This window comes from Myotis yumanensis, unplaced genomic scaffold (assembly GCF_028538775.1).
Source record: "Myotis yumanensis isolate MYYU_CA2020_CCGP unplaced genomic scaffold, mMyoYum1.0.hap1 SCAF_11, whole genome shotgun sequence".
NCBI lineage: Eukaryota > Metazoa > Chordata > Mammalia > Chiroptera > Vespertilionidae > Myotis > Myotis yumanensis.
In genome coordinates, this window is record NW_027223762.1 from 56555793 (window position 1) to 56699647 (window position 143855).

The window sequence follows — 143855 nt, forward strand, 5'->3', positions numbered from 1 at the left end:
GACCAGGAGCAGAGCCAGTGCCCAGGGCCGAATCCCGCCTGGCATCCAGGACCAGCCCTCTGCTCTGCGCTAGGAGAGCAGGTGCTGCAAGGTTGCTGGCCCGAGCTCTCAGCCATGGCATCTCCAATTCTGAGGCTCCTTCAAGTTTTCACTCACCGGAGGAATCGCTGTACACTGGAGAATTTGGAATCTTTTTGCATCTATGTCCTAATTTGTCTGATGTTGCCTTGCACCATGGTGTGTGTCAATGCAAACGGTCAAGTTTCAACCTGGAGCAGTCCTCCGAGGTCATCTGGTCTAAGGATTCCCACCCTGACAAGCCTGGAGCTGACAGTGAGCACACAGTGAGCACACAATTAGCACACAGTTAGCACAAATGGTCTTTGTGCACGAAGGACCATTTGGCAACTTGAACTGCTTTTTTGGGAAAGCCATCTGAGCTTTCATAAAGCACTCAAAGGGGTCTTTGCACACCCAAAGCTAAGGACAACTGATCTAATCTAACCCCTTTCCAATGCAGACGTAAGTGACTCTTTGAGGATCCCAAACAGGTGACCAGTTAGTTCCTGTATGACACTCAGGGGACAAGGACTGTCAGGGTGGCGGTGATGGAGGCAGTGTTGGCCGAGCCAGATTGGCCTGTTCTGAAAGCTGACTTTGTGCATCTCTTTCCAACTCGCTTTCAGTGACCTCCTGCTGGTAGCTTGAAACTGGCAGTGGAGGAAGAGTTATCTCCGAGATATCAGTAAGCACCACCAGTTGGGCTTTGTTTTATTCACTTCTGTTTGGAGAGCTGGTTGTTAAATATTTACTGCCACACCGCTGAGTGGGTGCACGGAAGGTGGAGGCCGTGTTTCCAGCTCCACGCCTGGCCATGCGGACATGCTGGCAGTGCCTGTGGGGCTGGGAGAGACGGCCGCTGATGACCACCGAGTCAGCCCAGGTGAACGGCCCTGTGTGCTGGGATGTGGAGTCCCTAAATGAGAGAGCAGAGGGAAACCAGGGCTAGCAACCTGGACTAGTAGCCAAGAGGCAATGGAGGAGAGAGACCACAGTCAAGGGTGGAAGGATAATCAAGCCATCACGTGCGGCTCACGTGAGCAGAATGACGCCTGTGGGTTCCTTAAAGGAGTCACCATATGAACCAGCAGCCCCCTGGGTACTTGCCATGGAGGAATGAAAACTTGTGTCCACCCCAAACCTCCTGCGCACAAATGATCACAGCAGCTTTCCTTGTCAAGAATGTCCCTGCACAGGTGCATGGATAACAACCTGTGCTACATCCATGCAATGGAACAGCACTGAGAAATACAAAGGAGCAAGCATGGATACACACAACCACTTGGATGGATTTCAAAGGTGTGTGTGTGTGTGTGTGTGTGTGTGTGTGTGTGTGGTGGACGGTGTTTGGGGTGGAGTGGGACTTCTGCCTCCCAGGCCTGTCCCACAGAGCCGGAAGCTCTGCACCCCACCATCAGTGCTGAAGGTCTGATGGTCTTCCCAGCTGGGTGCAGGAAGGGATCATCTCACAAGGTCAGCTCAGCCCATGGGGCCAGCCCTGGAGGGAGGCACATGCCATCTCACTGATGTTCTCACACCAACCTCCCCTCGGGGAACTGGGCTTGATCCACCCTCCCTCCAACCTGTGCCACTGCCCATGCTTCTCTCTCTCTCGTATTTCTCTCCCTGTCTCACTAACACACGCTTCTCCTCCATGTCCCCAAATCCTGCCTTCGTCATTGCTCTAATGTGTCCCTAACACTTTGGTGCAAAGTGCCACCTCCCCATCAGTTTTAGTTGTAATGTTTTAAGGCTTTTCATGGAATGTTATATTTGTGTACTACGTATCACTGAGTTTTTGAATTGGGGTTGCTGTTACATTACTAAGGATGATGGAACATACGGGGCGCATTCAGCATGCATGGATGGCCACGCCCCGCTTGGCCAGCGTCCTGCACTGGCTGCGGGCTCTTTCCCAGAGCTCAGGCCTCCCTCAGCAGTAGGCCTGCCTCCTCCTCCTAGCTCACCAGTGCTTTCTGGTCTCTCCTCATCACCAGTTCTCCCCTCGAGACCAAGTCATTTCCGTCAGCAAGTCTACAGATGAGCTATTATTTCTCTCATCTTAACTAAAAAGGAAATTTCCCTTGACCCCCGGGCCCCTCCAGTGACCGTCTATTTCTAGAAGGCAGTATCTCTTCTCACTGTCTTCCTTCTCTCTCTCCTTGTTGTCTCCTGACTCCCTCAGACCTTCACACCCCCTCTCTGAAAAGGACCCCCCCTTGCCAAATCCAGTCCCCCCTCATGTGTCCCCTCAGGGTGATGCAGGCAATCCTATCCTCTGAAAGCACCTCTTCGCTTGCTTTCGAAGGCTTCACTCTCCTGGCTCTCTCCTCCCACTGCCCTGGCCCTGCGCCCGGGACCCCCACCACCCTCCTCTGCTGGCTCCTCCTCACCCCTGACCCCTGAAGCTGTGGGTCCCAGGGCTCAGCGTTTGCTTCCTTCGTCTGCTAGTACATTCATTCCTCTGGTGAAGTCATAGCCTCGTGGCTTTCCCGATTATATTCCATCTAATGTAAGATGCCCTCAGTCATGTGTACCGTGGAATTCACGTTCCACCAAGAAGGGAAAACACTGCCAGTGAAGCTCACACTTCCCATCATTTCGGTTGCAAGTTGCCCTTTGTTCTCAGAGTCCCTGGGGCTCTGGGTGCACGCGGATGCTTCCCTGCCCCAAACTCCCTGCTGGTTGGGAGCAGGTTCACTCTTTGCCCTCTGCTCCTCCCTCCACCTCTCTGTGATTCATCCCGTGGATCCTTCCATGGTCTCGGGGAGGTCTCACCTGGTACTGTGGCCAGCGCTGCCCCACATGGTCCATGGGATCTACTCCTGGGGCTGTTCAGTGCACACCTGACAACTATATAGTGTTACCTGACTTCATCCACTCTCCCCTCCCTCCTTCCTGCCCTCCATTCTCCTTTCCTCCCTTCTTTCTCTCTCTCTCTCTCTCTCTCTCTCTCTCTCTCTTTCTCTCCCCTTTTTTCTAGACTTTGAAGCTTACAAGCCAGAGTGAGTCTCCTAGCTCTCTGTAGTCTTCCCTGTCATCCCTGAGGCAAAGGCCCCTGAGCAGGTCTCTGTGGCTGCAGAGGCCCTGCCGACTGCAATAGGCTCGGGAGCCCCGAGAGCCATGGTGGCCAGACCGGCATTTCCTTGTCTTCTTTTGCTCCATTAAAACTCTCCCTGGGTGTGAGGTAGCGTCCATCCCAACCAAATGTCCTGCCTGCTCCCAAGGGCGCAGTGGAATGGCAGGGGTGGGGGAGGTGGGGGGAGGGTCTGCGCCAGGGTCCACAGGCAGGAGGGTGTCTGCAGATGGAGAGACCTGAGCCTAGGCTGTGCCTAGTCAGGAGAAGGTTTAGCATGTTGGAGGGAATGGGCCTGTATTTGATTAGGAGCAAAATCCTAGAAAGAAGTGCTGCGAAAGGGGGAGGGGCTGGATCTGACATGTAGGGATGGACCCCTCCCGGGAGGGAGAGTGATGGAGAGACCTGCTGGCTTCAGGGAAGGAGGGGGCCTTAAGGTGCTTTCTGATGCCCTCGTGTCCCAGGAGGAGGAGCATGGTCTCTGGGAGCACTGGTGTCGTGCGCAGCCTCATGATACTTTCGGGATGTGCCAATGGGCAACTCTAATGGAATTGATGAGAATTGTTATGGTCCCAAGGGATAGGTCACTTCAAGGCTACAATCTTTATTTCTCAAGCGAATAGAAAGTCCCTCCACTTTATACACGTCGGCAGAGTTTGGGAGGGTGCACGCTGAAGTAAGGGGATGTGTGCGCGAAGGTTTCAAAAAGTCCTTTGAGAGAATCCACGTGGCCTGGTGGTTAGGAATGTGGGCTCTGCCGCCAGGTGCCGGAGACGCATGCAGGCTCTGCCACCTCGGGCAGGCGCCTGGCCTCTCTGGGCCTCGGCTTCTTTGCTGGAAGTGAAGATGATGTCACTCCTTCGTCACGGGCTATGCAGAGGACCAGAGGCTGTCAACCCCTGCAGCTTTGGGATGCTGACCACGCACACACAGCAGACTAAAGCGGGACCCATCGGCCAGTGTAAGAACCCTCTGACATGCTAGGGTGTGCTCTCTTCAGACTGAGTGTCTTTAGGAGTGAAACTTGCTTATTTTTTTAATTCAATGAACTCTACATTTTTTACAGTGTCTCCCCCGCCCCCCGCCCCCCCCTCCCCCCTCTCCCCCCCCTCCCCCCCCCCCCCCCCTCCGCCCATTGGCAAAGGAGCCTGCAGATGTTTAAAAAGTGTTTCCACTTGAAAATGGCATCGTTACTTACTTTCTGGCGGAGCATGCAGGAATGAGCCAGCTTAAAGCGGATGCACTCTGGAGCATTCCATGTGAAGTCCTGGAAGTATGAATATATTGGGAACATCTCACGCTGATGCCCTCTGCCACTTCCTGCCCCAAATGAGAAGAGCGCTGGGTAGACGGTCCATCGGGGCTCAGACCCAGTGTTCGGCCCGACACCGTAGGATGGAGCCCGTTCCCCTGACCTGCCAAGGCGGTGGCTCAAATTGCCGCTTTGGGAGGAGGCCCAGTTTCATGCCTTAGGCCTTGCCCTGGAATGTTCCGGAAGACTCCCTGTAGCAACGTTGCTGTGGAAGAAGCCACTGATAAAGGAATGAGGCTTCTGGCTGGGCGTTTCCAGCGGGAGGATATGGCTGCCATTCAGAGCCCACATTTCCCAACTGTTCCAAAGTTTTAAAATTCGCTCCTGGTGGTTTTTAAAATGAATGCTTGTTGAGTTCCTCCAGAGATTAATAAATGGACAATGTGCGTCTTCATAAACAAAGGCTGACTTTCCACACACAGGGCTGAAGTAGCACACATACCCCCATCCAATGGCCCCTGCAGGTCCTGGTACCACGCATGCCTCTCTCGGCACTGCCGGACCGGCTGCCTCACTGTGCCCCTCAGCTGCTGGGGGGCCGCTGCCCCACTGCCACTCCCACTCATCCCTCAAGAAAGCACACTGCAATGAATTGTGCAGCAAAGATATGTCTACATTCCAGAAAAGCCAATGGGTTCAACTCTCCTGGAACCCCCGCCCCCTCAAAAAAAACACTGCAAGAAATAAGACTATTTGGCCATTTGATTCATTCAGTACAACTTTCACAGGGAACTTAAAGTACTTGGTATGATCTTATAGCAAATGCACCTATTTTCCCGTTATAAGATCTACGATACACAGCAGTAAGCAAGTATTTTCTCCTACAATGAACCCAGCCGTAAGTGAAGACAAGTCTACTGACGCTCAAGGGGGAAGGCCGCTGCACGCACACGTGTGTGCCCCTCCACAAAGTAACCACCTGATCTGCTCTCTGGGCTTGAAGCGTGTCAGAGTGTGGCCCACACAGCAGCAGGCGGTAAGCCCAGAGGTTCTGTGTGTGTCACCCTCCAGAAACCTTGACTGGCCCGATGCAGGCACAGCTGCCTTTCTGGCCTCAGAGAATGTGAGCACCCGTGGATGCTCCTCATAATTTACAAATGTGGGAAGTGCTGGGAGGCTGCCTCCTGGGATCCTGCCCAAGAAAACTGGGAGGCAGTGGCTACTCTGTTTGCAGGGAAATATTCATCAATGATGTTTAAAAGTTCAGTTGTTTATACCTCTTAATATTTAAATCTAGCATATTCTTGAAGTCTAAAAGACGGATAGAAAGTATTTGGTAAGTCACTTAGTCCTGAAAACAGGGCACACGCCCTCCTAATAAACAGCTGTCAACCCCAATAAAGAAGGTGCCTACTAAGAAGGGCTCCTGGTGGCGAACTGGGCTAAAATTCAAAAACAGTCTAGCAGTCATTTCTAAACTGGGGCCTCGCCTGCAAGCCACACTTCAGGGAGAAGCCTGTGCCAACCCGCCTGCCCGCCCTGTGCTCCTGGCCTCTGAGCCAGCCCTCATAAGGAGTTCTTGGGATCCTATTCCAACCACTAGGACTGAGACTTCCCCCCTCCAATTGGATCTGTGCAGCCACATTCCCATCAGCACCTTCAGTGGTCAATTAGAGCTGCTATAGTCTGACCAATCAGGACAGTGCTTTTCGGACCAATCAAACATCCTCGTTTGCATGAAGACAGACCATTCTGGGACCAGGGGTGGGGACATCTGTCTATATAAGACAGGTCAGCTCTCTTCCGGCTTGGATAGCACACATTCCCTGTTCACCAAAGACTAAAGACTGTGTGTCCCTGCCGTGGACCAAAGCGTAGGAGAGCAGCCTGGCCTGAGGGCCACCTCCCACAGGGCCACTCACAGCTGTGCTGTTTCATCACTGAGCTGTTCCACAATTAAGGTATTTGCACTGGATATATTTCCTTCTTCACTGCGCCCCAAATTAAGAATTCCTATTGGCGTTGAATTGCACCAAAGACCATCCATGAAAGCAGTGTTGAAGAGATCACGATTCATCGCATTAGAGGAAGATATGCCAAAGGAAGCAGTAAGCCCAACCTTAAAGAGCAAGACACTCTCCCACGCCTCTCCCTTCCCTGAAATGCCTGGAGAAGCACAAGAGTTTCACACATGAGCTTTGTGGTGCATTTCAAACTGTCAGTGTATGTTTGAAATTCCAATGCACATGAGAGTCAGATGTCATTTTTTCAGTTGTTCTCAAAGGTCCCAAATAAAGCCTCACCCCTGGGGCGACATGTGAGGCCTGGGTCTCCAGGGGCCAGGAAGGCTGTCCTTCCAGGAAGGGCTGCACAGACCCTGGGAACGGCCAGCCAGCTCACAAGAATGAAGAGAATGTCGGGAGAGGAAGTGGTGGCTGTGAGTCAGCATGAGTCACCTCGTTCCAATGAGAATGAAGACTGAGGTTTGTGCCTCTTTTCTTTCTTCCTTCTTCTTTTTTTTTTTTTTTTTTTGGCTCAATTGTGCGGACATCATTGGGATTGGAGGGAAATGAGTGACTGTATGGCCGTTGCTTTTTAAGTTTCAAACAGATTTTCCAGGCCGGCTGTGCCTGAACCGGTGGCTGCCTCCTGGTCGTTGCTGCCCGCTCCTGGAAGGTGGAGCCATCACCTCTCCCTGGTGAGTATGTTTCTGTCATTTTTATCACCATTTCTGCTGGAGAGTCTCTGCTGTGTCAAAGCTGCTGGCGTTTGGCGTGGACACTGTGTTTCATTCAAACTTTGAGGAGCCTGCGTTTTAGAGAAGTGGCTGCCTCTGTCCCCACCCCCATCGCTACTGTATTTAGCCTGGTTGTGGGGGAAGTTTCTGAGTTGGCAGCTGTGAGAACGTAGATGCTTGTCATATAGTGTGTCGGCTTGGAGGAGACAGAGATGCTTGCCTGGAAGAGAAGCTAAGCTGTTGGAGGTCCTGTGTGAGCCACGGTGGAGCTCAGAGGTGGGGGTGGGGGTCTGTGCTGGCCCGGGGTGCTGAGGTCGGTGCTTCCGCCTCTCTGAGCTGGAGGAAACTGCCTTTAGCAATTTCTGGCCGCATGGTCTGAGCTGCAGGAACTACCAGGGAGAGGCAGCATGTTGGCTCCCCTCTCCAAAGGCATAGGAATGATTCTGGGAACCTACTGTGCGTCTTTTCCTTTCCCTTAGCACTGAACATCACAAACTGTAGCGGAATCAGAAAGAAAAACTGCTGGGGGCTGGAGCAGGGGTGAGGACAAGGCGGCTGAGTTGTGGAGGCCTGCGCTGACCTTGATGTGTGTGTTTCTCAAACTGTTACTATTCTGATCAGGCTTAGTTTGACTGTCAAGTAAAATACGGGAAATATATATTTATTTAAACGTCGTTCCAGTTACTGTAAATGAGATCGGTTAAAATGTCATAAAGACCTTATGATAAACAATTTTGAATTTGCTTAAAAAGCTGCACATCAGTGAGCAGGGTATGACGGCACTTTTTCAGTACAGTCATTTGAGAGCGTGGGCTTCCTGGGTTAATAATGAGTCAGCACCCAGCTTCTGAACTCGGAGCAGCTAAGAAAAGGCTTGCTCACCCCCAGCACAGCACACTGGCTGGCTGCCCCCTCCAGGAAGATTTGGCTATTGGGCTCTTTGGTTAAAATCAACTTTGGACGCCTCCCCTGTTTGGGTGCCCCCTCCCCCCCAGGTGTTTGGTCCCAGCTCAGAGGTCCCGTTGCTAACAGTCCCCAGGCTAGCACCAGCTCCTCTAGCAGATGGTGGTGATTTTTAGGTTGAGTATACAGTTTGCTAAGGAAAAAAATGCAGAGTTTATGACAGGCTGCGGTGGCTCAGGGCTGAAGCTGCATCTGGGGTCCTGTGACGTCACACCCACTGAGGGAGGGGCCAAGTGGGAGAGGCGCTCAGGGCTTGAGCTTCTAGCTGGCAGCTCTGCACGTGTGTGTAGGGTGGGAGATGGCCCCCTCGAAATCAGAGAGCAGGATTACCTTCCTCGAACCTTACTCTTATCTATAAAGTGAGAGAAGTGTTAAGGAAATTAAAAATAAAATAAGATAAAATAGCTGGGGTTTGCAGGCATGCAGCTCAGGGCCAAATGCAGTCCTGTTTGAATGCGTCCCCCCATTGAGTTCGGTTGGACCCACTCAGGACTGGGTTTTGTGCTTGGATGACTATGGGTTGAGTCCAAATCCCCTGCTCTCCTGGGGCCTGTGAAGGGTGGCTGCCGTCCTGAGGTGGTGCCTCAGTGCTTCCCACACGAGCACTTCCTCGCCCCCATTTCGGAGATCGCCGGGGTTGGGTGTGTGTTGATGCCCATGTCCCGTGTCATCATATTCTCCCGGATAAACGCTATTGGGCAGTAGCTTGAGGTGCTGACTTTATCCTAGACACCGAACGTCTTCCTTGATGTAGAATTCGGGCCGTTGTATGGAGGCTGGGGGTTGACTCACCTCTTACCCACGAGGAAAAAGCCTGTGGTAAACTGAAATTATTACTTTTGTAATCAGGAGGGAGAGTTATTGTAAAAGGCCAGAAATGAGGCCATGAGCATGTCTGAAAATAGAGCATTTATTATATAATCTGCTTTGTCATTTCCCCAACCATCGAGAAGAGTCAATGCTGAGTGTGGATGGGCAGCAAGGGAAGAGGGGAGCGTTCTGAGAGCAACTGAGCAGATGCTTACAGGGCATCTCTGCAGAAAGTAAGTGCTGACAGTTTGAGGACACCTGGAAGTTGCCCAGAGCCCTGTGGTCAGGCACCCTCAGCCTAGGGACCATCTTCTGGCTTGCTCGCTCTGTCTTCACTCTACCCTCACCAGCACCTGACTTCCTGCTGGTAGGCTTCCATGGTACCTGACAGGTGTCTCCACCACTGCTGCCATGTGGTGAACTTAGCCTCATGTTGAACAAGTTACTTAACTTCTTGCTGTCCCACCTTCCTCATGGTGAAATGTGACTGGTGATAGGATCTGCCTCGTGGGTTCCTGTGATGATCAGTGATGATTGCTTGCCACAGGGGTGGGGAACATCCGGCCCATGGGCCATATAAGGCCCGAGAAATCATTTGGTCTGGCCCTGCCAAGGCATTAGGAGTGGGTTAATGAAATGTTTGACCAAATATAGCAGGCTAATTTTTAAGTTGATAATTTTGTATGGCCCATGTATGATGTTATAAACATCCAAATGCCCCTTGGCAGAAAAAAGGTTCCCCACCCCTGGTTTAGCACATGAGTTACAGGAGCCTCAATAATTGTGAAGTACATATTCACTGACTCAGAAATGTAACAAATACATTTGTATCTCTACCTGGGCTCTGCCCTCCGGGCATCCATAGGCATTACCTCTCATGCCCCTGACAGAGAGCCCTTTTGTGTCATCAATTCCATGGTGTGTTTCACCTTTGCAAGACAGTTATTGATCCGGTAAATGGGAAATGCTTCTTGGCTCTCTCCTGGGGTTCCAGATGTCAGGATAGTCATCGCCATTACATTATCCTCACAATCACCATCATCACCATCACATCATCATCACTATTATCACCACCACAATATCACAGTTACCATCACCTTCACCATCGTCATCACCACTATCACTATCATCATCACCATTATCATCATATCATCATCACCACCGTCATCATCATGGTCATTATTACCATCATCACCATCATCATCACCATCACTGTCATCAGCAATATCCTTACAATAGAACAGCTCCAATTTTATTCAGCCCAACTGCATGACAGTAACTTTCTGTGACTACCTTTACCTCCCAACACACACACACACACACACACACACACACACACACACACACCCTGGACAAGAGGAAGGATGGCTGGTTACTAGACTCCCTTGAGGTCCAGGATTCCCAGGCAAGTGTATCAGGCAGGACAACTTTTTCAAAGATGCATCAGGGGTGGGCACGGCCCTCACCCTCAGCATGGGAGTGGAGTCAGAGAAACAGCAGAGGTGAGTTCTGGGTGTGATTCAGCAGACTGAGGCCACAGGCCGAACAACCAGGACCCCAGCCTCAGGCTTGCCCCCAGGGTGGAAGCAGTACTCACGCTTCCTGTCTACAGCCAGCTACAGTCAACTTCTGGTTATTTGAAAATCATCACAGTTCATGGAGCTGACTCATCTTGAAAATATTAAATAAGACACTTCAAACTAAAACCACAGTGCACATAATTTGGCCCTCCCTTGCCAGTTCATGAAGTGCTTGGAGCCAAATCAACACACTCATTCTGCTCAGCTGCCCTCCCTGGTGTTGACCTGGCAAAGGAAGGCAGCCGGTGCTTCATACCTCTCCTTCGGAGACTTTGGGAGTGGAGTGCCAAGCCTCGCCATGATGTGCCGGTCAGTTGTAACTGGTGCTCACATGTGGGGAGTTTTCCCCTGTGCCACACCCCAGAGGGTTCTCTCTGCCACATGCTGAGGGTGGGCAGTTGGGGGGGCGGGGGGCTCAGCCCAGGGCTACAGGGAGGGATTGGGCTCCTCATTGGTGCGGGAGGGTTCTGGTTAGACCACAGAGCTCAGGAAAGGGAAGTCAACCCAGGTCGGAAGGAAGTAGGGCGCCCGGACGAGGAGCTGGCAGCAGGCGTGGCTGGTCTCAGAGGATTCCTCTGATTTTTTTAATCCTCAGCTAAGGATATGTTTTTTATTGATTTTTAGAGAGAGATGAAAGGGGGAAAGAGAGAGAAGCATTGATGTGAGAAAGAAACATCAATCAGTTGCCCCCCTAAATGGGAATAGAACCCTAACCTAGGTATGTGCCCAGACCAGGAATCAAACCTGCAACTTCTTGGGACGACATTCCAAGCAACTGAGCCACTGGCCAAGGTTGACTTTTTAAAATGGGTTTTATTGCATCTTCTATAATTGGAAAAGCTAATGACTATGGCCAATCTCATCCATTCCTGCTTATCTTTTGCTTTCGGGATTGACCATCCTGCAGGTGAGGGCTTCTGCTACAGACTTCCAGCCCTTCCCCCACCCTGTCCTTTCAAAAATGTATCGTACTTAAAATATTGGCATTTTTAATGAGGGCCGGAATGTACCATTTTAGCTGTTCTCAATGGTCAAATCACAGAGTGTGAGGGAGGCAGCCACAATTCAGCTGGATATAAATAAAAGCTTTAAACAACAGCAGTGTGTCCAACCAGCGTCAGCTTTACTTTCTTTCAGACAGAAAAGATAGAAGGCAGGCTGCCCAGGGCGAGGGTCAACAGGCAGCCCTTCGCCCATCTCCCTGCTCTGCCGTCTTAGCATTGGCTTCCTTCCTCAGAGTTGTCTTATGGTTTCAAGGAAGTTGCTGGAGCTCCAGCCATCACACTGCATTCCATACGGAGGGGAAGGGGCGGGGTGGGGTGGGCTGGGGACGATAAAATGTTAAGTACTCTGGGTGTCAGGCTCCCTTGAGGACCTTTCCGAGAATCCCCTGCGAAGGCTCTCAGTCTCCGTCGTTCATGGACTGCGCTCTCTGTCAAGGAGCCTGGGAAATGGCATTTTTAACTGGGCACGTTGCTGCCCCTGACAACACAGGAAATGGATATGGATGGGCAACAGGCAGTCCCCTGACAGGGTGCTCCTGAAGACAACTGGACTCTCAGTCCTGTCTGCAGACTTGGGGACCATTCCTCGGCCCCTCTGTGACCAGGGTCCGTTCTGTGAAATAACCACTGACTCTCACCGGCAGTGTCAGGGGGGTGTAGAGACCGGATCCCTGGCTTCAAGGCTGTTGAACAACTGGGAGGAGGGCATTCAAAGGGCAGAAATCATTGTTTGATTTTGGTGTTATGTCTAAGTAGAATTTCTTTTTATTCATGCTTTCTGCAAATATTTATCACGTATCCAATAATATAATGATCATCCAAACACTGCCTCATTTATGGCGTGCTTGCTTGGCACCAGGCTCTGCTCTGGGTGCTCTGCAAATGTGACCTCACTTAGTCTGGGAGTGGAGCAGCCAGGGACCTGTCCAGGCCTGGCTTCAAAGCAGGGGGAGGCAGTGCAGCAAAGGGTGGAGTCGCTGCAGTACAAGGGGCTCAGGTTCCAGGGACAGGGTTTATTCCTATACTTCAACCTGATCAAAGGCCAGAGAAGGAGAAACCACACACCTCATTACCTGGTGGCACAGTTAGGGCCCTGAGGACAGGATGCAGTTGGTATTCAGCCTGTAGGTCCGCTAAGGGGTGTGTTAGGGTGTCAGGGTCCTCCCGTGTGGAGCTGCCTTACCTGCCTCCGGTATAAGGGCAAGTGATCTCCGTGGCCCCAGGGCTTTGCCTCCGTGGCCCTTTCCTCCTGAGGAGACAGTCATGTTATGACCGTCTTAGTACACAAATGAATGTTATCCAGACCGGATTCACTATTACATATTCATGTTCATTGTATTTGGTGTTTTCTTCTGATTTCAGAATAAACGGAAATATTGTATTTTAGGAGTATTGTCCCCCTGTGCCCAGTGCAGAGGTCAGCCCTGGGAGGGCTAGACCACAAGGAAGGGCCTTGTTGCAGCAACAGGCTGGTCCCTGGCGGGCAGCCCCTGGACTGTGGGGCCCAGGACTTGCTCCTGGCCACTCCCCCAGGAGCCGTGCTGTTCGCTCCAGTCCCATGGGGCGGCATCGGTGGGAGGCCACGGCAGGGTGCTGAAGCCACTGCTGGAGCCCAGCCATCTACCCACGACGTGGCAACTGGCTCAGCTCCTGCTGGCCTCGGTCTCCAGGCTGAGATAGGAGCACGGGCATCATTACCGCAGAGGGCTGCTCTGAGGAGGGAGGGAGTTACTGCATGAAGAATTCTTAGAAAAGCGTTGCACATCCTGGGTATTCAGCAGTGTTAGCAGTTAGTGGGGACCGATGCCTTCTTGCCATTTACCCTGACTGTAGTAGCCTTTCTCGGCGCCCAGACCACCACCCCCACAGTGGCCTGTTCATGCCAGCTTTGGCCTCCCAGGAATTACGCAGTCCTGCCTCTGAGGTTCGTTTCCTGCAAGCCCTGGGGCAGCATTAGCTGTAGAACCCTGGGGAAAGAGGTTCTATTGTCCATTCATTCATTCACTCATTCATTCATTTATTCATTCTTCAACAAATGTTTATGGAGACTGAGGGAGGCAGCTGATAAGCAGATGGCTGTGAGGAGGCTGTGGGAGGAGGTGTGCCGGTGGTGCAGGGGGGGGCCTCTCTTGTCTGGGGTGGGCTCGACTTCCTCTGATGAGAAGGCATTTGAGTGGCGATCCGACAGGAGTAGGTATATGCATTTGCTTTGTTTTCCCTGGATGGATAGGACAGCTAGCGAGAGTCCGTCTCCCCTCGATATCTGTGTCCACAAGAGAGTCGGGGAGCCCTAGCCTCTCTGACCCTCTGTACATGTGAGGAGGTGCCCAACAACCCTGACTCCAGTTCGAAGGCACTGCTTTCCACAGCAGTCCCTCTACTTGAGCCCCTGAGGGGGCCGAATCTACATTTAACCCCTTCTCTCCTTGCGGAGACAGCACAGCAAAGCCCGTGCTGAAATTCTCCGTGAATGACCCAGCTTGTGTTCTGGCTTTTGCACACTTTGGACCTAGCTCTGCCCCCCAAAGCCACTCCTCACAGCCACAATTATTACGGCCATAACTCAACACACTCAGTAATAGTCATTGAGCAATCATTCCGCTTCCAACCTGCTGAGTCACAACACAAGCCCGGCTTCACCCACACCGAGCCCTCCAGCTGTGCAGGCACCGCCTCAGGTTCAGGCTGCTCCTTCTTCCCTCAGTTCCTGAAAGACGCAGCGGGCAGCGAGGGGACCAGCAGCCTTCAGCCTGGGCTGCTCTCTGCGGCACAAATGTCAGATTTCTGATGTCCCTGTTTACATGGGCAGTGGCCTCCCTTGTCCTGAACACTAGGCTGAGGTTTTGGCCAACACGCCCATCGCTGGACCAGCACTATACCCACCGTCAGGCCGACTTCCCTGCCTGTGTGGGGACCGGTGTGAAGCCACATCTCTCTCGTTTTGCATTTGAGAAGCTGACTTGTTGCTTGCTTTTTAACCTCGGTAGAACTTGACATCATTTTTAGTTTCATCTTCTAGATTTGGCCCATATATTCTCTAACATAACACGTAAAACGGCACAGCATCCGCAAGTCGGAGAGGTATCCCTGTTACAACTTGACCTGAAGTGGATGAGTGCAGATAAGAGCAGAGCCCTGTGGCCTCCACCAGGGACTGCCCGCAGGTTGCCAGTGTCTAGCACGTAGGGACAGCTCACTATGTAGGGACAGCTCATCTGGCTGCAAGCTTTCACTGATGTGGATGAAAGGGCAACAAAACGTATCACACAATCAAATGTGTGCTGTGACCCCCTACACATAGGGGGTGGGTAATGAGTCAGACTCAGCCATCCTCTCTCCTCCCCACAACCCCTCGTGATGGAAGAGCTCCTGGCAGACTAGCTAGCCCTTGGACCGCCGGTCATTAGGTACTAGCAGCAGGTTACCTGAAACATCTAGTGCCGTGGTCAGCAAATGTCTGCTCGCGAGCCACATGCAGCTCTTTGGCCCCTTGAGTGTGGCTCTTCTTAAGCCTTAGGAGTACCCTAATTAAGTTAATAACAATGTCTCTACCTATATAGTTTAAGTTTAAAAAATTTGGTCCTCAAAAGAAATTTCAATCATTGTACTGTTGATATTTGGCTCTGTTGACTAATGAGTTTGCTGACCACTGCTCTAGTGCATTTGAGGGCTCTGCTCTCCACAATTGTTGTTTCAGTTGTTTATGCACAGTCATATCTTTGAGCCTGTGGGTCGGGTGCATTTCATTTGCCTCAGATCTGCCTTTCGAGCTGGCGAGCTGGCAAGCTGGCGCCGCTGAGCTGGGCCTGACAGTCGTGGCTGTCTCTGTGCGGCCGTCCCTGTGAAGTCCCCAGAGGGCAGAGGGAAGCGTAGGATGAGGCAGACTGCCACCCAGCCACTGCGAGGTGACTGCCAGCCTGGAGGCTCCCAACCGCTGTCTCCCCCAGAGCCAATGTCACCTTCTCTGCCCACCTCGAAGGCATCACAGGGGACAATTGTTCTCCATGTTGCAGGAAATGGAGTGTTCCAGAATTATCTGAGCAAACCAATTAAACACATGATTGCAGTTACTCCCTGCTCTGCTGGGGGAAAGAGGGGCCCCTTGCTTCTCACGGGGGTGTTTTAGCTTATATCTCCTGCAGGTCTTAGGGGAGGTGAACCATGCAGCCTGCAATGCAGGCAGTGAATCCATTCCATTTTGAAAGGCTCCTGGCAGCCATAGCGTTGAGTCTAATATTTATGCGGCCTCTCATGGGCCAGGCGCGTGCCGGCTGCTTCACAGCGGTAACGTGTTGAACTCCCTCTTCCCCCGCCGAGGGCCAGCGTGGTCAGCCCAGGCTGCAGATGAGCAGACTGAGGCTCTGAAGAACTGGAGGGTGCACAGCTCAAGACAGAGATAGAGTTCCTGCCTTCATCCCAAACACCTCGATCTACAAGGGGTCCAACTCTGGCCTTGCTGGATAGTATTTTCCTAGACCACACGCAGATCAAAGCCTTTGGAATCATCAAGCCTACTGTTTCCACAAACACTACCACAATCGTTTTGGCTGTTCTCGAGAGAACTGGCTCGCATGTTCCAAGCACAGCAGCCCTGCATTCGGGGCTGCCCACCTCCGGAATGGCAACGGGTGGCCGTGGTGCCACTGCAACGCCAATAGGAATCCCCGATTTGGGGTGCGGTGAAGAAGGAAATTTTATTTACTACAAAATAGCTCAATTATGAGACAGCCTGGGTGTGAAGGCGGCCCAGGGCCAGGCCGCTCTGGCTGGACAGCTCTGCTACCCTCCGAGGTGGCCTGTCCCGCTCTGGTGTGGTCTGCTCTGCTCTGTGCCAGCCTGCTCTGGCCTACACTGCTCTGCCCGCTCTGCTCTAGGGAGGCATCCCCTTCAGGCTTCACTGGAAAGGAGAAGCGCACTCCACCAGCCACAGGGACACTGGCTTACACAGACAGAAGTCCCCGCTCCTAGAGGTTGGCTCAACCTCGTGCAGATGAGGACTCCAAATCCTCGAGGTTTGATTGGTCTAAAAGGCCCTCTCCTGATGGTCAGAAATGAGCTGCTGTGATTGCTCGGTGGGATAGCTGCATAGCTCCTGTTGGGTGGAGAAAGGCTCAGTCCTATTTGAAACAGGATTCCAGGGCTCCTTCCTAAGGGCTGGCTCTGGTGGCAGGAACACAGTGGCCGCAGGCAGTTCAGTGCAGGCTTCTCCCTGAAGTGCAGTTTGCATGAGAGGCCCCTGTGTAGAAATGGCTGTTTGTTTTTTTTTTTAATTTGAAGCTAGTTAACCACCAGGAGCCATTTTTAATAGGTATCTTCTTTCTCAGGGTCCACAGGGTTCAAGTGGAGGCCCCCTCTCCCCATCCTGGGGGAAAGGGTCAAGGGGACAGTGGACAGGCCCTTGGGTGCAGGAAAGGCACAGCGTGGGCTCTCTGTCCCAGTGGAGCCCAGGGGGACAGGGGTGAGCTGCCAGCATCAGGGTCAGGCTGTTCTGAGACATGATCCCTGGGGCTGGACTTCATTCCCAGGTGACCATCTGGAAAGCAGACGAGGCCAGACAGGTGAGCGGTGACGTGGATGCCGTATTTCATGAGAGTCCCAGACCCCCAACACCAAATTGTATTTACAGACAGAGGGACGAGGATATGGATGTTGGGTGTTCACAGAATTCATCTCAGAATTCTTTTACAGTAAGCAAACCTCCCTGGTGAAATGGGTGCTCTTGCTGTGGCGGGTGACACCACAAACACCCCTGGGCCAGGCACGGCTGGAGCTCACCCAACAACCCTGAATGAGGATCCCCATTTTCTCAGAAGAAGCAGGGCCTGAGGTCACAGAGCCAACGAGTGAGGGCGCCAGAGTCCCGGGCCAACTAGTTCTACCGCCCCAGCAGCTCAGCAGACAGCAGTCCCTTCAGCCTGGGCCTGCGGGGCTTCCTGGATTTTGTCCCTGAGCACCGGGGGCTGAGAGGACGGGCGCCAGCCGCTCCTTTCCCAGGCCAGGGACCTTCCCAATGGGAGCGTTTTGATTAGCAGCAGGGTTTTTGTGTTGTTGTTTTTTTAATTTTTTAAATTAAATTTTATTAGGGTGACATTAGTCCACATGCACATATAGGTTTCATGTGTGGATTACTAAGTTACAAAATCTGTGTATACGTAAGCAGCAGGGCTTTGAGCTGCCTGGAATGCCACACTTTTAACAGCCTTTCACTTGCCTCTTTCTAGCATACACATTGCTCTGATGGAGAAGGAAGCGAAGGGCCTGTATTCATTGAGGCAGCTTATTCCAGGGGAATGGGTTTGCGGGACAGGCAGGCAGAGGAAAGGAAAGGAAGAATGAGCGGGAGCCCAGACTTTGTGAGCCATCCTTGCGGCCTCTGCGTGTGTTATGGGGTGAATTGCGTCTCCCCGATATTGCTATGCTGAAGTCCTACCCCTGCCAATGACTCTGAATGAGACCTATTTGGAAATAGAGTCATTGTAGATGTAATTAGTTAAGATGACGCCTACTGGAGTCCGTGGCTCCTATTCCATATGACGGGGGTCCTTTCAAGACGGGGGCATTTGCACACAGCCCCCCTCCCACACACACACACAGGGGATACCATGTGAGGATTGTAGTGATGCTGCCCCAGCCAAGGAACCACTGGAGGCAGGTGGAGGCAGAACCGAGTCTCTAGAGGGAGCAAGGCCCTGAGGCACCTTAATCTCTGACTTCTCGCCTTCAGACATGTCTGCTTCGAGCCCCGTGTGGTTCTCTCACAGTGACTCTAGGAGATGGAGACAGTGAGCACCTTTGCACACACTGCAGGGCGCCCGTCGCCCATCGGGTCCGGTACAGGTGGACTGTCCACTCAGGTCTCGTCTGCTGCCCGTAGATGAGTGAGCCACCCCAATGCAGAAAGTCATGTTTGGTTTGAGTGAATGAAATGCTCTTGTGTTATGTCCCCTGAACTGCAGAAACAAAGAGCTTCAAAACCAACATTTGGTCTTTACATTTGCTTTGGGGGGAAAAGAAAGGAAAGGAAAGGAAAGGCAAAACAAAACAAAATAAAACAAAAAAACACGGCTTCATCTTTGCTGTGACAGGCTCTGCCTCGCGTGGGTCCCCATGCAGGGCTTTGGGGCTTGCCCCTGGGTGGGCGGCTGAGCCAGGGCCCCATGTGAGGACAGCAGGCTCACCTCACCCCAGACTCCCGCCCCCCAGGTGGGAACTTTACACAGCGTCACCCTCCCGCCCCTCTCCTCCCCTCTCTCCCGGAGAGTACGAGAGTACGTTCTGCGCAGTCACAGAGCCAGGCAGCGGCTCCGCCATGTGGCCAGCAGGTCACGTTTTCTGCGGGGACTTTTCGTAGAGGTTCCTGGTTACTGAGCAAGGGAGACTTCAAGCCTAACGCACATACGGGGTCAGCTAGCGCTTCAGAAAAACAGGAACTGTTAATTCACGAGAACTTGGAGAAAAAAAGACTTTAAAGAACTGAGACGTTGCCACATTATAGCGAAAGAAGGTCAGGTTTGGGAAATGACAGAAAACGAGCCATTTTCACCTTGAGAACCCAGGGGAGTCAGGGGAGTCGGTTACACAAGCTGTAACCACACACAAACACAGCATTTCTTATAACAGGGGCATTTACAGTCAAGAAGCTGCTTTCAGAGTATTTCGTGGAAAGTTATTTTAGTAACAAGGGTCGCCTTCAGCAATGACTTCGTCAGAGAGTGAAACCTGACTTCAAAGTCAGGAGCCCAGGAGCCCAGACGCAGCCCAGAGCGGCGGCCAGTGGAGGACACGTGCTCCGCCTCACAGGGGGACCCGGGGGCCAACACAGAGGGTGCCCTTGGGGCTGGGCAGGGGACATAGCCACGGTTGGGGACCCCTGGTTGCCACAGTTTGCTGCTACAACTGTCAGCTTTTAAATGCTTAAATAATTTCCTTATTGTAAAATTCAGGGCATTATTTGAAACAAGGCAAAAAGCACATGTAAAAAACTTTTTTTGCCTGTGAGATGTGAATGTCTGGTTCCCTTAAGGTACTATCTGAGGAAAATATCAGTGTGCAGATGGAAGGGGTCCTGAGGACGGAGGTGTTGGGTGAAGGCCCCAGGACAGAGAAACGGCTCGCTGGGGCCACCGGGTGGGGAGGCATCAAGATATCATGTGACTGGGGACGACTTCAGGAAGAAAGGCTAGAGAGAAAACGATGTCCATATTCCTACGGCATCTGCCGTGCCATTCAGGCTATTTCCTTCCAGGCCTGTATCCTGTATAATAAAGAGCTAATATGCTAATTAGACTGGAGGCAGAACAACCTTCCAGAACAACAAGTGGGCAGGGCTGTGAGGGCCAAGCACCTTGCATGAATTTCATGCATCAGGCCTCTCCTTTATTTAATAATTGCGTAAGTAATAACATGATTACTCTTTAAAGGTTAGGATAGTACAGTTCATTGGAACCTTTTGCTCATTTGTTGTGGTCACCTACCTTTAGTCACAAGTGTCTCTCTTCAGAGGGTGTCTTTCAATGTTGCCCTCACTGCTGAAGAGATTTATGACCATAAATCTGATACAATCATAGCTGTGCACTGATTAAAAAAAAAAAAAACACTAAAGAATGAAACCCAGCTTTTAGAAACACTGATTTTAAACACAAATATATAAAGTAGCAGATTGTTCCAGGGAGAGTTGGTGTAAAGGAGATTTGTGGCCTGCTAGCTATTCATTTATAAATGTCCTGCTCATATTCTTTACTCTCTATTCCTTTGTTTGGCTGAAGTTCTCTAAGACCTCTTCTAATATCCTAATATTCTGCATTTAAATGTTTGGTAGAAATGTTTTCTCTCAGTCTGTTGCTTAATTTTTTTTAAAAAATATATTTTATTGATTTTTTACAGAGAGGAAGGGAGAGGGATAGAGAGTTAGAAACATCGATGAGAGAGAAACATTAACCAGCTGCCTCCTGCACACTCCCTACTGGGGATGTGCCCACAACCAAGGTACATGCCCTTGACCGGAATCGAACCCTAGACCCTTCAGTCTGCAGGCCGATGCTCTATCCACTGACCCAAACCGGTTAGGGCTGTTGCTTAATTTTTACTTTTTTACTGAGTCTTAGTTTACAGAAATACTTTTTTTTTTTTCAGGAAAGTCAGCTGACACTTTTATTGTTTTGAGGGGTAAGGGGCTGCTCAGGGGGTCTTGCCGGGGACCCTCAGGAGCTCTTGGTGGGCGGGCCACTTCCTCTAGATCAGTGGTTCTCAACCTTCTGGCCCTTTAAATACAGTTCCTCATGTTGTGACCCAACCATAAAATTATTTTCGTTGCTACTTCATAACTGTAAAGTTGCTACTGTTATGAATCGTAATGTAAATATCTGATATGCAGGATGGTCTTAGGCGACCCCTGTGAAAGGGTCATTTGACTGCCAAAGGGGTCACGACCCACAGGTTGAGAACCACTGCTCTAGACCATCGTGGGCTTTGGGCTGCTCAGGGGGTGCTGGGCTTGTGGAGGGGGTCCACGGGTAGATCTGGAGGTGCTTGTTCTTGCAGATCACGTGCACGACGCTGCTCAAGGTAGCCCAGGCCTTCTTGTTGATGGCGGTCTGCCGGTAGGAGGTGGCTGGCTTTCGTTGGCCCATCTCCGATTCACCATCGAGGGGTGAGTTGGCAGGTTGTAGCAGCAGCAGGAGTTGCGAGCCTTGAGTTATCGGTTATGGTTATTGGTTATTGGTTATTGAACTTGGGGTGTGGTCTGCTTGTTCCTCTTGACCAGGAGGCTGGAGCAGCCTCGCACCACCCACTGCAGGTGGGTGCCTGGCAGCAGCTCCTGTCGCTGCAGCGCTGAACCCGGAAGGAGCCGGAGAACACTGACCTTTTACGGAGTCTAATCGGTTAGTATTTTCCTGACGCCAGCTCTTGGCTTGCTTAGAAAGTACGCTCCCACTGCTAGATTACCAAAGTATTCTCACATGTTTTCCCTCCTAGTATCTTAGAGTTTTATTTTTGAGGTTCAGAATACAAATTCCAATACCAATACAGGAATTTATTTTTGTTTATAATTCGAAATGGGGGGTATCTATTTTTTTCTCTAAATGGACAGCAGTGTTCCCGCACCGTTTATTGAGCAGTCCACCTTTTCCTGCTTAATGTTGGAGCTGGAAAGGGTGGAATAGGGGATTTTGGTCGGAATGAGCACCTTGACCCATGTCTGTCTGCAGGTGCCCCGTGACTTCGTGGCTGAGGGCTGGTGGGGAGCTCAGAGCTTTTAGAGGAGATGGAAACAGGAAGGGCCAGGGGGACAGTGGACACAGTGGGGGGACCCAGAGCCAGGAGAGAAGGTGTCTGTGTGGCACTAAGGAGGAGCTCAGAACAGGGACCCCAGCTGGCACCCAGCTAACGGGAGGCAGACGCCCACGCTGGGCCGGGGGTGGGGGGTGCCAGCTCAGCCAGCCGGCGGGGAAGGCGTGTGGGCACTGGGAAAGTCAGACTCGAATGGCTATCTGCCTATGAGAAACTCTGATCTGAAGTATGAAAAGTAGACATGTGACCCAGGTAGAAAAATAACCTGACTTTTCTGGGGCCCAAACAAACAAATTAATGACAATCATTTCAAGAGTAGCCTACAAGAGCCTGACACCACCCAAGCGTGGAGGTGGAGTCAAAGCAGGTGGTTAAGGGGGCATCGAGCCGCTCAGGACACAGGAATGTGAGACTTCAGGGAGAGCCCCCACAGGGCCGGCCTAAGGGCCCCTTGCTAAGAAGGCTTTCTGGGGAGCCAGGGCTCCTGTCCTGCCGCCGGGAAGACCTTACGGTGAGACCGTGAGGCCCAGCACTCATCTCCCGGGCCTGTGGCAGCTGTCTACCTGCCAGCCCTGCTGTGTGACCTGGGCCGGTGCTCAGGGCCCGTGCTCAGAAGGGCCACACATGCACATGCTCTAAGGCTCTGCTGTCACCACGTCGACATGCCGAATAGCTTCTGAACAGGCCACACGTGCCCACTTTGCACGGGGCCCACAGGTCCTGTGTCTGGGCCTGGTTCTTAGGAGCGGCTCCAGCACGTTTCCTGGGAGTCCAGGTGTCGCTCGCAGTTCCTGGGCACCAGGGTTCAGGGGACCCAGTGGGATGGGGCACCGGCAGAAGATGAAATGTGTTGCCTTTGTGACTTGGACTGTCCTCCCTGCTTCATGATGACGAAAGGTGGCTTAAAGGCGTTTACAGAAATGAAGGGCAGGGAGAGAATTTGTGGTGAAACTCAGCCCCAGTGGAGACCTCCAGCCACATGGCCCACTGTACTTGGCCGTGTGCTCTCTACTAGGAGGACCCGCAGAGACAGGAGGCCGCCAGCAGGGGGCCTGAGAGAGCCACTGAGCTATAGTCAGACACACACTTGTCCTCCATGGTCCCCAGAGCTGAGTCAGGTGGCTGAAGACTAGAGGCTTCTTTGCCACAGTCTAAGATATGCTGCATTGCGGGGGGCTCGGGGGTCTGTTGGGGATGACCTCCTGAGTTTATTCCCCTTCCCTGGGTGCCTAGGGATGGGGGAATGGCAAGTGCCAGATCCTTCTCTCACACCCTGCCGTGTCCTGCCCCTTTTCGGTCCTCCCTGCACAGGCGGCGTTGAGTGGCCTCAGGGTCCAGGGCCTGGAGAGCGCCAGTCAAGGTGTTTCCTTCACCACCTGCCCAGGAGGCTCAGGCGCCCACAGGGGGAAACGCTGTCCAGTATCAGGAAGCCATCAGGGCCATGATGCTAACCCGGTTCCCACCCAAGGGCTCCTGAGTCCACGGCTCTCTGCTGAGTCCTCCTTCTGGATTTCCCGGAGCAGGTTCCAGCCGAGGGCAGCCCACTGAGCTCAGCTCCCTGGACTGTGGCAGCTCACCCAACACGATGGCTTAGAAAATGGAACACCCAGCACAGGCAGCTGCAGGGGCCTCTCTGCGGTTCTGTGCTCAGGCCACCTGCGGGTCAGTGGTTCACAGTGTGTCAATGCCCTGCCCGTGAAGAGGGCGCTGGAGGGAGGGCACCAGGTGAGCGTGTAGGCCACAGTCACTGCTCTGCCTCAGAGAGCCCAGTCAGACATGGACTGGGGACATCCAGGATGACCCGAGAGAAACTCCTTTTCTACGGCAGGACTTCTCAGGGCCTTTGGCCATACTTTGTATGGATCCACACGTGTTCTGTAAACATCCCAATGGCATAAGGTAGTCAGTCTGTGCCAAAGTAGACGGTGGTGGGGTCTTCTTAGCTGTTTCTTTTCTTGGAGAATTTCAGAGACCCGAGTTCCTAGGAATGCAATTTGGGACAAATGAGTATTATGGAAGATTAGGAGGAATATGTTCACATTGGCTGAAAGATAAGTGACATTTCAATTGTGATTAAAAAATGAGAAAAGACCCTCACATGGGAGGAGAGGAATGGTCAGAGGGAGAGCAGGGGACACGTGGGCTGGGGGTGCGGTCGGCTGGGGCCTCGACAGCCAGACCACAGTGTTGGGGTTGGGCCCTTCACCTGCAGGCAGTGTGTGTGTGTGTGTGTGTGTGTCTGTGTATGTGTGTATCCATGTGTATCCATGTGTGTCTGTGGATATGTGTGTGTGTGTGTGTGTCTGCCTGTTGCTTAGAGGTTTGAGCAGAGCATAGGATGGTGAATTGCAGCTTTAGAAAGCGGCTTTGTGGGGAGAATTGGACACATACTGGCATGTTGTACCCCCTTCGAAGGCACCCTCAGCATCGCAGAAGCACGTCGCCAGGAAGCAATGGGCCGGACCAAGGTGGGCAGCGAACGGACACATAAGAGCCCTAGCAGGACCAAAGTGGCGGCGTGGGGACTGGCTGAGTGGTGAGGCTGCAGGCCGCCCTGTCGCCACTGATGTTTTGAGAACTCAGAACAGATGGCAGCACCTGGGCCAGCTGTGCAGATGGTCAGGAGAGTGACCGTGACCGTGTGAGGGGTGGGTGCGGAGTGGAAGTAGTTCCTCTCACCCAAGCAGTAAGAACATTACAGAGGGGCTCCCCCTCTTTCCTTCAAGTGTGCATTGGCTGAACAGCCACCAAAACCCAATGGGGACACCTGTGAGCCAGGAGCGTGTGGTGGCGGTGCGCCCGCCAACCACCTCGGCCAGGGCTCCATGTGGGGACTGCGTCGTATCAAGGAGAAGCAGGGGGCATAGGCAGGCCTCCCTGCTGTGATGGGCAGCTCACCAGTGCTGGCCGAGAGCTTTAACCCCAGATACTTTCATTTAATAAGCAATTGATAAGGCTTATTCCCATTGGAGCGGGCTCTTTCAAACAAGGGAATTTCTTGCCATTTGGAACCAGCAAAACTCACTGCTCACTTGTCCTGCAATCTCAAAACCTTGCACATTGAAGTCACCGATAAAGACCAAAATGGTAATTCCAACAGGCCCTGTGGTTTGGAAGTCACAGAGTTTGGGGCTTAATGTTCACGTATGAGGCGGAGAGCATTTGAGAAACAAGGTTTCTCAGACTAAGGGTTTATGTTTGGATCTCATGCAGCAATTCCAGACCATCGCCCAAAGAGACCCAGCCAGCCGCTGTCCTCTGTGTGTTCCCTCCTGTGGCTGTATCCCACACACACGTGTATGTGTGTTCACATTCCCAGGTGACCGTGCCTTCATGTGCCTTCAGATGCAGACATTTGGCCACCTGAGATCTTAATCCCTCTTCTTCCAGGTATATAACTAGGACTGACTGACAGTCAACGTATATAATAAAAGGCTAACATGCAAATCTAACGGTGGAATGACTGGTCGCTATGGCATGCACTGACCACCAGGGGGCAGATGCTCAACACAGGAGCTGCCTCCTGGTGTTCAGTGTGCTCCCACAGGGGAAGTGCTGCTCAGCCAGAAGCCAGGCTCATGGGTGGTGAGCACAGCAGCTGTGGCGGGATTCTCTCCCACCTCCACGGCAGCACTGAGGACCCCTCGGGGGGTGTCCTCGGGGAGCGGACTTAAGCCAACAGGCAGATATCCCCTGAGGGGTCCCAGACTGTGAGAAGGTGCAGGCCTGGTTGAGGGACCTCCCCCCAGTGCACGAATGTCGTGCACCAGGCCTCTAGTCTTATTATAAAGAACACGAGTCCTGGCCGGTGGTGCTAAGTGGTTAGAGTGCCCGCCCCCGCAAAGAAGGGTCTCAGGTTTGATTTCCAGTCAAGGGCACATACCTGGGTTGCAGGTTCGATCCCCAGCCCTGGTCAGGGTGTGTGCGTGAGGCAGCCAATTGATTGGTCTCTCTCACGAATATCTTCAGGTGAGAATTCACATACAAAAAAAAGGGGGGGGGGGGCAGAATATAGTACAAAAAAAAATTCTGCATTTCAATGAGGAAGTTGTGAGATCTGAATGAAGTGAAAAACCACAGATACTTCAATAAGCCCCGGAGCACGGATGAGGATGCAGCAACGAATCAGAAAGGAATCCTGGTGGAAACAGCTGGCCACCTGGAAAGGTGAGAGGACACCAGGCAGAGGAGAGTGCTGAGGCGGGGCGGGTCCCTGGGAGCCGGAGCTCACCAGGAGAAGGACTGACCCTGATGGTGCTTGCAAAGGAGGCTGTCTCTGGAGAGGGGAGTGGGTTTGGGCTGCGGCGGTGCTGACACAGGCTGTCCAGGTACGGGGTCAGCAGGTGCAAAGGCGTGGAGGTGGGCGAGCCCCGGCCGTGTGCATGAGCAGGGGGCGGGGGGGAGGGCGGGGGGGGGCGGGGGGGGGTGTCATTCCGCTGGTGAATGAGCGCAGAGGTGGAGATGCCGAACTCAGCAGGAAGTGAGTTTGTTCTGCTCAGGCCTGTGTGACATCGTGTGTCCCCCACAGCAAAGCTGTCGGCACTCCTGCCAGGTTGCTATTGCTCAAAGCACAGCCGAAATTCCTCCGGGGGGATGACACTCAGAGCCGGTGCAGGAGTCGCGGCAAGAAGAATCCTCACTGTCCCCAAGGTGACCCTGCCCGGCCCCCACCTGGCTCTCTCACTGGGATTTGTCATTCTATGAAGCATCTATAAAACACTCTGTGGCTGGAAAAAAAAATACCGTTCCAAAAGAGGAGCTGGAACATTGAACCTCAAGCAGCAAAAAGGGTGATTCCAACCCACAGGCTTGTTTGAATGGTCCCTGGGGCCCTTTATTAGCGACGTCAGCGTGCAAGCTTGTGAGCGTCCAGGACAGGCAGGTTGGTGAATAGTGGACTCTGCGGGTTCCAAAGATAAACAAGCAAAACAAACAAGTGAACAAACAAAAACCTCGTTTAAAAGAGCCAGGCCCATTTGGAATATTCTTTACTGATCACGTATTACAAAAAAAAATATGGCTCCAAACTTCCTACCTGGGCTCTTTCTTTCTTTTTGTGATGCTGGGCATGTTTTCCCATCACCACAGACTTGTCACAAGGTCCACGTGGCTTTCATGGCTTCTCCGCACAGCTGCCCTGGGCTAACTCTGTGTGTGTGTGTGTGTGTGTGTCTGAGCTGTCACAAAGTCTTGGCTCTAACATTTTCATGATTTTTTGGATTCTACCGGAAGGACATTACCAAGTTTTGTGAAACCAAAGCTCTCGTGCTGACTGAGACCGTGTGGGTGGAGAGTCCTCGGAGTGCCAACAGGCTGGGGCTGCTTCCTTCGTGTCTGATGGTCCAGGAGATAGAAAGCCTCCACCCTTGCAGCTCAACATAACCAAGTAGGAGGAACAAGGTGTTTTTGAAATGTGCGTTAGTCTGCAAGGCCTGCCATAACAAATGCCACGGACTGGGCGGCTTAAACAACAGGAATGCATTTGCTCATCGTTCTGGAGGCTGGAAGTCCAAGGTCAGGGTGTTGGCAGGTTGCTTTCTCTCCTCGGCTTGTAGACAACGGCCTTCTCCTTGTGTCGCACATGGTCTCTCTTCTGTGCACGTGTCTGTGTCCTGATCTCTTCCGGTAAGGACACAGGCATCGTGGATTAGGGCCCACCCATAAGTCCTCATTGCACCTTAACTACCTCTTTAAAGACCGCATTTCCAAATACAGTCCCGTTCTGTCGTCCTGGGGTTAGGACTTCTACATAAAACTTTTGTGGGAAGGCAATTTAGCCCACCACAATTTGTTTTTAGCAAGCATCTACAAAACTCACTTCCACGCATTCATCCCACCTGTGGATGAATTATGTGGCAAGTGGCTACAGGAAATGTTTGCCAACATCAAGCTCATTATAAAGACGAAACGTGTTCAGCTTTGCATTCTTCATTGCAGGCTTCTGAGCTTTAAATCTGGGAGCTATACATGCAGAATTGGCCACAGTGGCAAATCCCTTTCTGGTTGCAAACAGAACACTTTCATGGCTACAGATTTGGACCCATGGCCAAGTACCAGTAGGTGAGATGATTCCTGTGCTCGTGGGAGCATAGGGCTCCTGGTTTATTCCTGAAATAAGGGCCTGTGCTGCCTGCCGAATGGCCCGATCTGTTTGGTCCTTCTGACAGAAGCGTCTGGCTCACCTTCCACAGGTCTTTTCCCGGCACACTGTATATGACCAAGTTCAATTGTATATGCTCATCTTCCAAAGGGTCGGCTATCTTGGACGGTCCTTTTGGCCTGCATTCTGCCAGGTTTTATGATTTTTGTTTATTTTACTTAGCCATTGTTGACCTCAGTTTCTCCCACATGTTGTATTCATGTAGGAAATGATTGAGGTGAAGACTGTGAATGAACAGCTTAGGTGTCTCCCAGACTTTCCTTCTATCTTGTGCTCAGCCTCAACATCAGGGTCTGCAAGATGGAGGTAAATGGGGACACCTGTTTCAGAGGCAGCTGCCAATGTGAAGTGTAAAACTCCTCACACAGATGTTGGTACTGAGTAGTTGCACAGAAAATGTCAGCTCCGTCATTATTTTACTCTTTGCACCCGCTGTGGCATCTCCTAAAGCTATTGTTTCTTTCCCAGACTCACCTCCCTCGAAGAAAAGGGGCTCTACAACAGACTGGGTTAAGGCTCAAAATACAGCTCTTCCCTGGGTCTCAACCCTGCCGGCCTGCCCTCTAGAGTTAGGACTTGCTGAGCTTCCACAATTGCATACATCTATTCTTCAAGATAAATCTCTCTCTTCCTTCCTCTCACTGGGTTAGAGAAGATCCAATGAGCACTTTGTACAACCCCTCTGTACCTCTGGACTCTGCTCTGAGATGTCTCCTCTGGTGGCCAGACACCAAGCCACCTCCTAATGGCTGGACAATTCTGGGTTTCATTGGAACAGTCTACTTCCTGGAAATTTGCTAAGTTCTGGCCCGTGTTCTGATCCTTGGTACAGAACGGTTCAAGCTGGCTGTTCGCATGTCCCTCCAAGATGGTCCCAGGCCAAAGCACCTGACAAACACGTCTCTTCACTCCCCCTGGAATATTCTCAGTGGCTTCCATCCTTCTAAAACCGCCTCTTGGAAAGAAATAAGATGCTTCAGGTGAGGTCTGATCAGCTCAGAGCAGAAAGGCCCCACCCCCTACCCTGCAGGACCCTATTGGGCACCTTGGAGCCCTTACTGAGCAGGGGACATGTTACACTTTTGTTGGTATTGCATTTGTTATTAGTGAAATTGTGTAAGATTTATTTCCCCTCTTTAATTTCTGCTACAAAGACTAGTTTTCTATACTCTAAACTTATGGAGCTAGGGTTTTTTTTTGCACCCAAATGTAGAAAAACAAATCCTATCCTTTTTCAGCTCTATTTTGGAGTTTTTGAGCCATTATCTGAACCCATCAAAGTTTTCCGGGATTATTTGTGAGTCAGTGAATGTACTATCCTTCAGAGGATGTGTCATCAGTAGATCTGACAAACACTGACTATAGTGCTGCCACATCACTGAAAAGGGGTAGACAGGACTGGGCTAAGGAGGGAGGCCTGGAGCAGGACTGGAGGTAGACAGCCCTCCAGGCAACATCATTAGAATTCTTGGGTCAGTCAACCAACTGCAAAATTACTAAACGTGCTGCTGGCCCATCTTGACTTCTAGGATTTCCTTGCTGTGTACCTTGCCTGAGTCTAGATAGCGACTCCCCATATATCCTGGACCTACCAGTCTCGAGCCTGCACCACAGAACGTGAGGTCAGCTGGGTGTGACCTGTTCCTAGTAACCCAGCTGGCTCCTGGGACTCGCCACTTCCTTTCTAATGCCTCTAAAAGCATTATTTCTAGTGTTTTAGAATCTTGTCAAGGACAAACATAAGGTTCAATGTTTATGAGCCACCTTCTTGCCCTCTGTGGCCATCAGAATCACCCGTGGTGTATGAACACGTGAAGAGCCCAGCCTGGCCCTGGCCCATGTAGCTCAGTTGGTTGAGCATCATCCCATGCAATGAGACGTCACAAGTTTGATTCCCAGCTGGGGCACAGGCACGAGGCAACCAAACAATGGTTCTCACTCACCAATGTTTCTCTCTTCCTCTCCCTGCCTCTCTCTCTCAAATCAATAAAAACATTAAAAGAAAACAAAGGCCCAGCCTGGTGGCTCTGAGGGCTCATCTCTGGGCTGCTGGGCTGCAGGTCACTGAGGCAGGAGATGGGGCCCGGCTCTCATCATCCATCTCCAGCCTCATCCGGGGCCTCAGTTGCCTCCCATGCTGTTCATTGTCCTTGTGATGGTTAATTTTAATGCATCAAGTTGATTAGACCACAGTACCCACATACTGGCTAAACATTACTCTAGATATTTCTGTCAAGTTCATTTTTATATGTGTCTAACATTTAAATCTGTAGGCATGGAGGAAAGCAGATTTCCCTTCATAATGGGTAGGCCTCATCCAATCAGTGGAAGGCTGAACAAAAAAAGGACTGTGGTCCCTCTAAGAAGAGGGACTTCTACAACAGACTGCATTGAGGCTCAAAATGCAGCTCTTCTCTGGGCCTCAAGCCTGCCAGCCAACCCTCTAGAGCACTGATCTAGAGGAAGCGGCTCGCCCACCAAGAGCTCCTGAGGGTCCCCGGCAAGACCCCCTGAGCAGCCCCTTACCCCTCAAAACAATAAAAGTGTCAGCTGACTTTCCTGAAAAAAAAAAAAAAGTATTTCTATAAACTAAGACTGAGTAAAAAAGTAAAAATTAAGCAACAGCCCTTTAAATACAGTTCCTCATGTTGTGACCCAACCATAAAATTATTTTCGTTGCTACTTCATAACTGTAAAGTTGCTACTGTTATGAATCGTCATGTAAATATCTGATATGCAGGATGGTCTTAGGCGACCCCTGTGAAAGGGTCGTTCAACTGCCAAAGGGGTCGCGACCCACAGGTTGAGAACCGCTGCTCTACAGTTTGAACTTGCTGAACCTCCACAATTGCATAAATCTAGTCCTCAAGATAAGTCTCTCTCTCTCTCTCTCTCTCTCTCTCTCGCTCTCTCTCTCTCCATATATATATACACATCCTATTGGTTCTGTTTCTCTGGAGAACTCTGACCTCTACAGCCATCTGCTTGGTATGGACATTACTTGGACAGAAAAGACAAATGAAATAGACATGGGAAAGTTCTGGTTCCTCTCACAATCCAAGCTCCTCTGCTCCTGGTAGCCCAGTAGGATGGCCTGGCCTTCCTGAGAGTGCTCCACCAGGGCTCTGTTGAGTTCCAGTTACAAGCAGAACACTGAGCACTTACTAAATGGGGCACCAGCACACCCCCTTATGCACCATCTCTCCACGCTTCACTCACGCCCTTCCCACTGGGCTCCCACCTGTGGCTACGACAGACTGTGTAAGTATCCTCTCCTTTTCCTCATAGGGTCACCTTCTCCTGTGCAGGAGAACTGAACAGCCCCCATGGGCCTCCTTTCACAGGGTCTCAAGCTACACTTTGTGGAGCCTGCTTTCCTGGGGAGCCTTCTGCTTCTTCCATTTGAAAGCAGCGAGCAGGGGAACTACAAGCCCAGGTCTGGGGTCAGAGAGCCCTTGATCTTAATCTAAAATCTGCCACTTGGTTGCCGTTTGATCTTGGGCAATTTTTAACCTTCCTGCCGCTCAATTTTCTCTTCTGGAGGGTTTTTTGATGGTGCTCACCTCCTAGGTTGGTTGTGAAGGTTCAATGAGAAGATGTACAACAGCCGTGGCTGGTGTGGCTCAGCTGGTTGGGTGTCGTTCCGTGCACTGAAAGGTTGCTGGTTCAATTCCTGGTCAGGGCTCATGCCCAGGTTGTGGGCTCAATCCCCAGTAGGGGGCATGTAGGAGGCAGCGGATCAATGCTTCTCTCTCTCCCTCTCCCTCCCTCTCTCTGTAAAAATCAATTTTAAAAATTGTTCTAAAAGAAGATGTACAACAAACACAGCATTAGCTGGGCTCAGGAGGTTACTCAGCCCCATCAGACTTAGTTCTCCTCCGGCCTCTGGGCTGTCCTTTCACTTCACTCTGTCACTCATCATTCCCTCTGACTGCCTTTAGAATTGCCCATAGCATTTTCCTCCTCTGTTGCACACACATGGGAGGTTGTAATTGCTCAGCCTTTTTGAAGTTACACATAGCCATGAGACTTGCTTTGGAAAAGAGAGAGAGAGAGAGAGAGAGAGAGAGAGAGAGAGAGAGAGAGAGAGAGAAAGGTGTGTTGGACATGCAGTGTGAGTGAGAACTAGACCTTTGTTGAGATAAGTTGCTGAGATATGGGAGGTGGTATTCGTTGCATAGCAAAACCTCACCGGTCTTGACTGATACATTCCTTCATCTGAAGATCTAAAATCTTATAGCCAATACCATTAGATGGGTAGTATGTATAGATGGCATTTATTTATATGAATATATTTTCATTCATGTATATAAATATATAGATGTACAGAAATGCATCTTATTTTCTCTTCCTGCACAGCTGTGACTCTGTCCACCTCCCCAGCTCATGGTTCTTCTGCCCCATCCTGGCTCACCCTCCGTGTCTCCCTTCCCCCTCACCCAACTCGGGGGCCTTGGCCTCTCTCTTTTTTCTTAAGCGGCTGACAGTTGGGCCTTCTTTTGTTTGCTCCAACTTTTATTTCTTCCTCCCCTCTAAAACGTACCACAGTCACCCCAGGCAGTTTCGGGATCCACTGTGGACGGGATGAGGAGGGCATTTTATACAACTCAGTTTTATCAGCAGCAGAATGTCCACAGGAATCGGTCATCTCCTAACTGCACCTGAGCTGCCCCAGGTGACTCCGACTGGATGGGCTAATGGGGGCCCCTGTAAAAGCGTTTCCCAACTTGAAAGCAGGATGTTGGTCAGGCTTGGGGTGGGAGGGGCTGTTTGGACCTTGGAGACAGTTACAGAGGGTGGGGCCCAGGGATGGCCCTAGGTACCCAGTGAAGCCCCCTTGCTCTCCATTGGGGGATTCTGAGACTGAATAACTGTTAGTCCATAACTTTGACCAACAGTTTGTGACATTTTGTGCAAGTTTATGTGAAGATCATTGATGCTTACATGGGGACATAACGGCCCTTGTCCCTTCCCTCAGCCAATAGCTATGGAGAGACAATCCCCATGCTCCTCAGAAAAGAGGGAAGGGAAGGAGAAGACAGGAGGCCCCGCAAAGTGGAAAGAGACCCCTGTTCCCATGTTCCATCCAGGGGTTCTCTGCAGGGCCAGGACACTAGAGAGAGACCTGAACCAGATCCACTCCCCAGACATCAGCCACTTCATGACGGAGCTGTTGGAGCACTAGGTATTGGTGTGTGGAAACAACGAGAGCCCCAATCTCTCAAACCACAACTAACCCGGTGTGTCCCCACAGCCCCAGTGGGCTGACAGCACACGGCTACCTGTGCACGGCAGGGACAGGAATCTGTTCCAGGGGAAATGTTGTTGGGAAGTCGGGCAGAATTTGTATATTTGGTGGCTTTGTTCCCCGACAGAGATAAGAGTACACATGGGTCAACAAGAAATGTCTCAGTTCTGGCTTTTCCAGAACCTCGGGCAAATCACCTAACCTCTCCAGAGCCTTTGTTCACCTGCAGTGGAGACAGGACTCATCTCCTGGTTCTGAGCCCGATGTTGAGCTGGCCCTCGACCAGGGCTAGTAGAGATCGGTGGACAGCCAGAGCACCTCCACCTGGCCTTGTCCTGCCCATGACCTTTCCCAGGGGCAGAAACGGCCTCCGAGTGCGCCAGGGTCCCCCCATGGAAGCTTGTGCTTTGCTTGTCACCTGTGATCGTCTGGCCGTGAAGGCAGGAGGGCACCACTCTCGGTGGGTCAGGGTCGGGGTCAGGGTCAGTGTGGGGAGCCACTATAGGGTTAAACCTCGGAATGACCTGTTGGCAAAGTCACAACCAAGTCCTAGTTTAGAGGGCACAGTCCTCTTAGCATAATTAGGCTTGACCTTATGACGCTCCCTAGATCTTACCTGGGAAGCTAATGGGCTGAGGGAAGTGCAACAAGAACAAAAACAAATGAAACTCACAAGAACAGTGTAACTTTGGTAACCACTACCTTGTTTACCTCTGACTATAAAAACAAAGGCTCAGCTTGCCTCAGGATCTTTCTCTGTGGCCTCAGCCAGGCACAGGAAGATCCACAGAAACTAAAGAGAGCTAGAGAGTTCTGAACACTGTCTCCGTGTAAAACATTCTTCGCCGACTCCGTCCACACCTTTGAGAACCCCTGGACCCCCGGGGCTGGACCCCGGCAGGTCAGCTGTAAGTGGATGACAAATCACACAGGATTTCACCCATCAGGGCTTTCTGAGGGCGGGTGTGCTTCTGTAGTTTCTGTTTTATAAAAGTTCTACAGCTTAGTTCAGCGTTATTTTAAGAATCCTATATAATAAAAGGCTAATATGCAAATCATAAAACGGTGGAACAACCAGTCACTATGATGCACTCACTGACCACCAGGGGGCAGACCCTCAACGCAGGAGCTTCCCCGTGGTGGTCAGTGCACTCCCACAGGGGGAGCGCTGCTCAGCCAGAAGCCAGGCTCAGGGCTGGCAAGCGCAGTGGTGGTGGTGGGAGCCTCTCCTGCCTCTGCAGCAGCACTAAGGATGTCCGACTGATGGCTTAGGCCGGCTCTGCATGAGGACATCCCCTGAAGGCTTCCGGACTGCAAGAGGGCGCAGGCTGGGCTGAGGGACCCCCCTCCCCCCCGAGTGCACAAATGTCGTGCACCGGGCCTCTAGTTTCTTATAAATGAACTAGATCTTGTTTGCACTCAGGACAATTTAGTCAACAGCCACTTCGTGGCAGCTGCAAACACACCTTGAAAATGAAACCTGGTATCAGTGGGACCAAGAAGGAAGGTCTTTGAGGGAAATAGAAATGAGGATTCTGCACACGGTGCCTCCGGAGTCTCTGTGGATGAAACCCTCAGCATCTTCTAGGACAGCGGTTCTCAACCTGTGGGTCGCGACCCCTTTGGCGGTCGAACGACCCTTTCACAGGGGTCGCCTGAGACCATCCTGCATATCAGATATTTACATTATGATTCATCACAGTAGCAACATTACAGTTATGAAGTAGCAACGAAAATAATTTTATGGTTGGGTCACAACACGAGGAGCTGTATTTAGAAGGCTGAGAACCACTGTTCTAGGAAAACCTTCAAAAATCATTCACCAAGATCATGTGAATCTCATAAATGAAACAGGTGATAATGCTCACAGCTTAAATTCTGTGGATCTAAAACTCACATTAAAATATCCCTGAATAATTTACTCAACCCAAGAATAATGGAGGCGCACCTTTGTGGCCCCCTCTGGCCCCTCCAGCTTTTGCTAACACTGCTTCTGACGGGGATTTTTTTTTGTCTGAGTGGATGTCACCTCGGATCACTCGAGCTAAATTGCAAATGAGTCACACATAATGCAGATAAAAATGACCACACTTCCCGGTTTCTAGAATGTGACTGGAATGTGAACTAGGCATTTGTTTTCTCAAGCTCCAGCAGACCCGAGGGCCCGAGGCTGTGTCCACCCTCCGTGGAGCCTGTCTCCCCTTGGACCCCCTGAAGGAGCCAGAAGCCCCCCTCTGTCTGCCCCCTCCCCCTCCCGTCTGTGTAATTACTGGCTCACTGCTCAAGGCCCCGTTTCTGTTAGAAGCTTGGTGTTAGCCTCAGGCTTTCCTCCTGACACTGCTGCTAATTCGTTACTTGTTGTTCCCCATTGGCCTTCTGGGAGGAGAATGTCCTTTCTGAGTTGCACCTGGGCATCTTAAAGGGAATGGGGTGCACAGGCGTGGGGACCTCGTGCATGTTAACTTCAGTGAGGAGAGGCTGTGGGGCTCGTGGGGGCGGTGTGGGCAAGGAAAACAATTTGCATGATGTGTTCGCTGCCTGGTGAAACTGAAACCCGGCCGTGTGGGTGGGGCTGGTTTCCTAACGTCAGCACTGTCGCCCACGGACGCCCCCATGGACACGTGGTGCCCTCACCACCCCCGGGGTAGGGGGACGGCCCGGCACAGGGGCCCCAGCCCAAGTGTGAGCCAGAATCAACCCCTAGAGCTGAGGCCCCGGGCTCCCTGGTCTCACCCTGGGATGAACACACGGCCTCTTCTCCTGATGCACCTTTGAACCTGGCTCAGTGCATCTACCTCGTGAGACAGGGCAAGGCCGAAAAGTGGGGTAAATCATTTTGAAGGAGTTGCCTCTTTTGTTTCCCTTGAGAGTCCGATCTGAGTCAGCCTGAGTGCTCCAGAGCCTGACGCCTGAGGTTAGGGTGGCTCCTGGCCCTCCTTTACTGGGAAGGCCCAGGCCCGGTCAGGGACCAGCACCCCCTGCTGGGCCTGAAGTCTCTAAGTGGCAAGGTGACTTCAGGGGGTAATACCCAAGTTCTTTTGACACAGGACGGCTGGGCTCTGAGAGCCGGATTTCCCACTGCGAAACAGGTGGGCCCTGCAGGGCAGTAAAATAGACCCTTTCGCTGCCATGTTTCTTTTTGCTCTGTCTTCAGCCAGCAGTTGGCCTGTCTCCTGGCTGGCAGATGGAGGGAATGTTCCGGGAGCAGCGCCCCTCCCCTGGTGGCCATGGATCCATGATGCTCTGGGGGAACCAAGACGTTCTCTAGGACTCTGCACTCCACCTGCACGCCAGCCAGTGCAGATGGCTCAGTAACTACCCACTCTGGCGGCTCGGATTCCGTCAGGCACCTCGTATTCTTTTACATGTAGTTTAAAAATTACCAGATAACAAAAATACAGCGACTATCATAATGTGTGTGTAAGGGGGGGGGGGGGGGGGGGGGGCGGGGTGACTCAGGCTCAGAAGATGAGCATTGCAGTCCTGAGTCTGAGACCAGCCTTGTCACTGGCAGCGGAGCCACGAGGAGGGAGCAGGAGGAAAGGGTGCTGTCTGGGATTGTCAGTTACAAGTTTGGGTCACTGTTCCATCTGGCCCCAGGATGAGCATCATGGCACGGCTTTTCATTCTACCGTAAAGAGTGTAGCTGTCACACCATCCACTTCTCATTGAAAAGTATTTATTTTATGCATGTGTAATTTCTGCTGGGCATTTCTGGGCTGTTTCCACGCAAAAACCATGGATGAGGCCAAAAGAGAGGAGCAGGGGGGTCTTTCTTTTGTTAACTTAAAATTTTTAGCTGATCTGTATTACTTTTCTTGTTACATTTTGGAAGAAAGAGGAAAAGCCTGTTTTAAAATTAGAATTGGGTTATGGCGTGTTTGTTTTCACAAGCATTCCCTGGACGATGGTTAGGACCAGGCACCATGACACCCTAAAGAGGAGGGCCCTTGTTCTCAGGAGGGTCACAGTTTGGAAGGGCAGACACTTGTGGAAGATGTGACATCCACACTCCTGTTTCCCAAGGGCCCGGTGTATGTCAGGCTCCGGCCTAGTTCATCATGTGGATGATCTGATCTCATTTCATCCTCATACAACCTGTGAGTGAGGTCCTATCATGATCCCTAGTTTATGATGAAGAAAATGAGGCACAGAGAGGTTAAGTAACTTGTCGAAGGTCACAGAGCAGGTAGGTGGCAGGGCCTGGATTTGAAACCAGACCATTGGGTTCCAGAGTGGATATGACACTAAGCCACGCTATGAGCGGAGCATATGGGAGCACAGAAAAGAACTTGGAGGGCTCTGGCTCTGGGTGTCTGGGGAGGGGGGGGGGTCAATGAGGAACTCACGTTTAGCTCAGCCAGGAAGGGCTGGGTACCAGTGTTGGATAAACACAGAAGGTGGCTTCTTCTTCTAATGACAGTAGAGGAGGAGTATAGGGCCCTTTGTTCACACCTAAAGATACACTACACTTTGACGAACCCCGTTTGTTGTTCATCTTCTAGATCTCATGCCAGTTTACGTGGTTAAGGTTGGTGAGGATGGCATGAGTGAGTTAAAGGACACTAAAGGAACATCTCATCAAGATGTGCTGATGGGGTGTCACTGATTGGCACTAGAAAGCCTCCCAGTGGGTCATGAAAAATCCTTTCTGGCTCACTCTGACTTAGGGAGGGCTCGCCTGGAAGATGCAGCGACCAGCTACGGAGAAGCCAGGCGCCCCTCCTGCCCTTCGCTTGCTTATAGTTAGAAAACTGATCTTGGCGTCGTATTGGTGTTTATGAGGGGCTGAATTGTGTCCTGCCCGGAATTCATATGCTGAAGTCCCAACCCCAGTAAAGTCGTCCCCATTGTCTACAGGGAATGCGTTCCAAGCCCCCCAGAAACCATGGATAGTGCCGAACTCTATACATACTATGTTTTCTCTTATGCATCCCTACCTTTGCACTTCAAAGAAGCAATTTGTAGTTTCTCTTTGGCACATTCAGGCACATTCAAATTGCTAGCATCACTACTTTGGTGCTGTGAGACTATTATTAATTAAGATAAGGTGACTTGAGCACAAGCACTATGTCACCATGATGACTCCTAAGTGACTAACAGGCAGGGAACACGTACAGTGAGTGTGGAGACGCAGTACAAGGGGAAGTCTCAGGTACCAGGCGGAATGGAGCGGGTCATCAAGAGATTTCATCATACCACCCAGAACGGTGCACAGTTTAAAACGTATGAGTTGTTTATTTCTGGAACTTTCCATTTAATATTTTTGGACCTCAGTTGACCATGGGTAACTGAAACCACGGAAAGCAAAACCACGTACGAAAGGGGACTGCTCTGCCTTAGAGTGTGACTGTATTTGGAGAGAGGGTCTTTAAAGAAGTAGTTCAGTTTAAATGAGATTATTCAACCGGATGCCCATCCAATAAACTGGTGTCCTTCTGAGAAGAGAGATTAGGACCCAGAGGCACCTGGAGGGAAGACCACGTAAGGACAGAGAGTATGGCCACCTGACAGCCAAGGAGAGAGGCCTGGGGAGAAACTACGCCTGCCAATACCTTGACTTCAGGCTTCTAGACTCCAGAATTGTGAGGACATAAATTTTTGCTGTTTAAGCCCCCCCGGTGTGTGACACTTCGTTATGGCGGCCTTTGTAAACAAATACAAATGCCCAATGCATTTCTGTTGAATAAAACATGGGTAGATGGGTGGGAGGAAGAAAACATTGCATAGCTAGGGTGGGAGCAATCCATCAGGGTCTTTCTCAACCTGAGCGGATAATTTAAATTCCGTGTTGGAGGCATGAGGGAGCACTGGAGGTCTCAGCGCAGGGAGTGTCCACAGCCGAAGCCGTGCTCTGGGACACTGGTGATGTGGGCTCTGGAGCTCTGAGCCAGCGAGGGCACCCAGGACGGCTTGACAAGGGCCAGGGGATACAATGATGGCACCAGTGAAATGCAGGAGCCTGTCCTTCCCTTTGTATCAGTATTCTCTCCTGGAGGGGCAGATGAGGACCTCTGATGGGCCAGGGAATTGGAATTCTACCTGGAGACACGCCCACAAAGGCTCTGATCTGATTGGACAGAGACCAGTTCCCCTCACCTGTCCTACTGGTCAGATTCCACAGCAAAGAATATTGAGCCCAAAAGAAAAGAAAAGTTCTGGTTTAAAGAGAATGGTATTTTAAATAGAAGTCTACTGTTGATACCATGTCACTCCTTCGTCTTCTCTGTTTCAAAAAAAAATCATTTGGCTTTCTACTATTTTCTGTATGTTTTTACTTCCACTTTAAGGTCCTTTATTACAGACCTACAATTGTAAAGGTGCCTCTGAGGACCAATCTGGAAGCCTGGTGTCATCCCTGGGAGGAGGGTCCCTCTTCATGCTGTGGCTCAGAGGCGCTAAGAAAGCTGCTGGTGCCATTAGTTGGATTTTATTGGATCTTCTAGTTCACATTTCTGTGTTTTTAGTTAAGTGGGATGACTATTGAATAACAACAGTATTATATTATATTATTAGTATTATGTAATATATAGTGTGAACCCTCTCGTGTAGGGGTGGATAGTATATAATTGCAGTGGCATTCCTGATTTAATTAAGAGTATTTTGGTTAAAAGTGACAGAAAACCCAACTCAAAGTGGTTTGAGCAAAATCCAGGCTTACCATCCTCATATTAGTAAGCAATCTCAGAATGGGGTTGGCATAAATACTGCTCAAATGGACTCAAGACATTTGTCTTTTTCTGCTCCGCACAGCTCGGTTTCTCACGTGCTAACTCCCTTCTCAGACAGGCTCAGTCTCATGGCCTCACGGTGGCTGGCTGCTATGAGTCCTTCTAGGTCCAGACCCAGCAGAAGAGACCTTTGTTCCAGCATTGCCTGCAAAGGTGCTGAGAGGCACTCTGATGGGACCAGTTGAAGTCACGAGTCTCTCCCTGAGCCAATCAGAGTAGGAGGCGACCTTAATGTGCTAATTGATTTATCTGCCTTACCCTCTCCTGGGGGTAGAGTTATGGAGGTTGAGTATCGGGCACAGGGAAGCAAACCACAGATGACCACTAGATTGTACTCGGTGACACAGGTGACTCACTAATTTAAGCTTATTTGTGTGCAAAGGAGCCATTTATTTTGACTTCCAAATGGCCACTGATAATATCTCTTGTCCATTCCCTTTGAAGGCTGGCTGGGAGCTCACTTACAAATTGAGCATCATGTCCATTATCCCCAAACCCAGTGTGAAATTGGTGGCAGGACAGTCCCTATTCCCAGATTGTCTGCGCTTGTCTTTTCTCCACCACCCTCCCTGCAACCTCAGCTCCTGGTGCCAAGCCTCCAGCTCCCTCCTCACTGGCCCGAAAAACTGTCTTTGTGTTGGTAGAGGTCTTTCTTACGTCACACACCCATATATTCTGTCGGCGAAGCAGACAAGAGTTTTGTCGTTCTGCCTTTTTCTGTGTGTCATTTAGCTAGAGCCAATGAATTACTTCCAAAATATTTTCTGATGCTGACGAAATGGTTTGTCTACTCTTGTGCCCAAGAAGTAACTCCTCCCTCGGCAGAAGGTGCTACCAGTCAAGAATGCCAGAGGCATCTTCTCTCTAGCAGAGTCTCCTTTCCGAGATCTGACCACTAAGAGGGTTCATCAAGGCCACTTGGCGAAACAAGAGCACGTTTCTTTGTCTTCCAGGCTCCAGGCCTATCCAGGGAGTCCTCAGTGATTGCCACCAGCAGGCAGTAGTGGCTGCCATGTCATTTGGTGAACTTCATCATTTACTGTGACTGTCCAGCCCACTTTCAGCCCCTCACTGCACTCTCAGCCATTCAGATAAACTCTTCTTTGTGCTAGAGCATTTGTGGTCTGTTTCTGATTAAAGTGGTCTTGATCGGTGCTAAGTTCTGCTTTGATGCATGCGCCCTCTATCTGCAGACAAGTTTCTTGAAACCCCACACAATAGGAGGCCTCTTCTTAGTTTTCTCTTTTCACAGAAACAAGGTCACTAGTACCGGGAATGTCGAGGCAGGGCCCTATCAGCTAATGTCACCAGAGAAGCAGACACAGAGGGAAAATAATAATAAAATTCCTGATTACTGAGGTATAGAAGAAAATGCTTAGGCAGCTCTTTCAGTTGATGATCCAAAATTTCAAGTGTCCTTCTTGAGTACGGGAAACATGACATTAGAACTATTTGAAGCAAATGAGACTCAGTGAAGTTTAAGATATGAGAATTGTTTGAAAGGGTTCCATGAAGTTGGGCCTTTAATGAACACAAATCTACAAGGATAGACTGTACACCCCCGGCTGTTCTCAAGAGAAAATATGGCATCAAGTTTTAAATTCTATGACCATCCACCTCTGCTTCTTCAATCTCATTGACCTTGAGCCCCGGGCAAAATGTGGGCAGGAAAGGAGCCTGGAGAACATGGGGCCAGACGGAGAATAAAGGCAGAGTTTACAGAAGTCACTGGTGACTCAGCATGACCTCGTCTGGATGATCTGAGCCGGCCCTGTTGGCATGAGGAGAAATACAGGTGTCCCAGCCCTCTGCTTCTTCTGAGTCTGGGAACCTCAATGGACGGCCTTCACTTAATCACACTCCTCTCCCTTCTCTATCACAACCGAGCTCGGGCTCTGCAACAAACGTTATGCGAGACATTTGTATTTTCATTGCATTCGTGGGCATGTCTAGCAAAATGCAAACTCCTACTGATAACATGTGGATTTTTCCTGGGTAGAAATGGCTACCGTCGTACAGATGTGCAGAAAACTCTTTAAAAACTCTTAAGTAATAATCTTAATAAGGTAATTCTACTTATTTCATCTTAACCTCTGTTCTCAGTGACACTTGAAGACCCGAAGGAGGTTCAGTTTTAAAAATCAAAACTAAGTAGCATTTGACAAGATGTGTGTGAATGTATGAAAGACGTTGTAATGTGATATGTGCTTTTGTTTTCTTTCCCCCCCTGGTTTATACAGACTTTTGTTCTGCTCTTAGATACCACACCAATAAACAGGAAGTTGAAAAAAAAGTGGTGCAATTGTTCTGAATGTTGTTTTTCTTGTAAGGCTTTATGAGCCACACTGCACCATCCTATTCAAAGCAGCCCCTGTAGGTGGTGGTGTTAATAAAGAAATGAGGAGGCCGAGCTGCTGTGCTGCCCTGACTCCCCAGGCCTCAGCCCTCAGTGCTCCGGGGCCTGCCCAGACATTCCAGCACTTCTCTTCATTTGTCCTGAACCAAGTTGTAGAATTTTAAGGAGAAAATAAGGCCATTCCTATGGAAGATGTGTTTTCTTCTTTGCTCGTCATGCTGAGTACATGAGACTGTGTGTGTGTGTGTGTGTGTGTGTGTGTGTAAGAACCAGGAGCAGACCATTGAATCAGAACGTTCAAACTTCTATTTATCATCAGGGCAGTTAATTAACTACAACCCTGGTCTGTTGCCATTTGAACAAGTTGTCAAGAAATTCTGGATCTTATTCTCTTTTTTGAAAAGAATGACTTTTATAATCACAGCAGCCGTTACTTGTTTTCATGATCCATGACAAGATAAGGGGCAAGAGGAGCTACTCCTAAAAACCCCCACCTCCCCAGGCCCTGAGCCCCAGCAAGTCCTGGCCGTGTGAGCTGGGTTTGAAAGCTCCAGCAGCCAGGAAGGGGGCGCGCTGAGAGAGCTGACTCCGGAGGAGCGTGTGCCAGGCTCAGCCAGATGCCCGTGGTAGTGGCTCTGACCCTGCGCAGGAGGGTGGTCATGCCATCCGTGGCCCCCACCTGTGTGAGGACTCACAGAACCATAGCAGGGCTACCAGGCAGGAAACTGGGGTGCAGAGTGGCAGAAAGGGGGAGCTGAGGAAGTAGAAGGGCTAGGGAGGGAGCAGGGCCAGGCGCTGTCTCGAGTGTACACAGGACCTGGCAGGGGGCAGACACACCAGTCACCGAGGCAGCTCCCCTCCACCGTGTGCAATGCTCACCACTCGGACCCTCTACTCCCAGCCTCTGCTCCCATCAAGCCGGGGCCTCTGGGTGGCACCTGCACCCCCAGACAGCTGTGCCTGTCCTGAGCAGTTCCCGTCTCTTCGGTTGTTATGTTTATCACTAACTGAAGCTCAGTGTTGAAAAGCAGGAGGTGGAGATGCAGTGGCCGGAGAGCCGGAGCCCGGGCGGAAGTGACAAGGACATGCTGTGGCCAAGTGTGTGGCTCTGGGATTGAGCTCCGATGCCATTTTTAAAAAGTCGTCATTAATGTCGAAAGTGGGAGAGAGTGGACCAGCCCCTCCTCTGGTACTCAGCCCCTGGAGCAGAGAGAGCCCTGGCATCCTGGGATGTGGCGATCAGCCATCTCTTCTGGGGTCAGCCCTGTTTGGGAGGATCTGGGCTGTGTCAGGTGGGGAGCACTCACCCAGGTTCGGGCGGAAGTGCCACGGGGGACAGGTTGCATGCTGAGCTCCCCGTGGAAAGGATGTCTCATGGCAGAGCTGAAAGCAAGCCTGACTCTTCAAGGCCTGGCCACCCGGCCCTTAGGGGTGCAGCTGTCCTTGCCCCCGGAGACAGTTGGCTGCACTAACATCACACATTCTAGACTTGAGTGCATAGACGGTCAGCACTCTCATCACTATTTTTAACATTTTATTTTCTGTTCAGAGTCAAGAAGTGTATCCACTTTGCTTGGCCCCTGTTCCAGCAATGAGGCATCTAAATGCTTCCTAAGCTAGAGAGCCCTGCCCTGCCTGTGAGCAGATTTTGATGAAACTCCAAAAATGAAGTCAGGTTTAAATATTCGGCGAAAAGCATCGGGTGCTTTTGTCTTCTTGGGCTCAGTTTTCATGAATTATTAAGTCTTTTCTTAGATGACTGAGCTCTGTGGTTACAGAGCAGATAAGTTACTTTGCTCTTGAACGCTGAGCATTTTCACTGATTTCAGTCTTACTCATGAGAAAATATTGTACTCACCCACAGATGCCAGGGTTCTAGAGCACCCCCCGCCCTGAGCTGCCTTCTGCCGTAGACAATTTAGACGCAGATCCCTCACGGTGGCTTTCACAGTCCAATGGGAGCTGCATCTGTGATCAATTATTATTTTTGAAACACACTCGCCCCCATGCAGTCACAGTGTTTGGTGGGGAGGGGTGTGTGAAATCAGATGCCCACCCAGGGTCTCTGAAGGTCACGCATCCCTAGATTCTGCCACTGGGACATGGAAGTGTGGACAGTATTACCAGGAAATGCAACGTGACTAACACCCATTCGCAATGGTCCTGTGGTGAAATTGCTGGGGTTTCCATTCGTGTGCCGAACCTGGTCAGCACATTGTATTTTTGACATTTTTGGAGGGATTGAAAACGAACTCTTTCTGTTGCAGTTTGAATTGTCTCCAAAGGCCGTTTTATCAGCTTTAGAGCCAGGTTGATAATGCTTTCATTTTAAGCTTAGCTATTTTCTCCCTGGCTCGGCTAGTGACGCAGTGATTTCAAAATCCTACGGGGCAAGCGGCTTCGATGCAGATCCTGTCCCCAGGGTGGCCGGGCTGCCCCTGCTCATCCCCAGGCGGGGTCGCTGGGCCTCAGGGCTGCTGACTTCTGTCCAAAAGGAAGAAACAGCAGGGACCTCGGTGGTGTAAGTTACTGTTTTGGTTGTTGGTCCAGGACATCCATTCTCTCTCATAAAAATGTATATCCTCTCTAACCTCTCCCTCTAGGTGATGAATGGAGCCTGCAATTAATTGTGCCCCATTAAGCATGTCCTCTTCTGGATTTTCCCCCTCTTCCTAGGAAACCTATTAAATCTTCTTGGTTATTGTAATATATTGATATATAATATATTTACATGTTACATATTTTATATAGCTAATATGTTTATATATATACCATCTGAGGCTTTTTTTTAAAAAAAGAGAAATAGTGTTAGTTGATTACTTTTCATTTCTTTTCAATGTCAGAATGGCATTGTGTAATAATAACCCCAACAGGAGAGGGTTCAGAAATTAAAACAAGCTGACATTGCCCCTTTCTGAATTAAAAATGTGGCATTTGGCTTTCATATTTTTCTTCTATGTTCAGCCCTAATTGTTTTGCATATCAGTCTAAATAGGCAAAAACTATTTAGAATTATATCTCAAATTAGAACTGTCATGTGGCCACTCTCATGTTTTGCTATTGTCATGATATAGTGAATAATGTTCTTTAATCAATAAAACTCATATTCTGGGTCAGGGGTTTTTATATGCATGTGCGCTCATATTTCATGATATTAATATTTTCTACATGCTTACCTGTTAAGTGAATATTTTATGTTTGCTTGCCCATGCTGTTAATTTTTCTGTGATGCTGCAGCTCATCTTGTAGTATACAACTCAAGAAAATTAGCAAGATGCACATAGTTCCTTTTTTGTACAAAACACATGCTAGCTTTAGCAACAATATTTGGTATTAACAGATGAATTTGAAAACTAAAACTTGCCTTTATTTTATCAACAAAGAAAACTTTTTCTTTTTCTCTCTTCCTTCTCTTTTTGGTTGGTTCCTTTTTATTTTTTAAACACTAAATAATCAGCGTTAGTGGCCCTGTCCTCAGAGGAATTACTTACTGTATTTTCTGCTACAGTCACGGTCACCGGGGACCATTGTGGAGTCCGCCGTGAGTTTCCTGTTGTTTTGGGTGAGAAAGAGTGTGCTGAGTGCTCAGAGGGGAATGAGAAAGCAGGCTGGCTTATGTTACTTCTGAAATGACTTAAAATAGCAGTTTTAAAAGTATCTTTTACCAAACCAGAACAGCAAGTCCCTGGCATTTCTCATACACTTTATGTGCAGTTACGTATTTTGACTCTACTTCCACTTTTCAAATCTGTGAAAGGATTGCTCAGACTACCTCTGTGTTTGTGTAACATACATGGAGCAGGACAGAAAGGAGACACTATCAAAGAAACGGGGATTCTGCCCAGTGCTGAGGGTGCTGAGAATGTTTTGAATACAAAGGAAAAGGTATAATTCCACTTATGAGAAAGAAAGTGTGATCGAGGTTACCAGGGACTGGGGGTGGGAGGGAAGGGGGGTGAGTACTTAATGGGGACAGACTTCCTGTTTGGGATGATGAAAAAATTCTAGAGAAGGATGGTGGTGATGGTTACCCAACAGTGGGAATGCGCTTAATGCCCTTGAGTTGTGGGTTTTAAAAGTTGGTTAAAGTGGTAAATTTTATGTTATGCATATTTTGCCCCAGTTTAAAAAAACATGCATGCATGGAATGGAAAGAGGGCATTTGAATTACTATGTGAAATAAAGTTAGATGTTGGATAGGATTTGTACGGAATTACAGAAATTATGAATGATGGGGATCTCGGGAGCCTGCATGGAGTCTAGACCTCCGGTTTCACTGGTCCCGGACCCGAGGCTGTGGAGGGCGGTACTGCCCTGAGAGGTGCTGAGCCTAGACTGCAGGGGCCGGACAGGCTGACCCTTGCTGCCTCCCCCAGCATGCTCACTCCTTCTTCCCATTCACTGAACCGGTGTCGTCGATGAGATTGGCTTCCAGATAAGGACCTGACTGAGGACATTTTAATCCTATAGCCTTTGATCTAGATGGTTCCTGAGTTAGTCTCTGGGGAGGGTTCAGACCCGAGGCTGGTCCCCCGGGCCCTGTGACCTCAGATGTCCTTAGACAGAAGCTTTCATTTCACGGAGCAATCAAATTTGAAACCAACATGACTCTGGGTAGCAGTTTGCAGCCACGGGCTCTCCCGGCATGTGGTGTTTTAATTAGCTCAGGAGCTCACCCCTCATGAAACAAATTTTAATAATCACGTCATGGGCTGGGAACACCATTCCCAGACACTTAGTATGGTACACATTTATTTTTTATTCCAGCATGGAGTTCTCATCATGAAACAAATTCTTGAGCCACATTTGATATGATTAAAAAAATTCCACTTCGGTGGAATTAACACGAATCATATTTAATTCCACACAAGCACCTACTCCTAGCAGCAAACGCCGCTCTGTGCAGGGTTTTATTGTAGCACACTGTGCCCAGGGTCAGCAGTAAGCATTCTGGGTGGAGCCGTAGGAGAATGAAGAAATTGTGTGAGCAAGGGACCACTATACCTACCGTGACACAGGCACCTCCGTGAAGCAAAAGCATGACATACTTTTTCTTTCCAAGCGAGGCAGCCCTGCAGATCACAAGCCCGCTTGCCTTTCACTTTCTGACACACATCCTGCCGGGAGAAGACGGGTGCTCAGCCCCACCACTGCCCAGGCCAACGCCATTCGGAAAAATACAGCCCACGTGGCGGGCAGTACCTCTGTGGGTTTCTCCTGGGCGATGGCACGCCACCCTCATGGGAAGCCTGAGACATCACCCTCCATGTCAGGGTGGTTGCAGGCTGTTTCTGTGGTTAGTTTTGTAATGAACTACCTGGAAATTGTAGGCTTAGGTATATTCCTCCTAATCTGAATCATTTTCTGGACTCTGAGCTCTTTCAGAAATGGGCCAGACGCGTTCAGTGGGGGACACTTCCATGGAGGGAAGAGAAAGGCAGTGACCCCGAGTGTCTGCAGGACAGTCAGTCACTGAGAACAGGCGAGGGCGAGAGGCTCAAGACTGAGCCAGCCACGTGGAGCTTGGGCCTGGAAAAGAATGTCACTGTCACATGTGTGAAGGTGACTGATACCCCGGGGGTAAGAGAAGGGTTGAGCGTGGTATAGAGTAACCAGAGTAATGGGGCGAAACCGAGGGAGGACGACCTGGAATCTAATATCAGAAATACCCTTCCAAACAGGGTGTGTCCATCAGAGTGTGAAACAGGCTTATCAGCAAAACAAGCCGGCAGGCCAGTCTCAGTGACATTGCAAGGAAGGGGACAACGAAAAGCCACTGAGCAGGAAGAGCTGGCAAACGGGTGTGTGGGTGGAGCGTCGGGCCAGGCCCAGCTGCTGGCCGAGGGACAGTGGTGCCCCCAGGCAGCCGACGCCCCCAGACCCCCGGGCTGGGAGCTGCTGGGTGCGTGGGGGGCCCCTCCACACCTCTGTTCCTGAAGGTAAGACAGGGCTTCCCCACCCTGGTGGTCAGTGTGCCTGCGAGAGCCTGGGATACTGTGCAGCAGTGTCAGGGGCCACAGCTGGGAACTGCATACACAGTCATAACAGGGGTACATTTTATTGCAATCTTTTGATTTTCTACAGCTTCCCAAATAATTGTCATTAATATAGAAACATTTTCCATGAAAACTGCAGTTTATTAGAAGTGCCCAGGAGTGCCCCGGCGGCCTCCCTGCGTCGTGGTCACCCCGGACCCGCTCTTCCCTGCAGGCAGAGGGCCACCTCACAGCAGGCTCTCTGTCCTGTGCACAGTCCCCAGAGCGTTCTTGCTGGCGTCGTGCACTAGCCTGTCGCCGTGCTGGGTAGACAAAGGGATATTTCTACAACAAGGCCTGAGCGACTTCCCAACGGGGAAGCATCGGCTCCATGAAATCTTGTCTGTCTCTGACCAAAGCCCCTCCCCCTTTCATTTCCACAACTGCCTGTCAGACCCAGGGAGTGAGTATCTGAATGAAGACGGAGCTGGGCTTCCCCCGGGTTATCTCTGGATGCCGTCGGCTCTGTGTGATTTCCCTCCTTCTGGTCCTTCCTTTCTTCCCAAACTTCTCTCCCTTCTCTTCTTTCCCCCTTGTTTGTTTGTCTGGTCCTCTTAGCCTCTTTTCTTGGCATTTAAAAAAATAATCTATACATTTCTTTTTTTTAAAAAAAAAGAAAAGTATTTTTATATACTTTTTCTAAAATAGGTAGGCATGACTTCAACAGTGAAACCACCTCTTCATGTATTAGTCACTCTATTGGTTAAGTAAACGAGGCCGAGAGTTTGACATGCTTGCTCTACAGGAAGAAAAAAAGGCTCAGATAAGCAGCAAATAACAGGAACACAACTTTAATTTTCCAACGTGGCCGTCTGCTCTCCAAAGTGGGCGGCGGGCCAGGCAGGAGATGACCCTGATTAGGGAGAAACAGTCCCCGGAGCCCTTGGGAGAAACCTTTAAGCTGCCTGCCCTCCCGCACCCTCGAAGCTTGGCTGAACCGAGGCCTGGAATCCCGCTGTGAGAGTTTCATGAGCACACACATGGACACAGCCAGACAAGAGGCCACCGTTGCCCAGAAACAAGTCCGTTCTGCAGGGAGAGGAAGGAGGAGGCGCCTTTGAAACCACACATGACCTGGGACTTTATCTGCTGGGTGGTCACGTCTAGGGGAGGACAGCTCCCTCCCGCTCCACCAGCTTCCTGGTCCTGGAGCCCGCGGGCCGGACAGTGGCCACCTATGGAAGGCACAGGAGAGGGCTGAGGAGTCACGTGGAAAACCCAGGCGAGTCTGGGTTTAAGGACCAAGGTTGCTGCTTGCTGATCGCTGGCAAGAAGCAAATACAGGTCACTGGTGCAACTATGATGTCACACTTCTAAATAAATCCTCATGAAAATGGTTTCTAAGTCATGCCTTGGAAATAAATTGTGGGTAAGGACCGTCTGCTTAAAGCCTGGAAACCCAGTTTCCTCCGGCTTGAGTCTTTAAATGCTTTGATGATGTGGTTTGCTTTTCTCTCCAAGAAAGAAAGAAAAAAGTAAATAAAGACCGACAAGTGAGCGAGACCCACAGGCACGCTGTTGGAAGAGCCCGGTCACCAGGGGCATGAGGGCTGGCGAGGAAGGACAGAGATCCGGGGGGACCTGAGCACTGCTCCCCTTTGGTGTGAGGTTACCCGTTTTATTTTGCAGGCTAGCGTTGCCATTCTGGATTGGTCCCATCACCAGTGCTTCCCTGCTCTGCTGTAACTCTATTTTCTCCATTTGCCCTTTGCAAAGCCAATGCATGAGGCAGACTCGCTGACCCTGGGACCTTCGTGTGCTGGCTCAGCGCCTCAGGCTGGTTCAACGGAGCTGGCAGGACGCGGCCTAGGGTCTAGAAGCAGAACCCCTGGCACTGGCGGGAGGATAGCCCCTTCGCCGCACCCCTCCTTGGAGACCAGCTTCCCTGGTATTTCCTGGTCTTTATAACTCCTCAAACAAATGCCACAGCACAGGCAGTGGGGGGAGGGGGGAGCTCTTAATAAACAAACCACACACATTTCCAAAGCCCAGGTGCCTTTGAGTTTATGAAAGAAATCCCAGTTGCCGTTTCCCACTAATAAGACAGCGGTGGAGCTGGGGTAGGTGGCCGTCGCTATTGTCCCCTGGTGTCCTGGGGCCTCTGCACTGCTAGCCTCTCCAGCTGCTCTGTGAGGAGTCCTGGGGAGGGGGAGGGTGTCCCCTGGCTGAGCTCTCCTGGGGTTGAACCGTAACCTCTATGAACAGACTTTATGCTACTTTTTTTTTTTTTTGAAACAAAATGATTAACAATGAAAGAGTAGGGTTTGGGGAGAAGCCCTTTTTTAAAGCAAGCTATGGAAAGTAATTGATGAGTAACGCAGCTTTAGACAACATTTTTTTCTGTAGCCCTTTCCACACAGTGCTGCTAGCTTTGCATAACCCCTGCATTCATGGGCTGGGTGGCCCCTGACCCCTGCAATGTGAGTTAAGGTGGAAGGGGGGAAGGAGCCGAGTTCCCGTTTGAATGTACAGTGTTGTCACATCACCCCGAGGGCCATTTCCCTTTCTGTTTGCGAGGCCGGTGCGGTCCCGCGCAGGGGCTCCTGTGGTCGGGGCGCTGTGGGCTGCAGAGGGCTGCCTCCCCGTGTCGCCTTCACCTTCATTTGTCTTAGGGTTTAATTTCCTTTCCCAACAAACTCAGCAACACAGAGAATGACATTTGGAAAAGAGTGAGTGAGTGAGTGAGTGAGTGACTACCACAGTCACCAAACATCACTCCTGTGATGGTTGACAGGTGGTGACTGGCTCGGCCATCTCTATAAAATGAAAAGCATTCATTCCTGGCTGCTGCACACAGGAACGGAATGACTGGACCAGGCTTCCGTGGAAGACACCTGAGGGCAGGTGTTACCTGGGATTTTTTTCTTTCACTGCTTCCTCGATGTGACTTCTATCCAGACAGCCGCACCCGTGGTGAAGGCTTGCTGTCACTGGGTTTTCCTTGCTGTTGGCCATGCTAAGTGTTAAGCGAGGGAAAGTCCGCCCTGTCAGAATGTTCTTTCCAAGTGGCCGTGATGCCGTGGCCTAAAGGTCCGGACCCGCCTCTTTTTCAGGAAACGTCAGTGAGGCTTGTTTATTAATACCCGCCCCACCCGCTGACCCCACTGTGGTGGCTGCTCGGCCACTCCTGCAGCCTGGGTGTGAGGGGCTTCCACTCCCCTCGGCGCCCACGGCGCCACTTGCTTCCCCGTCAGCCTTAGGGAAGGAAGTGAGAGGGCATGGAGACCGTATGTGTTCAGTAAAGGAGGGTTAAGTCTGCTCAGATTTCTAGGCTGGGAAGCAGCAAAACAAGATGTGCTGACAGAAGTGGTTACCTCCAAACTAAGTATAGACTGGAGATAAATCTGACAAGCTCTGACATCTTCAAATGTCAAATCCACCCGCACATCACAGATGACATTGGACCTGATGACCGAACTCCCTTTAAAATACACTTCATGTAAATACATTTTTGTGAAACCACAAGCTGTTCCTCTCAGTTTTGTTTTCAGCTGGTTTTGATGAAGAGATTGGCATTCTACAGCTAATTAAACAGCTTGCAAGTCAACATCAATGAAAGCTTCTGGACTCAGAAATAGACTGCACTCTGCACGGCGCAGGGGTAGCCATGGGCTTCCTCCTTGTGCTCACAGACGGGCCAGAGGGGAATTCGTAGCTCTAATCCCGGCTCACAGCCTAAATCGTGGGTCCAGTGTCTGAGCTTCGTCAGCTCACCACACTGTCAACACAGTGAGTCGGGTTCAGACTAACAAGAAATGCAGTTCATGTTTCTGTGTTCACTTACACCTACTAGTATTGAATATATTGCAAATTTCCTACACCTGCTACATATTTCATTGTGTGACTAGAAAGCTACTTGCTTTTTCTCTGTGCAAAATAGAAAATGAAATGCAAGGGACCCTTGTTTCCAGGTCAAGAAATTAGGAGTTCCTGGGCTTCTCTCACCCTTGTCTGTCTGTCTTATTTTATTTTATTTTATTTTTACAGTTGTGGCTATTTCTAGATTCTGGAAATTATTACTTGATTTTTCTTTAAGTTTGTCTTTCTAATTTTACAGTTAAGCCTGCCCTAACCCTTAAAGCCAGATAGATTGCTCTAAGAAAATTGTTGTCATTATTTCATACAGGACAGATTGGCTTCATGTAAGAAGCTCCATCTGGTAAATGAGAGGAAAATTCTATTTTACTTACACTGAGGAATGACTCTAAACATAATGCTATTTGAACATCTTGATGTTAACAAATGCATTTTGTGAAAAAAGGGAAGCACAGGTTAGCTAGTTGCATGTGAAGTAATTGTGCTAAAAAACATTAGTTTTTCATGTGGAAGACTTCACATTTTGATTTATATACCTGCAAAAAAAGTGTATATATTTTTTTCCAATGCTGAGAACATTTCTTTCATGAAAGTTTTGCACGGTGCCTCTCTGCTCTTAAGAAATTCCCGGGTTACAGCTACGATTCGGGGTGAACTTGAATTTGTTCCGTGACCATGGCCCTTTTGATTGTGGTGAAATAGAGCGAATGACAACGGTTCTGAAGAAAGTGCTTCAAGACCGTGTCATGTTTCACTCTTTCCAGATGACTAAAGTCACCATCATTTCCCAGGTCCTCTGTCGGGGAAAGGGGAGACGTGTGGTCTGAGAGAGTGGCAAGTATTAGTGGAGGTCAGGCTTCTTCTGAACGTGAGAGTTTCATTGTGGGGTGGGCAGGGGTCAGGGAGGGTATGCCGGGGTGAACTGCTCCTGCAGGACCTGTCTTAAGGTGACTACCAGGGTCCTCGTATGCCCTGTCATCTTTTATTGCGGTGTTCATGCAAGGTTTTCTGGTTTGCTTGCTCTTACACGTCAGGCTTCTTGCTTTAAAGCTTCAGAATATTCACATACTGTAGAAAGAACTGGAACATAAAGGCATGAGGAGTGAGTTCTGAACCCATGCTTCAGGTCTGGAATTAAACAGTCTAACACATCACCTTGAGATAGAAGAGGCTGTTGCACTGTTACTGTCATCAGGTCAAGTTTACCAAGAGCAGGGCTACCTCACTGAGAATGTTTTGCACTGAGCACAGATGTAACTAGTCTCCTCCAGAAATTAAAATTCCTCATGCTGAGTTCCCTGTCCATCAACATATATTTGCAGGGCTCTCCCTGAATGTTGCTACTGGTTTCTGGTTCTTTTCACTGCTTCTTTGGTAGTCTGTGTTTTAGGAAGAAATCCCCTTTCAGAAACCAGGATTTCTTCTCTGTGGTGTGTTTCCTTTAGTACTTTAAAATATTTTAAAATATGTGAATAGATTATGAGAATACCTATTGGTGAAAAGAATATGGGGGGGAGAAGAATTAACTAATTTTTAAATTGTTTGAGATCAGGGAAATACTGGGCTCAATCTACTGGTGTTTTTCAAATTGTTCCTCAATTTAGCCAAAGCACTGAGTAGAATTTCTTTCTAACAGACACGTGAAAAACTGCTTGGCTTTTCTAAGTGTAGACAGCAAGGACTAATGCTCTGAGTGTCGCCTGGAGAATCCAGAAATGTCCGTGGGCTGTTGTGAATAATTCTGTCTCTTTGTGGAGAGTTGTTTGGGCTTTTTAGAAACTCATTAATTTGATTGAACGAGCCTGAGTGTTATCAGGAAAAGACGCTTCAGAAAATGGTTTCAGAATGTGTCATTTTCTCCTTGGTTTAATCTGAGATATAGTGTGTGGGCATGCTGGTATTTTAAAAGGCTAAACCTGTTGTACACATGGCCGTGCCTTCAAATATGAGGTGGGATTGCAAAGAGAAGGGTTTTTCTTCAGTCTTCTGCAATTCAGTCTGAAATTCTGCTTTTCTCCCGAGGAGTAATTCTTGGATTTTTAGCGAGGATTCTTTCATTCTTTTTTGCATGTTCAGTTTGTTGTTGTAATTAAGCAGAAACAAATTTTTAAAAGCTCTGTAAGCTTTCTATCATTTTGACCTTCACATTTAATGTTTCATGAAATAAAACCCTGTGTTTTCATTTTAACTGGTTTCATTATTTTTTTTTTTTTTTGATGAAATGATTTGCGGTAGAAGACTGCCATTTGGTTTCAATATTAATATATAAGATGAACTACGTGGGTGTCGTTTATTTTCAGTCGTAAATAACTGCTTCACCGGTTATTCTACCTTAGCACAATTCAATGGACTCCTTTAGAATTTTGCTCTGCAGGGTTCAAACAATATTTGATGTGTGTGTGTGTAAAATAAAAATTACACTCGTTCACAGCAAGTTTCATGTTGTCGTGGTGGTCAGAATCGAGGGAATATAATGTAGTTAGTTTCAAAACCCAGTCAGTAGGTTAATCATTCATTATTATTTTTTTTTCCAGGAAAGTCTAATTAGGTTGTCTCAGAATTTCAACTTACTAGAATTCTTTTTAAAAAATATTTTAAGTGAGTGTGTCAATTTGCTTAAAAAGGGGTTAATTTGGTAAGAAGGGGTACCTTTTCTGTTTGTATTGTGGCTTGTTCAATTTCTCATAAACTGTATTTGGTAGCTAAAATGTTGAAAGCAGTTTGGGAACAAAATGTCTTCTTAACCCATGACAAAATTGGCCACAATTTGCCGATTGGGCTGATAACAAAAGCCAGCAACACAAAATAGGTAGAAAAACAGTTTGTTCGGTGATGTGAGACCACTGAGGGCTTTTTGCATGTTATTTTTTTTTTTTTCATTCTGGTGTTTATGTTGTGCTGGAAGTACATGAAGAGGAGCTGTGCTCACCCGTAGATTCTGATTAACCATTTCATTGAGTGGAAGTCTTTTCACAGTTCAGAAAGCAGGCTGCTCACCTGGCATGTGAGACACGTCTGGGTTAAAACCCAGATTTGCACCTACAGCCCAAGTTTCATCCAGGCTCCCCCCGGCACTGTCTTCCCAGCTCATAATTTGATCTTTTAAGGCTGTGACGACATTTTTCCAAATGTAAAACAGAAATTGTAGTTTGCAGTTTAAAAACAAACAAAACACTTCTCTACCTGGGCACACAGTTGACAAAAATTTTAATAACTAAAAGTACACACTGACTCCCCTATGATCCTCACAGACTGGAAACAAATATTAGGTTTTACATGAGACAAGACAGCTTTTCAAAGGACAGAAGGAGCCAGCAGCCTCCCTCCTCTGCTGCTGTGACTTCTGCCCCGAGTGTGTGAGGTGGTCTTGTTGTTCTTGCTTTTTGTTTTTTTTTTGTTTTTTTTTTTTTGGTCCTAAAAACGAGATACCTCTGAGCAATAATTAGGATGAGGTCTATGTTTTTACTTATTTCATCTTTGTTTTCACAAATAAATACAAATAATTCAAACTGAAACCTGATGGCTTTGGTGATAATAAAATAGCAGCCACGGGGAAATTTTCTTCATTTTAATGTTCTTTCACAACCCACATTCAGTTTCGGTAGGAAAATTATTAACCTTTTAACACGGTGCTTCTGCATGGGCTCCCCGTCGACTCCTGAATATGATTTGCAGGTTTTGGTTCTATTTTGAGATTTTGGTGTGCGATTTTTTTTTTTTTCTTCTTTCTTTTCTTTCTGTCTTTCTTTCTTTTTTAAGACCTTGGCTTTCTTTGATCACGATGGTAGGACCTGAAATGCCTGCCGGTGTGAGCACACGCTACAGGACTCCTGTTCCCGCCCTCCTCCTGTCCCGGCTGGGAAAGAGGAAATGTCCCCGGCCTCCCTGTTTTCCTCGTTCTCACTCTCGGTGGACAAGCATTCTTTTTGCAATCCAGCTGAGCCGCATTTCGGAGAGGGCCGATAGCTCTGTGTGCTGCACCTGCCTCGGCTCCTGTCTGCCTTGGGTACCTCTGTGTCCTTAAAGCAAAGCCAGTGAGAGCTGGTTGTGCTGTGGGGCTGCAGGGCCCCCGGGCTGTGAGGCAGGGATGTGGTGTCTCCCTGCTCATTGCCGTTGGGTGCATCCTGGAAGGGGCGGATGGGAGAGGACCTCGGTCTTGCAACTCCTGTGTCTTCAACCTGAAGCACAGGGAAGGCAGACCTGGGGCAGGAGAGGCGGGTGTGTGGGATGACCCCCGCTGGCGGTTTCCATTTTAGGCATCTTCTGCTCCACGTCTGGCTGGGACAGTCACCCCGGCGGGGAGGCCCTGGTTGGGACTGGGTCCCACACCCACACAGCCCTGTCTGCCAGGGCTGTGCCTCATGACCCTCGGTCCCCTTCCTTGCTCTGTCCCATCATTTGTAAGCCCCACCCGTTCCCAACACCCCCACAAATCGGGGAATGGAAACTGAGCAGCAGGTCTGCCTGCACCAAGTGTGTGCCCTGGAAGTGCCCCTGTCAGCATGGCAGCTGGGTCTGTGTTTTCTTCTTCCCCTGTCTCCTCCATCTCCTCCTCCTCCTCTTCTTCCTCCTCCTCCTCCTCTTTCTTTTTGCATACTTCCTGTATGAGGTTAGTTTTTTTTTTTTTTCTAAATGATAAACAACCTATTTTTTTACTTTGCTTTGGCCTGGTCATAGGCTGCCTCTACCTGTCCAGTGGTGAGCATTTTGCTGTGGTCCCCACCTGGGCACGATCAGGTGCCAGGTGAGTTGTCCTTGTCCCCCTCAGGGTGGCAGGTCAAGGTGGTGAGCACACCATCTGTTCTCCAGTTCGAGAGAAATGCCAGTAGACCTCAGGGCTCAAGTGTTCTCCTGGGGCAAATGGGCCTGGGGAAGGAAGTCCCAGGGAGTGTGCGCTGGGCCAGTTCGAGGTGTGATGACCAGAGAACTCCTCCTGGCCGTCCAGCACCTGGAAAAGGAGACAAGGATGAATCCGGCTGGCACTTCTCCCCCGGGTCACCCCAATAATTTGTTGACCTTCTGCACGGCTTCTGGGCTGCTTGCTCTCCCACCCCCCACCCCCAGCCTCCACTGTGGGGTCTCAGGAGAGAGCCATTGGTGAGGAGCGAGGGCACTAAAGTGAGAACATCAATAGATGGCCAACCTGCGGTCACCCACAGCCATGAGGGACGGAGCCCATGGCCAGTGTACAGGAGTCACGGGAGCCAGGGCCGTTCGCCAAGGTGACCCCGGGCCTGGGTGCACATCACCAGGGGCGCATGAAAACAGGCCCTGGTTCTTGTCCCAGAGTTTCCAAGGCAGAAGTCCTGGGAAGGGCCCGGGGATCTGCATGTCTAACAAATGCAGGTATGTGGTGCTGCTGGTCCCGGGCCCACGCGGGAACCTCTGAGGGCCGTGGCTTCGGGTGGTTGGGTGCCTCAAGCCCCATGGAGCCGCTGCCTCCCTGCCTTTCCGTCTGGTGCTGAGTCCTCTCGTGTGTCCGGGTACAACCTTGGATATAAAACCGGCCTTCAGAGGCCCGTCGCATCTCTCGGTAACTGTACAGCACGGTGACCGGTCCCAGTGCCAACCAGGCCACAGATCTGCTAAAACGTTTTTGTGGTCCAGTTCTTTGAAAGGAGGGTTTTGTCTTATAGATAGAGAAAGTGACCATGGCGAGGAGGGGTGCTGGGCCAGGAAGTAACCCAGCAGCGAGGGGATCTGTGTCACCCACCCTTGTACAAATAGAGAGAGGGGCCCTTTGTACCAGAAGGTGGGCGAGCTTCCCGGGTCCTCCCTGGGTCTGGGGTTGCGGTCAACCATGCGCACCCCTTCCTCTCCGCGGGTGGCCGAGCATCCCCGTCAGGATGCTGGCCGGGAACGTGACAGCTCACTGCCCACCTCCCCTGCGCCTGGGGGAGAGAAACAACCCCAACAGCAGGCCGAGGGAGCCAGGATGCTGAGGGGGGCGCCTCAGGAGCAGTGCCCGGTGTCCAGATATGCTCAAGAACTGGCCGGGACCTGCACGTGTTCTGGGGCCAACTCACCATCTGCCCACAGGGCTGTTGAGGGACACGGAGTCTTTCTGAGCCACGTGTAGGTCTGTAGTGATGCGTGGAGCACTTCACAAAAACTGCTTCTAGGGGAGGTCCCCTCGGAAAGCTTCTGAGTCTGCTCAGCCTCAGGTGGGTTCCCCTGAGAAAGGAGGGGAGAGCCCGTGGGGGCCCCTCCCCTGTGGGCACCTCCCGCAGCACCGCAGCCTGGTCGTTTCCCGGAGACCCGCGTCACTCCTCCCGAGAATGCGTCTGTGACGACCAGCGGCACGTTCCTGGTGGCCCTCCAGGTTCTCACTGTGTGTGAAGTGAAAATAGTGCACGCCCGGCACAGTGTGTGCCCACCCCATCCTCCTGGGAAATCATTTAAAGTCTCCAAAAGTGGGCTTCCAATCGATGATTCTCTCTCATCATTGGTGTTTCTCTCTCTCTCCCTCTCCCTTTCTCTCTGAAATCAATAAAAAAAACATATATTTTTAAAAAGCGGGCTTTCCACACAGTTGGAACCCAACACGAGTCACCGCTGTCAGGATGCGTGTGGCTGGTCATCTTCCCGGGGCTGGCGAGGGGCTGGCGAAGACCTGGCACGGAGCGGGCCGGGGCGGCTGGGCTCTTGTGTGGCCTCTCGGCAGAGTGAGGGCCTCCCGCCTGGTGCGTGATGCCTGGGGAGCAGAGGCCCCAGGTGGCACTGAGGGGCAGAGCACCCCGCCGGAAAGCATCCCTCCGGGGTGGGTGTCCAAGCTGCTGTTTCTCTCCCCTTCCCTGCGTCCTGTGCCCGGAGCGTCCCTCTGACTGTCGTCAGGTCAGAGACGCCTGCTTTGGAGCATCCAGAGGGCTCGGGCTACATGAGCGGGACCTCCCTCAGGGTGATGTGTGGGACCCTGAGGCCATTCTGCAGATCCAAGCGACACCACGGGGAGACCTACAATACCACCTGATCTCACTCATTTATGGATAATAAAGACCATTATAAACGTATGAACAAAAAATAGATACAGAGGCAGAGCAGCCTCGAACAGACTGTCAAACTACAGCAGGAAGGCTGGGGAGGGTTAGGGGGAAGGAGGGGAGGGTAAGAGATCAACCAAAGGACTTGTATGCATGCATATAAGCATAATCAATGGACATAAGACACTGGGGGCTAGGGGAGGCCAGGGGATTGTCATGGGCGGGGAAAAAAGGAGACATGTGTAATACTCTTTGTAATACTTTAAGCAATAAAACAATTTAAAAAAAAAGAAAAGAAAAAAGAGTGAAGGAACAGCTTAGTGTGATCAGGAACCCCCTCCCCCACACAGGACTGCCCAACACTGGGAGACACTACTGGTCTCCACACTGGGAGACACTACTGGTCTCTGCCAGTGTGCGCTGGCAGAGGGGACGCCATATGTGTGACGGGCTCTGAGTTAGAGGAAAACCTTTTAAAGAGTGCGGATGGGTTTCTTTAGTGGTAAACAGGTAGCCAGGCCAACACAGAATCCCGAGGGATTGCCTCACCCACGCCAAAGCCCCAGACAAACTCAAGCGAGCGCAGGCCTTGCCGTGGAAGCAGATATTCGGGATCTGGGACCGGGTAGGGGTGACTCAGGACTCCATCCAGCAGTGTCCGGGCCAGTGTGACCTGAGGAAGGTGCCAGCTTCCTTCCTCTGTGCACCTGCCACGTGAAGGTGGAGCAGATGACCCTTAGGGCCCTGCTCCTCTCACTCTGTGCTTAGGTCAAGTCCATGTGGCCCGACGCTCCATACTGAAGCCTGGGCTGCTGCCCTTGGCTTTCCATCTCACTCACAAGTGGGAGAACTGGAGAGCAGTACCTCTCTATTCGGTGGTGAAGCTGAAGGAACGAGGCTTCCCCTTCCTCCCATGCCGGCCACTGATGCGTTTCTTAGTTCCTGTTTCTCTTTGCCCACCCAGGAAGGCTCTGCATATGAAACCTTGGGCCCACATCTGGATTGCTAAGTGCAAGCACACACCAGGAAGCTGGTTTTCCAACTGACTCACCTGGGCGACGTTCTCCCCGGGGTGTTGAAGTCCACGGGGCATCGCCTCTTGGAAAGCCCAGTATTTCACTGCCACTAGCAAATGAAGCCTTGGAGAAAAGTAATGAAGGCCGCAGGCATTGGTGATGGACTAGCTCCTGTCTACGGGACATTGGGGAAAAGATGCCAGATAAAACAATACAGAGTGTGAAGAAGTAAATACAGATGGTCCACCATGGCCGAGGGTGTCGGGACAAGGACTGCGTGTAAGACAAGCTTTGCTCTCAGCAGCCTGCAGCCCACGGAGAGCCCTTTGGAGAAGGGCGGGCGGGCTGTCCTGAGCAGCACTCCGGAGGCCTAAGAAAGGGCTCTGCTCCAGGAGTGTTTGGGGTGCACACACCACCCTGTGTGAATGGCTTTCCTCATTCCCCAACGTCTCGGGGCCTTTTACACGGTGCATGATCTCTTGGGGAGGGATGGAGTGCTTCAAGACCAGGCACCTCTCTCGCTTTTCACAGGTCTGTGCCATTAACAAAAGTCAGGAAAAGGGAGAGGCGGGGGAGGTGATCTTCCTGGTGAGCTCAGGGCTGCATGTGGGCAGGTTGCAGGTGGAGAGGGCAGCCAGGCCCCCAGGGAGCTCAGAGTAGTCAGGGGCAGAGCTGGTCCCCTCCCCGGCCATCAGGAGTGGCTGCCGAGAGAACATGGCAAGAGTAGCCGACAGGCTGGAGTTGGCCCCCCTCCCGGGACAGCGCTGTCTCCCTCCCGGAAAGGCCCCTGAGGAGCACAAGGCTGGCTGCTCGGTCACAGCGGGGGCTTTGTGTGATGAGGCTGCCTGCATTTCAGTCGCCCCCCTGTCTGTCTCTGGAAGAATCCTTCCACTTGTTTGGGGAAATTAGCTTGTGGCAAAGCGGGGTTTACCAGCTCCGTGGTCCTTGGAGCTGCTCTCAGGCTGTGTGGTCCTCGGGGTGTTTGTTTGGTCAGGAGCTTCCCCGCCTCGCTGGGGCTGAGGACACAGCTCGTCTGCTAGATGCTTTCATGCATGGATCCCCGGGAGCCATCTCTCCTGGGCTGGGGAAAGGGATGGGAATGGAAAGTCAGGGCCATCCTCCTAGCTTACCCTCAGGGGACAGCAACTCCACAGGGACCTCCTTTCACTCTCTCTGAACCTGGGAGGAGGCTCGGGGCATCATCTGGGCAAACAGGTCTCCTGAAAGTCCTGTGTGAGCCTCCAGGAGGCCGAGGCCGACAGGGACACAAGGGGAAGAGCCTCCGTTGCCCCAGGATAGACCTTGACCCAGAGTCTGACCTCAGCTTGTCAGTAAGCAGTCAGTGGGCTTCTGGGAACTTCTGCCTTTTCAGTCCCTTCTGAATTATTTTTAAACGATGCCCCGCCCTCCATCACCACCGGCAATTTTGGTCGATTGTCACCATTTGAACAGATGCTGATAAATTTGATCCCCCAGCTCACTGTGGCATTTACGATCTCTTTCCCTTTTCGGTTTCCACGTACTGGAGTGGCTATCTCTCAGTGTGGTTGGCAGTGACCTGTGTTTTTCATACATGTTTTTGTTTCAGAATAACTGGGAGATGAAACAGGAAGCTCTATGACACACTTGATCGAAAATGACACAGACCAAAAAAAAAAAAAAAAATCAGGACTCAGCCCCTTTCCAGCGCCTCTACCTGCTGCCTGCTGCCCACGCCGGGATGAGGTGGCAGGTCTGCCTTGGACCTGAATGATGTGCGGACTTCAAGGGCCTCTGCGTTTGCTGATATGTGTCTGCAGTATTATGTCATGGTCTCGTCTGGCTGGCTTCCTATGTATCTGGCCGTCTCTATGTGTCTTACTCCCTTTTTCTTCATTAAAAGCAACATTTTTAAAAAATGAATTCTTTGCTTATTAGCTATATTTGCACACTCATTTAAAGGAGACCGAATCATGTTTGAGATTCATTTCTGTAGGACCACACGTCAACCCTGCCGTAACCACACAGAGCATTATGACAGCGTTAGAAGCGTGTTGAACTTGAGTCTCTTATTACTCAGCCTTGTTTGCCCAGCCTTCTCTTCTGCCTCTCTGGAAGGCCTCTCCCCAGTCAGCATTGACGTGTTGGCATTTGAGGAAAACACTGGGAGATGTTTGGACGTGGGTGCATCTGGTATCGGCCTGCCAGTGGTGACCTCAGAATTATCACCTTGAGCTTTCTCCTGGAGGCCTGCCTTCTCAGCTGCCTCCTCTCGCCCTCCATCAGTCACCATTCACTTCTTCATTTCACACGGGTGTCTTTGGGCCTGCTCTGTTGCGGTGTTCTGGGTGGGACCCGGTCTGCCTGGCCTCCCGACCCCTCTAGCCTACCTGTGAGCGAGTGGACTTTGCTGGGGTTTGTCACGAGGTGCAGGTGGCTGGGCAGTCATCACGATGGACCGCATGGCCATGTCATTCAGATGCCCTGACTTCTTAAACCCGAGCCCCTGAAATTGGCAACTAAATATTCCTTAAGAATGGATAAATGTCAAAGTATTCCTCTGTGGACCCCACTCTCTTCTCCAACTGAGTAGATGGCTCAAGCCTCCTGGGGAGACACTCAGAGGCCGTAGAAGTCCTCCCAGCACCTCCTGTCTTCACTTTGGCACTCACAGACATCCAAGAACAACTTAAATGACCGGTGCACCGTTTACACTTCCCAGAGTTAGTTTATCAGGAGACCGTGATGAACATCTCAGCCCCCCATGTGCCTGCCCGGCATACCAGGTGCCGCTGCGCACATCCATGCCCCCTCCCCAGGTGACCACCATGTCCCGGCCCGGACCCGCGCTTCTATTTCTTGCTACCTCATGACTCGACTCTATTTTCTCCGTAGAACATAGCACTATCCACATCATCCTGACTGCACATTTATTACGTAGCTGTCTGCCTCTCACCGGCCCCCACTGCAGCTCTGCTCAGGCAGATCCTAGTCTGCCCGCTGCCAGTCTGTCCCCAGCACCTGGCATTCTGTCCATGAATCACGTGCTGACCAGATCCATTATCGTATCACTTCTCCTCACAGCACGGTGGTGTGGCCAGCCCAGGGGTCTCACCACTGCATGGTGGACAAGGAAGCTACACCCGTGGGCCTCGAGGAGGCAGCGCGATGAACAGAGCCGCCCGAGGGAGGGGCCAGACTTTCTGCCAAGACCACCCGGCAGAAAAGGCTGATGGTGAACCGCATGCTGTCAGTAACCAGACTCTCAGCTGAACGAGCTCTGCCTTGTGTATAATGTGCTCAATCAGATCTCACTCACCTGCAGTCCTGGGAGAGTAGAGGCAAACATTGCTGGAGGGTGTGTCCTGGGAGGCGTCCGGAGGGTGGGCTCTCGTCCTTGCTCTGCCAGCTCTTGCCCCTCAGAGCCACCTGACATCTCTGGGTGTGTGTTCTCTCAGTACCACACTGGGGGGGAGGAGGGAGATGTTCTTTTATGTTACCCCCTCTGCTGGTTCTGCATCTGCTGGCTCTGGAAGAAGAGGAGGCAATGCAGAGAGTGTTGAGGACAGCAAGGCAAAGCCCTGAGAATGCAGGGAGCCCACCCGGCCGTGGGTTTGTGGACATGACCCGTGGGCACCACACAGACCTAAGTCAGCCCCTCCGGACATCCCCCTGCCCTGGAACAGGGGCATTCTGTTGGGAAGGACGTCTCTTCCTGCCTGGTCACTCCTCACCTGTGCTTTGAGCGTTGCAGAGACCACCCACGAAGGCATGTGTGACCTGGCAGAGATGGGAGTCACAGGCTCAGGGAGAAGCAGGCACAGCTCACACAGGGTTTGCAGGACAATTCGCTCCCAGGGGCCACGGGGGAGGGAACAGAGCCATTTGACCACACAATTCTAGATGATTCTGAACCCTGGCAGACATTTGATTACCCAGAATGTTTAAAATATCCAAGTGGTCAGGCTCCCCCAGGACCGATCACATCAGAATTAGATGGAGGCCAGACATCAGTATTCTCCCGGTCATTCTGTCGCGTAGCCAAGGCCGACAACTGCTGGCTGGGCTGTATTGTCTGATACAGTCTCCACTAGCCACACGTGTCCATTGGAAACTTAAAACGTGGCTGGTGTGACTGAGGAACTGAACTTTTATTGTAATTAATTGAAATGTAACTATGCACACGTGGGTGTGGCTGCCGTGGTGGATGGAGAACACGGATGTTGTCACAGAAAGTTCTGGAAGGCTCGGCCCAAGGGAGCTCTGAGCCTGCACCTGCCCAGTGAAGCCTCACTGGGCCCGAGAGGAGTTTAAAGTGATGCATGTATTTTTCATCTGCGTTTTGAGCCAAGGCTTGAGCAGCACAAGGCAGACGTGCGTTCAAAGTGTGCAGTTGGGATGGAAAGATTGTAAAATCCTGAAAGAGTCTAAGGCCCTGACCCTGCTCATCTGACTTTTGCTCCAGCCGGGCCTCTGAAGACCCAGCGCTGGGAAGGGAGCTCCCAGAGAGGCTGTGGAATGACTGCAGTCCCGGAGGGCAGGCCCTGGGAGCAGGCCCTCCAGGGAGGACCCGTGGCAAAGCAGACTGCAGGGTTGGGGGGGGGGGGGTTTGGAGCAGAGGGGCCAGGCTCCAAGTGGGTCCCCTGCTCCCGCTCAGCAAGCTGAGCCAGTGTGGGGTTCAAGCAGGAGAAACAGAAGCCGAGCTGAATCATTTTCTGCTTTTTGCTCGCAGACTGTCAGATTTTTTTTCTTTTTTCGGAGGGAAAGCACCTTACGACAAAGAATAATACTATTTTGAATTTCAGAGCTTTCCCTTTCTCAAGACACTTTACCCCTCTGACTTATCTCGTCCTCACAACAAGGCCGTACCTGAGCAGGGAAGGGACGTTAGTGCCTGGCAGCCAGAGAACGGGCTCGAGATCGTGGAAAGAAGAGGAGGAGAGGCGAGGTCCGGCGCTGTGTGTCCTAGGGCCACGCCGAGTACGCGCCCTGTACCCAGGACCCAGCGTCCCGGGCTGCGTGCTCCTCAGAGGATCCTGTTGTGCAAGGACACTTCCCACTTGTTCCGCCTGGTTTCATCCCAGCTCGCTGGGCGCCCGCTACCTGAGGCCATTTTCCTCAGCGGTTTGTGTGATTTGCAAATTTGATCAACATACTGTCTGTGCCTCTTCCTCCAACTTATTTTCCACGTGGCGAGTGGACAGGACACAGGGCGAGGCCCTGCGATGCTCCATGGAAACACCCAAAGGACACACGGTGCACACCCGCCCCAGGCCGGTCCTGCCACCTCGAAGACCTCCGCCTCCAGGCGTGGCGCTGCCGAGACCCATCTGAAAGCAGACCTGCCGGGGGGAGAAACACGGACGGTCTGTCCACCTGAGAGCTCACGGGGGCCCGCCCGCCCGGCCACCTGCATGGCGAGGGTGCGGGGCAGCCGGACGGGCGCCGGGCAAGAGCTGACCCCTCCGGGACGGCTGTCCCCCCAGCTATGGATTCTCCTGGTCACACCTCCACCCACCCAGCTTGTGTGTACGCAGGACACAAGAGCGGCTTTCAGATGCTTACTGAAAGCAAGACACACTTTCTGGGGCATTCCCCTCATCGGCTGCACTGGTGAAGCTCGTCAAAACAGGAAATGAGGTTAGCATGGAATGACTTTCTCTCAGAGACGCGCATGGCCGCCAAGAGACCACCACTTTCCTCCCCACACTGCGCCCCACACTGCGCCCGGTGGAGGCCTCTTCTGGGCTCGCCCCGGAAGCGGAGAGCGTGCGCTTCTGTGGCTGTCAGGAACCATTGCTTTGGAAAACGCGTTGATATTCTCTCGCTCTCCGCCTCCCCGACCCTCTCCCAGTCGCTCCAGTATCTTGAAGGCGTCTGCTCTGAAGTCAAATCCACACGTACTTCCAGCACCGAAACAGTGCCGTCCAGAGAGGGCTCCATGCACGTCCCGAGGCCGAGGGGGTCACACACGAGCTCCCCTCGTGGGCAGGCGGCTCCCTCCTCATGCCGCGTGGTCCCCCTGTCCCTCAGCATCAGAGATGCAGCCAGAGGAAAAGGACCCCCCCCCCCCCGCCCACCCCCCCGGCCTCCGGCGAGATGGGAGTAGAGGGAACGCCAGCTTTCCCGGTCCCCAGGTCCGCGTCTGGCCAGAGTGCGCCCTGATGACAGCTGCCCCGGCTCCATTCGAGGGAGTCCCCACATGGGGTTCTCTGACTCAGCGAGAAGGTCACGGTCCAGGGCCCGGCAGCACGCTCATCGGTGCTGAGCTTTCGGACAAATGTCCCCACTTCTACTTCCTAGTTTAAACGCACGTCGGAGTCACACTTGCTTCTCGGATGGAGGGCGTCACTGGGCACCTGTAGCCGTGGCTTCAGGTGTCTGCACATGCGAGACGCAGGCTACCGCCTGGAGGGGCCTGCTTGTGCGCGATGCTCTCACTTCTGTCATTGCGGCCCGCTTCTCCTTTTACGTGACTGGCAGGACCTCAAAGCCCCCCTGCGCCTGGCGCTCTTTTTCCCCTGGTGTCCCGGCCCCTCTCCGGAGGTGCAGGGGTACCTGGTTCTCGGTGGTGGCTGCTGGGAGGAGGGCCTGGCTCCGGGAGGATCATCCCAGCGACCACCCGGGCTCTGCCTGCTCGGACAGGATCTCAGAGCTGGAGGGGGAGTCATTATAGTATTTCCAGGCCTCACAACAGGCTCCAGCGGTGGGGTCATCACCCTTTCATCTCAGTTAAGAAATTGGACCCGGATCACGGAACTGGGAATGTGGTGATGCCGCTGGATTTAACTCCCCAGTGGTCTGGCCTCCTGGCTCTCCCTCAGGCTGCCACTGTGCATTTCATAAAGACCCCGAAGCCAATCCTTTCCCCATGCAAATGGGCTGTGAATGGTAAATGCAGGCAGAAGGAAGCAGCTGAAAGCAGGAGGCGACGGGAGGCAAATGACCATGTCGGACCCGGGCCCCCTCTCGCTGCAGTGGGTGTGGCCCCGCCCCGTCAGAGGCCTGGGGGGGGGGGGTCCCTGAGGGCAGGCCGAGCTGAGGACAGATGTGGCCCTCCGCAAACTGCCTGCTACTCCAAGTGCGGGCGGAGGGTTAGAACGGCAGAGGCCCTGGAAGCTGCATTTCAACGGAACTCCAGTGATTGGCCTGGCTCCTTCTGTGAGGGGCCTTGTCCCTGGTTTGCTCAGATGGTGCCATTATGACTGTTAGGAGTCAGTCAACGTCCGTTCGTTCCTTCCATCTCTGCCTTTCACTCTCAGATGTTTCCTGGTTCGGGCAATAAAGTGTATGATCACCCTGTTTTCTGGTCACCTAATATCTGCTTTTTTATTTTCTCAAACACTAACTTCTTCTCACCCCATCTTCTCTCCTAAGGTGGAAGGGTGTTGGCACGTCACCTGCAGGTCAGGCAGGACTATCCCAGACCAGCAGATCCAGCAATGGGGGGAAGGGAGTGTGAGAATGCACATTAGCACGTGTGTGCACACACATGTACGTCATGTGAGCATCATGGGGTGCATGTGTGCTTGTGTGTCTGTGTATGTGTGGTGTGTATACGTGTGGTGTGTGTGTGTGGTGTGTACATGTGTGGTGTGTATGTGACTGGCCTGGGTATGGCATGTGTGTGGTGTGGGTGTAGGTGAATGTAGCTCACAGTGGCCGGAGCCCACTTGCTCTGACTGTGACATGCTATAGGAGCACGGATTTGCTTTAATGTAAATATTTTGATGTTTTTCTTTTCCTGAACTTCCCCCCTTGCTGGTAAACAGGGGACCTACAGTAAATGCATGGTTTTTCTGAGAACTGACTTTTAAGGAAATAGGAAAAACCCCACAATTTTATTAGCTAATTGTCAGTCTTGTGCATGCTTGACCACTTCATTTCTCTGCTTTTAACTCTGTTGCTGCAGACACTTGGCCACCAAAAATCACTTCACTTTAATTTATAAAAAAAACTTTAAAATGTATAAATATACCCATTCAAAAATAGGAAAACTTACAAAGACATTAAGAGGGAGGAAAGTCCTTCTGTGGGAAGTTTCTGAGACAAGAAAACTGCCCATCCAAACTCCAATTTGTCCTTCTAATTGGAGGCTCCCTGGGCCATTTCCCTGTGGACTCTGGTCCTCCACTCCCACCGTCGTCACCTCTGAGCTATTGCGATGGGAGTGAGGAGGCATCCGGAGTCCTGGCCACAAAGCCTGAGCCTTAACACACACTTGTCACATCCCCAGTGCTCCCTTTTCCGTCCCCAAGCAGGTGGCTGCCAGAGCCACCTGTGTTTGCAAACATCGTCCCTGCCAACGGACTGTGCAAGCCCGTGAGGTGATAAATGAGAACAATGATGGGGAACCCGGGCCAGGAAGACCTGGATCTGAGCCCGAGCTGTTCACCTGAAGGTGTCGCCTCACCTCTGCCCTGTCATTTCCTGAATGGTGAAGTGGAGACAGGACTTTCTGGCCTCCAAACCTCATGGAGGGTTGTCAAAACCCAAGACCCATAACTTGCTTCAAAATAGCCTGGGGAGGGGGAGAAGCCAACCTGTGACGGAGTCTCCTTGGCAGGGAGCAGTGACGGCAAGTGCTGGGGTCCCTGAGGCTGATGGCAGTCCAGCCTCGGCTCACACCCCCTGTCCCCACTATTTGTGCCGACAATACTTGTCTGTTCAGGTGATTGCTGGGGATCTCTTTTAAAGAATGCTCCTGCCCCCCAAAGGGAAACAGAGGACACCGAGAACAAGCATTTCGAGTCTTCTAAGGGCAGTGCTGACAGGACTTCTAGCGAAGTGTCTCCCTGCCTCCTGAGAAGAGGAAAGAGGAGGAGGTGGAGACGGTGAAACAAGCCGCCCACCTTCTAAAGAGGGAGGGAAACTCGCCACGAAGCGTGATCACAGAGGCTCGAGGGGAGTCGATTCCTTCCTTTCCTCTCAGAATAAATTACAGAAATGGCTAAAATCCACATAGTGTGGGTGGTGTCTCTATCTGATCAACCTATACCCCGGATCATGTCTCATCTTCGCGGGTAAGGCAGCCCTTCCTGCTCTCCTGGGACCTCACTGCTGTACATGCCGTGAGCACTCACAGGCGTCTGCTCTGCGGAAAAACATGACTCAAGGTCCCCGATTTGCTGCGTGCGTTGGGAGGTCTCGTTCTGGAAGGCCGAGCTGGTGTTAGCAAACTGCTGCACACATTCCAACCTCTCGGCAAACAGCCTCTCTCCCAAAGCAAACAAGGTGCGACAGCAGGTAAACACCAGAGGAGGGAGGTTCATTCATTTCCTAGTTGACAGGAGCATCCGTCAGCGCGCTGTGTTGAGGCTGGTGAGTTTCAGGATTCATTCGTAAGGCTGTGTCAATAAAGGGTTTCTTTTTTGTTTTGTTTTTAGCAATTCAGTTGCTTGTGGTGAATGCTGTCTTTTTTTTTTTTTTTTTTCGTTCCTTGACTCATTCCAAACTGTTAAAATGGGAAATTAAACTGGAAAGTCATGTGCTGTTTCAAGGTGCACTTTAACCTTGAGAAGATCACTCCGCGGTGGTGCGGTGCCCCCGCTCTCCTGGGTTGGCTGGGTCTGGTTTCCAAAGGCCCGTCCTCTCCAGGCTCCTGGGTGACGAGGCTGACGGTTCTCCCGCCAGACGATGACATCGGGTTTCTAAGGCAAAGGCCACATGGCTAGTGGCACTGGACGCACGCTTTGCTATTTTGCAAGTTCTTTGCAAAATTGCACAAATGCTCATAAGTTACATGTGCACGTGCATGTGGCCCACTATGTCAGGGTAGATTGGAAAGTGATCCTTCCGTGGACAAGTGTCTACCCCAATAACTGCTTGTCACATTGGAGACTGCTTCACCCACCTCTGTTACAGGAGCGCTCCCCTAGGTAGCAAGTGTATGTGTGGGGGGGCGGGGGGGACTGTGTCTTTGAGTCTAACATCACATTTCTTGTATTTCAAACCAGGAAATTCTAGTGTTTACTGGAAAAATAAAAAGTGGTGCTGACTTTAAATCTGTCACAGCCCCCTGGCTTAAGGACAAAACAAACAAACACACATGTACTGGGAGCTGGAGACCCTCTCTGAGAACAAGTTGTGAAATGGTAGTGTTCACGCTAGGCAGGACCTTGGGATCCTGTTTCCAAGAGCAACCTGTTGGGGTGCCATTTGGATCCCCGAATGACTGTGTAAGTGGAAAGATTTTTTTAGCTTGATTTATGCCAGAGTTTGTGACTTTGACATAAAATACAATAACTGATCCACACCCCCTAAATTTGAGGAGAAGAAAAATGCATCTTTCCTTCAAGTTGAGGCAGAGTCTGATATTTATTGAAAATAAGAGCTTTCTCGCCATTTGAAGACAGAAGTGAAGACTCGGCGTGAGCAAGCAGCTTGCCCAGAGCGACCCACGTAGGAAGTGGTGAAGCTGGTAATCCAAGCGGGTTAGTTTCAGCTGTTTACAAAGGTGAACTTGGTTTGTGAAACAGCCCTATCTGGTTGGTGTCATATCACTGTCCCCGATTTATCAGCAACCCACCCACGGCAGTTCGATGTCCCTGCTATCCCCCCCACCCCCCCACCCGGCTCCTGTCAAGTCACGCATTTGGCTGGTCCTTGTCCGGTGCGGGCCTGCAGTGGCATCATGAAGAGCTTCCCGAGTGGGCTCTCCTCTCTGGTTTCATCAGGGAAAGGAGGTTGCGAGCGGCCTCACTTTTCTCACTCACCAGCCATCCACTCCAGGAAGTTAATCACCATGAGGCCCCAACAGCAAGCACCCAGCAGGGAACCTGGGCTTCCAAGGGAGTTCCCGAGTACCTGTGGGTGACACAGGGGCCAGACCTTCCTGATTCAACACTGGGGCCTGGGAAGGTGGACATAGACCATCTGGGCAGAGTGACGCCGTCCTAGTGTCAATCACCACCTGTTGCACAGGCGGCTCCTTCCAACCCTCCTCCCACCGAGCTCAGAAAGGGGGAGATCAAGCGTGGCTCCTCGGCACACTCACCCCAAAACTGGGAACTTGGCCACTGTGGGCTGACAAGGTATTTTAAAAAGAGGGAGGTACAATCCTTCTTTTCCCGAAAATCCCATCTATTGTGGAGTGAGCATCACAAATCACAAATTACCTCCTGCTATAAGGTTAACTCAGCAAAATAACATGCATCCACCACACGTCTGGTCCATGAGGCCGCTCTGCTAGCCTCGGGGGTGGAGGGTACTCCCTACCCCTTCTTTTCTTCCCTGTGGCTTAGTAGCCACTTCGGCAAGATCCCCCATTAAATATACACTGACTGAGTGCAATAAAACATCGAAGGATGTGGCAGACAAATACCTGGTCTCTGCAGGCCGACAGGAGGCGGCTCCGCTGTGCACACAGCCCCGCACGCCCCGTCATGGACTCCAGCGTAAAAGTCGTGTGCACCTCGCTATTAGCCCAGGGGTGGACCTTGGTCCGTGGGCGACACTCACAGGCTCACCTGCTTCCCGGCGGCCATGTGCCTTATCCATGGTTCTGTGTGGGATGATCAAAGCCTGCATTCGCCTTTGCGAAGGTGCTGGAGGTCACACACAGGGGACCCAAATTAGCACCTCACATCCATCTGGGAAGGAAGGGGGCTTTGTCCTTTCCAAATACTACCTGACCCCCAAATATGGTTTGGGGCTTCTTGAATAACTCCTGAATAGGCCACATTTGCTAAGTACTCACTCTCCGCTGGGCACACATAACAAGAAATTCTGAGTCCTCTGTGAGGTAGCAGAGGGCCCTGGCTGCATGTGCACGCCCAACCCTGTGCAGCCACTGACATTATCTCCACGTCTCTCAAACATATTCCAGTGAGGCCACGTCATGGAGCTGGAATCTGAGCCCAGCCCTGACCCCAAATTCAGTATTCTTAATCGTAAAACTTCTCTCCGCCATCCTGTTCCTACTGTCATCCACCTCATTTACACACACACACACACACACACACACACACCCCAGGGCCACCACTGCATTGATCCAGATCACAGGCATTTAGGATCTAATGTGCCCATAATATTGAGGCTTGATAGAGTCAGTGCTTTAAGTGAGATTCAATTCCCTTTAAACCAGCGATCAGCTAACCTTTCTTCTAAAGGGCCCGATGGTCACCATTTTAGGCTTCTCAGGCCATGTGGCCTCTGTTGTGACTATCCCACTCCCCTGCTGTGGCACAGAGCAGCCACAGGCGATCTGGAAATGAATGAGCATGGCTGTGTTCCAATAAAACTTTATTCACAAAGACAGGCAGTGGGCCAGATTTGGCCCCAGGGCGCCAGTTTGAGACCTTGTGATTTTAAAGCCAAATCATCATTACAAGTGCTATCGACCTGCTAGGATTTTAGACATTGGGCCTGTCTAACCCGTCAGAGGGCAAGGCTGGGTGCCCTTGAGGTCAGACCAACAGGTCTCAACATGTGACCCACAGGGAGATAGCAACAAGCCTCCTGCCAAGAAAGGTATTTCTGGGCTAGTTGGTTTGGGGAAATGTGGGTTAGATATTGACCTGTTTGCTTTACTACAGGACTTCTCAGGGCCTTTAATGTGCCGATGAACACATTTCATCTCTGTGCCAAGTCTCCCAAGCGTGCCAGGCCTTGTGGGCAGATGATGTCTACACAATGTTCTTCGGGAAGAGAACTCTGGACCTCAGCTCCTAAAGTGCACCATACGGTCTGATTCTCACTGGAGGGTGCCCATGCGACAGCCCACTTCATCCTCAGAGCCGCGGTGCAGGCCAGTCGGGGACGCTGGGGGCTCTGCCTCTCAGGACCCGTGTGAATGCGCTCAGCCTGGGAGGCGTGGGAAAGACAGGGCTGGGGTGGGGCTGGGATCTCTTCCTTTGCTTCAGCAGCCTGCTGCTGGAAGGCTGGGGGTTAGGGCCTTGAGGATGGTTTGAGAGCCTAGATTGACAGGCCTCCCCCCAACAAGAACACGGGCCCGGAGCTTCATGAGGCTCGAGGCAGTGGCAGTTGGGGACTTAGGGACTCCGATGGGAGCACAGGTGCTGGGCATTCGTTGTAGAATGAGACCTTGGTGAGAAGGCAGGTCTTGGAGGCACAGAGTCACCGGACAGTGGGGAAGCCGCAGTGAGGGTGGTCTTGACTCTGAGGAGCCAGGGTCCATTGCCAGTGAAATGGAGATGCCGGTGCCGCCAGCCGGTGGGGGTGTGGGGTGGACGAAGATGTGCAGAGAGCTGGCAGAGGAGGCTGAGGTCCTGCCTGGAGGAAGAGTTTGGGGGCCATTCTGACTTTTCTGGGTCCTTCTAAGGCAGGGGTTCTCAACCTTCTGGCCCTTTAAATACAGTTCCTCATGTTGTGACCCAACCATAAAATTATTTTCGTTGCTGCTTCATAACTGTAATGTTGCTACTGTTATGAATCATAATGTAACTATCTGATATGCAGGATGGTCTTAGGCAACCCCTGTGAAAGGGTCATTCAACCACCAAAGGGGTCTCGACCCACAGGTTGAGAACCACTGTTCTAAGGTGAGAGGCATGTGTCCAAGTTGGGGGTTTGACTGATGGGACACCCTTCTTTAAACATATGCTTCAGCCCCCAGCACTAAGCCCACTCTAAGCTCTACCCAACTGGCAAAGGCCTCCAGCACACAGACCGGTGGCCCTTGGCCCTGATGGGACGCTCTGCGTTGGCCAGGGGTCCTTGAGCCTGGTTTATCGTGGTATGGACTTTACAGAAAGGCTGTGCATTCTTTCTCTCACGGAAAGTTACCTAAAAACAAACAAACAAACAAAAAGAACGACAAAGGGCATCAGAGAAAAGATGTGAGGCCTTTGGGCCCAGACCGCCTCCATTTCAACAAGACAGGCAACAGCTGCAGAAACCTTGTCAGATTTGCGGAGCTGTCGTCATCACCCTGTTTTGTTCTTTTTTCCCCCCGTTTTTGTGGTCCTCTGAGTTTCCTAGTAGTGATTACTAAGAAAACGCCTAAACTGAACCCAAACAACAATGACAAAGCAAAACCAGAAGCGAATCACCCAGCACAATGCAGACCTCCTGGGCAGGGCCGCCTGGACGCTGTGTTTGTGTTTCAGAGCGCACCTGCTTCCTTTCTCTCTCACTTCCCTCGGAGAATTCCTCCTTCTAGTCCCGGGACCCAAGGGCCCCCCTGAGGGGCGACCCATATGGGTCTTGGGCGGTACATTCCAGGGAGAGGCCCCCTTCCTCCCCCTGACCCCCACCCCCCTCCTCCCACTTCCAGACTGAGGCTGCGCCCCTCCCCCACCGCGTGCCTGGTCCTGCAGCCAGGCTCAGGGAGCCTTCTGGGAGGCCCCTCTCGCCCAGGGCACCTCAGGCTGTGAGATGAGGCCCCTGTGGGCACTGTGACCCCTCTCTTATCAGGATTCGGTCCACGGGGCTCGACCGCATCAGGGAGCCTGGCATCCAGCCCAGAGAGCATAGGCCTTTTCCTCCCGAGATGTGAGAAGTTGGTTTTAATCTTTCCAGCTTCACAGTCTCGCCTCCCAGCCCCAGCTGGCCAGCAGGCCCAGAGAAGCGCCCAGGCCTGTGCCTGACCAGGCAGGTAGGATGCGCGTGGCCTCCTCTCCCAAAGCGAGCCTGGCAGGAGCCAGGCAGGAGCCAGGCGGGAGCCAGGCTGGGGAGAGCAGGACACTGTGAGCTCACGTGCCAAGCTTGACCCTGACTGGCTGCGTGATGCAAAGCGACTCAGTGGACCTCCCTGGGCCTCAGTGTCCCCACTTGAAAAAGGGGGGTGAGCAGACCCTGCTTTGGGGGGTGGGTTGGGGGGGGGGGGGTTGTAGGGCCCGCGGGAGAGCTGCTGCCGGCCATCCTGGGAGGCTACGCAGATCAGAGGGAGGCACAGCCGCCACTTGAAAGGGACCTTGACTCATTCTGTGGTGATGCGTGTGCAGCTCAGGAAGCGCTCGCCAGAGCACGGGGCTCCCACCGCCCGGCCCCTGCCCGTGCTCCTGTCTGGGTGAGGACAGGGCCCAGCAGCTCTCCCTCCCGCATCCTGGGGCACGTTCATCCGCAGCATGGGCCACAAGACATGGGCCTGGGTTCCTATCCCCTCCCCCACTCAGGCAGGGACTCAGCTCTTGGAGCCTCCTCTCTTCATCTGTAGTTGGCACTCTGTGCCAGGCCAGCACTGGGCACTGACAGGCCCTGTGTCACTTAACCCTCACAAGCAGCTCTACAGGGAAGCACTGAACTTCTCATCATTAGGATGGGGAAACTGAGGCACCCACAGTCTGGAAAATGCTGGGGCATACGGAGGGGAGCAGGGGAGCTGTGCTCAGAGCCTGCCTCCTCACTGCTGGCACCCGGAGCTGGCACACAGTAGGGCTCAGAGGTTCCTAAAAGAGTGTGAGGTGCTGTGAGTGTGGGGGTACTATGAGTGTGAGTATGGGGTACTGTGAGTGTGGGGTGCTGTGAGTGTAGGGTACTGTGAGTGTAGGGTACTGTGAGTGTGGGGTGCTGTGAGTGTGGGGTGTGGGGTGCTGTGAGTGTGGGGTGCTGTGACTGTGGGATACTGTGAGGGGGAAGGGAGAGAAGTGGAGCTCTCAGCCCGCTGCTCCCGGAGGGTGGGGGCGAGGCGGGTGTGGAGGGACTGGGGCTCTGGGGGAGTTACCAGAAAGGGGCCCTGGCCTGAGCGGGTGCCCGGGGCCAGCGGTAGTGTGCAGGTTCTTGACTTCGTGCAGGAGAGAATCACGGCATCAGTCCAGGTGGATTTTAGAGGACGTTTATTAAACTGGGGCAAGAGCCCAGGCTGGGCCGCTTTGGCTCCTAAGAAGTCAGAGGAAAGGGGGCCTTGGGGACAGGCTCACAGGGTTTGCCTGGGATGAGCTGCCGCTGCCCACTGTTCCCTGGTTGCTAGCCTGGTGGGGACCCTTAGGGGTTAGCAGATACATGCCCACGGCGGGGAGGCGAGGGGAAGGGCCGGGGAAGGTGCGGGCATGCTTCTGACGGGAGAGCAAGCACTGGGGTCTTTGGTTTGAGGGGTTTAGGGGAGGTCTTGGGGAGGATCAATAGAATATTGACCAGCTTTATGCTGATGTACCAAAGTGAGATCCATTCTCTTAACCTCATCTGTCCTTGGGTGTGGTCGGCAAATGGCACTAACGCAGTGTCTGCTCTCTGTCTCCCTGCATCTGGTGCTTTAAGTTATTTACCCTCTGGCCGGGGAGAAGTGCGAACCATTTACTCTTAAGTGTCCTTGGTTTAGGGAAGATGGGATTTACTAGGTGGCTGCACATTGCTGTTTAACTGTCTGTCTGTTTCCCGTTCCTCTTGTCCTGGCTTACCAGCCTGTCTCAGTGGGGCTCCTCTGACTCCCTGGGGTGCCCCCAAGCCCTGTTCCAGCTGCTCTGGGAGCATCCTGGCCATGTCCACTGCACCTGCTTGGGTCCCGCAGCCCCCAACCTCCCACTGAAGGCCCCCAGGGCAGTGGCAGCAAGAGCCAGGGTGCCTGTGCGGAGGTCTGGAGAACTGGAGGGTGACCTCTTAGGAAGGCAGGCGCCCGCCGGGGGAGCAGGGACTGAGTGGGGTGGGGGAAGCAGGGGTAGAAGCAGGAACTGGTGGGTGGGGTTCTGGGCAGGGAGGGGAAGGGGAGGATGAGGGATGTAGGAAAGTGAGCCAGTGCTGGGACGGGTCCTGAGAAAAGCAGGCCTTCCTCTCTCCCGGCCTCAGGGCCTGGGAGGGCGAGAACTCGGGAAGCTGAGCGGGACCCTTGTTGGGAAATCAGGCAGCACTAGTTCCTCATTGGGGAGCACAACCTCACTCCCAAGGCGGCTGAAAGCCCCAAGTTGCTCAGCCTGGTGAGGGGAGCCGGGCTGCAGGTCCTCACACCCTCCGAGCCCAGTGTTGGTCCTGGGGCCTCCTCTGTGCCTCCAGGGGGACAGTGACTCACACCCTGGGGCCCGGAGCCCACATGTCGAGAAGGAAGCTGCCACTCTGACGGGCCAGAAACATCTGTTCCCCATTCGTCACTGTCAAGCTCTGATGTCTTTTGGGACTGTGCTTGAAGGACAGTTTTACTGTCGTCACCGAAAAAGCAAAAGGAAGCAAACAGTGCAGGCCCCTCGACTTGGGGACTTTTTCTGTGTCACTGGAAAGTCATTTCAGTAAATAGGCCCGGTGACCACTCCACCCTCCCTCCCAGGCGAGTCGCTAACTGGTCCCTCCCCTCTCCACACGGGGCTGCCATGAGAAACTCGCAGATGAATGCCCTTGGCCCCTGGGCTGGAACAGAAAGGACCAGCAGGAAACGTTTCCGTCACCTGGGCTTCTCTGTGCACCTTTTGAAAGACACCTATGACCCGGGTCCTGCGTCCCTGAGGCTCTGCGGTCACCATCCCTCTGAGAGCAGCACCTCGGGCTACCTTCCAGGCCTTTAGCAGCTCCTCCTCTGACCTGGAAGTTTCTAACACACACGTGTTCTTGCGACCTGTGAGCCAGTTCAGACTCGCAGAACGTGCACCGCGGTGCATGCACGCCCTGCACACTCTTGGCTGTCAGGGCTCCGGCTGCTGCACGAGAGCTGGAAGCCGCAAGGATTCAGAGCGGACACAGATGCTCCTCCCAGCCCTGGAGCACCTTCCTAGGCAGGGAGGTGTCAGGTTTGGGCAGCCAAGAGGAGGGTCCCAGCAGGAGGGGGGCCTGGGGTCCTGGGATGTGAACAGTCAGCCCTCTTTCCTTCCCCCACCCCTACCCTTGCCTTCCCGCTTTTCTCATGCAAACTGTTCCAGTTTCCTGTGGCTGTTGTAACAGCCTGGATGGCTTCAAACTGCAGATCCCCAAATCAGCCTCACTGAGATCAGCCTCACTGAGATCAGCCTCACTGAGCTAAGGTCCAGGTGTTGCTCTCTTTGGAGGCCCCGCTGGAGCCCTTGACCGCTCCAGCTCCCGGTGGACCTGCATCCCTGGGTGGTGCTTGGAGATGTCTAGTGACAGAGGTGCGACCAAACCTTGTCAGGACAGCCGCAGTGTCCCCAGGGCCACGGGCATCATTCCATCTCGCAGCACAGTCTCCTCTGGGGCAGTGCTTCCTTCCGTGGCAGGGTGTCTGGGGGAGGGCTGGGGCCTCTCCCTCTTGGTACAGCCAGGGGTGACACCTCACTGAGCTCGGTGATCGGGCTGCCGGTGCCTGAGATTTGGGTGCTTCCGCCATTCAGCCTGGCAGTGGCCCAGAGATGGAATTGCACACTGTGCCATGGCCCCCCACCGCCTTGGGGCCCGCCCATTCTCAAACCCCAGGATCCAGCCTCCTCATGATGCAGAAAACTGCCCTCCATGATGGGGCTCTCAGTGACAGATTCTGTTCCTTGGCCTCTGATACAAGTGTTATGGGTGGAAGTGGGGTGTCCACCAGTGGAAGTGGGGGTGGGAGCTCGGGATTGGGTCCTTCCACACCTTGAAGAAAAGAATTTTCTGAGACTCGCACGGGACGATGAGTGATTTTTATTTGTGTGGAATTACGTCTCTGGGTTTAGCAAACCCATTTCCCTTAAACCAGTCCTGGAAGCCTGGCAGCCGGGGACTCAGCAGAGCTGGAAGCAAAGCCAGTGTCCAGGTTTCTGTTCCGTGTGGAGCTGCGTCCGGCACAGCATCAGGCTGGCTCCAGTCCATCAGCCCATGGCGTGGGGTCCGCACAGCCAGGAGCCATGTGGGCGAATGCGAGGTGCGCGCTGCCCCCTGCAACACGAGAGCCAGGAGCCAGCGCACAGGAGAGGGAACGAAGAGCGCGAACTCCTGGTGCTCATGTGTCTCACATCTTCCGGAGCTCACAGTGGCCACACCTGCTCCGGCCACTGATCTGTTCCCACATGTGCCCGACAGACAGGTACCTTCCCTACCTTACCCAGACTTGACTGGGCATGAGTCTAAGTCGCAGTGTTCTGGCAAAGCTGCACAAATGGCATGCGTATAACTGTCGGCCTCCCCGGCTAACTGACACCCCGTTTATTTACAATGGGGTCACAAGGCTTGTCTGCCATCTTACGAGTGGGCGCTGTGTCTTGGTCACCAGTCCTGGCCTCTAGCCCTGATTCCCATCAAGGAGGGATGTGCCTGGGGTGCACGGGGGGGGGGGGGGGGGGGGGGGCTGAGGATGGCAGATGGAGTTGGCGTCGCCCACTTCTGCCCTGGCTCCCTACTGTACAAGAACAACTCTTCCCGGACGTAAGCTTATTGCCAGAGCACTGACGGGTTTCAGGACACACAGTACATGCCGCCTGGGCACATGGAAGATTTTAAACTGAAGGGATTTGAGGAAGTGACAGAAACCGGAAGGTTGCCCTGACCTTAGCCCTTGCCCCTCTTCCCTGAAACAGGTCATAAGCCCTCAGGTGAGAGGTGCCCTCCCTACACCTGGAGAAGGGGCGTGTCCTTATCTCTGAAGAGAAAGGGAGACCAAGAAGACTCCACACACAGGCCTCGCCAAGTTGCCCCAGATCTCCCTACCTGTCGCCTTCCTCTGCGGCTGTGCGCTCTCCCCCAAGCCCAGCCTCAAGTCCTCTGGGTCTTCATTTCCACGTGAAGTTTTTCTCCTCTTACTCTGTTCTTGTCAGTTTAATTTTCAGACTCAGCCAAGGATCCAAGGTGCTTGAGGGAAAACGTTGTGTCCTGCACTTGCTCATGAAACACGCACACGCACAGCGGTTTGCAGGACGTTTCCGTTACAAGACCGGGCATGAGGCTCAGCTGTGGCTGTGGATCCTTAGTGCCAGCAGGGCTTTTGTTTCTGTTTCAACTCTGAAGCATCTCAACACGCAATGCATGCATATGTGTTGAATGAATGAATGAATGAATGAGTGAGTGAATGCTGCAGCCCAAACCATCCTTTTGCTGGTGGACTATGTCCCCCCGGAGCTGCAGTCATGCCTCTGAGATGAACCCCTGAGACGCAGCTGAAGAGCCGCGAGCATCACCATTTTCTTCTTCTTTTCCTTAACATGCCCCGGATCACATGCTCTGGAAACATTAAAACTCAGATCCCCAAATCGGGCTTCTCCTTAAGGATAAGAGGGCTCCACATAGTGAAGTGTGTGTTGCTGCCACATGTTTTAAGCATTTGGGAGTTACATGGCTCTGAATAAAACAAATAAAACATGTTCTTCATCATCAGAATGGATAACTAGTAACACATAGGTGTGTGTTTTAAAACTCTGGGTCCTCCTGGGCGTCCTGGAGTTGGAGGCACCAAGAAGAGCCGGGACAGACAGGTTGCAGCTGAAATCCAGGGAGGCCTTGGCTGGCGTGGAGATGACGTCAAAGAACAACGCCAGGAGAACATGCTGAGGCAGAATCAGGAAGCCTTTCCTACAGAAGGTTCTAGAACAAGAGACAGCTGTCCTGGTGGGAGGCAGTGCCTCTGACGTACAACTCCTGACCTCCTGGCTCAGTGACTAAAGCGTCGTTTTCCCGGAACTGAAAGCCGTCCTGCAATGTGGGACTTGCGGTGCTAACCCTGGACAGTCCCAGTTGACCGGGGCCTGGTCACTCGAGTTCCAACCTGTCTCTGGAATTCTCTGGCAATGAAAGGATGTTGGCCCCTGGGGCCACGGAGATGCTCCTCTCATGCACTGGGACGCTTGGGGATGGGGCAGGCAAGGAGGGGGGAAGGCCCTCCCACCTTTGCCTCCTGGAGCAAAAGCACACGCTTTTCCACCGCCTGGACTCTGAAGTGGACGCTGGATCCTTGAACACCGCTAGGATTTCATGAGAGCAACAAGATTTTATGTTAACGATAAATTTTAAAATTCAACAAATAGAGATGTATTTCTCAGAGATGGTGCCAAGTTAGTGTGGGAAATATTCCTTCTCCAGAGGTGAAACTGCATTGGATTTCACTGGAACTTCGAAGGGGGAGCAGGTTGCCCTTGGCTGGTGGCTCAGTGGGTTGGAGCATCAGCTTATGCACCAAAGGGTTGCAGGTTCAATTCCCAGTTAGGGCACATCCCTAGGTTGTGGGGTCTATCTTTAGTCTCGGCAAGAGTGGGGGGCAACCGATCTCTCTCTCTCTCTCTCTCTCTCTCTCTCTTTCTCTCTCTCTTCCCTCCAAACCTCCAGCTCCCTCTTTCTCTAAAATCAATAAACATATCCTCGGGTGAGGACAAAAAGAAGCCAAAGGGAGGGCAGGTTATATTAAGCTAACACAGCGGAGTGAAGCTACTGTCCCGTGTTATTCCCAGGGTGCACCTCAGTGCAGAAACCCCAAATCCTGGATCTGGAGTCCTTGAGGTCTCAGCCACTGTGTCCCTTCCTCTTCTCTCTTCTCACGGGCTGCTGCCCTCATGGCCCCTCTCTTGTGTTTAAATCTTCGATAAATACAGGAGGAGCTCAACTGTGTGTCAGAAGTGCAAAAAATATATCGTTCATCTTTTGTGTTTATATCTTAGCTCATCTTGCACTCAAGGCCCTTTTCCTATTGGTAGCAACCAGATATTTCATTTTAACGACTGGAGATGTCTCAGTTTCTACTGTTTTAAACTTAGACCCGGTGAGGTCTAAGCTTCTCATGCTGCCCAAGGTTCTGCGCCCCCCCCCCCCCCCCTTTCTTTTCCAAAGTGCAGTCCGGGTGCCAGGAGTGGATCTGTGTGCCCTGGGGCCATCAGAGAGGAGGGTCTGGCCTCACAAGGAAGTAGAGCTCCTCACTCCTGTTTGTCAGGTGTCGGCCTCTGACCTCACCATGTCCCCCCTGCCTTGGCATCTACATCTGGGGTTACGTCACCTGTCTCATCTCGGGCACGGCACTAAGGTCTGCTGTGACTGTGCCTAACCTCGGATTGGCTGGGAGGTAATCGATTCTACCACAGTTTCCTTGTCCATCCACTCATGGATGGCCGTGTGGACTATTTCCAGTTTTGAAATATTGCGAACAAGCTGTTCAGAACATGTACAGGTCAGGTTGTAGACTGATATTTTCTCCTTGGAAAAACAGCTGGCGGAAGTAGTGCTAGGCCACACTGTACGTGTGGGCTTAATTTGTAAGTAATTGCCAAACCGTTCTCCAAAGTGACCGTATGCTCCCACCAGCCAAGTCTGAGAGTCCCAGTGGCTTCGCATCAGCACCAGCGTTTGGTGTGGTCAGTCTTTACAACTGCAAGCTTCCTAGTACATGAGAGATGGAATCTCCTGTGGTTTCAATGCGCATTTCCCTAATCACTGATCATGTTGAGGACCTTTGCATGTGCTTACTGGCCATTTGTGAAGTATCCATTCTAATTTGCTGCCCATTTTTCAAATCGAGTTGTAATCTTTTATTATGGATTTATAGGAATCCTTTATATATTCTGGATCCAAGCCCTTTTCCAGCTACATACGTTTAGAATATCTCCCCCAGTCTGTGCTCTGTCTCTTTCATTTTCATTTTCTTTTCTCTCAAAGAATTGGATGAAGACCAATATATCATTTAAAACACTTATGTGATTAGTGCTTTTGGTGTCCGGCCTAAGAAATCTTTGCTCACCCCAAGATTGTAAAGATCTTCCACAGTTTCAGGCTTTCACTTTTAAGTCGATAATTGATAAGCCTAAAAGTATGTTACCTGACTTTTACTTGAAGATTTTCTAATAATTTTATTGTTAACTTCTAATACCTATATGGTAAGAGAATACACTCTGTGTGATAACATATAGACAAGAGGCAAAAACAATGGACAGTTACCTTTTAATAAATTATAGAACAAAAAGAGTAGTCTTTTACTCTACCCACATACTTAGCATTTCTGGTATCTTCTTCCCATGCTGAAGACCCAAGGTGTTATTTCTCTTCAAGCTGAATAACTTCCTTTCACATTTCCTAATGAAAACTCTCTCAGCTTCATTGAACTAAAAATGTCCACATTACTTTTTGGAAGGATATATTTTAGAATGCAGAATTTCAGCATTTGTCACTTCATTATCATATCATTCCATAATCTATGGCCTCACTGCTTCTGATGAAACATCAGGTGTGATTCACATTATTGGTCCCTGTTATCTGTGTCATGATTTCTTCTCTGACTGCTCAAGATTCCCTCTTTATCTTTATTTTTCAATAGTTTAACTATAGTGTGTGTGTGTGTGTGTGTGTGTGTGTGTGTGTTTATCTTCTTTGGAACTTACTGAGATTTTGGGGTTATAAGTTAATGTTTTTTTATCAAATTTTGGACATTTTCAGTCATGTTGTTTCAAATACTTTTTATGCCATCCTCTCTGTTGTCCTTCTGAAATTCCCTGAGAGATGGTATATGTTGGACTATTTGATATTATACCAAGTGTCACTGAAGCGCTTTCATTTTTAACTCTTTTCCACTCTGTGTTCTTAAGATTGAATGATTTATATTGATCATCTTCACTGATCCTTTCTTCTGTTGCTTCCAACCTTACGTTAGGCTTATCCACTGAATTTTTTATTTCTGAGCCTTGTCAGTTCTAGAACTTCTATTTGATTCTTTCACTAAAAAAAAAAAAAAAAAAAAAAAAAAAAATGTTTCCATAGCTTTGCTGAGATTCCCCATCTGTTCACTCATTGTGACAATTTTTTTAAGTCCTTAAATATAGTTATAATAATTACTATAAATTTCTTCTCTTTTAAATCCTCATCCAAGGATTATTTTTCCATTGATTTTCTAAAGAGAGAGGAAGAGAAAAAGAGAGATAGAGAGAAACATCTATGTGAGAGAGACACATAGATTGGTTGCCTCCTGCAAGCACCCCGACCAGGCCAGGGATCAAACCTGTAATCCAGGCATGTGCCCTTGACCAGGATTTGAACCTGAGACCCTTCAGTGTGTGGAGCCATGCTCTAACCACTTAGAACACCAGCCATGGCTATAAAGTTCTTTTTTTAACTATAAAGTTCTTGAATGCTAATTCTAATATCTGAGTCACCTTGGGGTTTGTTAATATTGTAATTTTGTTTCTTGAGTATGGGTCACATTTTTCTGTTTCTTTGTATCTCTAAATTTTTTATCATATACCTGGTTTTTTGAGCAATAGGTTTAAAGATTTTGTATTCTGTTGTCTTCCTTTGACAATAGCAGGCAGTTAGCTATGGCATATCACCTTGAAGTTGTAAAAGCTTGGTTTTATTCCTTTAGGATGAGTCTTTTTAGATTTTTCCTTAGTCTGTGGGAAAATCTTTAATCCTGGGATATAATCTTTGCTCCTAGATAGGACATGATCGCCTTCCCACCCCCATCCCAACCCCTGCCCTAGGATTTCAGTGGAACGCCCAGGGTGTTTACCAGATTTTGCTTGGGAAAATTGGTAAGATTCAAACTCCAAACTCTGTCTCCCATTAAATGGGCAGCAGTTAAACTCTATACTCAGCCTTTTTAACTTCTAGCCCCTTTTAGAATCTACCCTCTAATTTCCAGCCATTCTGACAGCCCTGAACTCTGTCTTCTGACACCACAGCCAGAATTTCTTAAGCTAAATACATAAAATGCCAGAGCCTTGGAGCCCACCAGGTTCAGTAAATCTCAGTTTAAGACCCCTGGATACCAAACAGATTCATGAAGCTAGTCTAAGACTGAAGGACAATTTTTATGTTATAAACACTATTTCCAAATGCAAAAGATTCAGTTGCCCATAACCGAAACCTTACATTCCATTGCTTTGGTTGGAATTACATCATAGTTTTCATGGAGGCAGTCACTGGTTTTCCCTTGCTAGTCAGGACCACTGCTTGATAGTTAAGTGTGTTTTTGGCCAACCCACACTGGCAAAATGCATTACTATTGGTAAGTGAGGTGTGGCTTTTAAGACAGAGGAACCTTGGGGAGAAGGATAATCAGGGGAATTGTTGGTGGCCCTGGGCACCTTGGGCGGTGATGGTGCTTCTTGCTGATGAACTTCGACATTGTCATTGGGTTAGTCGGTATGGCTTTGCTGGCCATCGCTTTAACCACTTTATTGAGGCCCAATAGGATAAAGTGATTGCAGGGGTCACACAGACTTACTCTCACCGTGGATACAGAGATCAGAACCCCAGGTCAGAACTTGTTCTGGATGCAGGGATACATGCGAAGTGTGAAGGAGTCATTCTAAAACCTACCGTGGTTCCGAGAGAAGAACAGGACGGGGTAAGCAGAGAAGAGTGTTTAGAGCGCCACGTGGAAGAATGTTGTGACTAGGGGACGGTCGTGCTCTTGAAGTGCCTCTGATTCCAGATGCGTTAACTTTCTCAGGCAAGAAAGAACCAGTCGGAATCCGGTGAATGACTTCAACTGAGCGTAGACCCGTTGTGTCTCCCCAGGTCTTCCTTTGTTTGTCTACATGTTCATTTCTTGTATTTGGTTGTTGGATTTGGACTCATGTTTGTGCATTTGTGTCAACCGGTCTACCCCATTCCCAAAGGCAAACACTTCCTGCCTTTTATGGTCACGTGGGAGTTAACCGAAGTCAGGTAAACTCGTGGATTGCTTTCCTTTCATACTTTCTCCAACATCCAGGCAAGTGTTAATACTCCTTAGTATCTATTTTCTGTAGTAAAACTGAAGGTTATTTCACCACATCCCCCGCCCCCACAAAAGCCAGTCTCCATTTGAAGCAGCAATCAGGAAACCATGGGTGCTTAAATGTTCAAAAGCACTGCCATCAGCCTCTATCACTTCCACCTGGAATACCTGGGGTGAGCACAGTATTAGTATTGTGAGTGTGCGTGTGTTACCATACATGTCTTCTGTTTCCTCTAGGAAGACTGATGGCTACGTGGATAAGATAAGGCCAGGCACACCTGTCTGGTGTCCCCAGGGGATTTGTCTCCAGGAACCCAGGACTCAGCTCAGACTTGATCAGACCCATCTCAGAGGCCTGGGGTGGGATGACCAGGTCCTTTGAGAGGCCAGTAAGCTGCTGCACAGGAAGGAGAAGCCAGTCAGCCCCTGGGGCATGGAGAGGCCCCTCACTTCCAGGATGGCTACAGGCTTTCACCCCTCCTACTCAGGAGCAATGCCTTTCCCACCTCTTTTCCAGCAGCCAGGTACCAAAGAGGGAAGACCCAAGGCCCCCACATCCTGGTGGTGCAGCCGGGACCAGTGTTCCAGAGGACACAGGATGATGCCGCACCAGGATGTAGTGAGGGGATGGATCCGCAGAGACTGGCTGCAGATGGAGGCAGCCAGGAAGGCTTCCCAGAGGAGGGACCAGAGCCTGGGGAAGCGGGGAGGTGACCAGCCATCTTTGATGAAAGGTCCAGTACATTGAGCAGGAAGCAGACAGCGCCAGGGTCCCCTCTAGTTGTCAATGCTAATCCTGAGGGCAGGGCCAGGCCGGGAGGAAGGCAGAGCACTGTGTCTGGAAGGCAGGTGTGAGTGGGCTGGGCCTGTTCCAGGCCCTGCAGCACTGGGCACAGACGTGTTTCCAGTGGAAGCTTAACATCCCGCCACTCTGGCTGACCCTCGTTCTTGCCCCTTCACATTCTCCTGAAGCTTGAACTGGGTGAACCTTGTGTTTTGTCTCTGCTTTGTCCCTGTCACCATTGTGACAGTTGAAGGAGTTTTATATGTGGGGAGAACAGGCCCAGGGGAGTACTGAGATGTCATATGCATCCATTAGGATCTGGGGATTGTTTTTCCTCTACTGTTATCTGAGCTCTTCAAATAAAAGAATTTGAGACTCTGAATGCGTTAGACACATATCATAGAGGTATAGAAATGTGTGGACTCTGTAGCCAGGTGGCTTCCTTCAATCCCAGCGCAAATGTGTACTAGCTGTGTGACCCAGGAAAATTACTTAACCTTTCTGGGCATCAATTTCCTCACCTGTAAAATAAGCTATGATGGCACCTATTTCATAGAGTTGTTATTAGTGTTATATTAGCTATCTATACATATAAAAGGCTAATATGCAAAGTGTCTCCTCAGAAGTTAGACCAAGAGTTAGGTCGTTTGCTGTGACATGCGCTGACCACCAGGGGGCAATGCGGAACATGGTAGTGACCAGCAGCGGCATGCGGCTGGTTGGGAGGTGAGGAACTGGATGGGCCCTGATGGCTGGCCAGGCCTAGGGACCCTACCTGTGCAGGAATTTCGTGCACCAGGCCTCTAGTTATATATGAAATTCTTAAACAGTTCTTTACATGTAGAAAATACTATCTGTGTGAGCCTCGATGTTTTTATAACTATTATTTTGATTCATTTCTTTTTCTTCATTATGCATCTCTGATTTCTGAAAGAGATCCCAATTCTTTATTATTAAGATGAGAGGAAAGCCTAGATTCACCTCCCATCTCCCATCCCAGGCCTGCACACACCTCACTCCCTTGCTTTTCTTGCTGGAGTTAAAGACACACAATTCCATCACTGTCCCTAAGGGTGCCGGGTACAGAGCAGATGTATCTACTATTCCAGCGATTTTCAACCTTTTCATCTCATGGCACAGAAACTAATTACTAAAACTCTGCACACCAAAAAATACATTTTTTTGCCAATCTGCCAGAAAAAGTGGGTATAGTTTTTAAAAATATATATATTTCGTTGATTTTTTTTTTTTTTTTTTTTTTTTTTTACAGAGAGGAAGGGAGAGGAATAGAGAGTTAGAAACATCCATGAGAGAGAAGCATGGATCAGCTGCCTCCTGCACACCCCCTACTGGGGATGTGCCCACAACCAAGGTACATGCCCTTGACCGGAATCAAACCTGGGACCCTTTAGTCCGTAGGCCGATGCTCTATCCACTAGAGCCAAACCGGTCAGGGCATAAGTGGGTATAGTTTTGATTCATTCACACTGGATGGCTATTGTTGTGTTGGCTGTTGTCACTCTTTTATTTGACAATCTAAGGAAAAGAGGTCAGTGCCCTGGCTCAGAAGTCAGGTATCGTGTGTTTTAACAATCCTTGCGGCACACGGCTGTCCGAGGCTGTGGTTTGGGCCCCTGTGTTATCTTCCCGTTTATGAAGTGTCTGCAGGACTTTTTCACCATCATTTTTAACAACAGAATCATTTTGTCATAATTCGTTTTTTGAAGATTAATATACGTTCATGGTAAGACACTTCAAGTACAAAAGCCGCCCGACTCTTCCTGTCAGGGGCCGATTTCCTTCCCTTGAGGTAATCAGTGCGGGTTTCCAGTCAGGTCCCAGCAGGATGTTGCTTTCACCGCCTGCCCGGCCGACCGTGGTTGCAGCCGTGCGAAGAGCCTGGGTGCCAGGCCTGGCTGGGAATGGCCTCTGGGCTAGCCTGTCCCCTCCCACAGCCCAGACCCTCTGCATGGACCTGTAGATGCCACCCTCACCCAGTTCAGGACACTGTAGGGGCCTGTCCTGTCCCCAGAACACTGACTCCAACCTGGCCAGGGCTCTCCTGCCTTGGACGCTCCTACATCGGGCTTCCCACGGGGTCTGAGCCCCTCTCCAGCCAGCGCCTGTGCACAGCCTCACGCTGAGCAGGACAGCCACCGAGCCGGGGGGCAGGGGCCCCCAGTGCCTGTGCCCCGTTTCAGGGACCAGTGCCCCCGCCTGCACGGCGCGCCTCTCCTCAGGCAGCCGGGACGGTGTGCCCTGGGCACATTTTCTGGGCCGAGTTTCCCTTTCTTCGGTAGCTCATAAAATCTCCCCCGCCTGCGCCCAGCCTCTTGGTCTTTAATCTTCAACCTCTGCTGGCGCTGTCCCTCTGTCTTTTTAATTATGCCTCTTCTTTTATAGAAGTTTCCTATTGAATTTTTATGACAATAGAGAGACATGGACAGGCTCCAACAAAAATGAAATCTTTATGGAAAAGTCATTTCTCTTCTGGAGCCTCCGTGGATAGAGATTCATAGAGAGGGAATGGTGGGGGCGGGGCGGCCTGCTCGGCTGGGCCAGAGCCCAGCGGCTTGAGTGGCAGCGCTGAGCTGGTTATTATCACGGCCAGGGGACCACTGGGGAGTGGGGCGCAGCTCAGCCAGGGGGAGTGGGGCGGCCTGTGATAGGGATGAGAGGAAGTAAATATTTGCCAGGTACGATGGCTCTGCCTTGGTGTCGGTGGAATGAGTGCCAGGGGCTCCCCAACCCCAAGTGATCCCACTGCCTGACTGCAGGGGCCTGAGGGCTACATGCTCCGTTACCCCTTACTCAGCACCTCCTGCCCCGGCCCCCAGCCTGGCCTCAGAAGCCTTTGTCCTCTGGCCTAGCACCGTACTTGACTGTCTGCATGGTTCTTTGGGTGAGCCCTCAAACTGTGGGCTGGGGGTGACCTGCCATCTGCAGAGCTGCCTCTGCAGGTGTGAGACTGGAACCAAGGACTAGGATGGGAAGGAAGACTATTCATTTACACACAGGTATCAGGACCCACCCACACTATGTGCTGGGCCAGATCCAGGCACCAGGGATTTAGAAGTCACGGTCCCTTGTCTCAGGGAGCTGGTGCTCTTGAAGGAGGAAACAGGCAAAAAGCAAGTAAACATGGAAATGTATGTGTTGATGTCAGACTGGGGCGAGTAGTGTGGGACAAGCAGGGAATAAAAGAGGGGGCTGGCGAGAGGGAGGAAGGGCCTCTGCTTTAGGTTGGGGGAGACTGCCTGCAAAGGTGACACTAAAGTGAATGGGACGGTGGAGAGCCAGCATGCTCACTCAGGTCAGGGGAAGAGCATTCCAGATGGAGGACCAGCACATGCAAAGGCCCTGGGGCAGAAGGCGCTGAGAGAAATGCTGGGCGGTGTGAGGAGGGGAAGGACAGGGAAATGGGGTTGGATCGTCTCTGGAGTTTTGTGTATCTCCCCAATGAACAGTTCCTACTTTAAGTGCAATGAGAGCCACTGAGGGATTTAGGGAGTAGAGGCTTGAGGAGAATTTTTTTTTAAATTATTTTATTGATTTTTTTACAGAGAGGAAGGGAGAGGGAGAGGGATAGCAAGTTAGCAAGTTAGAAACATCAATGAGAGAGAAACATCGATTCAGCTGCCTCTTGCACGCCCCCTACTGGGGATGTGCCCGCAACCCAGGTACATGCCCTTGACCAGAATTGAACCTGGGACCCTTGAGTCCGCAGGCTGACGCTCTATCCTCTGAGCCAAACCGGCTAGGGCGGCTTGAGGAGAATGGATTTCCATCCAAAAGCCACCATTCTGACTACTGCATGGAGAGTGGTGTATAGAATTGTATTAAAAACAAGATGCCACATTTTGGGAGCTCGGAGGGCAGCACAATCCTCTTATTGTGGGAGGTGGGGGGAGGGGAGGTACTGTCTTCAGGTTGCTGGGATCTAGAGCTGTTTCCTTAATCTGTAGGCCACCGACAGAACTTACCCCAGTGTAAGTGTTGAGGACAGCTGAGGAGCTTCAAAGACCACAGGGCGTTGTAGGTGGCATCAGGGATGAAGTCTCCTGTGTGATTGTGCCGACCGTCTACTCTACAGGACAGACAGTCAGAAGCTGTCCCCTCATGAAGAAGGACATGAGCATATTCCAGTACTTATGATGCGGCAGCCTCTGTCCTATTGTTAGGTCTTGTAACTGCCATCCATCCCCTCCTGAAAAGTCCTGTTAAATATAAGACCTGGGACCAGAGAAGTTAAGTAACTTGCCCAAGATCACACAGCTGCTAAGAGGCAGACTGGGGTTTGAACTCGAGTCTGCCTGACTCCGATGCCCTTGCTTTTGTCACTCACCACCATGGCTTTGACAACACCTATGTACTGAGGGATCAGTGGTTCCCCTTCCATAAAAGCTGTCACACTTCCTCAGAGAGGCTGAGGATGGCTGGGTGAGGCTTGACATTTGAACGAAAAATTAGCTCCAAATGTGAGAAGAAAGATGCAAGACCACAACCTGTGCTTTAGATGAACAAAGAATAAGAAAAATGAAAAATGAGAGGTTCTATTTTGCCTTAATGCCTTTCTCTCTACACTCATCGCTGCCTCATGAAGACCCATGTTTCTGATCGACATCATTTTCCTTCTGCCTGAAAAATGTCTGCAAAAGTTTCCTGCAGGGCAGTCCTTCTGGCAAAGAATTCCGTCTGTTTTTGTCTGTCTCAGAAAATCTTCATTCCTTCTTCACTTTTTCAATTAAACTTCTTATTTTGAAACCAGAGGCCCAGTGCACAAAATTCATGAATGGGCAGGGTCCGTAGGCCTGGCTGGCGATCAGGGACAATGGGGGCCTTCCAGCTGCCAGCCAGGGCCTCCCTTCGTTTGTTCCGTGCCGCCCCCTGGTGGTCAGCGCACATCATAATGAGTAATCGAACTTCTAGTCTCCCCGTCAAACTCCTGAGGGGGTAATTTGCATATTAGGCTTTTATATCCTCTATAATAATAAAAGCATAATATGCTAATTAGACCAGATGTTCTTCCTGACGACCTTCCGGATGAAGCCTCAGTGGGCGGGGACCGAGCTCCTTGCACCAATTTCATGCATCAGGCCTCTAGTATATAATAAGGAGATAATATGCTAATTAGACCTAACAGCAGAATGACCGTCTGGACGACCTTCCAGACGAATCCAGGGCTGTGAGGGCTGAGCCCCTTCCCCTCTTCCATTTTGCCCTTTTATAATCTCACTTCCCTCCCTCCATTCTTCATTGCTTTCCTTAACTTCTGGCAACAAATAGACTATCCTCTGCTTTTATAATTTTGTCACTTTAAAAATATTATACAAACTAAAGGCCCGATGCATGAAATTCGTGCATGTGCTGGGGGAGGGGGAGGTTCCTCAGCCTGGCCTGTACCCTCTCACAATCTGGGACCCCTAGGGGGATGTCCAACTGCCTGGACATCCCTCTCATAATCTGGGACTACTGGCTCCTAACTGCTCACCTGCCTGCCAGCCTGATCACCCCTAACTGCGTCTGCCTCGGCCCCCACACCTGGGACCCCAGCTTCCCTCCCTCTGGCTGGCTGCAGGCACCTGGGACAAGGGCCAGCTTTGTTTGGGCCAGCCACAGGCACCTGGGCCCGGCTTGTCAGGAAGGACGTATGGAAGGTCATCTGGAAGACGTCCTGTCTATCCGGTCTATTAGCATATTACCCTTTTATTAGTATAGATGGGATCTGGAATGTATGCCTTTTTTGCTCACTATAGTTCTCTGAGATCCATCCATGCTTCAGGTACATCAGTAAGCACCACCCCTCTTGATTGCTGAGTGGCGTAGAGGTGTAAATGTACCGTGATCTGTTTGTGTGAGCATTCATCACCGAAGGACATCTGGGCTGTTTCAGCTTTTGGCCAGGAGAATATGGTTTCAGAGAGGTTGGAGAAGGAGCCCCCACCAAAAATAAAAATAAGAGAAAGAGTGCCTGCATGAACTGTCTAAGGCAGAAATGTGGCCCCCAAAACTATGCCTAACTCCCAGAACCTATGAGTATGCTGACGTGCTATGCCCATGGATGTGTTACCTGATGTGGCAAAAGGGACTTGGTAGATTCAATTAGGTTATATTAGTTGACTTGATATAAAGAGAGGACCCTGGATCATCTGGGCGGGTCTGAGGTCATCCCAGGTGTCCCTAAAGGCAGAAGGGGAGGCCGGAGGCTCACCTGAAGGGTAAGAGGATTTGATGTACCACCGCTGTCTTTGAAGAAAGGGCCATAAGCCAAGGAAATGTGTGAAGCCCCTGGAAGCTGAAGATGACTCTCAGCTGACAGCCAGCAAGTGCCGGGGACCTCATTCCTACCCTCGCAGGGAATTGCATTCTGCCAGTACTTTAATGAACCCATCCGTGCGTCCTTCCCTCAGAGCCTCAGGGAAAAGCCTAGGTTAGCTGACCCCTTGGGTTCAGTGCACCTGGACCTCTGACCTTCAGAGCTGTGAGATAACCGATGGGTGTTGTTGTAAGCTACTAAATTGTTAAGCAGCATTAGAAAATGAATGCAGTGATAAACCACAAGCATTTTCCATGCCCGTGAACTGATTTGACATGTTTTAGCTGCTAAAGACAGTCTCTTACACGTATGCCCATGCTCCGGTGAGAGGCCCTTCGATGATGGACACTAAATCATCACTGAGCTTGACACATGCGTTTGCAGGTGGGGCTCCCACCCCAAGTGCCCGAGCCTCTCACTCACTCACTCACTCACTCACGCACTCACTGGGGCAAAGGGTTCTGAGAAGCAGCCCACTCCGCCCCCACTCGTGAGCCACAGCCGTGCAGAGAAACTCACTATTTCCGCTGTGCGCTGGGTCTTGCTGACACCGTGCTCTGCCTTAGAACAACAACCCCGCACACCCTCACTCTCCTTAGCACACACACTACTTACAAGCAGATCCTCCAAACTTCTGCTATGGTCAAATGGAGTAGCAGGGACTAGTTTTATCCTCTCACATGAAACAAACAAAAAATGGCAAAAAATACATATGAATCCACAAAAGGCGATTTAAAATATCAGTGTTTAGAAAGGATGCAGGATGTAAGAGGAATAAAGACTATCAATCAGTTGCATTTCTGAGGACTAGCAGTGAGCAATGGGAGATTGAAATTAAAAACGCCATGTAGAGTAACCGAAAAAAATAGGAAATACTTAGACCTAAATCTGACAAAGGTTGTGAAAGGCCTGTATTTGGAAAACTATAAAGTGTTGCCAAGAGGAACTAAATGAAACTTAAATACATTGAAAGATGTGCCAGGTTCTGGGTCCAGAGACATTACTGTTAGATGGTGATTTTCCCCAAATTGACAAATAGATTTAAAGCAGTCCTGGTCAAAAATCCCTGCCCTAGATGGTTTTGCTCAGTGGATAGAGCATCGGCCTGTGGACTAAAGGGTGCCGGGTTTGGTTCTGGTCAAGGGCACGTGCCCGGCTTGTGGGCTCGGCCCCCAGTGGGCGGCATGCAGGAGGCAGCCAATCAATAATTCTCTCTCATCATTGATGTTTCTGTCTCTCTCCCTCTCCCTCTCCTTTCCTCTCTGAAATCAATAAAAATATATATTTTTTAAAAATCCCCAAAGCCTTTTATTTTTGTAGACATCGATAAACTGATGCTACATTTCAAAAGGAAGCACAATCGACCTGAGATAACCAAATGGCTTAGAAAAGGAAGAACCAATTTGGAGGACTAACATTTACATGATTTCAGATCTTATTATAAAGTTACAAAATAAAGCAGTGGGGTGTTGGCATACAGATGAACACATAGATTAAGAACGCAAACTATATGTATCTCAGAAATAGACCTATGTGAATATGGATAACTGATTCTTAACAAAGAGGCAGACAGCTCAACAGGAAAAGGAGGCTCTGTGGACAGGTGGTGCTGAAACAGTTGACTCTCCGCCTGCATGAAAAATTGAGCTTTGAAAAGTAGAATGCCTCACACCCTATACAAGCTCTAACTCTAAGTGATTCCTAGGCCTCATTCAAAAACCTGTAACGATATAAGTTCTACAAGAAAATGAAGGAGAAAACCCTAGGAAGCAGACCCTGAAACTGAAGCCCTTTCAGACATGACAACAAATGCATGAGTGTAAAACGGTTGGTAAATTGGACTCCATGAAACTGAAGACCTTCTGCTCTGTGAGAGCAACTGTGAGAGGAAGGAAAGGTAAGTTGCAGACAAGGAGAACACATTTGCAGACCACATATCTGACAATGCACTTGAATCCAGAATATTTTTTCTTTTTAATCCTCATCTGAGGATATTTTTTCCATTTATTTTTTTAGAGAGGGTGGAAGGGAGGGAGGAGGGGGAGAAAGAGAGAGAAACATTGACATGAGATAGATACATCCATCGATTGCCTCCTGAACGTGCCCGACCAGGCCTGGGATCAAACCTGCAACTGAGGTACATGCCCTTGACCCTTCAGTCCCAGGCTGACGCTCTAGCCACTGAAAAAAAACAGCCAGGGCCAGGATATTTTTTTTTAACTCTCAAAATGAACAGTAAAACAAACAACCCAATTTCATAAATGGGAGGAGAATTGAGCATATATTTCACCAATGAAGCTGTGTGAACGGCAAATGAGCACAAAATCATTAGTAATAAGGGAAGTGCAAATTTAAACAGTGAGATACCACTACACACCTACTAGACTGTTTAAAATGAGAAATAATGACTATACGGAAATGTGGAGGAACTGGAAACTTAACACACTGCTGGTGGGAATATCACAGGGTGCATCCACTCTGGAACACAGACGGGCCATCTCTTACGAGTTAAACATATGCTTCCCCTGTGACTCGGCCACTCCACTCGTACCTGTCTACCCTGAAGAAAGGAAAGGACGTGTCCACACAGACACTCTCACATACACGGTAACAGTAGGTTTATTGTTTAGGCTCAAAACTGGAGACAGTTCAAATGCATAGTGAGGAGCAAATGGGTAACCTAAGTGACGGCGCATCCATACCACAGGACCCGCTGAGCAATGAGGAAGAGGGTGGATGAATCTGAACATGACAGCGCCTGGTGGAAGAAGGCGGAGGAAAGAGATGCAAACTGTGTGACTCTATTTACACAAAATTTTAGAAAATTCAGACTCATCTGTAATGACAGGAGAACAGTGGGAGTTTATAGTATTACATGCCTATCTGAGGAAAAGAGAAAGATCTAAAATCAGTCGGCCAAGTTCTCATCTTAGGAAAGTTTTAACTGTCTGAAAATGTAAGAGGCGGGGGGATTCTGGGATGGAGTGCCGAATAGGACAAAAGAATCGAAGTGAATTACAAATGCATGAAGCAGCCAGTGAGTGGCTGGGGGTCAAAGGGGCCCACCTAAGTAGCATTGAAAACGAGTGGAGACCGTAAGACCAGAAGCAAAAGGGACTGTGCACAGCACCGCCTTCTAGTTGATGAAGTTGTTCCCGTGGGAGTGGGGATTAATGGTGCAGCCCCCAGTCATGAATCCTGGGACTAAAGAGTTCTATAAATGGATGGTGACGGTGGAAGCCAAGCTTGTCATCGTTGGAGTGGGAGGTTGTAGCCGAGGAAGGAAAGAAGGCTGGAATGATCCATGTGGTGATGGATTAACATCAATGGGGACTCGTGTTTAGCTTAACATAGATACAGACGATGCACACACAATATTTGTAGGTTTGGGTGGGTATGGGCACATAGATGTCCTTGATCTGTGAGCGGAGAGCACCTGGAAGAAATGACAGCCCTGTAGCAATGAGCACACCTGATACCAGGTGTTAGGTTTTCATCCCATCCTCCAATACTAGGAACCAGGACTTCCTGGAGAAGTGGCTGATTCTGGCGTGGGTGGGGAGTGTGCAAGATGAGCCTGGGGCACTGTGCAGGGCCCGAAAGTAAGGAAGTGCTCAGAACAACAAACAACAGCACAGAGGGGCCGGGGGGGGGGGGGGGGGGGGCGCGGGGGGCGGGGGCGGGGGGGGGGGGGGGGCGTCAAAGGAACACGCAGCAGCTGGAAGAGCTCCCAGTGGCCAAAACTGAAATCACTGGAACAAGAAAAGAAAGAAGTGTCGGACTGTGAATAATAGAAACATAAAGTAACTGCGTGTGATTCCATACTGACATATGTGAATACGATAGGGTTCTGTACTGATAACATGAACACGTGGATGGGAGAGAACGGGCAGGTCTGCTGGGCTGTACAATTCAAATAACTGATGTAGCCACTTGGCCCCACGGAGGGAAGCGTCACTCCCACTCCTTAAGTGTGGGCTGTGGACAGTGACTTTCTTACAAACAATACGGTTACGGTGTGGAAAGGGAGAAAAGGGAACTTTAGAGTCCGGCGACCCGGCCAACACCACCTCAGCCATGGGTTCAAGGTCACCCTCAAGAGTGAGAAGTCCTGTTGAATACATGTGATGAGAATGGAACTTGACTTCTTCCTCCAAAAACCCATAATCTCAACCTACTCATGACCAAAACGCCAGAAAAATCCCAATTTAGGGACATTCTACAAAATACTTGACCAGAACCCCTGAAAACCGGCAAGGTCATCCAAAACAAGGGAAGTCTGAGAAACTGTCACAGCCCTCAATGCCATGCCGTGTCCTGGAGGGGATTCTGGGACAGAAGAACATAGATAAAAACTGAGGAAATCTGAGTGAAGTGTAGACTTTAGTTCACAAAACTGTGTCAGTAGCGGTCATTAACTGTGACGGTGTACCACACTGACGTACAATAGTAACCGTAGGGGAGACTGGGTGTGAGGTTTGTGGGAGGCCTTTGGACTCTCAACTTTTCTGGGAATTGAAAATTATTTTAAAATAAATAGTTTATTTTTTAAAGTAAAGGAAATTCCCTTCGCTCTCTTCCTCGCTGCCCTCTTCCTTCCTGTTTCCTTCCTCTGGGACCAGGAGTAACACCACGCGTGTGTCCAGCACTTGGCATTCCAGCTCTCCTCCTGCGTCGGGCCGGGAGCCCTGCCACCCGTGCTGTGTGCAGTCTGCTCCGAATAACAGAGGCCCACGCGGGGTCAGAGGGTGAAGCCATCTGTCCCGGGGAGCAGACTGTGAGCAGGGACTCCCGGCAGCTCCGAGGTCTGTTGGCCCCACCTGACACCCTGCCTCTCTGCTTTCCACTCGTCCCTCTGATCACAAACCACCTGGGGCCCAGGGTGAGTTGCACACATGCGTCCACCCCAAGTGGAGTTGCTTTTACTGTCTCTCATCTCTCTGTGCCACGCACCTCAGTTGGTTAACCCCAGAGCTCTCATGGAAGGAAGTTATCATTGTGCCCAGATTGCAGATGAGCACACTGAGGCTAAAGAGTGATTATGACGGTCACTTCCCTTTTTCCCGATCCCCTGTCCACACTGGCCCCGGCTCCGACTGGCACCCACCAGCCTGAGGACCCAGGTAGAAGCTGCTCATGGACACCCACCGCCACACATGTCCTGATGTGGCCTCTGAGCAGACAGACATCACTGTTCCGCACGGGAATGTGCCTGAGGGAGCGTACCAAACCCCACAGGAGAAATGACACCCTCTGTGGAAAATGTCCGCCGTGGGAAGACCATCCCGCTCCGTTCTCTGTCCTCTGGGCCGCAGCCACGCCCCCACACCTGCTCTGGCACCTGGGGGCTTGGGCAGAGCTGAGTGGGATGGCACGTTACCCGGGGGAGGGTTGGAACTTTGAAAAGGTGGTGATCTTTGGGAGCTGAGCAGCCTCTGAGTCTCCCTTCAGCTCCCGGATGCCGACCACCAGCCCTTTCTTGTACAACCTGTGCTCAGACCGCAAACAGGGCCAAGGCTGCCTCGCTCTAGTTTCCTGGGACTGGACACAGAGCCGCCTCTGAGATTCGCACATCCCTGCATTTGCAAGATGGAACGGGACGGTGTCTCTGCAACTCAGATTCGGAGCAGCCTGTGTGCCCGTTGTGCTGGGGCAGCTCCCTCTCTCAGCTGCTCACGTGGAGTCCTGGGAGAAGGTGGACAAAGGTGTCTGGACTGACGTGGGAGGGGGTTAAGGTTCAACTGAAATGTCGGGGGCTGGTGCAGGGAGCCTCCTTGAACAAGTGCGTGGCGCGGCCCCCTCGCCCCACACCAGCCGTGCCAACGGCGCCTTCACCTGCGAGAGGAGCAGCCTCCCTTCGGAGCTTCGCAGGCCGCTTCTGCCACTTCATCCCGTGCGGCCCTGGACGAGGCACAGGGCCTCTCTCGTTGGAGAAAGGTACTGCCTGCTTCCCAAAGGCTCTCCCAGCTCTACGCGTCCACACACTCTTTTGTCTCTGAGCTTATGGGGAATGAGCTACGCTGAGCACTCCTCACATCGGTCTGGTGGGAGACGGCCACATCTAGTGAGGAGCCGACTGAATTCGGAAGCGGGGAGGATTTGGGGCCAAAGCAGGTACAGGAGTGAGTGAACGGAAGAAATTCAGTTGAATCATCTTCGAAGATCTTGAGTACCTGCTGTGAGTGTGGAGGGGAGAGAAGTGGGGCTCTCTGGTGCCTCCAGCCTGCAAGGCTGAAGGCCTTTCCCGGAAACAGCAGGTAGGAAGTGGCCTTTCACACCTGCCCGCGGCTCTGCTTGCCAACAGTCTTGCGGCCGGCCGTGTTCACCCGGGGCCAGGCTTCTCGCTGCCCTGAGCAAACAGGTTCCCGTCCAGTGCGAAGTCATGCCTGTGTCCTCTCTAGAGGGGGGTCACCTTTTAACAGAAAGGCTTCCCGCCACCATGACACCCTCTGGGTCCGTTTCCCGTCTCCACCTGCAGAGAGGGAGCTCGCCCGCTGCCCAGCTGGCCAGCCCAAGGCGGGAGGGAAAGCAAGCGGGTGGGTGTGTGCTCCAACCGGCCACCTTCTTTTCCATAGCGTTGTGCGAGGGGCTCAGGCCCAGGCCCGAACAGGGCTCTCCGAAATGTGATATGTTTTCTTTCTTTGCTGCCGTGTCTGTGCCAGATTTCACCATGCCTGGATCTGGGGTCTGTGTGCACAGCGTTGTTCGGTCAGTAGAGGAACTGCGCAGGCTGGGGGTGGGGGGGGGGCGTTGTCCATGGGTGTTTTCTCTCTGTCTTCCTTTTGTTTTCCTTGCCTGGTTTGCTCACTGTCCGCTGAACATAACAATGAGACTGTCCTCATCTCCGGTCATGAATGCTTTGAAGACAAGCACCGCCATGTGTCTCCCGTAGTGTGTGTCCCCGAGCGAGGCCCTGTCTGCGAGGCGCCGTGGAGTTAACAGCAAGGCCTCTGGACCCGTGAGCTTCCCCTGGAGCCGTGGTTGGCAAACTGCAGCTCACAAGCCACATGCAGCTCTTTGGCCCCTTGAGTGTGGCTCTTCCACAAAATACCAGGTGTGGGCACGCGTATAATGCAATTGAAACTTCGTGGCCCATGCGCAGAAGTCGGTTTTCGGCCTGGGCGAGTCTATTTTGAAGAAGTACTGTTGATATTTGGTTCTGTTGGCTAGTGAGTTTGCCGACCACTGCCCTGGATGGTGTATGTGGCAATGAGCAGGGCCCCTGAGACACAGAAAACTCTCCCCTCACTTGCAAACAAGCAGCGAAGGCTCCAAGCCCAGAGTTACCTCGGTGCCCGAGGCCCCCACAGGCCCAGCTTTCCAAGAGGCTTGCGCCTCGAACCTCCCTGACCTGTGACAGAAACATGACTCCTCCGAGCTGCAGCTGCTTGCGGAAGGCTGGGGTCCGAGGTCCAGTGAAAAGCGTGGATGCCAGAGGTGGGAGAAGCATCACTCAATGCCAGCCTGGGTGAGGGACCTACCTGGGAGGCAGAGGCCTGAGGCACTCGCTGGCCGGAGAGGGCAGCCTGGCAGCACATGCCGGGACCTCCTGGGGTGGGGGCCAGAGGGCACCCTTCATGACCAGAGCCGCCTCCCACAAGGGGTTGACATCACCTGTAGGACCAGGGCCCATGGGATCAGGGCTGTGAATGAAGAGCCTCAGGTGCCCTGTTCATGTCTTTCAGAATTCACCGAAATCCCGGACAAGACAGAACCACAGGTCTCCTGCCGGGGAAGAGGTCTTGGGTCACCCCGGGCTATATTTAGACTGGAACATGTGCTGGCTCAGAGGAAGCCAGTCCCGTGCCCTTCTCCAAACTGCACCCTGAGCTGGGAACCCCACCCCTCCCTTCCCACCTCCAGGAGCCCTTCCAGCCCTGGGAAGACCCCACAGGGTACGGCCCGGCTCCTCTGGTTGATAAACTTATGGGGTCATGGAATCGTGCAGCTCGTGTGGCAGTCCAGGAGCGAGCTCAGAAGTGCGGTTCCCCCGAAGTGGGAACTCTCCTTCTGTTTCTCGAGGGGGCCAGATGGGCGCAGCAGGGCGTGGGCACAGGATCTGGGCCAGCTCACCTGCTGCACTCCAGGCGTCATGTGACCACAGTGGAGCCGATTCAGCGGGTCCACATCAGCAGCACCCTGTGAACTTCCTTTGGGTCGCCAACAGCCTTTGCTAGGAACCTGAGTCTGTTGAGTCACCGTGTTGCTAGGGATCTGCTCGTGATTTCTCAGAAAGAACAATGGGCCCCCGCCCGCCCGCCGCCATCCCGCCCAGCCCTACTTCCCACTTCACTGGCGGGCGGCCGGGCCGAAGGAGCTCTGCTGCAGGCAGACGCCTGTTCCCTGTGCCGGGGACCAAGGAGCAAAGGGAGGGCCGCCCTGCCCTCGTGGCCGTAGCACCTGCCGTGGACAGGCAGATACGCCACTTCCTACCTTCACACTGGCAGCAGGAATGGCTGAGTCCTCACCTCCTCACCCAGTTGGTTCTGCCTGGGAAAGGCGCCATGGGTCCAACCCCCGCCCAGTCTCCCGTCCATCGCCCCCCCCCGTGGCCCACGGCCCAGCCTCCCCACTCTAGACTCTACTCAGCAGCAAGTGGGACCTTTGAAAATGTTCACTGAGCCAAGCCTCTCTCCTGCTGGGAACCCAACAGTGGCTTCCTCTTGCTTTTAATACAAAATTCTGCCTCCTCCCTGGCACAGCCGGTACCTCCCCTGTGTCACAGCTGTGGCCCACCCACCTGCACTGGCCCAGTCCTGGGCACAGCCAGCCCTCCCCTGTGTCACAGCTGGGGCCCACCCACCTGCACTGGCCCAGTCCTGGGCACAGCCAGTACTTCCCCTGTGTCACAGCTGGGGCCAACCCACCTGCACTGGCCCAGTCCTGGACACAGCCAGCACCTCCCCTGTGTCACAGCTGTGGCCCACCCACCTGCACTGGCCCAGTCCTGGGCACAGCCAGCCCTCCCCTGTGTCACAGCTGGGGCCAACCCACCTGCACTGGCCCAGTCCTGGACACAGCCAGCACCTCCCCTGTGTCACAGCTGTGGCCCACCCACCTGCACTGGCCCAGTCCTGGGCACAGCCAGCACCTCCCCTGTGTCACAGCTGTGGTCTACCCACCTGCACTGGCCTGGTCCACCTCAAGGCCTTTGCCATTTGCTGTTCTGTGACCCTGGTTTGAAGCCTGGACTCTGCATCCTGGTCTCTTTCTAGGCAGTAGCTTGGCACTGCTCTGGCTCACGGGTAGCTCTGCAGCCCACTCCTGCAAGCTGTTCTCTCGGGGAGGAAACAGGCACCATTGGTGCCCCACCGTCAGGCTGGTCCCACCATCCCCAAGGCCCCAGCCCACCGGCGCCCTGTGGCCGCTCCTCTGCCCCAGGAAAGAGTCAGGCTCCCGAGACTCAGGGCAGCAGCTTCCTTCTTACACGGGGCCCGGTGGCCGGAACACAGGGCTGTGAGTGAGGCCGGACGGCGGCCTCTCGGAGCGTCAGGCAGAGACCTGTCTGAAAGGAAGCAGACCACTTTGCCTGCTTTAGATGACCTTTCTTGAGCCAATGCACTAACACAATTGTATTTTTCTATTCAATTATAGAGTCATCTCAGAAGAAAACCCTTCTAATTAGTGAAACTTTGGCTGAGTTTGATGTTCGGTGCTGGCCCAAAAACCCGATTGCTTCAGAATCATGTGTTCCCAGTACCAGGCCCACAAAGATGACCTTGAACCAATCACACGAAGGCAGCCCCACATGTGTTGCTCAGAAAAGCTGACCCTCTCAAGGGCTGCCTCGGTGTCCTGGGACAATGGCCACTCCAAAGGGCCTTTGAGATAACGTAGATCCTTTGTAGAAGATGGGATGTGGGCCCCCGGAGGGCCTCCTCTAGTGATTTTTAGAGAGAGTGGAAGGAGAAAGAGAACAAGAGAGAGAAACATCGATGTGGGAGAGACACATTGGTTGCCTCCCGCATGTGTACTGGCCAGGGCCGAGCATCAAACCTGAAACCCAGGTATGTGCCCCTGACTGCGAATCAAAACCCAGACCCTTCGGTCTGCAGGCTGGTGCTCTAACCACTGAGCAACCGGCCAGGGCCGTCCTGATTTTTCTTACAGCCCCAGTGTCACACCATGCTTGTCATCAATTTAACGGTTAACATTTTTTAATTAAAATTCACTATCATCTAACAGGTCATAGGTTTTGAGCAATATGCTGTTTGTTCTAAAAATCCCCATGTAATCAAGTTGCCACTCACAATTACTGTCCACCCGGCCTCTTATTAAAAAATTGTTTTCAATGAACAAACACGGGTGTATTTTCACAGCATGGGGTCCACAGGAATGAGAACCTTCCCGATCACAGCCCAGCCCCTGGGGGTGGGGGCGATGTTGTCAGATGACAATCTGGGCTGTTCCTGAGGCCATGTGACTGCTCTCCTCATGTCCTGTGGGGTGTTTTGTAGACAGATGCCACTTTTGTAAAGATAAATTGTTAGATACATGCTTACAGGTGAATGCGCGTACAGTGTGCTGTGGGGGGCGTTAGACGGGAGATGGGGACCAGGGTGCTGAGCGGTGGGCCTGTTGCCTGGGACAGAGGCCTCTGCACTGGGAGACAAATACCCTGATAGTCAGACCCCTCAAGTCCCTACCTGGAGAGACAGCCAAGCCAATGCAATCCCTTCCTCCCGCCTCCAGCCCCACCAAAGGCCCCACAGTCAGTTCTTTTGCTTTGTTTTATTTTGTTTGTTTTTAATACCTGAGCCACCCTGTTAAAACCTAGCAATTCCTGGCTCTCTTTACAAAACCCAAAAGATCTGGGCCCACAGTGTCTTGGCCCACCCCCAGCATGAGTAGCTAAAGCTGCTGATTAACTGTGCCTCTGCCCCCGCTCCTTCCCTTTCCGGGGGACGAGGTGGGGCCTGAGCTGTGGCCTTGCCCCACGGGGTATCAGACACGAGGAAAAGCTTTGCTCCTTTAGGGAAGTTCATTGCTTGCTGTCGGTGTGGCCCTGGACGAAGCACCTGAGAGCCTCAGTCTTCCCTTCTCTCCAGTGGGAGGACAGCGTGGCCTCGCAGGGGGCTGTGTGCTCTGTAAGAAAGGCTCCCAACAGGGCACGGTGCCACAGAAACAGCCCACGGCAGTCGCTGCCCCTGCTGCGCGTCCTCAGGGGACACTGCGCCCTCAGGCATCTTGGAAACCACAGAGCAGACAACCGGGCCCTGTGTGCAAGCAGCCTGCGTACTGTCTTCCTCCTAAGTGGCTTGTCGGGGGAGTGAAGACAGCATTACTCAGAGACAAGTGATTCCCAGCTGCGGTCCCCCCTCTGATAACAAAGGATGCGGCCCAGAGCGGAGGCCAGGCGGGAGTTCTGTGCTGCACAGAGGCTGCTGGGACACCTTGGGTTTGTTTGTAACTAATCTCAAATCACGAAGATCTTTTCCACTCACAGCAAACCCGAGTCCCTCAGCAACATCTGTGGTACGATTCGAGGAGCATCTGTGGACACCGAGGAGAGGGTGGTTTTCCCCCACCAAGTCCAGAGCTACCCTCCAAGTTGTAATCTTATCATATTTAACTGGTTCCACATAAACAGATCTGTGTATATTTTCAGTAGTTTCAGCTGAAACCTGTTAAGAACAGATGTGCAAATGGTTGCCCAGCACTGATCCATTTAAGTTTATTTTTCCATGAACAGCCTTTTCACTCTGCCCTCCTTTGCAGGGGCAAGAAGGAAAAAGTGGGACTGTCAGTAAAGTGGATATTACACGCTTCAGAGTTCTCTGTAGCCAGTGCTTGTCGCTGGTTTTCAAATAGCTACTTGGCCCGTGAGGCTGTGAACACAGAGGGTGCATTTGATCGCAGTGTTTGCTGAGACATGTGTGGCTGAGAGGACGGGGCTGTAGCTCCATCTCGCCGCCGCTTTTCCCTGCCCCGGCCAAAGTCCAGCAAGTAAGTTATCCACATCTTTGACCTGTTCGGGATTTTTTTGTTTGTTTGTGTGTTTTTCAGTTGGAAAAAAAGAGGGAGGGGGTCGTTAAAAGGAACTCCTACAACTCACCAACAACAAAAATCTGATTTGAAAATGGGCAAAGTACTTAAATAGACATTTCTCCAAATGTGATATATATACAAGTGACCAGCAGGCATATGAAGATGGTCAACATCACTAAGAATGAGGGAAATGCAAAAGAAAACCACAGCGAGATCCTCCTCCCACCCATGAGGATGGCGACTATAAAAACAAGGCAGAGAACAAATGTCGGTGAGGATGTGGAGAAATTGGGAAATTCGTGCACCGTTAATGGGAATGTAAAATGGTGCAGCTGCTGTGGAAAACAATCTGGTAGTTCCTCAAAAAGTTAAAAATAGAACTACCATATGATCCAGCAATTCCTCTCTGGGTATTAGCCAACAGAATTAAAAGCAAGATCTCTAAGCGATACTTGTTCATAGCAGCATCATTCACAACAGCTAAAAGGTGGGAGCAACCCAATGTCCACCCACAACTGAATGGATAGACAAAATGTGGCCTGCACGTACAATGGAATATTATTCAGCCTAAAAAAGGAAGGCAGCCCAGCCAGCGTGGCTCAGTAGTTGAGCATTGACCTATGAACCAGGAGTTCGAGGTTTGATTCCCAATCAAGGCATAGGTTGTGAGCTTGATCCCCAGTGTGGGATGTTCAGGAGGCAGTCGATCAATGGTTCTCTCTCATCATTGATGTTTCTGACTCTCCCTCTTCCTTCCTCTCTGAAATCAATATATATAAAGGAAGGCAATTCTGGTACATGGGACAACATGGATGAATCTTGAGGACGTTATGCTAAATAAAACAGGCACAAAAAGACAATTATATAGTTCACTTACACGAGGGGCCTAGAGTGGTTACATTCATCGAAACAGAAGGTAGCATAATGGGTGCCAGGGGCTGGGGGCAGGTGAGACGGAGGAGTTAATGTTTAATGGGGACAGTTTCCGTTTTCCAAGATGAAGAGTTCTGGGGATCTGTTACACAGCGATGTTCACCTGCTCAGCTCCCCTGAGCTGCACACTTGGAGTGATGAAGATGGTGAAAATGAAAGTGGGAGGAGTTCTCATGAGGACACGGATTTCATGGCAAAGACTCAGTGAGAGAACGCACAGCTGGCCAGACGCTTGTGGAGATGCTAATGCGGGGGGTGGGGGAGAGGTAAGATGGGCTGCTTCCCAGGTTTGAATTTCTGTTCTGGTGCACACCCCTCTCTCCACATCCCACTTCGCACCTGACAGGGTTTATCAGGCCACCTGGGTCTCTGTCACAGCCTACCGCCCCTCTGGGAGTGTCCCCTCTGGACATCTTGGCCTCTGGAGTCCAGAGCTGTCGCACTGGCCTATGTTTCCCTGTGGATGGCACCAGGTTCCACCTCAGTGGCCTCTGAGCCACCTCCCTCCAGTCTGCAGGTTTCCATCCCACTGATGGTGCCTTGGCACTGGGAGCTGGGCAGGGAGGAGCGGGGGTATTATGCCAGATGAGCCTCAGGGTTCAATGTCAGCTGGGAGAATCTACAGCGCCTGACCATGAAGGCCTAGGCCAGTGGTCGGAAAACCTCATCCCCTTGAGTGTGGCTCTTCCACAAAATACCATGTGCGGGCGGGCACGTACAGTGCGATTGAAACTTCATGGCCACACTCAAGGGGCCAAAGAGCCGCATGTGGCTCGCGAGCCGAAGTTTGCCGACCACTGGCCTAGGCGAACCACTTTGCCCCAGGGTATCACCAGTAAAAGGAGGGTCAAGGCAGACTGGGGCAGATCTGCTGGGGACTCAGTTCCTGAATTACGTCCAGCCTGGTGACCTCTGCAGGATACAGCAGCGGGAGCTTTACATGCCTCTGTCGCTTAGCACGGAACAGGACACTGGGGCTGAGCGCTACCACAAGCACCTTTGTGTTTTCACAGGGAGCTGGCCCCTGGGTGCTGGCTCTGGGCCCCCAGCCCTGGGAGGCACCGGCTAGCCAGTGAAGGCAGAGCCTGAAGAATGGTCTTTGCAAGGCGGCATCCAGCAGGGAAGCTCCCTGGCAAAGTGCACCACTTTGTCTTAAAGAGGAGGAAAGAACACAATCAAAGCATTCATTAACACTTCAAAGAGGTTCAAAGAGCACATTTGGTTCCCAATTACTGCCCTCCTGGTCGGCAGCGTCTGGGGCGAATCCCATTACCCTAATCCAGGGGCCAAGGCCCAGGCTTCCCCAGCTGCGGAGAACTGAGGGGAGGCTACGGCTCTGGGGGCCAGTGTCCCATCCCAGACCCGCTGGCCCTGTAGTGATTCACTCTTGGTTAGAAAACCATCATCTTCCCCAAGCTTTTCAGGTCCCTCCCTGATCCTTTCACCTGATTATTATCTTGCCTGCCCATGCCCCCCCCTTTTTTTTTAGAAGTTAACACACAAAGGCCTTGATTTCTAGAACTGAGTCTGGACTTTGCAGAAGCAAAACCCAGCAGGCCCAGACTTGGCTCCTTTATTTCTTACCTCCCTTGTGGCCACTGGTTTGGGGCAACCCCTCTGAGCCCAGGCCAGAAACCTCCCAAACTGGGTGGCGGTAGGGATGGGGGGTTGCTGGAGTCTTGTCGTTATCCTAAGATCTGAGAGCACTCAGCAAGTGAGCCCATGCCTCTGCCCCGGGGAGTTTAGCCCAGCGCTGCCTCCTGAATGAGGAGACAGGTGAGGGTCAGACCCTCCCGCTCTGTCCCCACCTTCGGATTGCACCTTGGCCCTTCATTCACTCGGTTCAACGCCCCAAATGCAGCATCTTCACTCTGCATTCATGCCCACCCTCCACTCTGACTTCCAGATAGTATCTTTATCAATACCGTGGGGTTTTCCTAACATGACTGACAGCTCCATGATCTTCCTTTTCAGCCACCAACAAAAGGGGACTTCAAAGATGTGTGTGCCTATGTGTGTGTTGCCTGTGTGTGTGTGTGTGTGTGTGTGTGAGCACACTTGAGTGCCTGCCACCTGAAGAACACACTCCTAATGAAAACCAGGATACATTACAGAGACTGGCAACCTAATGATTACAAAAAGCTATATGAGGCATAACCCATTAGAGAGCGGCATTTTGTTCAAAACCGAGATACCGGGGCAGAATAGCACGCCTTTGTGCGGCACGCACTCAGCTGTAGCTCTGACTAATAATACAGCCGGGATCTGTGCACATTTTCCCCCTTTGTGCCTATTTTCATAAGCTAATAACTCAAGCATGAAATTGTTTCAGGCTGAAAGTGGCGCGAAGAGCACAGCACACTGTGTGTGGAACAACTTTTTGTTGTTGTTGTTACTTAATTTAGTTCGGCTGTTTTTAAGTCAGAGGAGTGGAAACGTTGATGTGCGCTTTCTCTAGCAATGTGGTTTGGTTAAGCCCAAGAAAGTTTGGGATTTTGTTACACAAAGCAAGTTTCTAATGACTCCAGATAGGGGTTTCTCTTTGTACAGGTGTATGTTTCTGTTTGGTACAGGTGGGGACTGTGGGGGGAGGATGAAATGGAATCAGAACTGTATACCATAAAGGACATCAGCCTGACTCACCTGCCTTCAACTAGAAAACTCCTATCCCACCAGCAAGTCAGCAGGCTGGTTGAGAAGCAGCTGCCTGGACAGCTGGGGTGGGGGCGGGGTAGACAGCTGGGGGTGGGGGTGGGGGTGGAGCAACCACAATGAATGGCAGTAATGCCCCTGGATCCTAGAGCACTGGGGTTTTCTGAAAATGTTCCTGTCCACAGAATCAGAGAAAGTCCAACTAGAGGAGACCAGATTTCATAGGAGTCTTAGCATTTTTTCTTTTTCTTTTTTAAGTCCTCACCCAATGATATTTTTCCATTGATTTTCAGAGAGAGGGAAAGACAGGGAGAAATATCAATGTGCGAGAAACACCTCGATTGGTTGCCACTTGCACGTGCCCTGACCAGGGCCCGAGCCAGGGAGGAGCCTGCAACCCAGGTACATGCCCTTGACCCGAACTGAACCGGGACCCTTCAGTCCGCAGGCCAACGCTCTATCCACTGAGCCGGCTAGGGCTTAAAATTTTTTCTTTCTTCTTCTTTTCTTTCATTGGGACAAGAGACTTTGAAGACTACAGAAAATAATATCACAAAATCCTCATACCCATGTTCCAGAATTAGCAAGTGTCAATATTTTATAATGAGGACTCCAGCGTTTTTAACGTAAAATAGCAGAAGCATCACTAATAAAGTGCACCTTTCCCTTTATTTCATAGATGGGCAAAGTGAGGAGCAGGAGGGGCAGGACTTGACTGACGTCCATCCTCGGCAGCATCCTCCCTGAGCTGGATCCTCACGAGGAGACTATTGGGAAGGTAAGACCAGCACCCTGGCCCCACTTGACAGATGAAGAGGTCTGGCCCCAGGGGAGGTGTATGAGGGCCAGCAACTACTCAGGGAGATATTCATAGTGACCTATTTCGTGGGGTACAGTTTAATTAACAAGTCGGTCATGGATCACTTCAAAGGAAAACAAAATATCCTGCTACCCAGTGAGACCATGTGATGATTTTTATTTTTATTAGTAGATTGCTCCACCTATAAATCTTTGGTAAATCCCTGTTCCCCCTAAAGGGCATCTGAACCTGTTGAGAGTTTTTAAAAGTGAAATTGGACAAAGTTCAGCGAGAAGCCCTTGTGAGCACCTCTGAACTTCTCAGCACACAGCTTGGCGGTGCATCTGTGCAGCCACCTTGGGTTGGGGTTGCGTCATGTCCCGCAGAGTCACTTGCGCTGGGGGAGGTAGGAGCGCCCAGGCCACCGCCCGAATCTCAGTGGGCAGATTCACACCCTCCCCGGCTTCCAGGCTGACGGCACCAACTGCGGGTTCAAATAACACTAATAAAAATCCCGCGTTGATTGGTTTTAGTGCTGGAGAATTCTCGCTGGTCATTTCAGAGGGACTGAAACTCCTCAGCATTATTTTAGGAGAAGTAAAAAGCAGCAGAGAAGAGGTGGCAGCCTGAGTTCCCCCAAGTCCCGGTTGGGGTGCAGGGATGGTTACCAGTAGGTGTGCCCACCCGCAAGCCGGCTCAGACGGAACCGCGTGCCCCACCTGCAGGGACCGACTGCGCGCCCACCTGCGGGGGTTTCACATCCCAGTGGGAACTGCTCCCCTGGGTTGGCCCCATTAGATACTTTGGGGAAACACCTCCTCCTCGAGGGAGTCCTCTCCTCTGAGGCCCAAGGGAGAACTTCCAAAGACAGAAAAACCGCACGGTTCCCTGCACAAGGGCCTGGCTTTATCAGCTGAGCGCAGGTCCTTCCTGCCCAGCCCTCCTCTGCCAGGAACAGAAACACAAGCAGAAAAGCGCTCTGCAGCAGACACCGGGCAGTGCTCAGTCCTCAAAACCCTGTCCAAACGAGCTGAGTTCATTCCATCTTTCTCTTTTGTTTAGCTGGGCACGAACTAGACCCCTCAAACCAGCAAACAAGCAAACCTGGAAGGGCTGGCCGTCTTGAACACACCAGGCAGGCTAACTCCATAGTCCTAGGCCTCCAAGAAAACACAGGAAAGATGGAACTAAGCTAGACCGGCTCCAGATTGCTGGAGGTGGCCTGTGCGACACTGGAAAGTTGGTGGGCGATGGCCCTGTGAAGAGGAAACTGGGCAGGGAAGAAATTAACACAGCGATTCCTTGAATGGGGTTTGGAAAGATTTGGTTAAGGACAGCCCCATTGCTTCTGAACACCCATTAGCAGTGTGTGAGGGTTCCAGTCCCTCCACATTTTCACGCTTGCTTACTATGGTCAGTCTTTCCGTTGCACTCATGCTAAAAGGTGCATAATGATATCTCTGTGATTTAATTTGCATCTCCTTAATGCAGTGATGGCGAACCTATGACACGCGTGTCAGAGGTGACACGCGAACTCATTGTTTTGGTTGATTTTTCTTTGTTAAATGGCATTTAAATATATAAAATAAATATCAAAAATATAAGTCTTTGTTTTACTATGGTTTCAAATATCAAAAAATTTCTATATGTGACACGGCACCAGAGTTCAGTTAGGGTTTTTCAAAATGCTGACACGCCGAGCTCAAAAGGTTCGCCATCACTGCCCTAATGTCTAATAATGATGAGCATCTTTGCATATACTTGTTTGTCATTCAGATGTCTTCTTTGGTGATATGTCAGTTTAAATATTTTGCCCAGTGTGAAATTATTTTTTAAATTTATTTTTCAATTATAGTTGACATACAATATCATATTAGTTTCAGGTGTACTGGTACAGCATAGTGATCAGACTTATATACCTTATATACCTTACATACCTTACATAGTGATCAGATTTACATACCTTACAGCGTGATCCCCCAGCAAATCTAGTAATCTGACACCACACACAGTTATTATAACATTATCGACTATATTCCTTATGTTGTATTTTACATTCCTGTGACTATTTTTATAACTCATAATTTGTACTTCTTAATCCCTTTTTTATTTTGTCCATTTTTAAATTGGGTTGTTTGATTTCTGATTGAGTTTGGGGAGTTCTTCATATATAATGGACACAAGCCCCTTATTGTATGTATGACTTACAAATGTTTCTCCCAGTTTATAGCTTACCTTTCCATTTTCTAACAAGTGGAAAGGAGTCCAGTATATCAGGGTTTTGTGTGTGTGTGTGTGTGTGTGTGTGTGTGTGTGTGTTATGGCGTATGCTTTTGGTGTTATATCTAAGAAATCTTTGCCTAGCCCAAGGTCACAGGCACTTTCTTCTAGAACCTATAGATATTTTACTCTATGATGACCCATCTTTTAGTTAATTTTTATATATGACATAAGGTGTGGATTGAAGTTCACTTTTCTGCCTATGGATATCCCAAGCGTTCCCTTCACATTTGTTGAAAAGACTATCATTTCTCTGTTGCCTTGCTTAGCACCTTTGCCAGGAATCAGTTGTCCATACATGAGTGGGTCTATTTTGGACTCTCGATTCTGAAGATCCAGTGACATTTGTGCATATCTTTACTCCACCGTCCTGATGATTGTAACGTTATCATAGGTTCTTTTGCAACGTTGTTTTGATCATTCTAAGTCCTTCCCAATTCCATAGGAGTTTTAGGATCAGGTTGTCAGTTTCTACAAAAACTCTTCTGAGATGTTCATTAGAATCGCATGGATTCTATAGATCAAGTTGGTAAAGATTTACACCTCAACAATATTGAGCCTTCTGACCCACGAACACAGTGTCTATCGGTTAGGTCTGATCAAATGATTGAATCCATACCCTCTCCCCTGGAAACTGACCTTTAGGCCACTTCACAACCAACATTCCCCTTCGCTTAGTCCACATTCCACTTGCTAAGACCATTAACCTTCCCCTCCGGAACTTCCCAGGAACGGACCCGCCCAGAGAATTCTCTGCCAAGAAAAAGCCCACCTAGAGTCCTTTAAAATCTCTGTCTCCCCGTCCCTGGGTACTGGCACCATTTTGGGGCTGAGACCATCTGAGTTTCCAGATGACCTAATACATTTATGATTCTTTACCACTTTCAGCCTCATGCGTACCTCCTTTGGGGACCCTAACATTTGGTGTTGAAAACCCAGGAGGGTTCCACGGGGAAGGGGAGCGATCGCTGGCCTCCCTCGCTTACGGCCAAGGAGGACACCGGATCCAGGACCTCTCCTTCCCATTGCTGGCCCCCCACTCAATATCGGCTTGTTTCATCTCCAGTAAGTAACAATTGGATCACCTCTCTGGATTTCTGATTTGCCATTTTCCGTCTCAGACAAAAGACGTGACGCTAGGCCAGAAATCCTCTCCAGTCCGGCCTCGGCCCCAGGACCAGGTCCCACAGTCTTCCTCTTTGCATTGCTGGGGGGCCTACCATGTGGATCAGACTGTCTTCCTCCCTCTGGAGTCTGACTAGACGGTGGGGATGCCCTCCCTCTAGTCTAGCTTCCTGGGTCTCCCTTCTTGCTTCCCTCCTCTTCCTAATTTACACCATGGGGGGTTCTTTTTCTGTCCCCCAAAAACACCCCTCTCAGCTGTCTCCTCCAGAATCTTAACTCACTTGGCCTTCCTAGCCGCAGTGCCTTATCTTTTATTACTGCCTGGCCACAGTGTAAATTATTCACATTCCCCCGAGATTTTGATTTTAACATTCTCCAGGACTTAAGACAATTTCTGTCAGCACAATGGGAAGTGGTCAGAGATCACCTACATCCAGGCCTTCTTTACACTCCCTAATCGTCCTTCTCTCTGTCAAACTTGCTCTACTTATCAAATCCTGCTTCTCCACTCAAATCCCCCTCTGCCAACACCAGACCTGTACCCCTGAGGCTTCTGATCCACCCTTCCCCAACCCATGAGGTCCTTCAGACTCTCCCTTCGACCCTTCTGATCACTTGGTTCTCCATTCCCCTCCAGCTCTCCCAAACCCACCTCCTTATGTCACTCCTCTGACTGCCCCCCTGTCTTCAGACTCCACCTCTTTGTCCATCCCCTCAACCTCCTTACCAGGCCCCCTCTTACTGGTTCCTAAACAGCCCAGCCTCCAGCCCCCGTCCTTCCCCTCCGAGAGGTGGCCGGGGCCGGGGGGTACTGTCTGGGTACACATCCCATTTCCCATGTCCATCCTCACACAGATTGAGAGGCGTCTTGGGTCTTTTTCCCCCAACCCGACCGCCTTTACTAAGGAACTGAGCAGCTGACCCAGTCCTATGACCTGACCTGGCACATCTTGGTCATCCCGTCCTCCTCTCTCACCCCAGAGGAGAAGGAGCACATTTGGCTAGTAGTTGAGGACCATGCCAATGCCCTTCATAGACAGGACGCAGTGGTCAACCCAGCTGGTGCTACCTCAGTCCGCCAAACTGACCCCAGATGGAACTATCAGGTTACTTCTCCAGGGCACCGACTCCGTACCCATATGATCACCTGTCTCATTCCTGGACTCAAAAAGGTTGCCCGTAAGGCAGTCAACCATGGCAAACTTAAAATCACTCAGGCCTCTGATGAAAACCCAGCTCTCTGCCTCTCCTGCCTCATGGAGGCCTTACAGAAACTGACCACCTTAGACTCCACCTCCCCAGAGGGAACCCTTCTTCTCAACTCCCATTTTATATCCCAATCAGCCCTCAACATACATTGTAAACTTTGAAAAATAGACCTAGGTCCACAAACCCCTCAAAAAGACCTCATTAACCTGGCCTTTAAGGTCTTTAATAATAGAGACAAGGAGACCCAAATCCAAAAACACAGGCAAGATCAGGCCAAGGCTGAGGCCCAGAAGGAGGCCTTTCAGCTCCTAGCCACCACTCTCACGAACCCCAAATGAAGTGCTAGTCCTCCAACCAAGGATAAGGCAGGGCTAAGCCTCCTCTGGGCCCATGCTTTAAATGCAATGAGGAAGGGCACTGGACCAAGTCTTGCCCAAACCTGAGACTCCCACCTGGGCCCTGTCCAAGGTGCGGAAGGGAAGGCCACTGGAAATCAGGCTGTAGTCTGGCCCCTCCAGGTCAGACCTCAGCCAGTCCAGCAAGGCCACCCTCTGGAACTGGTTTGGAGCTCCCAGACCTGGGACTGTCCACCAAAGACTGAAGCTGCCCAGGTCCTGACAAGGCCCCACAGACTTGCATCTCCAGGACAGAGCCTCGGGTAACGATTGTGGTGGCAGGTATGCCGATCTCCTTTTCAATTGACACTGGGGCCACTATTCTGTACTCCCCGAATTAGCTGGGACCCTGTCCCCTCCTCAGTCTCTGTTATGGGGGTTGATGGACTAGTCTCATAGCCATTAGCCACTTCACCTCTATACTGCATCTTACTAGACACCCTCTTTATGCACTCTTTTCTCATTTCCACCTCGGTGCCTGACTGGAACTACCTTGTATCCCCTCATAAAGCCTAGTTGTCCTGAACCACAGTCACCTACCTTGGTTTCACTCTCACCCCACAAAGTCAAACCATTACCTTAGAATGGTCGGCAAACTGTGGCTCAGGAGCCACATGCAGCTTTTTTGGCCCCTTGAGTGTGGCTCTTCCTAAGCCTTAGGAGTACCCTAATTAAGTTAATAACAATGTACTTACCTATATAGTTTAAGTTTAAAAAAATTGGCTCTCAAAAGAAATTTCAATCGTTGTACTGTTGATATTTGGCTCTGTTGACTAATGAGTTTGCCGACCACTGCCTTAGACCAAGCCTGTCAAACTCAAAGGCCAATGCAGGCCAAATAAATGAGGCATGCAGTCCATGGGCCATGAGTTTGACATGCTTGCCTTAGATCATAAATGCCTTATCTCCTCCAGGACTGTCCCCTCCTCTAGACAAGAAATATTCTCCTTTCTCAGGCTTGCTGGATACTTTCACCTCTGGTTCCCAACTTTAGTCTTCTTGCAAAGCCCCTCTATGATGCGGCAAAAGACCCCTTACTGAGCCTTTAGGTCCCAAGGCCAGCATTCTCACCCCTTTAATGCTCTGAAACTTGCTCACCTCAGCGCCTTCCCACACCCCCCTTCCCAAATAACAACTTTCTTTACTGCAAAACTGCAGAAGTTTACTTAACAGTCCTGCTACTATCAGAAGCTGAACTCATTATCACCCAAACCTTAGTATGTTACCTCTAAGGGAAAATGTGACAGTTTTAAATCCAAGCAGCTAGAAGTCTGCTCCCTCACTCCCTCCCCCACCCCCACCCCCACCCCCATCTTTTCTTCAGCCTCTTATGCCTCTACATAACTTTCCAAAGTCCTTGGTAATTTAAAGGCTTTGGGGCATTGCTAGGTTAAATGATAAACATCTAAATATTTTAAAATAACATAAAATATTGAACATTAATTGCTAAACAAGTTTTAAATTCATCTGCTTTTAGCTTTTATTACAGAAGGTCTCGTACTTTGTTGAAGGTATATTTTCTTGAAAGTAAGAGTATGTTTAAAGTGTGTTCATAAATGTCAATTTAAGAAATGCTGGTTGTTTACTTTGGTTATCATTGGAAATTAAGGTTTCTGAATGGGTAAGAAGGTTTGTGAAAGTTGTAGAAAAGTTTGTCCAGTGAGTCAGGACCGAAGGGACCCCTTCTCTCCTGGTAAGCTAAAGCAGCCCCACCCAGGCTCTCTCCTATTGCTTGCATCCTTAGATTAAAGCCTAGACTTTCTTTATTTCCACCGCTCATTCACAGTCCCTGACACTATCACTGAAAGCCTCAACAGGTCTTCCTGCTCGGCATTTAGGAACCTCTCTCCCCTTCTCTAGCCTTCTTAAAAGTTATACACTGCAAAGGATACCGAGTCAGGAATGATCCCGTAATACAGAGAAATAACAAAGCAGACCAGAAGGCCAAGGCAGTGGCTCAGAGGAAGTCTCTGTCTTCCCAACTCTTAGCTCTACCTCATATAACACCTTAATACACTCCCAAGGAACTTCAGTCCCTTTTAGCTCTTGGGGCCACTCAGGAAGATCTATGGTTAAAATTTCAGAGAAAATATATCCTTCCCAGGGATAGGTCCATGATATCTTATGCGCTAGTCACAATTACCTACATATAGGATATAGATTACTTCTACGACTCCTAAAACCCCTTATCACATGTCCTAGCCTAGCCTCCCTACTGCAAGATATCACCCAAACCTGTTCTACTGGTTACTCAGCATCTTCCCAGGGATAGGTTAGATCTCCTTCTTTCCCCATTCATCAGGCAAGGGGCCAAATCCCTGCACAAGACTGGCAAACTGACTTCATTCACATGCCTCCTATTAAAAGAACCAAATATCTCTTAACCAAAGTACATACTTTCTAGAAGCATTCCCCACTGGGTCTTAAAAGTCCTCTGAGGTCACACAGCTCTCATTTAGCATATCATTCCCAGATTCAGCCTACCCACCTCATTACAATCAGATAATGGACCTGCTTTCATGTCTCAAATAACTCAACAGTCTCCTACACAAGCCTACTTACCCGTCTTCAGGCAAGGATACAGACTGCTTTTTATAAGCTAGAGCAAAAAGGCGAATTCCTTAATTCTCACCTAACTCAATTAACTCTCAAAACTAAAGAACCTTGGACTACTCTCCTACCTCTAGCCCTTATGTGCATCAGAGCAAGCCCACACAGCCTCCTTTCTTAGTCCCTTTGAACTCATGTATGGAAGACCCTTCTTATTAGGAAACTTCCCCTCCACAGAGAGCCCTCTAGGAGACTATGTCCCCATTTTAAATCTCATCCAACAATTACGGAGAGAACATGCTGATCAGGTCCTCCCTAAACCTTTTATGGGAGACATCCCCTCCCCCCCACGCCTCTACAGCCAGGAGACTGGGTCTTCCTAAAGGAAATCCATCCACCCAATAATGTATAGCCCTGGTGGCAAGGCCCTTACCAGGTACTCCTAACTACTCCAGCTGCAACTAACCTAGCGGGCATACCCCATGGTTCCACCTTTCCAGATTAAAACTTGTCCTCAGAATACCACCATCGCGTGAGCTGGAGTCCCCTAAGTATCCCAGCCACCTGATCAGGCCTACCAGACTCCGCCTTACCCGCATCCCAGAAGAAGACGATGAGTGAGTGAGCACCCCTGATGTGCCCCCTATGTACTGCCCCTATGGACCCTGCCTTCCCTGAAAGCCCAGTTCCTTCCCTAATACAAATCCTCCAGGCCCTAGCTACTGCCCCCTCTCTCTTCACATCAGGATTCTCATCTTTCTTTGGGACTTACCCATGGGATGAAATTTCCTTCTTTCTAGATCCCAAACATGCCCTTTCCCCTCCTTGGGACAATCCTGACCCTGGAAGTGGGAATTAGCTTTCCTTCTCATCCTATTCCAGTCCTCCTCTCCTACACCCATAAGGAACTTTCTCACCTCCACTCATCTCAAACGAACACTTAATCTTACCCATTTCCTCCTGAACCAGACCAATCCAGCCTTAGTCAGAAATTGCAGGCTCTACCTTTCCCTCTCCTCTTCAGAGTATACACCATCCCTTTACCAACCAAGAGATGGAATAAGGCAAAAATCACTCTAGCTTATAAAAAGGAAAAGGGGACTACATTTCTAGAAAAGGCAGACACCCTTCTAAGTAATTATCCTACAGCCCAGGCAAGTCAAGCCTCCTTTCTTTCCGATACTTATGTTCTATCTCTTACTAAGGTAGCTCCTTCCTCTACCCCAGTCACAGATCCTATCACTCTACACACCCCACTAATTGCCTAAGCCCCCTTATTCTTTACAAGGTCACAGGGCAACATAATAGACCATCTCCCATTGTTAGAGTGCAACAATACAGTTAACCTAGAACTACCGAATGCCACTGGTCCCAATGGGCTGACTACCAGGTCTCCCCAGAAGCCAATGGTTGTTTCCTACAGCCGGTCCCTTTTAATTCTTATCCAACCATTCAGGCCCAAGGCTTCAATTGCCTCTTTCCTTCCCTTTCTCTTTTCCCTTGGATATCAGCCCACTCGAGTCTTCCCACCGACTTTCACTGCAATAGAATCTCAACCACGCATCTGCCACCTCTTATCGGCAGTGCCACGGTGACTACCCTCTTGATTTGAAGTGCAGAACAGGGAAAAGGACCCTCATACCCTTTAGTCCACCTCTTCTCTCTACACCTTTCAGCTTGTTTCCATGATCAGGGATTTTTCTTCCTTGGTGGGGAAAACACATACATACATCTGCCTCCCAACCAACTGGACAGGAACCTGTCCTCTGGTCTATCTCCCACCCAATGTAGAGGTAGCTCCCAATAATCAGTCTTACCCGTCCCCGTAACTCATCATATCTGACACAAAAGGGCAGTCCAGATAATCCCTCTCCTCATAATCCTCAGCATCCCAGCAGGGGTTGGAACTGGCATAGGTTGGAACAACCACTGCTCTATCATATTTTGAAATCCTGTCCCAGGACCTACAAGAAAGCTTAGATGACATTGCCAAAAGTTTAGTTCAAATTCAGGATCAAATAGACTCACTAGTGGCTGTCACCTCTTCTAGTCGGAGAGGACTAGACCTCCTGACTGCAAGGATAGAGGGTCTCTGCCTCTTTCTGGAGGAAGAATGTTGTGTTCATGTCAATCAGTCTGGCCTAGTCAGAATGCTGCCCAAACATTAACAAAAAGGGCCACAAAGACTAGAGAACATCAATCAAATTCATGGGACTACTGGCTAAAGGATATACATTGGTATACCTGGCTACTTCCCTTCATAGGACCATTAACATTCCTAGTCCTCATCCTTGTTTTTGGCCCATGTAGTCTGCATCATTTTTCATCTTTCCTTCAGGACTGCTTTCAAGCCTTCACCAGCCAGTCTCTTAGGGAATCATGCTGCTGCCACCCCTCACTCCAACCATGAGGAATTTATACAGTGTTCCAGCCAACTACAATCATCCCCCTATGATCTCAATGTCCCCCATCATCAGGAAGTAACTACAGAAGATATGACCTCCATCCCTATCCCATAAAACAAAAAGGCTGGAATGTTAGGTCTGATCAAATGATTGAATCCATACCCCCTCTCCTGAGAACTGACCTTTAGACCACTTCACAATCGACATTCCCTTTTGCTTAGACCATATTTCACTTGCTAAGACCATCAACCTTCTCCTCCGGACCTTCCCAGGATCCAGACTCGCCCAGAGAATTCTCCACCCAGAAAAAGGCCACCCAGAGTCCTTTATAACCTCTGACACCCCATCCCTGGGTGCTGGAGCCATTTTGGGACTCAGCCCATCTGAGTTTCCAGATGATATAATAAATGTATAATTCTTTACCACATTCAGCCTCATGCATTCCTCCTTCGGTGATCCTAATACTGTCTACTCAGGTTCTCTTTCATTTCTCTCAGCAATGTTTTGTAATTTTCAATGTCTAGATCTTGTCCATCTTTTTTCAGTTTCCTTGTAAATGTTTTACACTTTTTGATACTATTGAAAATGGTATTTTTAAATTTTCAATTTTCATTCTTCATTGCAAGTACACAGAAATCCCGTCAATGTTATGTTAACCTTGTTTCTTGAGTCTTTACTAAAGTCATTTTTTTTTCAGCTCTAGTAGCTTTTGGTTCTACAGGATTTTCTACAGAAACTCTCATGTTATCTGCAAGTAAGGACAGCTATACCACTCCGTTTCCAAGCCAGGTCTCTTTTCTTTCTAGTTCTTGCCGTTTTGTGCTGGATAGAATCATAAGTATGCAATAAGACCTTGAGGGTTTCTGACCCTAGGAGAGGAGTATTTGGTTTTCTGCCACTAAGAATGTGCTAGCTATAGGTTTTTAATATATGCCCCTTCCGGGTTGAGGAACTTCCCATCAATTCTTAATTTGCTGAGAGTTCTTATCAGAAATATTTGTTGGCTATTATTTTAATTGATTTTTTTGTATCTGTTGAGACCACAGTTTACTTTTATCATCACTTTACAAGTTTGAGTGAAGTGTGGAACACTTACCTCTTTTTATATCCCTTTACCCTCCCTGCTTATAATATAACTAGAGGCCCGGTGCATGAATTCATGCACTGGTGGGGTTCCTTGGCTTGGCCAGCAATTGGGGCCAATCAGGGGAGACCGGCAGGCCAGGGGAGGAATTGCAGGAGGTTGGCTGGCCAGCCAGCAGGAGGGACCATGGGAAGTTGACCAGCTGGCCCCCCGGATTGGGGCCAATGGGGGGGCCGGCCAGCTGTGAAGAGGGACCGTGGGAGGTTGGCCAGCTGCGGGATGTTGGCTGTGGGAGCACACTGACCACCAGGGGGCAGCTCCTGTGTTGAGCATCTGCCCCCTGGTGGTCAGTGCACGTCATAGCAACCAGTCAACTGGTCATTCGGTCGTTTGGTTGTTCAGTTGTTTGGTTGTTCGGTCACTTAGGCTTTTATATGTATAGATTGTTTTAAATATTTCTTCTACATACATTTAGAATCCCATTAGACAGTGTTACAGTTTTTGCCTCAACCATCATCATAATGTAGAAAACTCACAAAGAAAAGGAAAGTACCATATTTACCAATATTTTTGCTTATTGTGTTCTTTCTATAGTATGTCAGCTGATGACAAACATTCTTAGTTTTTCTTTTTCTGAGAATGTCTTGATTTTCTTTCAGCATTTAAAAATACTCTGGCCTCAAAAAAAAAAAAAATAAACAAAATACAATAAAATAAAAATACTGGCCTCTTCAGTTTCTAATGACCATGTGCTATCATTCAAACTCCCCCCAGATAAAGTGTCACTTCTCTCTGTTTTCAATAGATTTTTTTTTTCAGAGGTTTGACTATGCTTTGTCTTGATAGGCATTTCTTTGGGTTTATTCTGTGTGAGGTTTGCTCAGTTTCTTAAATCTGTAAGTTCATGTTTTTTGGGTTTATTTTTATGTATTTTTATTGATTTCAGAGAGGAAGGGAGAGAAATAGATAGAAACATCAAAGAGGAGAGAGAATCATTGAACGGCTGCCTCCTGCATGCCCCACACTGGGGACCGAGCTCCTAACCCTGGCATGTGCCCTGACTGGAGATCAAACTGTTCCCAGTTCCTAGCTCGATGTTCAACCACTGAGCCACACCAGCCAGGCTATGAGTTCATGTTTTTTGCCAAATTTGGGAAGTTTTAAGCCATTATTTAAATTCAGTACTTTCTGCCCTCTTTTCCTCTCTTTCCAGAACTCCAATGTCACAGAATTTAGACCTTTATCATAGCCCTCTTCACCCCACAGGGCCCTGAGGCTCTGGGTCTATTTTTCCAGCCCATTTTCTTCTCTGAGTGTCATGCACATTGATGGTTAATATTGTCCTGTCTCTGGTTCGGTGCCTCCCCTCTTTTCTGCTGGTGAGTAACTCCACGGAGGTGGGCTGTTGTTTTGGTTACTGTATTTTCAGTTCTAAATTTCCCATGTGGTTCTTCTTTCTATTCTATCTTTCTTGACTGGGACTTCCTATTTTTTCATTTGTTTTAAGAGTGCTTGTCATTGCCCTTCGGAGCATTTTTATGATGGTTGCTTTAAAAGGTTTGTCAGGTAATTCTAACATCTGTCTTCTTGGGGTTGGCGTTTATTAACTGGTTGTTTTCACACAGTTCGAGGTCATCCTGGATCTGAGCATGATGAGTAGTTTCCTATGAAACCTGGACCCTTGGGGTATCATGTTAGGAGACCGTGGGTCTTCCATTAGTCTGTTTTAGGGTCTCCTCTCACACTGCTCCAGTAGGGATGGCAGGAGTGGTAGGGAGCCGCCTCGTTATTGCCAGGTGGGGTGGAAGTCCAGGTCCCACACAGCCTTTGTTGACACCGAGGTAAGAAGTAAGAAGGTGTATCCCTAGTTCCAGCTCCCACATGGCCTCCACTAATAAATAGCTCCCTCAAATGCAGGGGTCAGAGTGCCTCATGGCTGAGGGGTGGGGTGAGTCCTGACTCCCCCAGGCCGCCTCTGATACCACCGGTGGGGAAGGGGAGGGAGCCGTGTTGCTGTTGGGTGGGGTGGAAGCCCAGGCGCCCGATGGCCCACAGCACCGTGGAGGAGCTGTTCCAGGGGCACAGAGGAAAGGCTCAGCTCCCTGCTCAGCGTGCTCAGACACACCCTGGGTGGAGGAGTTGGAAGATGGGGAGGGAGTGAAGCTGGAGGTGGGACACCCAGCCCATGTTCTCTTCATCTTATCACATTTGCCACCACAGGCCCTCACCGAGCTGCTCACACGCTCACACTGGCTATTTCTGTTTTATCTCCTTTACCTCTCTCCCTGCCCTGCCTCCCAGGGTTAGAGCGAGGCAGAAGCAGAATTCCCAGCAGGTCTGGCTGATTCTAGGCCCTTGCTTTTAGCCATCATGGTTTATCATTTATTCAATTCTGCATAGAGAGGACGAGTGCCCTTTGGGGTATGAGTTTGCAGGGTGGGGGGGTGGACTGGCAAGGCTCTGAGAGAGGAGCCTCCATGAGTGTCCACGTGGGAGGGAGAGAATGGCAGGCTTGATGGGAAGGAGCTGGGATTTGGGGATTAGCAAAACCTGAGTTCAAACCCAGGCTCCACCCTAACCCCACTGCTGGCGGGAGTTTGGGAAGTTGTTTAAGCTCCTGCTTCCTCGCCACGTCTGTGCGATGAGGTAGCAGTGGTGGCTCCCTGAAAGGTTGCGGGCGGGTACACTGAGGTCCTTCGTGCGAAGTGCTCAGGTGGTGCCCAGCTCACAGCAAGTCCCCATGCATCTTTGTCATTGTTCTGAAAATTGGTGGGCACTGCAGACCCAGAATCCTGATGTGAGTGGACACACCACAGGGTGGCAGGCAGCCCCGTTTGTCCAGAATGGAGAACCTGGCAGAGCCCAGGACCTCCCGGGAGGACGTGTGCGGGACCTGGGCTTCCGCATCAGGGCCTGAGCGGCCTCTGGGTCTCTTCCTTGGAGGGATCACTCCAGGCCTGTGCTCCGGGAGCAGCAGTGGCTCAGCCAGAGGGAGCAGCAGCTTCCGCGGGCTCTCAGACACCAGCTGCTGTCTCTGGGAATGTGTTTTTCCACCCAGAGGGAAGTGGCGGGGGGGGGGGGGGGGGGGGGGGCGGGCAGGGTGAGAAAGGAGGCAGGACGGTTTCACAAACACTGGCCTGTTAGCTCCCGTGCGCGTGCCGTGGACACCAGGCCAAGGCCAGCAATGTGCGGGCTGTGGGCACTGCACACTCACGGCACCACTGAGATGGATTTTGCAAACTTATTATAAACAGATTACATTCTTATCCTAATGCGGCTGTTGGCCACCTGCCCATGAATTTTAGCATCAGGAGAAAACAATTGCTTGAGCTGGGTATTCAGTACTTTTACTTTCCATACATGACTTGGGGTTCCTTCCAGTTTCCCTTCACCCCAACACACACACACACACACACACACACACTCACTCACACACACACACACTCACTCACACACACACACACACACACTCACTCACACACACACTCACTCACACACACACACACTCACACACACACTCACTCACACACACACTCACTCACACACACACACACACTCACACACACACATACATACACACTCACTCACACACACACTCACTCACACACTCTCACACACACACTCACACACACACTCACACACACACTCTGTCACACACACACACTCACTCACACACTCTCACACACACTCACACACACACACTCACACACACACTCTCTCTCACACACACACACACTCTCTCAAACACTCTCACACACACTCACACACACTCACACTCACACATACACTCTCTCACACACACACACTCATACTCACACATACACACACACATACTCACCACACACACATACACACACTCACACACTCACACATACATACACACTTGCCTTCAGTAGTGGGCCCACTGACCCCCTTTCTATGTATGTATGTTGGGAGTGCAGTGCCTACTACCATGTTGGAGGCAGTACTTTGGCTTTTCAGGAAAAGTCCTTTGGGGGCCACCAAACAGTTCACATTCAACAAAGTCACTCTGGCTTCTGCTTACAAACCCTTCCCCTCAGAAAAATACTTTAATAGTCCCCTCCTCCCCTCTCCCAAGTCCCACCAGGCTCCCCTCCCCTCGTGTTTATAGTCCCTCCTTCCCTCCCTCCCTCTCCGAGTGTGTATGTGTGTGTGTGTGTGTGTGTGTGTGTGTTTCTCTCTCTCCCCCCCCCCCCTCCTTCTTCCTTTTACAAAGTCCTCCCCATTTGCCCTTACCCAGAAATGCTGTCATCTTCGCTTCCTGCCCACCATGGCCTACGGAATCCTCCTCTGAGCAGGGAGGTGGGCACAGAATGAGTGCCCAGGCCAGGCCCTCAGGCCCCAGCACCAAAGGCGGAGGAGACAGCTCTGTTCCCCACCCTCTGACAGGGCGGCCACTTAGCCATCTTGCCACCAGGCAGTGTCTCTGCCCCAAGAGTCCACCCGGCAGCCACTCCAGGGTGCTGGCTGCTTTGATCTCACAGGGCAGGGCCATTTCCTCTCGTCTTTCCTTGGTAAAAAGTCCACTAGGCAGCACATTGTGGAAGGGGATTCTAGTCAGACCACAGGATGCTAAGAGTGAGTTCTCTGGATGCAGGCACTGAAGACGCCCTGGCCCACCTGGGAGGGTCTGGGCTCCCCTAGACCTCCCATAGGTCCCACCAGAGGCTGGCTGTCAGGGGGTTCCAGCAGCAGGCGGCCCTGGCCCCTCGAATGTGGCCACAGACTGGCTGCTCTTACCAGTACAGACGGCCTGGCAGAGACTGTAGATGGTTCAACAAGTGCTGAGTGAGAGGCCTTGAGGGACTCCTCTGTGGGAGAGCTTACCTGTGGGTGAGCGAGTGTGTGTGTGCATGCACGCTGTGGTTATACATGTGTGAGGATGTGTGCTGTGTGAATGCATGCACACATGCTGTACTGATTGTGCATGTGTGAGTGTGCATGTGTGAGTGTGCACAGGTGCTGTGAATGTGTATGTATGAGTGTGTGCACATGTGTGAATGCATGTACACATGCTGTGGTTGTGCATATGTGTGTGCACGTGTGCTATAGCTGTGAATATACACATGTGTGAATATGCACATGTGTGCACCATGTGGAGATGGACACCAGACATGTACAGCTTTCCCCCTCCCTCAGCAGCTGCACACATCTGCTCTTCACATCCACAAGCAGACGGATGGCTCTGAGTGCCAAGATGACTATATTTGGTTACATTAAGGGTAGCAGGCTGTGCCATGGTTTATTTAACGGGGTGCAGAGCGTTAGATATTAGTGCTGCATCCTATCTTTGGCAAATACTAGTGATGCCTAAACATTTTTCTAAGTTTCACTGCTCACACTTGTGTGAGACTAGCTGTGGACAAATTCTCAGGGGCAAAGTGCCCAAGTAAAGAGATAAAATGTGTTTGTGGTTTTAATAGATGTTGACAAATTGCCCTCCATCAAAACTGTGCTATTCTACCAACACCCAGGATGAATAAAAGCACCTGGTTCAGACATCTTTTCGAACCTGCCACGTGGTCACAATGGGGCTGTCTGAAAGATGGACAATGGGTCTTGGTGTAAATGTAATCGCCTTTCTCTTTTCATGAATGGTGTTGGGCGTTTTCTCAGATGCTCAGGGGCCCCTGGTAACCGTTCCCAGGTCTGCCTGTTCCCATACTGTCCCATTTTTCTATTGATTTCTAGGCAGCTTCATATATTAGGGATGTTTGCACTTTGTGATCTTGATGAACATAGTTTCTCTCAGTTTGACATTTGCATTTTGACTTTGTTCATGGTCGGTGTGGTGTATAGAAAAAACTCGATTGTTAGGTAGTCATTTTCAATAATTGTTTTTCCCTTTTGGTTTTGTGGTTTGTGTATTTGCTAGTAAAGGCATTCCTCCTCTGAAGTGAAAAAATAATGATCATTTTCTGTTAGAACTTTCATAGTCTTATTTGTACATTTAAATGTCTGAGCTATGCAGATTTTGTTCAGATATATAACGGCAGTGTAGGTTCAAACGGTGTTTTCCTAGATGCTGCCCTGCCTATTGTCCCAATACTATTTCCTGGGTGACCCTCTCTCCCCACTGATGTGAAATGCCACCTTGATCCCCTCCCCAAGGCCTGGTTGGCACATGGCCTTCTCTGGGGTTTCCACTCAGAGGAGGAGAAATGCTTTTAAATAAGCCACACATATGCACAGCTCAGCTCAGACCAGGAAGCATCCCCAAAAGCTTCCTTTTATCTATGGCAGTGATGGCAAACCTATGACATGCGTGTCAGAGGTGACACGCAAACTCATTTTTTTGGTTGGTTTTTCTTTGTTAAATGGCATTTAAATATATAAAATAAATATCAAAAATATAAGTCTTTGTTTTACTATGGTTGCAAATATCAAAAAATTCCTATATGTGACACGGCACCAGAGTTAAGTTAGGGTTTTTCAAAATGCTGACACGCTGAGCTCAAAAGGTTCACCATCGCTGATCTATGGTTTTAAATGTAGAAAAAACGCTCCTCACTTTAAAAATTACCCCTCTCGTTAGTTTCCCATTCCATCCAATTGTCAGCCTCCCACCCTCACCTGCCCCTGCAGCAGGCCCAGTGGTTTGAGGGCGAGCAGGAAGAAGTGCAACATTTGGGCCGTGAGGGGAAGAAGCTGAGCCGGAGTAGCTCAGAAAGACATTTCCTGGTCAACACCTGGACTGGCCAAATCCATGACACTGACAGGGCTGTGTCTCAGTCACCCACCCCCTGCTCTGCCTCGGGGTCTCCTTTAGTGCCCCAGGGGCTCCGCTACGGGCGGCCCTTCCTGTGGGGTTCCCATGCCAGCAGCTCCGCTCCCAGCCTGTCCCCTCAGAGGCCCAGGGAGTGGACGGCCAAAGTACTTCCCTCACGGGCACACTGGCTGTCGCTATCCTCCTGGACGACAAATCAGCTCCCACTTGCAAACCCACCCTCCACGCAGATCTGACCTGTGTTGCTGGGCTACCTTCTCTTCTGAACCAGCTTTCACAGAGCTGTCCCCTAAGGAGGCATTTAAACCCACTGAGCAGCTTCTGAGTCCATTTGTCTCTGCTCCAGGTGGCACAGAGCCGCACGGGGAGGGGCTCAGAGAGAAACGGGGGTTCCTTTTCCTGTGTGAGGTAGAGCCCCCAGAGGACAGTGTCAACCCCCTTCCAAACCCTGAGCCTGTTGCTGGTCACACTGGCTCCTCCACTTTGTCCCAGAATTAATCACTTTATAGGTTTTCATCTCAAAGAGAGAGAGAAAAAAGGAAGTTATCAAATCCAGACCCCATGCAGAGCCAGAGACCTCTCCGTGGAACCCCCAGAAGAGGGGGTCCATGCCTGTCACGGGGGCCAAGATGCCCACCAGCAGCTGGGAGGGTCTCCCCAAGGGCCCGAGTGTGGCCCCAAGTTCCTTTGGACATGAGAGTCCTCGTCTTCTTCCCTATAAGGTGTGTCACTGAGCGACAGGAGACGTGCTGTTCCAGAGGACAAAGATCGGGGCACGCCCTGATGTGACATCCATCAAATGTGTGCAGACAGATGCCACAGCCCCCACAAACCTTATCTCTTCCAGGACACACATCGTCACCTTCTCCAACTGTGGCATGTAATCCGAGGTTCCCAGCACCAGAGCGTGCTGGGCCGGTCACACGCTCAGGACACCATACAGGGTCTTGTCTCCATTTCACTTGGTTAAGTCTCAGTATCATCTTTTGCATGTGTTTTGTCCTAATGGCTTTTTTTTTTAATCATCTCATCGCCTGGACATAACCACTAGGAAGAAAAAAAACAAAATGTTCGCCTTTTTTTCTGTATAAGTGTGTATTTCCCTTTACTATTGGGATCAGGATCTCTACAGCGGTTTTCATTAGGAAATAATCTTCTACACGTGCTTAATGTCTGTGTGCTTTTTCATCTCATAAATGTATCACGATTTATTATCAGGTGGACGTGAGGTCACCCTTTGTGGCCACATTGGTTTGTTCCGAGGTGTCTTCTCTCTTTGTCCCTCACTGGGCTTCGTCACCGTTAGACAAGCAGAACTTGGGGCTCCCCCATCACGTCTCTCACTCGGGACCTGTGTGCCCTTGGGCCCCAGTCCTTCAGGTGAACATCAGGAGATGATGCCCAATCTTTCTGGCCTCAGTTTCTTCTTGTCATACTGAGCCTGGTAGCAGCATTTATTTCCTGGAGTTGTTATCAAGGAAAATAGTATGTAGTTATTATTGATATCAGTATTATTATCTACCTATTATTGGAACCGTTTCTGGTTACAAGTGATAGAAACTCAACTCCAACTGGCTTAAACACAAAAAGAGAATCTATTGGCTCAGAGAATTTTCCCCAAGGGCTGGCCGCCAAGCAAAAGGCTCAGAACTCTGTCAAGGTCGCCGGGACTCAGGTCTCCCCTGGCTCCACTGCTGCTCTGCGTGGAAGGGAGGTGGTGGTGGCAGCACCCAGCTGTGCCCTCAGCCCCCAGCGGGACAGAACCGTGGTGAGGAGGCCGGCCTCAGCATGGACTTGGCTCCTATCTCTGGGAACTGGCGCCGGGCCCAGAAGAGGGGGAGCCCCTCTCTGAACTCGGGAGACTTTCTTTCCTCAAGGGAAGAGCTTTCCGTGATGACATCGCTGACACTCCTGAACATGTCCTCCACTCTGCAACGGACCGTTAAATGCAGCTCATAGCAATAAGACAGACTTCCCCCCCCCCCAACCACCACCACCACCACCACCACTATCAGCGCCCAGTGTGGATCTGACATTTCTAGCCTTGACTCTTGTCTGACATGGCTAGGCACCTTCCGTGCTGCTCGCAGCACAGTCCTGAGGGCGGTAGGTAACTGTAGGCATTTACCCTTGACCCTCCCAGCCTCCTAGACCTGGCAACAGACCTTGCAGCACCCTTCCACTCTGCCCAGCAGGCCTGCTGGATTGAATTGGATGCTTGCTTCTATTTCTGCAAGATGAACACTTGCCCTGTCCTAGTACAGGTCTGGTCACTCACTGCGGTTGTGGGGTGACACTTGGGTGCTGGGAACTATATTTTTAGTGGCCTAGAATCCACGGCCCCTTCCTTTTTGCAACTCTATGTCTGCTTGTGGCCTGGCTTCCTCCGTCATGGTGCAGTCTCCATGGAACGGGAATCCATTCCCATTCCCTCTGTGCCCCTGCACGGAAATGGAAAGGCGGGCACTCTGTTGTCCACAACACCTCGTCCCCTGCCCAGAGCAGTCCCAGCTGAGCGGAGCGCAGCCGCCTCGGAAGCAGCAGGGCAGCCCTTTCTTTCCCAACAGAGGCACCTGACAGTCCACGAACTCCTGTCTGGGCTGAGCCTGCTTCTCCAGCTCAGAGCCCAGCTCTCCCGTGGGCTCCATGAGCATCTCTGCAGCGTCCAGTGCACGCCCTCCCCTTTTGCCTGAGTCAGCAGGAGTCATTTCTTTTGCTGTCCAGAGCTGGCTGATATCCTTGTGCAGTGCTGCAGCTGCCCGGCTTTTATAGATTTACTTGGGCTTTTTGCTTTCTCCCTCTGAAGTTTCCATCGAAACCCTTTCTGGTCACACTGGCAAGCCTCCTGCAGCATGTTCCTCTTGGATTTGGTTAGTACATACTCTTTCTGCCAGGACCCCGCAGTGCTGGGATGGATCCGGGCTGTGGTCCAGGAGACACAACTCTCCACTCTGACACCATCCACACGCCCAGATGTTCCCTCTGTATGCTTCCCTCCTCCTTTCTCTTCCAAAGTCACAAATTTCATGTGAAAGAAGGAATGAAAGCACCACCTGTAACACCATTTCCTCCCCAGAATTTCAAAGCAAAGAGGGATATATTGGATTTAGACTAATCACACCTGGAAGAAAACTTAGAAACCATCATAGGTCTTTGCTCGGTGCCATCTCCGATCGATTGGTTGTGGCTGGCTGGGCTTCCCATCTGGGCGCGAGGAGAGGTGCTGTGAGGGATTTGCAGTGTCTGCATGGATGTGGTCTGGGAGTCAACAGCAGCAGAGCGAATGCCTGCACGCCCGTGCTCCACATTTTACAAATGAGGAAACTACGTCACACACCCATCAGGCTGTCTAAAACTATTCAGAAAGACAGGGCAGATTTGGGGGTAGAATCTAAGTTGTCATGCCTTTCCTACCAATGGCAGTCACTTCCCCTTCAGGCTGGAGTTCATCAAAGGCCACCTGCTGATGGCAGGCATGCCTCCATCCTGGTGCTGATTCTGTGCTCACCCACCTGTGCACGTGACAGCAGGGCCTGAAGAGGAGCCGACTGGTGCTGGGGACCAGGGTAACACTCCTGGGGGACTTTCAAAATTGTGCTGATGCCTCAAGGCAAGAGGTGGTGAGCAGCCCAGGACCTAGGCATCCTGGGTAGTCAGGCGTCCTGGCCTGGAGGGCACCCTGGGATCTCCCCTGGGTTTCACACTTTTTATTAGATTGCGGTTGGAAAACTTCAGAAACTGCTTTCCCAAGCGGAATCCAAGTGGGGAGACGACAAAGACTTGGGGGAACCTCCCCCAAATGCTAAACTCATCACACTGAAGAAGGAAGTCGGGTCCAAATCCAGACCTGGCGTGACTCCTGAGAGCCCGCTGTGGGAAGCTGGGGACCTAATGTCTTCATCCTGCCCGCAAAAGCCAGCTCCTTCTTCCAAAATCCATCCTGGTGGACTGTCAAGGTCGGAGCCCTCAGAAAAGCTGCTCACCTCACGGATGGCGAGAACCCAGCGAAAGCAGCTCCAGGGACTGGGTGGCTGCCAGCGAACACTCACTCGGCAAGGCCAGTGCCGGTCCCCCGTGACCACCGCTGCTTTGGGGGAGGGAGTGCCTGTGGATTGAGACCTATTTTCAAGAGCGTCCTCCGTGGCCCTAGCAGGGGACAGCAGCCTGTTTTATTAAAAGCCAGTTGCTGGCAGGGAAAGCTGTCTGCCTGCTGCGTGGGCAGGGGCCCAACAGTGCTGCGGGCAATTCCAAGCCAGCACTTCGAGCTGACATCAAACCGGGAAAGAACACGGCTGCTTTTTAGCTGATGAAGCAGTACTTTTCTTTCTTTCTTTTTGAACAGTTCTCTCGCCTGGTTCCACTGGACATTTTGTGTACGCGGGCATGCGTGTGAAATTCTCTACCTGACGCCTCTGCAGTTAACAACCCTCCCCTCTGACCCCACTTCACCCCCTCCCCCACTCCGGCCTCATGGGCCTTCCCAACCCTCAGGCCTCAGCCCCCCAGCCCCCACCCTGCTCCAAACTGGGGAGGAGAGGGAGCCCAGACAGTGGCCTGAGGTTATTTAGTGGGTGGGGGAGGGGAAGAAAGAGAAATGCTTTGTTTATCTTCTGGGTCTGGAAACTACAAAATTCATCTGTTTCCAAGGAAGCTTTCATTTGTAGGTTTCCAAAAATAAAAAATAAAAGGAGGCTCACTTCAAAGAAACTAGGGAAAAGCTGTTGTCTTTGTGAGTCCATGGGTTTAAGTATTGTTTTGTTCCGCGTTTTTTGTTCCACAGGTTTGTTGAAGGTAGGCAAAGGCTGTTACTTTTTTCCTCCTCTGTTGTCTTATCAGTGAAGGGGACAAATATTTTAAGAGACTGATAGAATTTGTTCTCAGAATATGTTCTCAGCTCTGCTCATTTCACATAAGTCTAGGGCAAATTGAAGTTTTGTGTAAACGTTTATAATTGCATTTTCTGCTGAGGTTTTAGCTGACTTTGGGCGTCTTCCATTTATGTTGTATACGTTTTGGGGAAAAAAAAAGACGTTTAAAATAGAACCCGTGTAAATAAAGGGACTTCAGAAAAAAGATATACTTGAACATGTTACTTCACATGTGAACGTTCCATTTCATCATTAGGTTGTAAATATTCCATTTTAATAGTACCTGTAATTTACCACATTACGTGAATCGCTGTACTCTCCTAAGCCTAAAATCATGTAAATGAAAAGTTTTTGCTATCTATGTACATTAATGTTTCATGCATTCATTTTATAGTTTTCAAACTCTTGGGAAAAGGTAATATATGGCACCGAAAAAAGAGTGACATAAATCACGTTAAATCCAATCTACTTTTTCCTAAAGGACGTCTTTAAGGTAAAAGATGTTCAAGCCATTGGGTGTTTTTTTCTCTCCACTCTCTGGTTCTTAAGAGAAACCAGAGGATATCTTTATGGGGAGGGAAAGGCTATAGGAGGCAGTATTATTTTTAAGGAGGCTCAGGGTTCTATCAGTTGGCACAGTGTTCTGCCTCTTGTATCTTTGCTGGTAAATTTAAAACACTAGTTGCAAGTTCTAACTTTCCCACATGTCACTGGGCCACAAAAAGCCCATCCTGTATTGCTGGGCAAAAGCCCAAGATGAGAAACAAGTAAAACAGAGAGAGGGGAGGTCTTGAGTGCAGCTACACATCTGCAAACAAGGAAGCTCCAGAACGCCCATGGTAGGTCCTCCACTCTAGATAAATGCAGTCCTAGTTTTTAGTTCCAGAGGAAAACCTCGTCATTCCAGACCCTGGGTGAGGGATGGGAAGAGCTCAAAGAAACCAGTATTTACGTTGCTAATTAACTTTTGCTGCAAGAAAGAAGTGATAACCTGCTTGTGTTTTCAGAAGGAATCCAATATCCTCTTAATGAAACACAGACCGGGCGCAGAGAATTGTGACTACAGTCTTAATAATTGTGACTACGGTTGATTTCTTCCAAGAAAGCAGAGGGTGGGGTTTTGATCATTGGAAGCACCAATGATAGTATTTTCTTCTGCTTTCTGGAAAATCAACCAGGAAAGAAACTGTTAGCATAGGTAGCTAGATATTAATAAAGAAAGGGAATCAGACACCATTAAGTATAATAAACTAGGGAGCTGAATGGACAATAAGCCTGCTTCACTAAGAGGCTACAACTTCACACACTCCCCAGGGGACCGCTGCAGTGGGGTCCCCAGGGGTCATGCCAAGAGAGGAATAAAACCATAAAGGGGAAATTCCTCTGCTGGGCACATGCCCCATAGAAGCCAAGATGGTTCAGGGGGAGGTGCTTCCACTCAGGCATGTGAAGTAGGAGCCAAGATGACAACCATGAAGGCCCGTCCGTCTGGCCTGAGGAAAGGATCAGATTGCATTAGGGGCACAGAACCCCAGAAGATCTGGGGGAAGGGTTGGCTGTGGGGAGGAACCAGAGCCAGCCTTGGAAGAATTAGGAAGTTGATTGGTTATAAAAAGTACCTGGTCCTTCCCAGGTCCGAGATAATGTGATCAGCCTAAGAAAGGCGAGCTCTCTGTCTTTCTCATGCTTTCTTCCTTGGTAACATCCCCTCACCCTGTTCTTCTCTCCAGAGCAGCTGTGCAGCCCTAGCAGCCCAGAGCACTCCAAGTGCAGGCTCCAAGCTCACGCCTGGGAACAGGACCCAGCGCCCGCCAAAGTGCAGTGCATCTAAGCTAACGGATGTTGGTAGAGGCTGAGCTGGACGAAGTTTTGATGGGGACTGAACAAGTGGCACCGAATGGTAGACCCTTGGCTTGATGGAGACAAGGCTTTTTCCACAGGCGGACAGACAGAGATGAGACACTGGGAACCTGGGGGCAGCCTCCCATTCAACCCCAACAAATCTTACCACTAAGCCTTATCCTCCTGTTCGTGGGTCCCTGGAGGGCTTGCTTTGCCACTCGGTGAAAAGGCCCCATTTCCACTGGCAGCAAAACTATGTCTGAAACATTTAAAAAGTAGTTGGTCCTGGCCTCGGGTTCTGGAACTAGGTGCTGCACACTCACCTTTCCCTGTTCCATTTCTGTAGATACAACTCAATACCCTGGAAACTATCCAACAGACAATGATAAAAGAACTCTGACAGTTGGGGGAAAGAAGGGAGACTGGCAAGAAACCTCAAACTTGAGAAACAACAATTTGTTGAGTTTTTTTGAATCTCCCACGTACCTGACCGAGACTCAGGAGAAGGTTGCAACCTGGGAGCACCAAAAGGCACAGACAAACAAAACAAAACAACTCAAGAATATCCAGCTCCCTCTGCCAAAGTCTGGGGCAGGGGAAACCCAACAGAGACAGAAGTTCCAGTCCCCACTTTACAACCCAGAGAATCCACCCCACTGACAGCAGCAAAGCCAGGGGCAGTTCTGGCTCCTGGTCCAAACTGATATACCAGTGACCCATCTGATGCACCCACAGCCACAGCAGCTGCCGGAAGCCGGTCCATCCTTACTGCTTGACACAGTCGCTGCAGGAAAGAAACATCTGCACAGCATATGTTTCAAGGGACCTGGCGTATATAGCGCACTGTTCTTAATATGTTTGCTCCCCTTAGCGCCATGTGTTTTAACCAAGGTCACCTCTCCGAGAAAGGTTGTTTCCCCAGGTAGGGATTTTTCCCTGAAGTTAGGGAGGGACTAAAATCCCTTAACTAAGTGCCAGGTGGGTAGTTTATCACTTTAACTATGAACAATCATGCTTAAGCTACATAATCCTTACTCCCTAGAATGGAGATAAGAAACTCCCTAACCTTTAGAATAGAAATTGACAGGATTAAAATCAACTGGTATAAATACAGATGTAACAAGACAACAGAAGACAGAACCTAGAGACAGAACCTAGAGACAGAACTTAGAGACAGAACTTAGCGAGAGAACATGGCAAAAGATCCTGGACAGAACCTGGCTACAGAACTTGGCTGGAGAACCTAGACAGAACATGGCAGGAGAACCTGGATAGAACCTGGCTGGAACCTGGTTACAGAACCTGGCGACTGAACCTGGCTGGAGAACCTAGACAGAACTTGGCTGGAGATCCTGGAGGGAGAACCCAACCATGCTGATCAACTGAATGCTGCCTTTGAGTCCTTCCTTCTTCGCCGACTCCGTCCACTCCTTCGGGGACCCCTGGACCTGCTGGGGTTGAACCCCAGCATCTGGCGCCAGAAAGCAGCAGTGAAGCCCTGTGTCTCCTTGGTCTCTACCCAGTGGCATAAGGAGACCCAGGCCCACCAGTTTCTTTCCCACGCCCAAAGGTTGCCTAGCAACAGACTGTCCAAATATAATAATTATTAACAAAACAATACAAAGTGATATACTGAAAAACAATTAAAATAAATGGAACTCTAAAAAATGTTCGAGTCACCCACAGGAAATCAATAAAAAATAAGCAGAAGAATAACAAACAGAAAACAATTAATAAAATGTCAGACTTAGCCCTAATAAATCCATAATCACCTTAAGAGTAAATGGTCTAAATACACCAAATAAAAGGTAGAGATTGGCAGAGTGGTTTAAAAACATGACCCCAGCCTGGCTGGCATGGCTCAGTGGTTGAGCGTCAACTATGAACCAGGAGGCCAAGGTTAGATTCCCTGTCAGGGCATATGCCCGGTGTGGACTCCATCCCCAGTGTGGGGTGTACAGGAGGCAGCCCACCAATGATTCTTTCTCATCATTGATGTTTCTATCTCTCTCTCCCTTTCCTCTCTGAAATCAATAAAAATATATTTTTTACAAACATAAATAAATAAATAAAAGCATGACCCCAAACTCACTTCAAATTCAATGTCACAAGTAGACTAAAAGCAAAAGAATAAAAAAGAAACATGAGTGGCTATGCTAATATCAGACAATATAGAATTCGGAACAATAACGTTACTATGGGCAAAGAGGGGAATTACATAATGACAAAAAGGATTAATCCATTAAAAAGAGCTATCCTATGAACAAAGCAACATTTCACAATATATGAAGCAAAAACTAAGCAGAAAAAGGAATTAGATAAATCCACTACTGTAATTGGGAGCTTAAATTCTCACCCTCACTGACTAGGACTTCTAGGACTACTAAAGAGAAATAGAGAAGAGCTCAACACCACAACTGAAAAGATCTAATTGACATTTGCAGAATGCTCTGTCTGACAACAGCAGGAGCTGCATTCTTTTAGAGGGCCCTTGGAACATCCTCCAAGATAGACCCTATCCTTGGTCACAAAACAAACCTTAACAAATCTGAGAGAACTGAAGTCATAGAGAGTATGCTGTCTGACCATAATGGGATACAATTAGAATCAAAACAAAAGATCAACAGGACAAACTCCGAGTACATGAAAACTGAACAATCCTATATAATAAAAGGCTAATATGCAAATTATCTCCTCCACTGGGAGTTCAACCCGGAGTTCAACCAGGAGTTTGATCAGGGGATGGGACTGGCTGGCCAACCACCCAAGGCCCCTTCTCCTGGCAAGCCTGGCCCGATTGGCCCAGATTGGGGCAGGCCAGCCAGACCCCACCCATGCACGAATTTGTGCACCAGGCCTCTAGTAAACTTATAAATAACTCATGGGTCAAATAGGCAATCACAAAAACAAATTTTAAAATACACAGAACTTACAAAAATGAAAATGAATGTATTAAAATGTGTGAGATGCAGCTAAAGCAATGCTGAAAGAGAAATTTATGGCACTAATGCTTACATTAGAAAAGAGGAAATATCTCAAATAAAAAGAAAAGCAAAATAAACTAAAAGCAAACAGAAGAAATGAAATAATAAAGAATAGAAATCAATAAAATTGGAAGCTGGGAAACAATAGAAAAAATAATAGAAACAGAAGCATCATTAATAACCTCTAGCAATATTAGTAAAGATAAAAAGAGAGAAGACACAAATCACCAATATCAGAAATAAAACAGGAGATACACATTGAAAAAAAAAATAAGAAAATCTTACAAACAGCCCTTCCCAGTAGCTCAATTGGTCAGAGAGTTGTCCCAATGCCCCAAGGTTGGGGGTTCAATTCCCAATCAGGGTACATACAAGAAGAAACCAATGAATGCATAAATAAGTGGAAAAATAAATCAATGTCACTCTCTCTTTCTCTCTTTTTATGAGGCCGTCATTACTCTGATACCAAAACCAACCAAAGACAGTACAAAAAGAAATAAAAAGCTACAGACCAGTATGGCTCATGAACCTAGATGCATAACTCATCAACCAAATTTAACTAATCAAATCAAACAATGTATAAAAAAAAAAGACAGCACATAATGTATGCCAAGTAGTCAAGACTGATTTAATATTTGAAAATCAATCAATATAATCTACCATGTCTACAGTAAAGAAAAAGTATCCTATGATCATATCAGTTGATGCAGAAAATAATTTGAAAAAATTAAACACCCATTAATGATGAGAAAAAAAAATACCCTCAGGACACTAGGAATAGAGGGGACATTCCTCAGCCTCATAATGACCGTCTGCTAAAGCCTGCATCAAGCATTACATTTAATGGCGGAAGACAATGCCATTAGCTCCAAGTTCTGGAACAAGAAAAGATGTCTACTCTCACCACTCTTAGTCAACACAGTCCTGGAAGTTCTAGCCACTTTACTAAGGCAGGGGAAATAAATGAAAACCATACAGGTTGGAAACGAAGAAACAAGAGTACCTTTCTAAAATATATTTTATTTATTTTTTACAGAGACTAAAAGAGAGGGATAGAGAGTTAGAAACATCGATGAGAGAGAAACATCGATCAGCCACCTCCTTCACACCCCCCACTGGAGATGTGCCTGCAACCAAGGTACATGTCCTTGACCGGAATCGAACCTGGGACCTTTCAGTCCGCAGGCCGCCGCTCTATCCACTGAGCCAAACCGTTCAGGGCAAGAGTACCTTTCATTGCAGACAACATGCTTGCTTACATAGACATTCTCAAAGAATCTATGAAAAACACGTTGTCTTACTTCCATGGCTGCACTTGCGCTGACAGGCAAGTACGTGCAGTTTTCTTAGGGGGTTGCTTCAATCAACAGCAGCACAGGGGCTGAGCGTGCAGCTTAGGCATGGTAGACCAGGTGGACACCCCAAGTCCACCATTCCCATCTGTGTGCCCCCGGGGACCCTCCCTGATCTTTCTGAAGTTTGGTCTCCTCATCTGAAATAGGGTCAATGACATAACCCAGAGTCTGTAGTTGTTGTGAGAGTTAAATGACAAGTACTGTACTGTTTCGGGTCCTTGTTGCTGCTGTCTTACATGATAATGTGCTATCTGCTGCGCTGCCCCCAGGTACCACCTCTGGAGCCAAGAGACCAGAATTCTCATGGGACTTCTCCTGGGACTTATGAACTCACCAAACATTCTGAGCCTCACTGCTTTCATTTAAAAGGTGGGGACAGTAACCCTGTCTCATAAGATTCTTGTTAAGACTATATGAAACAATACATAACAGTGCTTGGAGCACTCTGCTGATGCTGATGATAATAATAATCATAACAACAACAAAGACAATGACAATTTATTGAGCACCTCCTACTGCCAGAACCCTGGCCTCATTTTTACCTACAACGGTTTGCTTAATCTTTATAGCCATGAGCTGTTAGTCTCATTTATGTTGATTGGGAAATAAGGTCCCAAAAATAATTTGCCCAAAGACACAGCTTGTAAGCGAGAGACTAGATTTGGACTCCCAAGATCTGGCTGTGTTTTCGTGCTTTCCAGAGAAAGAAAGTTAGCGAGGGCAGGACTGGGTTGGCACGGCATACTTCCACTGGTAAAGTGGGTATAATCTGGTGTGACAGGCAGTGGGGCAGCCAGAAATTACCCTTGGCAGTGCCAACTGGCTCCAAATTAGCAAGCTGTCTGAGAAATCAGGTTCCCTCTGCTAGGACACCAGGTGGATGCTAATCAGACAATCATCCTTCCATTTCCTCGAAGGATCAGAGATTAGGCGAAGCCACCACGTGCACAGGTCTAAAATAACTGGTCACTTCTATAAGGGCTCCGTCTGGACTGAAGTCATTCTTTCATGTGCAGAAAAATAAAGCTCATAGACTTAAAATAGGAGCAGGGTCAGAGGGCCAGCTGGGCTCATGGGTGCCAAGGTTCTCAGCTGTTGTTTCCTCGTACTTCCTGCTTTGGAGAGCAGGTCTCTGCCTCTGTTTTGAGCGAAGAGGGGGTGAAATGTGTGTCTGAAAAGCCCTTTTCCTTTGCTTCCTCTCTTCTCCACGTGTTCCTTTCATCCATAATCCGCATTCATCTTCACTGGCTGTTCATGTATTGTTCTGAAATATGCTAGTTACAGAAATGGAAACCGGCAATGCTGCCTCTTTCTCCCTACGTCTGTACAGTAGATCCATAAAGTTTTCTTGGACTATCCCTGCGCAGAATGTAATGAGGAAGCCATCTGGGCAATTCCCATGATCCCGTGGGAGGAAATGGGCTGTCCCCATGTTGGTTACTTCTATGAAAAGCTGTCTTCTTTGTGAAGGAGGGTGAACTAGGGTCTAAGATCTTACCAATTCTAAGAGTCTCTGGTTTATTGCCTTTTTATAGCCTGGTTATATTTAGGTCAATGAATTGTATTGGAGATGAACTCATCACTGATTTACTCAATGAATTATTTCACAAAAAAAGTTATTGAAATGAGTTCTGATCCAGACAAGAGCTTATAAACGTGTTTCTCCCATCTCCCCTTCTGGCTAGATAATCCAAAGGAAAACTCTGAAAGAAGAGAAGAGAAAGGAGAACCAGTTAGGGACCCTAGAACTGGAGGACCAGCATAGCAGCGGGGTGTCATCTACCCCATTCTAACAGGAGAAGGTGATGGAAGCCTGGCATTTCCTGCCTCCCAGTATAGCACCTGAGGACACCAAAGCAGATTCCTTCATTGCCCCTTCCTGGTAGGCTTGGGATTCTCCTCCCTCACTGACAGACACCTGGAGGGAGTGGGTGGCATCAACAAAGGGGCTTACGTCACAACAGCCCAGTCTGGGAAGAAGCACTCTTGGTATCCATAGACCTGAGATTACCTTCTCCAACCCAGAGGCACCGGGAGGACCACTGAGAAATCTCTTGCAGCCCCTTAGACAGCAGCAGGAAGGACCAGGAAAGCCTCAGGGGATGAATGGTATGACAAAGGATCTGAAGTTAAACTGTCATTGGGCCCACAGCCCACTACACTAGGCCAGGACCTGCTTGCTAAAGCTAAATAAGCTGATAGCCTGCTTAAGAAATCAAAATAAGGGGGGAAGAGATCAACCAATGAACTCATATGTGTATATGCATAGAAACAGACAACAGGTGGTGAAGGCCTGGGGGTGGGAGGAGCATGAGAGAGGGCAATGGAGGAAAAGGGGACATATGTAATACCTTCAACAATAAAGATTTTTTTTAAAAGAAAGAAAAATAAAAATTGAAATAGAATCAGAGTCTCCTAACATAAAAGGCAAGGTGGTGTCTAGTTACAATTTAAAATATACACCCTAACTGGTTTGGCTCAGTGGATAGAGCGTCAGCCTGCGGACTGAAGGGTCCCGGTTTGATTACAGTCAAGGGCATGTACCTTGGTAGTGGGCACATCCCCAGTAGGATGTGTGAAGGAGGCGGCTGATCGATGTTTCTCTCTCATCAATGTTTCTACCTCTCTATCCCTCTCCCTTCCTCTCTGTAAAAATATCAATAAACTATATTTTTAAAAAAACACAACACATCAGCCCTAGCTGGTGTTTCTCAGTGGTTGGCACATCATCTGGTGCACCAAAGGGTCACAGGTTTGAATCCCAGTCAAAGGCATATACCTGGGTTGCAGGTGGATCCCCAGCCCTGGCCGAGGTGCTTGCAGGAGGCAACCAATCCACGTGTCTCTCTCACATCAATGTTTCTCTCTCTCCCCCTCCTCCCTTCCATTCTCTCTAAAAATCAATGAAAAAAATATCATCACATGAGGATGAACAAAAAACAAAAAAAGTATACATTATACAAGAACCAGGAAAATAACTTAAATGTGAAAAAATAACCAACTGACACCAACCCAAGATATGGAAGTATTTAAAAAAAGACTTTAAAGCAGCCATCACAGATATGGATCAGAAAGCAATTCATATTCTCCTGAAACAAATGAAAATGTAGAAAAATCTCAGGAAAGAAAAAAGTTATAAGAAAAAAAATCAAGTGGAAATTATAAAACTGAAAAATACAATAACAGAAAACAACCTTACTGGACGAGCTCAATAGTACAATGGATATGACCAAAGATAGAAACAATGAAATTAAGGAAAGAACAATAGAAACCACAGATTCTGAATAACAGAGAAAAAATAGACTGAAAAAATTCCCTACTGTGAATGAGGACTTTGAATAACAAATTAGTGGCATTAACCACAGAAGGAGAAGGGTTGTTAATCAACTTAAGAGAACTAATAGTTTTAAATAGTGGCAAATAATTGAAAAAAATTTAAATGACACCATGAATAACAGCATAAAAAATGCAGGAAATAAAAGCGGTGGAGAAGATTGTCAGCATAGTGAAAACACTGTATGATACTATAATGGTGGATGCATGTCATTATACATTGTCCAAACATATAGAATGGACACACCAAGAGTGAACCCTAATGTAAGCATGGACTTTGGGTGATAGGACGTGTCAGTGTAGGTTCATAGGTTGTAACCAATGCATCTCTTTGGTGGTGGATGATGATCACGGAGAAGGCTGTGCATGTGTGGGGGGAGGGAGGATAAGGGAAATCTCTGTTCCTTCCTCTCAACTTTGCTGTAAACCTATATCTGCTCTAAAAAGTCTATAAAAAACACAGAGAAATAAACCCAATGAAATTTCATTGAAAACTGTGATAATGTTGAGAGAAAATCTCTCCAAATTGATCTATAGGACCAGTGCAATTTTAATACAAATTACAGTAGAATTTTACTTTATTTTTAAAATAAACTTTATTTTATAATTTATTTGGAAAATTTAAGGACCAAATCAATCTTAAGTAAGAACATTTGTCAAGACTAACTCTGAAGCTTTAGCGAACAAGGCAGTGTGAGATTTGCATAAGCCAGACAAAGTGACGAATGGAACAGAAGAGAGAGGCTAGGTCTGTGGTGAGGACACTGCCGTGCGGTGAGGCTAGGATGCATGTTTTTTTCCTAAACTCTGCTGAGTCAATTGGACATTCACATTTAAAAACAAATCCCTGCGCTACCTCATGCCAGACACAAAAATCAAATCGGGTAGATAGGGGATGTACACGTGAAAACTAAATTAACAAAACTTCCCAATGATAGCATAAGAGAATGACTGCACGATCTTGGACATGAAAAAAATGTTCTCAACTCCAGTACAAAAAGCACTAAGCCCACAGGAAAAGATCGATAAATAGGACTTCATTAAAACTAAAAACTTCTGTTCATCAAAAGACACCATTAAGAGAGTGGGAAGGTAAGCCACAGTTGGAGAAGATACTTGTAAATCATAAGTCTGATAAAAGACTCATCTCTAGAATGTTTAAACTTTTTTACATAAGTCATTAATAACCCAATAGAAGAAAATGAGCAAAAGTCTTGACCAAGCACTTCACAACAGAGGTGAGACAGTTTACCAGTAAATGTGAGCAGGGGTGCAAAGTAAAGTCACAAGGAGACAGGACTCCACACCCACCCAGCGGCCAACAGTGAACAGACTAATCATCCCAAGCTCTGGAGAGGAGGCGGGCCACTGCCACGGCCGTCATCCACCCACCGGCAGCCTGTAAATTGGTATAAGCACTTTGGAGAATTGTTTGGCAGGACTTCCTACAGCTGAGCATTGCATATCGTGACTCAGTAATTCCACACCCAAATGAAACACATCCATATGTGCACTGGAGACCTGTATACAACTGCTTGTAGCTGCCTACAGTAGCCAAAGACCGGAACAAGCCTCATTTCCAGCAACAGTGGGATGGATACATAAGTTGTGGTGTACTTACCAGTGATATTGAACAGTCACACAACACACAGCACCACAGAACTGAAATCTTCATGGTCAGTGAAGGAAACCAGACAACCAAGAAGTACACTGGACAGTTGCATCTTCATGAAGTTCAAGAACAGATCAAGCTAATCAATGAGGACAGACATGGAGGAAAGTGACCGGAAGGAGGCACCGGGGGCTGCAGGGAGTCGGTAATGTCCTATTTGTGACCTGGCTGGTGATTTCATGGGTTTGGACCTTCTGCAAAAATCCGTCAAGCTCTCCTGCTTCTCATTTGCACGCTTTTCTTGTTTGACTTCAATCATTTACTTAAAAGAACATACTTGGGTTTGCAAAGTGGAAAACAACCACAAAATCCTCATTACATCCCAAAGAGTATTTTATAGGATATTCAAAACCATTAGAAACCAAGATGTCCTCTTACTCTGAGCCAAAAAATAAACAAATTCATCCAAAAGGAAACGGGCTCACAAATGACTTACTCATAGACGGTCCACACCGAGTGTCCTGATCTCTTCCAACCTTCCTTCCAGCAGCTGGCCTGCTCACCTGTCAGCCATTAAGCCCTAGGAGTTTGGTCACTGAGCCCTGACTCTGGTCCTCCCAGCTGTTCACTCAGCGCCTTGACCAGGGACAAGGCAGGCTGGGCACTGTCAGCCTTCCCTTGTTGGGACACAGCTCACCAGTGACCTGTGTGGTCATCCCTTGCCTATTCCCCGTGGCATATAGAATTGGCTGCAGAATTCTATGGGACCTTCCTCTCCCTCTCTCTGAAATATCTAGAGAAATTTTGCCAAGACACCAAAGATGCTAGGAGCCTCTACTGAGCAACTTGGCTAATATCATCTTGGCCTTTTTAAAGAGAAAGGGACTCTAATTTGGAAGGTGTCTCTGGTGAGAGGAAGGGCCCTTAAACCCAGCAAACCAGATACATTCCATTGTGAGAGGCTTAGGGCTTTCTAGTCCCAACTCCCACCGACCAGCCGGTGAGAAGTGTTGGTATAACCAGCGGGACATTTTCAGAAACCATCTCTGTGCAGGCATAATG

The 143855-nt window shown here is 50.1% G+C and overlaps 1 long non-coding RNA gene across 2 annotated transcripts; it reads left to right on the plus strand.

The window, feature by feature from the left end:
- The first annotated feature begins 6336 nt into the window (after positions 1 to 6336).
- LOC139019513 (uncharacterized) lies at positions 6337 to 61994 on the plus strand. Of its 2 annotated transcripts, XR_011473117.1 has the most exons (4): positions 6337 to 6871; positions 6989 to 7086; positions 60063 to 60393; positions 61703 to 61994. It is a non-coding gene; the product is annotated as an uncharacterized lncRNA (long non-coding RNA). The 2 variants fall into 2 exon arrangements; XR_011473116.1 differs by lacking the exon at positions 6337 to 6871 and having other exon boundaries at positions 6888 to 7086.
- The last annotated feature ends 81861 nt before the right edge of the window (positions 61995 to 143855 follow it).